This window comes from Zophobas morio, unplaced genomic scaffold, assembly GCF_036711695.1.
Source record: "Zophobas morio isolate AGI-343-1 ecotype UQ-CSIRO unplaced genomic scaffold, CSIRO_AGI_Zmor_V1 ptg000009l, whole genome shotgun sequence".
Lineage (NCBI taxonomy): Eukaryota > Metazoa > Arthropoda > Insecta > Coleoptera > Tenebrionidae > Zophobas > Zophobas morio.
Window position 1 is genome coordinate 10,211,065 of NW_026972114.1, and position 128,578 is coordinate 10,339,642.

The 128,578-nt window shown below is 33.5% G+C and overlaps 7 protein-coding genes across 10 annotated transcripts in view; 2 read left to right on the forward strand and 5 right to left on the reverse strand.

The window, feature by feature from the left end:
* Positions 1-11,281, reverse strand: part of LOC135125846 (cilia- and flagella-associated protein 206) — an 18,479-nt gene extending 7,198 nt beyond the window's left edge. Inside the window, exons 1-7 of the mRNA XM_064051568.1 lie at positions 11,116-11,281; positions 10,544-11,069; positions 10,254-10,494; positions 10,071-10,200; positions 2,038-2,465; positions 1,894-1,992; positions 1,699-1,834 (exon numbers count right to left, since the gene is read on the reverse strand). Coding sequence (XP_063907638.1) covers positions 1,699-1,834; positions 1,894-1,992; positions 2,038-2,465; positions 10,071-10,200; positions 10,254-10,494; positions 10,544-11,069; positions 11,116-11,214 — 1,659 coding nt within the window. The 5' untranslated portion in view covers positions 11,215-11,281. The remainder of the gene's footprint in view (positions 1-1,698; positions 1,835-1,893; positions 1,993-2,037; positions 2,466-10,070; positions 10,201-10,253; positions 10,495-10,543; positions 11,070-11,115) is intronic.
* Positions 11,282-17,496: 6,215 nt separating this feature from the next.
* Positions 17,497-24,225, reverse strand: LOC135125849 (E3 ubiquitin-protein ligase rififylin). Its single transcript, XM_064051570.1, has 3 exons — positions 23,973-24,225; positions 23,784-23,914; positions 17,497-18,369 (listed from the first exon to the last, which is right to left on the reverse strand). The coding sequence occupies exons 1-3, from the start codon at positions 24,080-24,082 to the stop codon at positions 17,645-17,647; spliced, it is 966 nt and encodes a 321-aa protein (XP_063907640.1). The 5' UTR covers positions 24,083-24,225; the 3' UTR covers positions 17,497-17,644.
* A 221-nt stretch (positions 24,226-24,446) lies between these two features.
* Positions 24,447-26,451, reverse strand: LOC135125848 (DDB1- and CUL4-associated factor 10 homolog). Its single transcript, XM_064051569.1, has 6 exons — positions 26,143-26,451; positions 25,984-26,097; positions 25,826-25,937; positions 25,386-25,643; positions 25,129-25,338; positions 24,447-25,081 (listed from the first exon to the last, which is right to left on the reverse strand). Exons 1-6 carry the CDS (start codon positions 26,364-26,366, stop codon positions 24,461-24,463), a joined length of 1,539 nt encoding a protein of 512 aa, XP_063907639.1. The 5' UTR covers positions 26,367-26,451; the 3' UTR covers positions 24,447-24,460.
* Positions 26,387-29,341, reverse strand: LOC135125851 (E3 ubiquitin-protein ligase MARCHF3-like). 2 transcript variants are annotated; one of them, XM_064051576.1, is made up of 5 exons: positions 29,224-29,341; positions 29,016-29,167; positions 28,778-28,962; positions 26,696-26,910; positions 26,387-26,643 (listed from the first exon to the last, which is right to left on the reverse strand). In XM_064051576.1, the coding sequence occupies exons 1-5, from the start codon at positions 29,255-29,257 to the stop codon at positions 26,483-26,485; spliced, it is 747 nt and encodes a 248-aa protein (XP_063907646.1). In that variant the 5' UTR covers positions 29,258-29,341; the 3' UTR covers positions 26,387-26,482. The 2 variants fall into 2 exon arrangements, with proteins under 2 accessions (XP_063907646.1, XP_063907645.1); XM_064051575.1 differs by having other exon boundaries at positions 26,387-26,652.
* Positions 29,342-29,371: 30 nt separating this feature from the next.
* LOC135125850 (fibronectin type 3 and ankyrin repeat domains 1 protein) lies at positions 29,372-35,769 on the reverse strand. 3 transcript variants are annotated; one of them, XM_064051572.1, is made up of 3 exons: positions 35,261-35,769; positions 34,984-35,203; positions 29,372-29,502 (listed from the first exon to the last, which is right to left on the reverse strand). In XM_064051572.1, the coding sequence occupies exons 1-3, from the start codon at positions 35,663-35,665 to the stop codon at positions 29,375-29,377; spliced, it is 753 nt and encodes a 250-aa protein (XP_063907642.1). In that variant the 5' UTR covers positions 35,666-35,769; the 3' UTR covers positions 29,372-29,374. The 3 variants fall into 3 exon arrangements, with proteins under 3 accessions (XP_063907642.1, XP_063907641.1, XP_063907644.1); XM_064051571.1 differs by having other exon boundaries at positions 34,984-35,769; XM_064051574.1 differs by having other exon boundaries at positions 29,434-29,502; positions 34,975-35,769.
* Positions 35,677-46,773, forward strand: LOC135125845 (protein Skeletor, isoforms B/C). The gene is made up of 8 exons (XM_064051567.1): positions 35,677-35,887; positions 42,168-42,390; positions 42,445-42,792; positions 42,851-43,025; positions 45,252-45,494; positions 45,541-45,676; positions 45,730-46,275; positions 46,328-46,773. Exons 1-8 carry the CDS (start codon positions 35,848-35,850, stop codon positions 46,645-46,647), a joined length of 2,031 nt encoding a protein of 676 aa, XP_063907637.1. The 5' UTR covers positions 35,677-35,847; the 3' UTR covers positions 46,648-46,773.
* An 11,282-nt stretch (positions 46,774-58,055) lies between these two features.
* On the forward strand, positions 58,056-118,806 carry LOC135125852 (probable G-protein coupled receptor Mth-like 1). The gene is made up of 7 exons (XM_064051577.1): positions 58,056-58,868; positions 63,054-63,338; positions 85,557-85,635; positions 110,584-110,762; positions 117,472-117,610; positions 118,041-118,212; positions 118,264-118,806. The coding sequence occupies exons 1-7, from the start codon at positions 58,193-58,195 to the stop codon at positions 118,438-118,440; spliced, it is 1,707 nt and encodes a 568-aa protein (XP_063907647.1). The 5' UTR covers positions 58,056-58,192; the 3' UTR covers positions 118,441-118,806.
* Positions 118,807-128,578: the final 9,772 nt, after the last annotated feature.

Here is a 128,578-nt window from a genome sequence, read left to right on the forward strand (position 1 = left end):
ATAAGTACAAAATTTCACAACAATCGGTCGAGTACTTTCGGAGATTATCTGTCTAATAAAAATCCGGGACGGCAGACGGACAGACAGACGGACGGACAGACGGACGGACAGACGGACGGACAGACGGACGGACAGACGGACAGACGGACAGACGGACAGACGGACAGACGGACAGACAGACGGAAATGGGAGACCTATTTCTTCGTCTTCTAGGGGTCATGAAAGATCGAGAAAACGTAAAAGTAGAGAGTCGGCCGACGGACTCGATTACAATACTTCCTTTGCTTACGCTCGGGAAGTAAAATGACGTGTAAAAACGCACAAAAAATGAGAGATTGGACGAAAAAATGCCGAACTTATGCATTCTTACATAGTAGCAACAATTATCTAACAGCGATAAACATGAACTCAAATTATCACAATTCACGTATCTGTAACAAATACTCCTATATTCGTAATTTATATATTTTTTAAATTTAAATATTAATAAATTAATTAATAATTAACAATAAAATAATAAAAAAATAAATAAATGTCAAATTTTGACTTGATTAGAGTATTTTTAAGCCCTAGTCTGCAAGGTTGTTTTAGGGGTAGTTTTTAACGGTTTCTCCGAACAGGTTGAAATTTTGTATTAACAATCTTCGTATTGAGAAATAAGCAAATATCGAGTTTTAACTAGATTGGAGCATTTTTAACCCCCAGTCTGCAAGGTTGTTTTAGGGGTGATTTTTGAGGGTTTCTCCGAATGGGCTGAAATTTTGCATCAATAATCCTCGTATTAAAAAACGAGGGATTGTCAAAATTTAACTTGATCAGAGTATTTTTAAGCTCCAGTCTGCAAGGTTGTTTTGGGGGTAGTTTTTAACGGTTTCTCCCAACGGGTTGAAATTTTGTGTCAATAATCTTTGTATTGAGAAATAAGCAAGTATCGAGTTTTGATTTGATTGAAGCATTTTTTACCCCCAGTCTGCAAGGTTGTTTTGGGGATGATTTTTGAGGGTTTCTCCGAATGGGCTGAAATTTTGCATCAATAATCCTCGTATTGAAAAACTAGCGAATGTCAAATTTTGAATTGATTAGAGTATTTTTAAGCCCTAGTCTGCAAGGTTGTTTTAGGGATAGTTTTCAACGGTTTCTCCGAACGGGTTAAAATTTTGTATTAACAATCTTCGTATTGAGAAATAAGCAAATATCGAGTTTTAACTTGATTGGAGCACTTTTAATCCCCAGTCTGCAAATCTGTTTTAAGGGTGGTTGCTAAGGGTTTCTCCAAACGACTTGAAATTTTGTATCAACAATCTTCGTATTGAGAAATAAGCAAATATCGAGTTTTAACTTGATTGGAGAATTTTTAAGCCCCAGTCTGCAAGGTTGTTTTGGGGGTGATTTTTGGGGGTTTCTCCGAATGGGCTGAAATTTTGCATCAATAATTCTCGTATTGAAAAACTAGCGAATGTCAAAATTTAACTTGATTAGAGTATTTTTATGTGCCAGTCTGCAAGGTTGTTTTGGGGGTAGTTTTTAACGGTTTCTCCGATCGGGTTGAAATTTTGTGTCAATAATCTTCGTATTGAGAAATAAGCAAATGTTGAGTTTCAACTTGATTGGAGCATTTTTAACCCCCAGTCTACAAGATAAACTGTGGTCTGCAAATTAGAAACGCCTGTTTCAATTATAAAAAAAATTGCTACTTACGAAGAGAATCGCTCTCCTTCTTAAATCCCACACATTCCAACAATAATTCTTGTCTATAGCATCCTCAAGCGGATGAATTTCGGTCTGTATTTCCACATCTTCAGTTAGTGGAAGTTCTGGTGGTTCTTTAAATAGCCTGTAAGTTACCATAATAGCAAAAATCGCTCTTACGTAGGTACTATCACAACTACTCACTCTTTGATATTCTGAACCAAAATTAACCGACTCTTTATTCCCAGCAAGTTAATAAGTTCAATTTTTCTTCTAGCCAAATTAATACCTTCCATTACACACCTTCAAGCTTTCAGTCAAGCAAAATAACGAAACAAAACTACTTACTTTTCCGGTTCGTGCGAAAACGCTACCCCAGCCTCTACTGACGAACACACAAAGTTCATATGCATGGACTTGATAATCCCTAAACTGGGATTCCCTGGTAATAGAGCCCCATCAGTCACAAAAAGCTTCCACGCACAAAATCCTAAATACTCTAGTTTCAATCTATCTATGCTTGTGTAATTTGTAATATCAACAATTTTTGCTTTGCTCTTCTCTGTTGGTATTGTCAGCCATCTAGTTTTGTCTAGACGTTGAGCATCCGTCATCGGGCTTTCTCCCGCTGGTAACATCATTTCTGCTGTGACATCATTGAAGTTTAAGAACTTAATGTATCTCTGTAAGCCGGTCATGATTTGGTTCACTTTTGCTAAGAGGATGGTTTGGTCTTGGAGATTGCACCAAATGTCAGAAAGTTTGATAAAGTGGGGCTGAAAAAACGATGGTTTATTGAAATTTTAAAACTTATTCTACAGATCTCAAGAACAATAACAACAATCAGAATTTCCCTCGGTCCTGAAGCACACTCCATTAAGAAGTTTCATTTCATGTCAAATTTTATTTTTGTTGATAGGAAATGTTTTTAATAAAATCCCGTAGACGAAGCGGGTATCCAAATTTATTATCAACTAAATTAGTATAATTGTGAACTCGAAGTGGGAAGAGGTATTTATGTCAATGTTATGTTATTACTAGGCTTCGGATCTTAGGTTTTTTGCCTTTTTATATCTACTTCAGATATTGCAGCGAAATTTATATTATATTTATCCCAATTTAAAAAAAACCTGTTCCCTATGGTTAGGGAATAATTTGGACACTAATTTTCAATTTCCTTCTTCAACGAAAGACAATGAGTTATTCTGCAAAGTGTGTGGAAAAGTTCTAAGTAAACATTTAAAATACTGAAGTTTGAATTATGTTCACATTTTTGTTTCCTAGTTTAAGTGCGAAAAAAAATCACACTTTGAACAACACTGTAGTGGCGATGCACATAAAAAGAACGAGAATAAATCCAGTAAACAGACTTTATTAAACATTAGTTCCGACAATGATTTTACGCAATTTTGCACCGATTTATGTAGGGCATTTACCGCAGCAAATATTCCATGGAATAAAGTTAGTTGTCCTGAGTTTAAAAATTTTATGCATAAATATACAGTAAGGCATTTACCCTCAGAAAGCACTCTGAGAAAACATGATTTACCAAAAGATTACGATATGGTGAGCACTAGAATTTTTATTTAAAAACTTTTTAACATAAATTTTATAATTTACAGGTAATTAAACAAATTAGAAATTCTATTGGCAATAATGATATATGGATTAGCGTCGATGAGACGACGGACAGATTAGGGAGATACATAGCCCATTTAGTAATTGGAAAGTTATCTGCTGAAGAAGCTGGCCTTCCATTTCTACTAGCTTTGAAGCAGCTTGATAAAACTATTAGCAACACAATCTCGAGATTTATAAACGAATCATTGGGTGTGCTATTGATAATTTTAAGCCTTGAAATTATTATAATTTATTTAATTGTTAATTTGTAGCTTTATTGTGTCCAAAAGGAACTGAACACAAAAAACTTAAGGGGGAACGCTAGGCGAGAGACAAGTTTGAATTGGGCGCCATTTGTTGCCTTAAACGCAACCAGCAATTCTTCTTTAAATCTACCTGACGCGTTGGGATAGACGATTACCGGACGTGGGTCATAAAAACATCGTAAGCCGATAATGAAGAATAATGATAATTTATGACAGGCTGCCACAACATACTTTCAGCACAGAATAATCATTTCTCGTATTCTTTTGACATATTAATTTTAATATTCGAGATAATTATTATATTATTCAAACACAATTTAGACACTGTAGAGCAAACAAGGCTTATCAAGCCCGTCTATTACTTTAAGTTCTATTTTTAAACGCTCTGTATTTTTGCTCAGTAAAAATGATAAACGCTAAGTTATATAGTAAATGTTCAGTTAAAAAATAAATTCTCAGTAAAAATAATATATGCTTGGTGAAATAATAGCTGCTTCGTTAAATTAATAACTGTTCGGTTAAATAAGGAATGCTTAACCCTACGTGCTAAGTATAAAAATTGGTCGAAGGTTATTTCGACAGAACTTCCCTCGCCCGTCAAGTGCAGCACAACAAATAATACTCCCGCAGAAGGCGCAAATTGAAAAATGAAATATACTTAAAATAGAAAAAGCGAAAAATCAAAACACCCAAAAATCGAAACATTAAAAAACCAAAATATTAAAATATTTATCTGAAAATTGAAAATCCAGAAATTGAAAAGTTCTCAATATTCAAATCCTGAAAAAATGAGTATTGAAAACTTGAAAAATTGAGAAATCCAAGCATCAAAAAATAGTAAAATCGAAAAATGTAAAATTTTAAAAATCCAAAAATTGAGAAATACACGAAAAGAAAAATTAAAAATTTAAAAATTCGAAAAATTGAAGAATTGAGAAATCGAAACACCAAAAAAATAAAAAAAAACAAAAATCTAAATTCAAAAATCAAAAAACTGAACACTCGAAAAGCCAAAAAGTCGAAAAATTGAAACATCGGAATGTTCAAAAACTGAAACATCGAGAAATCAAAACATCAACAGTAGAGGAGTCAAAAAATCCAAAAATTAAGAAATCAAATTAGACCAAAATTGAAAAATCGAAAAGTTAATAACTGAAAAATTGAAACATTATAAATGAAAAAAAAATCGGTAAACCGAAAAATTGAAAATTCTAAAAATCGAGAAATTGAACAATCTAAAAATTAAACAATTTAAAAATCGAAGAATTGGAAAACCAAAAAATCTAAACCGAGAACTTGAAAAATCGAATAATCGACAAATCAAAACATCAAGGAAAACAAAAAAATTAACGGAAAATCTAGAACTTAAAAATTGAAAAATTAAAATACCTATCGAAAAATTGAAAAACCGAGAAATCGAAAAATGAAGAACCGAAACATTGCAAAATCCCAGAACTGAAATACTGAAAAACTGAAAAATGGAAGGAAAATTGAAAAATCGAAAAAGTGAAAAAATTCAAAACTGAAACATTGAAAAATTCAGAAATCGAAAAATTGAAAAATCACAATTGAAGAAAGAATTGAAAATCAAGAAATAAAGAAATGGGAAAATAAAAAAATTAGTTAATCGAAAAATTGAGAAATCGAAAAATTTAGAAATGTCAAAAATTGAAAACTGAAAAATAAAAAAATTTAAAAATCGTAAAACTGAAACATCGGAAAATTGAGAAATCGAAAAATGAAGAAATTCGAGAAACCGAAAATATGAAGAATCGAGAAATCGAAAAATCGATAAATTGAAAAATCCCAACAGTCATATGTCGAAAAATTGAGAAATCGAAATCGAGCAAAACTGGAGTATCGTAAAGTTAATAAATTGAAAAACTGAAAATTTAAAAAAAAATCGTATCAAAAACTAAAAATTCAGAAAATCGAGAAATTGAACAATTAAAAAATCAAAACATTGAAATCCCAGTAAGTTGATAAATAGGAAAATTTAAAAAACAAAAATTTTAAAAATCCAAGAATTGTACAACAAAAAAAATCTAAGCCTGAAAACTCAGAAAATCGAATGATCGAGAACTCAAAACATCAAAGAAAACAAAAAACCTAAAATATAAAAATTCGACAAATTGAAAAATCATGGAACTGAAAAATCGAAAAGTCGAGATAGTGAGAAATCTAAAAACCTAAAACTTTAAAAACTGAAAAATTAAAATATCGAAAAATTTAAAAACCGAGAAAACAATATCAAAAATTTGAAAAATTCAAGAAACGAAATATTGCAAAATTCCAAAGCTGAAATATTAAAAAACCTAAAAATTAGAGATGTACCGACTGTAGGTCTGGCCGACTAACCGACTAGCCGATTGTTCGGCCAGTAAAAACCGACTAGTCGGCCGACTGTTCGGCTTTGCTAAAACCGGTTTATAAATGCGACAGACAGTGTGTTTTTTTTCTATTTCTCTGACTACCTTAAAAATTTGTTTTATTTTAATAAAAGGAATAATTAAACTTCCTTTGTTTTCAAAAAAATGTGTTAAATTTGTTTGGATAATTTTAACATTTAATTTTTTTTAGTAACTCAGTACAAAAATAAAGAATAACACAATTTAGGGCCAGTTTATACAATATTTTAACTGAGATTAAGTTGATCGCGCATTTAACAAGGCCATTAGCGACGTCTGATTGGCGTAGAGTCGGTCACATGGTACTTCAACGCGGGGTTAAAAATTAAATCGCAATTAAATATTTAATGGAGGTTGTGTAAACCGGGTTTAACTGTTTTATGCACTATTTTAATTTTAATTAAAAAAGCCGACCGGTCGGCTGTTTAGCCGACCAGTCGCCGACTGCAGCCGACGATGAAAAACGGCCGAATAGTCGGCTTATCCGACCGGTCGGCCACTAGTCGGTACATCCCTACTAAAAATGGAAGGAAAATTAAAGAATCGAAACAGTGAAAAAATCCCAAACTGAAACATTGAAAAATTGAGAAATGGAGAAATGGGAAAATAAAAAAAATCGGTCTAAAGAGTTTAGACAGTACTTCCCTCGCTATCGGAAACGTGACGACTGCATGCCTATTACGTTTTCACATTAGATTTCAAAGCATTAGGTTTTGTAGTTCTTGATTAAAACAATAAAATAAATTTGCGCATTCATTAAGTTTTTTGAGTCACTCTGTATATCCGATTCCAAAAAATATGATTGGAATGATAAATTACAAGAAGAGACTCATCATATTTTGTACACTTTAAATAGGATTATTCGGCAAACTTTTGAGCTGACGTCATCAATTTTTTGGAGGGGATAAGCAAATATGTATATTTTGACTAAACATTTATTATGCTCTTTATAACCTTAAAACATTTGCAAGATTTCAAAGCATTGGATTCTGTAGTTCCTGATTAAATCAATAAAATAAATTTACGCATTCATTAATTTTTGGGGTCATGCATATACAGGTATATGCAAATCCAAAAAACATGAATGGAATGATAAATCACAAGAAGAGACTCATCATATTTTATACAATTTAGATAGATTCAGCAAAATTTTGAGGTGACGTCATCAATTTTTTAGAGGGGATAAGTAAATATATTGTGATTAAAACGGTCTTCTTCGTTTAATAATAAAAAAATATTGTTTGTCTATAAAACAAGCTCGTCTTAGACAAAACATTCGTAAAAAAATTTACGTGTGCTGGTTCCGACTGCGATTATGGTTTAAATATTTTTTAGAAAATCCTGTCATGGATGTAGAAACATTTGTGACAGCCAAAGAGATTTTTTTGAGAAAATTATCTTTGAATTTAGACCAAATTCAAAATAGACACTAGGCAACAGGCACATTTGGGCAAAAGAAAGAGAAATTAGGGTTACGGTTTCAAATTTTGGACGTATTTACAAACTTAGACCGACTACAGCAATAGCTAAAACTGTGGAGTCTCTGTTGTACAGTACATTTAGAGGTAATAGTCATACATACTATGGACAGCAAAGTGAGGAAAAAGCTGTCAAGTGTTTTGAAATAAATAAAAATATAAAAACTGAACGGTGTGGCTTGTTTATTTCAAAACAATTTCCTTACTTGGCTGCTAGTTCAGACAGAGTTCTAGAGGATAGGAGTGCATTAGTCGAAATTAAATGCCCTTCAAAATCGCAAGATTTGTCTCCCGAAGAAGCGGTTAGAAAAAAAAAATAAAATTTTGTACACTGACAGACAGAGAATTGAAACTAAAAAAAAATCATGATTACTAATTTCAATTCCAGGGACAAATACTTGTTACGGGTATTTCACAAGTTTATATTTTGTTGTATGGACACCCAAAGGAATAAATATAGAAAAAAATTATAAAGACGAAGAAATATATGTAAAAAGATGGCAGATAAACTTGGCAGATTTTACTTTGGCGCATTATTGCCCGAAATAATTGATTCAAGAAGAAAGAGGAACCTGCCTTTGCGAGAGATTTTATTAAAATAAATAAAATTTGTTTCTATTTTTTTATGTACTTTAATAATTTATTAGGAGTACATTTTTCATCACCAAGACTTGCATATTTTTATTATAAATATATTTTGAAAATGATCTCTCGGCAAATGAAAACATATACGAGCACTTTTTTCGAGTAAACAATGAAGGGAGAAGTTACTGGGCGTAGGGCTTTTTTAAAACACCTCCTTTCTGGGATAAGTAGTAGAAACACTTAGCTACTTATACGTGTTAAACAAAAGCTGTATTTTATATATTTTTTATTATTATTATAAATATGTTTATTAGTTTTATTAATTAACAAAGCAAAATATATATTAACAATAATATTACAATGAATTTTTAGTAATCATGTGTATTGAATTCAGGATCCTGAGTGGAGTAAAAATATTATAGTTCCCCAGTTTTAATTCGGTTTTATGATAGTACCTCATTGCGTAAAAGTTAAATTCCTTAACAATAGATTACTACGGCCGGTCCTGGCGGCTTGTTATAAAACTGAGTTCCTTGCCATAAATTAGAAAAGTCAGCCGAGAACTCTAACAATCAGCTTATGGTAGAGCAGGCGATAAGGGTTTTACCTGGAAAGTCGCTTCCGTAAATTTTAGTGGCGCTCCTATCGGCAAAGTACTGAACTAACGGCTCAAATTCTGTCGAATTGATACCCATTTTTTTCAATAATTGTTAGTTTTTGTTAAAAACTCTGCTAACCAATAGATCATTAATTTTCCTCTGATATTCCTGTTAAAATTATTCGACGTATTTTGCATTAATTTGTGGTATATTTTGATTTTAATAAACGCATTATTATTTAAACAAATTGTACCACTAACAAACATTTAATGACTCTGCGCCCTGTAAAAAGTGATGTTTTATCCATGTGCGAATTTTCAAGCGATTCTATGATGGTTATGACTCAAAAAACTTAAAAAGAAAACATACAATGGTGCTTTTTTTACGATATTTGTCAGCCATATTTTTTTAGTTGATTGAACTGGTCTCTGCGCTCTAGAATATGAAAAAAGCTGCAGTTTGATGTATGATACATCTATATTAATATCATTTTTTCATACAAAAAACCAAAAAAATGTTATACCTCGTCTAGCGAGTCCCCTTAAATGGTTTGTATCAGATGGTGCTTCATACATGATCAAAACTGGTACTAATTTGAAGGTGTTTTATGAAAATATAACACACTTAACATGTATGGCACATGGGTTACATTTAGTGTCTGAAAAAACTAGACTGAATTATCCAGATGTCAATGGAATAATTAGCAATATTAAGAAAATCTTTTTAAAAGCACCAATAAAAGTAGAATTTTATAAAAACAGTTTACCAAATACACCTCTCCCACCTAAACCTGTATTAACCAGGTGGAATTCAAGCACCAATGTTTTATGCAGAACACTTTGATGTTTTAAAACAAGTCAGTAAATATATAATGTTTTTTTACTATCATTCTTATATTGAATATTTTTAGGTTGTAATGTCATTTGAAGCCACAGATGCACAAAGCATTAAAAAACCTCAAGAATTCCTGAATAAAGCAAACGTTAAAAATGAACTCTTGTACATTAAAACTCACTTTAAAATTATTGCTGATGCAATAGAGCAATTAGAAACTATAGGTTTAAAATTAAACCAAAGTATGGAAATTGTGGAAAAAGTATATACATCTTTAAAAAACACACCAGGAAAGGTGGGGGAAATGGCGTTCCAAAAATTATGTTCTCTATTAAAAAAGAATCCATTTAACATCATGTACATTCTTTGTTTAAAAATCTTCTTTCACAATTTCGGGAATGTGAATTTCAGAATAATACGATCAGATGTATAAGGAAATCGACTAATTGGCAATGAGGAGATTTTAACGCAAGTCATTCAGTTGTTCTTTTTAAGTTTGTCGTAACATTTGTCGTGCGGATGTTGTTATAAGGATGCGGCAGGTTTCGTTCAATGAGACGTGACAACAAACACGTCTGCGGCTATACTCACAAAAACTTGGTTAACAGGAATAGCGATTCTGTGTTTGACTACGCGATGAAGTTCAATTAAAGCGTGTTGCAGGTTTGAGAAAATATGCCCAGAAGTCGTTTCTATTTTATCTACTTCTTCTAGGAGTTTCCTGAAAGAACAAGTAAGTAATAGATATTTTACTTCTTTCGATATAAAGCCAACCTGATATAGACCTCGTATTGCCTGTAAACAATAAGGGTATCCCTGACGGTCTCCACATCCGACACAGTTACCCCTTTTGGAGGCCTACACTCGATAACATAGCGATTTCTTTCGTTAAGCTCCGTAAAGTAAACAAAATCCAGAGCTGTGGTCATCAAATTCACCTTATCCATAATTTGAACAAGAGTAGCTTGAAGTTCGGCTCCTGTAGCATCCAGAGCTTCATTGATGAGTTTCGGTACTAATCAAGAAAAATAGCGTCCAGACTTTCAACCACCCTACATACTTACAGTCCTCCATTCCTTCCCCTCCTTTTCCACAATCTCTGTTAAACAATCTTATTCCTGTCACCAGTTTAGTAAACTCCGCCAAGTTATCCAACTTGACGTACCTCGGCTGCGTCGTGAACTCCTTTATCTCGTTCCTGTCAAGGATACTGCCTAAAGCGGCTCTAACTTCCTTATACACTGACTCTATCGACGGACTTCCCAACCCTGACGCTAAACCAATGTAATACACCATCTTCTTATACAACACGTTAATATAATCTTCCTCGCTTACAGTTTTCACGTCTATAATCTCCTGCTCTAACACTTTCAACCTCAATAATAATTCCGCCCGATTCCTCTTAACCATCTTGTTCTTCTGTTGGAAATTACAAGTGAAGTAGTATTGCATCTTCAGTGTTATCATAGGAGGAGTGTACTCATCTTCCAGTTTATTCACTACGTGTTTAATAAAACGCTGGACGTCATTTCGATTGAGGACGTCTTTTCCCGTTATGCCCCAAGATGGGTCCAACGAGAGAAGTTTGAGCTGAAAATTCGTTATCAACAGAGTGGAGCGACAACGGACGACTTACGTAGTAATTGACGAAATTCTCGTGTACTTGTATATTTTTGTTGGTGCATTCTCGCAAAATTTCTTTTTCTATGTTTCGAATTGCTCCGTCGCAGTGCATTTTAAAGGAAAAAGTGGAGTTAAGTAGAAATGACAGTGTTTGATCGATGACAGTTACGGTAACTCGGTTACGGGTTTCAGTTGTTGAAATTTTTAACCACTTGTATTATGTACCACTGACCTTAAGTTGTCCAGAAAATTCAAGATATTTTCAGTTCTGGTCCTTTAGATTTTCTTAAATGCAACCCTTAAAGAGATGAAAGGTAAACTATGATTTTACAAAAAGCCTGAACCTAGATATAAAATGTGGAATTCGTTGTGGCGTCTCTCCAAAGGAGTAAAATAGTAGTAAATGATAAATTTTTAAAAGACTACACTTCCCAAGAATTTGGTTTATTAAGTCATTAAAATAAATTATTGTATATTATATTAATTATATTATGTAGTATACAGACATCTTTTAGCTAAAAGAAATTCACATTTAGGTAACAAAATTAGAAAAGTTTAGGATATAAAATACAAAAACAAATTAGGGTCAGAGCAAAAGAAGAAACGGATAATGGAAACAACTAAATAGGGCACAGGAAACTGTACATACAAAACAGAAGGAGAAAGAAAAGCTGAAGAGAATAAACAAAACTACACCTCCAAAAATCCTATAAATCTTAACATAGGCAAAATAATGACCGTTTTAAATCAAGCCAGACCACAAAAACGGAAACGACAAACGAAAGATAATAGAATAAATAGTGATTGCGAAAGAAACTGAAAAAAGAAACAAGAGAAAAACGGAGCAAACCTAGGGAAATGGAATGCTAAGAGGTATTTAGGAAGAAGGGCCATTTATGAATTTAATCAAAGAAATAAACAAATAATACGAAATAAAAATAGAAAGAAACTGACCTAATAAATAACGGAACACAAATTATTTATAACCAATTTTGGAATAGGTTTTTTTTAGTCAAAAACTAAAAGACAGATTGTGTAGAATAGGAATAAGAAAGGAAAAAATTGGTCTAAAGAGTTTAGACAGTATTTCCCTCGCTGTTGGATATTTTTGTACCGGGGCAATTTAAAAACATTTTGCGATGACGTCATCAACATTTTTGCAAGGACACGTATATCAGTTTGGATATATATAATAGTGTAATACTAAAAATAAAAGTACTGTATTCCCAAATTTTCGGGAAAATGAACTGGGTCGTCCTGAATATTGATTTATAATCAATAAATAACGAAACAGTTTACTGACGTATGCCGCGTGTATTAGCAGAGGCGACTCAAAATCATTTATGTATAAGCATTCTCAATTTAAGACAACAAGCGGTAACACTTGTTGAGATTGGACACGTGAGAGTCAAACAGAGAAACTGCAAACAATACCGATAGTCGCCCAGACTTTTTTATTGCTTCGACTTCCGTTTTTTATGTAAAACATTGGATTTTATTTTAATTTTTGATAGTGTAATTCACAATTGGTTTATTATAACTTGTCTATACCACATTGACGGAACCTAGTCAGCGCAACAAAACAAATGCACGTCTGTAATATTAAAGTAAATGCAAATAAGCGTGCTACGCCTATGTTTCAAACGAACGGCTCGTGACCTCTTGAAATGGGGGGACACAATTTGATCGATGAGTTAAATATGAAAATATAAAACAGGTTGTTAATACCAATTAATATATGAAATTATTAATTGGTATTAACAATATATATAAAAATACATTCAATAAAAATAAAAAAGGATTTCTCCACATACCTTTTTGCCTTCGGTCAAAATTTTACGTTCATGGCAACTAAAAGTTCATTTTGGACAGTTTTAGGCGTTCCTTTAAAAACGGTTGCTTCTTTCAAATGATCTAATAAAGTCCAATTTAGCCATAAAATCAATCAGACCTCGAAATATACCTGGATTTCGTCATGTCCACGTAAAGCAAATTCATACTTACACTCCATAAAATTGTATGCACAGTATCAATCGGCGTAATATACCTATGGCGATTTTTGTCGACCCTTGGGCTCTGTGCCCGAATATTTTTAATATAAGCGGTGTGTAATTGTTTCCGAAAGTCTGCATTACCGAGATTTTCCAAGAATATTTATCATACGTTTTCGCGCACAATGAAAATTAAAACCCGCGATAGTAACTCAATCCTGCCGAGCACTGTCCGAAAGGGTCCGCAGTCCAGGTGTATCAAGCGGCTAGGACGTGAGGTTTCCATGGCAGCGGTGTAAACAAAACGTCTATAAATCAGTCATGATTCGGTCTCTGTTCCCGGCTTTTATCAGCATTTCATCAGAAATAACATATCATATATCCAAGACACATTTTTCGATGTAAGTTTTGATACATTTCATACAAGTGGAGTGAGATAAAAAAAATAGTTTTGATAAATGACACAAATTTCCGGATAATTTTTTAAATATTGAAAATTACTATTTTGCTATGTCCAGTGTGTTTGTAGACGTTGTAATTTTAGGGAGGGCACGTGCCCTTGTGCCCCCTGTACCAGCCGCCCCTGATAACAGTGTTGTATCTCCAAATTTTCGGGAAGATGGAGTGAACTGATTGAATCAATACAATAAATTGACTCATTCATTAATTTTTTTGAGCGACTTGTTAAGTAACTCTAAAAAAATTTGATTGGAATGATAAATCACAAGTACAGACTCATCATATTCTGTACATTTTTAGATAGGACATATTCAGCAAAATTTTGAGGTGACGTCATCAATTTTTTAGGGGGGGGGGGGATGAGGAAATATATTTTGACTAAAAATTGACCATGCCTATGCTAACTGTAAAACATCTCCAAGATTTCAAAGCATTCGGTTTTGCAGATTCCAAATTAAATTGCAAAATGTTATTTCGTAATTTTTATTTTTTTCAAAAAATCTGGACGTTTCGGGTAAAAACTCAATCCGGAGTCATAAACTATATGTGTAGGACTATGTTATTTGATACAATTTAAAATCCATTTACTATGTACAATTTTGAAGTGACGTCATCACATTATTAGTGGGGAATATTAGGCAAATTTTGGTTAGCGTTTTACCATCTATATGATATTTATTTTTATTTATTTATTTATTTATTTATTTATTTATTTATTTATTTATTTATTTATTTATTCAACGGGATACCTCTTAAAATACATACAATTAATAGTGAAACAAAAATATCTAGAATGACATAAAAATTAAACATAAACACAAAAATAAATAAAAGTTAACTTTCCAAAAAAAAATTTCTAATATAAATACAAAATTTCACAACAATCGGTCCCAGTACTTTCGGAAATTATTTGTCTAATAAAAATCCGGGACGGCAGACCGACGGACAGACAGACGGAAACGGGAGACTGCTAGGGGTCATGAAAGGTCGAGAAAATGTAAAAGTAGAAAGTCGGCCGACGGACTCGATTACAATACTTTCTTTGCTTACGCTCGGGAAGTAAAAATTGTTCATTTTGAATACACGTGCACCAAGAAAGGAGAAATATGATACCAAAGATATACAGGGTGTTATTGAAAAGTACGTACAACAAAATTGACAGTTCTTCGCGAAGCCTAAGAAGTCTGAAAAACTTATTTTGTGTTATCAAAATTATAAGGGGAAAATTAACCCTTATCCAACCTTTTTAGACGCTACTGAAGGATAAATAGGTAAAATTAATTTATTTTAGTAAATCCTAGCAACTGTAACAATAAAACTTTTGTCAAGACTAAATATTGCTATAGAAACGAAAGATTATATTTTTATCAGAGGCGTACAACGAATTTGGACATAAATTTTAATAATTTTTATCTCTAAAAGGAGAACATTTTTACCTGAACTTTTTTTAACTTTTAGCACCCATACTTCGAGACCAATTACCGATTTTATTTTGTACGTACCTTTCAATAACAGGCTGTATATTACGAAAAAATAGAAAAAGCGATTAACAATGTACCAAACAAAAATGTTACAATTGTAAAAGGCGACACAAACGCGAAAAAAATATAAAAATGGAAAATAATAGAATAAATAATAACAAAAGCCACAAAAAAGAAAAATATGTGAAAGAGGTATGTGAAGAGTTAAAACAAAAATGAAAGAAAAAGTAACAAACCAGAAATGAAAAAACTAAAGGAATGTAATAATCAAATAAGGAAAGTTAAAGGAAAAGTTTCTAGAAAATAAAATAAGGATCGAATATTAAAAAATAATACACATAAAATTTTTACAAGAATAAAAAATTGGTGGAAGGCTATTTCGACAGAACTTCCCCCGTTCTTGAAGTATAATCCGATAAATCCAGCTCTTCAAAAAAAAAAATTAATTTTACGATTTTCGTTTTGAAATAACCTCTGTAAAGTAAAAACCGGCGGGATAAAGAACACCCCCGCAGCCCCTGCGCCGTACGGACAATGTAAATATATTCAAAGCACTTAACTAACGGGATAAAATGTCCTTCAGCACTAGGTAATTGCAATCTGAAGATCAAGTGTTTATTTATGTTTATACATCGAAAGAATGTCACATAGAAATTAGTTTGATTTGGATGAGTTTGTCTTCTCAAAACAGGGGACTAAAATTAATTAAACCACCATCAAACAAAATAGGCCGAATAATAAAAATCATAATATTATAATTCTTATTTATCACCATTAGACCATGACCGGGGTGCTTTATGTTAATGGTAAATTACTATTATATTGTGCTTTGTGTTCTGTGAAATTTCGTCATCAAATCGTTGGTGAGGATGATTAGCAAAATTTTAGTTAGCATTTAACCATCTACAATCTAGGCATGATAATTCTAATATACATACAAAATTTGACAACAAAAAAAAAACTGCAGTTTCGGAGATTATGTGTCTAATAAAAATGGATACAGACACCAGACAGACGGAAACAGGAGACTACTTTTTTCGTACTGTAGGGGTCATGAAACGTTGAGAAATATAAAAGTGATCATTCGTCCGATGGACTCGATTACTATACTTCCTTAGCTTACGCGCGGGTAGTAAAAATATGTAAGGATAAAAATCTGGTACGAAAATTTAAAAGTTTGAACGAAATCTGGAGTGTATGGAAGACACCAAATTGCCAACAGACGACAGACAGGCGGAAACGGAAGATTGACATTATTTTTTTGTTCCCATTGTAAGTACACGAAACATCGAGGAAACATGAAATTAATCATTCGTCAATGGACTTAATCATAATAAAATTAATAGGATTTTAAAGATCAAGTATAATTGCGTTACCTTATTTACAAAAGTAATTATACAGGGTGATTCAAAAACGGTGCACTAATTGTATGACACATTATTAGGGGGATTGTCTATCAACTAAAGAAAAAATAATTAAAAAAAAAGTTTAATTTTTCTTTTATACTCGTATATTTGACTCTATTTTAATTCATTACTTATTAGGTTGGATACATGAAATGGACCCAACTTTCATTACTGAAAATAATTTTGGAAATATCTTGTTTTTAATTTTGAAACTTAAATTTCGTGCTGAGAAAAAAATACAAAGTCGTTAAGCCGCAGTTGAAATTTATATATTTTCAGAGGAATTTCACTCTCAGTTAGAGGAGGCTTTTGTTATGCGGAGACGCAGGTAGAGTTTTGGGAAGGTCAGGCACGTCCTTTTTGGACGCGTGAAACAGAGCTAGTGTAGTGTTCACTGAAATGATGAATGAATCACATTCGACGCCGCAGTCCAATTAGTATCTTCGTGAACTCGAAAAAAGGACTGGCCTTAATATTTTCTTACAAGTTTAATAGTTTGTTTTAGATCTAATTAAGGTATTCTCTTATAGATTTGCGCATTGAATTCGAACATTTATTCTCGAAATACGCCAAGCGTTTCCGGGGCTACCTTATTTTGATTTTGATCGTATTGAATGCGTTTTTTTTTTTAATTCACGCATGATATAACATCATGCACATTCTTTCTGATCATATTGATGTCAGAGCTCGATTCTGTAACCGTGACCTATGATTTGCACTCCCGATACAGACTTTCGTTTGTTCATATAGCATAATAGCAGTGATTAAATAGCTTGAGTATTTGCATCCAGATACTTTAATTCAGATTTTTCTTTCTTCTTAGTTTTTTTAATTTGTAATATTCAAATATTTGCATTGATTCAGGACATATTTGATTTCATTTGTGAGAAGTACATCCTGAATTGGTTGGATCTCATTTACTTAGATTCATCAAAATTATAGATACTACGTACAAATTTGATGTTTTCACTGTTTTTATTACTTTTGAAGTGCACTTTAATTTAACAACAGGTAAAGAAAAAGTCACCACGTCCCACAAAAACAACAAACACCGCCATTATTAGAAATACTATATTTTCCGAATTTAACATACAATACGAATCATGAAAAGATTTCAACGAATAAAAAGTAACACTGATAAACTTTTTCCATCTAATAACTAGACTTTGCTTGTGCAAATTTGATCACTTTACTTCCTTAAAAACCTAAGCCTTAAAAGTTCTAACCACCCTCGAAACGTATTGCCTACAGATCGGACATTCCGCCAACTTCTTCCCACAGTCGATGCAAGTGGCGATATGTCCGCACTCCAACAAAACACAATCCAGCGGCGCATCCATGCACAGCTTGCACAGATCCTCCATGTTCTCAGTCAAATCCTCTTTCTGCTTATGATCGTCCTGCCACAAACGCCCCGCCTTCTCCAGGAGCTCCGCCTTCTCAACACACCCTTTATAATCCACCCTATTGTACGCTAGCAGCACTTTCAACTCTTTCGCAGACAGCGCCCCCAAGTCGTCCGCGCTGGCGTAGTCAGACAATTTGGGGATTTTCGGGAGGACGGGACTCGATTCCGCCGCCGAGGTTGTCGGTTGGAGAGGGTCGGGCGGCGCCGTGGGGTGGGGACGGTTGAGATGTGGCTGCGGCGGTCTAGGCGGTCGTGGGGGCGGCGGCCGCCGCTCCTTAGGCAGAGTGTTCGAAGTTTGGCTCTCATTGAATCTAGAATCGGTGAATAGATTCCCTGAGCTGCTGGAGGCGTAGACCGGGCGTTCCGCGGGGCGGGGTCTACGGTCCACTTGACCGTTGAGTCGGTCCGGGAGGCTTAGAACCGATTCGAAATTACTGAAGATTTTGTTTAGGACTGTGGAACTTTTCGTGCTCTTGACGGGGATGCTGCGGTTGCAGAGGAGGTCCACCAATTCGCGTTTTTCTAGAATTTTAACACTGACAATAATTTTCATTTTTTAACAAATTATCTAAAAATATAAGAAACGAACAGTCACCGAGTCTGGAAAAATACGTTTGGAGTTGGCTGAAGATGTCTGAACATAGAGGTATTATTACAACTAATCAATTAATAGTCAAATTAATATGACCCCAAGAGAACATAAAATACACTCAGTCATACATAGCCCACTCGAGATAAAATTAATTGAACATCCATTTATTGGGATAAAATGTTTTTAATGGAAATTATTGCTGTTAGATAGATGTTGATACTGATCACGCTTGATTCCGGTACGACTTCAACGGTTTAGATAAATTAGAAGTTTTAGGATTTTAGAAATTCCTTCTAAATGTAGTTTATATTAGTTAACACAAATATTCTCCCCTACTTTACACTGCGTAATTATTGGAAGCTCCTGTTGTAAAGAAATCTATTTTTTCAATACTGTAACTTTATTTTAAAATCAATAGAGTGTCCCGTTGCACAGGAGAGGGTAACGACTCAACAAAGACTCTTAAAAGTCTTCACAGAATATAAAACTCAAGTGGTTAGAGGTGACTATACTAGAGTGTATTTGAACTCCCGAAACAAAATTTTTGGAGCAGTTTTACTGAATGCCGGCTCTGTATACAACGTTCACGATTGTTTTAAAGACGCAGTAAGCCCAGATATTTTTTTGTTAGGTTAGCGTCAGGTCAGGTCAGATCTGTATGAATTTGTAACAATCGCGAACGATTAATACTGGACCATATCACGTTAAAAAACTGGCGCCCGCCGTTACAGTACTTAAAATTTGTATATTAATATATATCAGTAATTATTATTTTTAACCAACATTTTGTAACATTAGGATGAACTTAAATCGACGATTTTATTATGCGTCGTTTATTCGCATTATATGATTATGATTATTATTATTATTATTATTAGTATTAAAATTAAAAAGATTTTTAACAGACTGGAACCATCTCGTAAAATAAAACTGATTTAAGATAGGTACTACAGCAAAAAGCACAAACAACTACACTTATCTGTCCATTTTTTAATCTTGTGTTAACTTTTAAATTTTCGTGGATGTGACTGTGGTTTAGGGCAGAAATGGGTCAACGTCAAAATTGTTGGGCGTCACACTTCAATATGGCTGCTCAAAATCTGGAATACATTATTTCTTCGGTTGGAAAATTAGTCTAAAGTTATTTAAACAGAACTTCCCTCGCCTCTGAAACAATCAAATAAGTCCACCTCCTTAGATAAACACAAATGTTGATTTTGAAAATCTTACAAGGCCAGAATTTTGGAAAAATTAAATAAACCATTTCATTATATTATCAATATGCGGCACAAACATTTCTTAATAATAAAAATACTACGAAAGCACTAACAAAGCTGCATCTTGAAACACGTAGGTATTTTAAAAAACATGTATTTAATACATTTGCGTGATGACGTCTTTAACTTTTTAAAGAGAAAAAAAAAAAATTTAAACGTTGTTTTATAATCACTAGACCAATGTTAGCATCCTGCAAAAATAAAAATAAATCGTTTCATAGATTCTAAGATATTAAAAATATTGACACATTATTAAAACAAAAAAATAATTATTTATCAAAATTTTGAGATTAGAGAAATTTTTTATGGCAACAATTAGACAAAATTTAGTTTACGCTAACTTTTTCCCATCTACACAATATTAAAAAAAATGGTCGGAGGTTATTTCAACTGAACTTCTCCGCCTCTGAAGTGCAACCAAATAAATCCCACTTTTTCGAAAACATTTATTTTGTTTTTGCAATTTTTGTTTTCTGATAACTTTTTTGACTTGAATTTTTCAGTTCTTTTCAATATTTCATTTTTTTGTTTCGTTTCCTCGATTTCAAATTTTTCGAGTTTTCAACTTTTGAATTTTTCAATTTGCAGATTTTACAATTTTTCGAATTGAGTTTCTCGAGTTTTCAATTTTTAATTTTTCCATTTGCAATTTTCGTTTCAGTTTTTTATTTTCTTTATTTTTACAATTTTTCGTTTCGTCAATTTTTCCATTTGTAATTTTTCAATTTTTTGTTTTTCTTTTCTACAATTCTGCGATATCTCTTCGAGTTTTCATTTTTAAATTTCCCAGTTTTCCGATTTTCCAACTTTGGAACGTTCCAATTTTTAGATTTTGCAGTTTTTCGATTTGAAAAACGAGAAAGTACAATTTATTCTACGTGGCTTACATTAGAAGTAGAGTTTATTTTATAATATATTGAGATTATTGAATAATATATTGACACTATGTTTTTTATTATAATATCTCTTGTTCCTTGTGCCAAAAAATTGTTGAAAGAAAACTATGTACATAAAGAAAAAAAAGGAAGATTAAACTCCACCCACCCACCTCGATCTCATTTGTGAGTTTTTGATTCCTAATGAGACCGAGGGGGGGAGTTTAACTGTAACATCAAAATTTCTGTAGAAAATTCTACCCTTTTAAAAACATGTTTCATATGGTAATTTCTTATAGAGAAATGAGGATGCAACTAAGCTCCCCCCAGCTCACGATGAATAAAAAATGTATCACAATTGAAAAGGGGTGGGTGGGCGGGCCTCATATTTTGTCCATTTTTTCTTAAAATACGAAATCTTTTTTCCTAACAAGAAAATGAAAACCTGTTAACTATCCTGTTATTGAAAGAAAACTATGTATATTTAAAAAATATATTTTAAGTTTCTTGTTGTGGAAAGAAGGCTACAGGTATGACAAAAAAAGGCAAACAAATCTGTCAAATTAAACAAAGCATAACGTTAATCAGGTGATTAAAAGTACGGTACAAACGGGCATTACAAATCGAATAATTACAAAAACGAAAAAACGAAATATGTATTGTACATTCGAAATACTGGAAATTAAAAAATCGGAAAATCGGATAATTGAGAAATCCAAAAATTGCAAAATTAAAAAATTTGTAAATTGGAAAATCGAGGAATTGAAAATTGAAAAATTTGAAGAATGAAACAAACGAACGAAAAATTGTAAAATCGGAAGAAACATTAAAAAAATAAAGAAAATGAAACAAAAAATTGTGAATCAAATCAAGAAAATGAAAATTAAAAAATCGGGAAAATGAAAAATAAAATAGAAAACTTCAAAATTGAGGAAACAAAAAACTGAAAAATCGATAAATTAAAAATTGAGAAACTGAAGACGCGAAGAAAAATTATAATATGGAAAAATTGCAAAACTGAGAAATTTCAAAACGAAAAATGCAAGAAACGATAAACTGAAAAATTTGCGAAACGAATTAAATATTGAATTCTCGATTAATTTAACCTAGGATTAAAATGTTGAATATGAGCCAGTGATTGGGTAAATAATGCACGTTGCATAGCAACGGGCCTCAATTAAACTTAATCGCGAGTAATTAATTGAACGAAGAATTATGAAACCGAAACTTTGGAAAATGGAAAAATTGAAAAATGAAAGAAAATAAAAAAACATCTCAAAAATTGATTAAAGGTAAATATAAATCCAGATTTTTCGAAAAACTGTAAGATTTGAATTGGCGAATTTTATTTTTTATTTTAATCTTTTAAGTTAAAATAAAAATGGGTATGTAATGTTAAAGTAATTGTAAAGAAGCGTGTTGAGCGTAAGTTCCAAATTAGGATTTAATCGGCAAAATTTTGAGATGACGTCATCAATTTTTTGGGAGGGAATAAAGTTATATTGTAAAATGTTATTCAGTTTTGAATTGTTTCCAAAAATTCTGGATGTATAGGGTGAAAATTCGACACGGATTCATATACCACAAGTGCAGGCCTATGTTTATCTATAAAATGTAAAACAACTTTATTATAAATTTTGGGGATAACGTCATCCCATTAGTGGTGGGGATGATTAACCAGATTTTAGATGGCGTTTAATGATTTTATTCGTAATATACATACAAAATGTGACATCAATCGGTCCAGTAGTTGCGGAGATTGCTTGTCTTACTTGTCTAATAAAAATGGATACAGACACCAGACAGACAAATGGAAACGGGATACCACTTTTTTCGTACTCTAGAGGTCATGACACGTCGAGAAAATATGAAAGTGGCAATTCGGCCGATGGCCTCGATTACTATACTTCATTAGCTTATGCTCGGGAAGTAAAAATATATACATATTTAAAATTTCACAACAATTATTTCGATCAAGTCTAATAAAGTAACGAAAATACGACATACAAACGAAAACGGAAGAACCACTTTTGCATATTCTAGGAGTTATAAAACCTAGTTTATGATCTTCAAGTAAAAATAAGTTCAACGTGGGAAATATTTATTGTATTTTACAAGCGATCAGTGCACTATAATGTTAAATTCGCGTTTGACTATCTGTTATCACTTACCAACATAATAAGCTTATTTATGTAGTTACTGGCCACATTACTCCCACAAGGCAGTAGGCGTGTGTGTGTTAAATTTAGACAAATTTAAAATGCCATGATAGTTTGATGAATCATTTGTAGACAGCCTGTATAGATCAAGTGTTTTTGCATTTATTAAGATAAATGATAGCACATGATGTTTCATTGTTACATAACGTCCTGATATAATAGATTCGCGCTTTATTTTATACTACAGGCACTGTTAGTAGTGAAGTCGAAAATGAGTTCACCATTTGTTTAAATGGAAAAACATCATTTTTAACTTTTTTTTTAGGTACCATTGCACGAACTTTAACACAGGTTAAGTGACAAAATGTCGACTAAATTTTATAATGGAAACTCTTGAATTCATTTTCTACAAAAATAGTAGTTTTGGGAAACAAAATGGTTTCATTTTCACACATTAGTAATATAGTAATATTAATAATAATATTAAAAAGTCAAATAATGCATAACTCTTCTAATTGACATGATGGTCTATTTGGTTTTTCAAATTTTCACTTGTCAACAAGAAACCTACAAACTAAACATTAAAGTATACTTATTTGATAATATTACCAGTTTTAAATCTGATTTAGGTATTTATTTAAAACATACATTCCTTCAATTTTTACATTGCAGACATTAGGTAACAATTATTTTTGCTGTATAACAATTCTGTCCTTGAAAGTATTTCAAATATTCATTTATTGTAAAAATATCGCAAACTTGAGTCAAGTCTTCTTTGAAACTTCACAAGTTTTTTGTTAGTTTGGATAAAAAATTAACGGAGTTACACACGTTTTCAAACACTAAAATATTTGCACCTAATTTAAAATTATTCTTCCTTTAATCCTTGCTTTTTTTTATCATGTCTGATAATTTTGTAAAATATATGGGAGTGGGGGGGACTAAATCCCAAAATCCTCTTAACTACGCCCTTGCTTTCACACATTATTTTTCACTATTATTATTATTTTTTTTTTAAAAAGTGATTACGTACCGACTAAACCAACCGTTGCAATGTTGTGACGGTTCAAGTATTCTTGCAAGTCTTTGGGCTTTAGTTTCATCAGTTCATTAATGTCCGGAGGCCTTGTAATTAACACAGTACATTTCTCGCAGTAGCATATCCTAGAAAAAATTTAAAAAATTACAGTATTTTAGTGGTTTTATCATGTTTGTATTTTACCCATTCACTCCTCTCTTCATACACTTTGTGCAATACTGGTCTCTACATTCCCCACACTGCATTATCCAAATAGAGAGGCGAAACGAGGAACCACACTGTTTGCAACGCATTTCTCGATGTATTTGAACATCTGTTTATTAAAATTATCACGTTTAACTCTTTTAATCAAAATAAATGACTCATGATTGATTATTATTGTTGGTTGAGATAACCTCTAAAAAATTGGGTTTGACACTTCTCGAAGCGCCCCCTTCCGTCCGATTGAAAATTCATATGATCAAGTTCAGATTTTTTTTATTAAACTGACGCAGTAATTAATAAAAATCTACAAAGCGTCTTTAAAAACAAATAAACTTTAATTTCGCACACGTGAATGACTTTTTTTATATAAATTAAAAGACTGATGTAACATCCAAACATTAGCGACTCGTTTTTCTTCCAGTGGCGTAGTCAAAGGTCAATAAAACAACTATACAAAAAAACGAAATTTACAATATCGGCTTATACCACACAATCTCACCACCTAAACAACCACTAACCAAAGTCAAATCTCTGGGATTAAATTTACAGGAAACAACAATTCCGCTGTGGTAATTGTTCATTTCAACTAACGTTATCAACTGTTGGGGTCTCTCAGGAACACAATACGTCAGTTCTTGATAAGTCTCACTAAAACCTAACAACCTAATTCCCTTATCATATGGTGAACAAATCAGGCGACCATCAGGCGAATAACACAACTCTTTAATATAACCTCTGCCAACATTCTTCTCATCAACGTGGTGAGTCAGTCGCGGCAAGTTCACTATAACTTTATTTTTGTCTTCGGGGTGTTGTTGGAAGTACTCGCTATAACTGTTCCTACCGATCAGTCCACTATTAATTATACCCATGGAAGGTAAATGGAAATTTTCCATCAAGTTTGGTTGTGCTTGTCGTTCAGTGTTGTACTGATAATTTGAAACGAAACCCATCCAGAGGTCGGTAGGTCGCGAAGTGGAGTTACCATCATCCGAATCGGAATTCTGAGAGGCTTCATCTTCATCTGAACATTCACAGTTTTCATACTGATAAACTTCACGCTTTTGAATGTCATGGACACAGGTAATCTACGACAGAAATTTTTATTTTTGGAAACCTAAAAAGTGGAGAGCACCTCTTGAGTCTCATCCTGACTCACACATCGAGACACACAATTCCACCCATGTGGGTGAATTTGTAAGGAACTTATAACTTCAGCTTCTATAGTGAAATCGGAAATAAACTCTATTCGGTTTCTCCGCCTTGTCGGAAGGAAAAGATTATTGAAGATGGTCGCAGCGGGGAAGCTTTGACCGCTGGTTTGCATCAGTCGGTACAAAAGTGGCTACAATCACTACTATTATTATCAAACTGGAAAAACGCGCCAGCTACCTTGAATGAACGAAAATCATTGGCTAACGTCGCCAGATTAAGGTCATGGACTATAACAATATAACCACCAGTTGTTGAAATGACCATTTTGGACCCATCAGGAGTTAACTTAGTTCTCATTAAACCATTCATTAACAGAACCTTATCATACAACATGCTGTTCTCAGTGGGGCTTTTCAAATCCCATGCATATATACTCCCATCAAAGGCTGAAGTGACCATCACGTTCTCGCGTTCTAGGAATTCTATATTTTTCACCTGTAGTGATAAAAACCCTAAGTTGTTATAAACATTCAATTTGTACCCACAAAAAATATCATTGCAATTGACTGTAATTATAAGACACTCGTGGTGACAATGTAATCTAAATGACCCTTCTAACATTATCAGCAACAAAATTTTACATGGGTACAACTTCCTCCGGGAAATTCATGTTTTACCCAGTTTGAGTGCCCGTGTAGTGTTTTCGTGGCACTCCTCACGTTCCTGGTGTCCCATAATTTAATTGTGTTGTCGTCCGAACACGTAGCGAACATCCGCTCATCTAAAAACCTGCAACAAGTGTCAAACCCACTCAAATTTTGAAGGTTATGTTCACCTGACACAGTTGACGCAGTTGTCGTGTGCTTTTTCCATGGTTTTTATTAATTGCTGGGTGGAGGCGTCGTGAATTAGAACACAATTGTGTTCACAGGCAGCCACGAGGAGTTTCCTAAAATTTGTAATGAGAGAAAGGAGTCGACAAACATGAATTTACCCATCGAGGCTGAACTCCAGGTTGAAAATACCGCCTCGGCTCCTTCCCGGGCTGAAGCTACTCTTTTTGTACTTGTCAATACTGCTGTAGACTTTTGCCACAATATCATCTTCACACCCGATGTATGTTCCAAGCCCCAACTCCCTGTTTTTGATAATTTTTGTTATGCTGTTACTATAACGAGGGTTATGGGCAGTCCGGGACGAAGGTGTCGAGTTACTCATTGTAATTCACACTCACATACTCTAATTTGTTTATTTTTATTTAAAAAATGTGGATGCACATTGTTGACATGTAAGTCAAATAACTGTCATTATTGTCATTTGAAAAGTGAAAGTCCCTAGGAGATGGCGGATACATTTGAATGAACCGGATTTTGGTTGAGCTTGTTGGCCGAGAGGATTACTTTCAAGGTGCAATGTTTCTTGTACCAGTCCCTCCAGTAATCGACGTACTTTTCCACAGTTAGAACTAACCATGACGTATAGATGAAATTGATAGCTGCAATACCTTAAATCGGGTTACACGTTTTTATCTTTTTTTTTCCATTTACCAAAAATCGCCGTGAAAGCCATTATATGAGAAAGAAAGCTTTTGCGAAAAGTAGGGTTTGTTTTAGCCATGGATTCGCACAACAGCATCAACATATATGATGAAGTCACTGTTGAAGGCGTGTAGACAATTAAAGTGATTACATCCACCAATAGCTCGCGCAAATGTTCTCCGGGGTGTCTCAAAAACATGTAAATGGACCAGAGGATACTATACCTGAAAAAATAGTTATTCTCTTTATTATGAAGAAATAAAATTGGAGGTTGAATTCACGGTCAAATCTCAAGTTTTTGTTTTAGACGATTTACAATATTTATTTCATAGTTCTAGAAGAAGATTCATTTCTTCGGTCCTTTAGGGAGGAATTGGGTAAAGAAATTATTGTGTAAGTGATTTTCTTTGTCTTGAACAAGCCATGAAAATAATATAAATGAGGGTTTTTATTTACTTTGTTTTTTAAAATCGTGATAATTTTCTGAGGTTTCTTAAGTTTTTTGTAATTTTGTAAATTAATTTGAGTTAGGTAATTTGCTCTATTATTTAAATATTACAATGATACGGTAAAATTACTAAAATTAATGCCTTATAACGTAAATAACTTTTATATTGTAGGTACTAATGCAGTAACTGTAAATTACCGCACTGATTAAACGTATATCCTACTTAAATCAGTGCGATTTATTGATTTTGACTAAAATGTGACGTCATAAATAAATTTAGCCCTAGAAGTAAAGGCACCGGTGTTTTGTATTCGTGATTACAACTCCTGGACTGTAAAGTTTTTATCTCACTTGTGACAAAAATGACTATTTTAATTAGAACATTCACGACAAAGTAGGTATTCTGCTTTTTATTTAACTGTAATATAGTGCCCTTTGAACTATTTAGAATTTTCTTTTAGTTTTTTTTTTTGTTGCAAAACTGAATAAAATTATAACAAATTATATGCATCTGAGATATGAGTACATATGGAATCAGGATGTTGTAATGGTTTATTTTATAAGTTTTTAGAAATGAGAATAAATACAATTTTGGTGAGGTTTTTTTTTTATCAGTTTTACGATAATACAAAAATATAATAAACAGAGAAATTCTATTCAAAATATTTCCAACAGATAGACAAACAAAAATGAAAAGGGGAAACCTACACTTTTGTATTTTACGCGCTGCGATAGCCTTCGCTCTATGTCCAAAACTTTTTATTTAGATGAAATAAGTGAAGCTCAATGCTCGCTGTGCGCTGTATTTTTGTAGGAATAGAACATCAATGGAAAAAATAGGTATTATAACATTATTTACCTACACAGAATTTCCCTTGTTCCTGCAGCACATCCAGTTTTTTAAATATTTACATCATAAAATTATCCGAATTTTATTTTTTATTGTTAACACGTAGATATAATTTAAAATTAAAGTACATCACGTAAATAAGCATGTTATGCGTATGTTTTAAGTGAACTGTCTTTGAAAAAAATGTTGAAATGACGTTATCCCCTTTGAAGGGGATAAACATACATTTTGATTGTTGATATACCATGTTAGCGTTAAAACGTTAGCAAAATTTCAGAGCAGTCGCTTTTGTAGTTTCTAAGCTAGATTGTAAAATATTGTAAAATTTTGTTTTTTTTTAATTGTAGATGCCTGACTTGAAAAAATAAAGACGAATTAATGAGTCACAAATTTAGAAGCACATTACTTTATAAAATTTAAATATTTCAATAAGATTCACGTAGCAAAATATTTAAACGGTGCGTTCAAATGTTAGTGGGGATGATCAGAAAAAATGTGATTAGCATTTTATTCGGAAGTTATTTGTCTAATAAAGTCACTAACGGACAACAGACGACAGACAGACGGAAATGAGGACCTACTTTTCCGTACTCTAGGAATTATGAAACGCCGAGAAATGACAAAAAAAAATGAAAAACAAGAAGACTGGTTTAATATTGGATATTAAAAAGGCTGAAACTAAGAAACTAAATTAGGAAAACTAAACAAATTCAAAAACGTCATCAACACTATATAGTAGTCTCAAGAAGTTATTACTTGAAACATGAACATAAATTCCATTTTTAGACCTTACTTTGGTTCCCTGATTACCCTGAAGTGGTACTGACACAACTCGCATTCGTTTCTGTTGGATTCATTCAACCAGATTTCTAGACAATTCAAATGGGCTAAAGCCACACTGCCTTTACAGCAACATGGCGTCAGTAAATCCCCCGAACTATTGCCACCGTGACAAATCCTACAAATATGGTCCACCGCCTAGAAAAAACCTCCTTCAATGCATCTTCCACACTCTGTCGCAGTAAATTAACATCAATCTCCATACACATTTGTTCACTACTTTGTTGCTTCTGGTATCGTAAAGAACGCGTCATCGCATTCGTAGTGAAGAAAATGTCAGGAAGTCCTTGCACACTGCGTAGAGGACATCGACTTAGAAGGGACTCGTTGGATCTAACAGCGTCTACAAAACTCGAGTTGTATTTATTTTGTTTTTGTTGTTGTGTTGGTGGAACTTACCATTGGAAATGGATGAAGAGGAGTGAGAGAACATCGAAAAAATACTACTAGGAATTTTGAATTAAGATGGATTATGAGGGCATGGTGCTAGAATTTGAAGGAAGAATGACATACATAAACTACTAGATGCTAGTTTACAGCATTATTAAATTTACGCTGCCGATAACGAGGCGAGTTTTTTGTGTTTTTCAAAATCAAATCCGTTTTTGTCTTTTACAGTTTTGGAAGCCCCGTTTTCTAGGAGGAGGTTGATGATGTCGTTGCTGCAGTTCAAAATTGCTGTAAAAGAGTGTTGGATTTCGTTTCTTACTATAATACAACTGAGTATGTGTGTTGATTAAGGTTCTTGTATTTTTTAATTTCTCTGATGACACTGGAAACAAACTTAAAAGTGACTCAAAGTTCTATCGTTCAAAATGATGAAAACTAAGTTGGACTTTATTAGATAATCTACAGATATTAAAGACAAGTGAAAATGTAATCGAATGTTAGTTCTTGAAATCGGCAAATATAAAATTGTATGGTATCGAGATCACAAACCTTTTATTAAATCATACTCTACATATTTAGTCGGGTAATCAAGTTATTTAAGATCTTATCAAAATAAAAAACAATCAAATACAATAAAAATGTTTGTCATCTTAAAGAAAACTGTAGCCAAATCAGATTGGGGAAAACCTGTAAGTGGGTATGATTCATGATCATGACTTTAAAAACAAAGATATTTAAAAAAATCGACGCATTAAATAAACAAATTAGAGTTCGATTTTATGAAAAATATTTTTAGGCTGAGACCTAAGATATTTTACATGACCAGTGATATAATTTACAATGAAAAAACATCCAAGTTAGAAATGGTATCAGGTTTTTGAAACATATTGTTCTTAGAATCATAGTCAGAGAATTTCTTTAACCAAACGCCATGAGCTCAGATTCAGCTTCGTATTATGTATCTAGAGGAGAAGAAGGATTAAAAAATAAAAATTATAACAATAATAAACAAAATCAAGGTTATGTTATTTTATAAAATTCCAGTAACATTTACTAGTCAAAATTTTTAGATGACATCATTACATTGTTGGTGGAGATGATTAGATAAATTGTGGACGATAAACAACAAACGAGAGACCTATTGTTTCATGCGCTGGGGGTCATGAAACGTCGATAATACAATACAGTATTTCCTTACGTTACGCTCAAAAAGTAAAAATTAGAATAAACCTGTAGGTGTGTATGAAGGAATTTATAAAAAGTATTGTTGTTTACTTTTATTGCTAAATGTTTGTAAGTTAATTTTTATTAAATATTATTTAAGTATTACTTAGTCAACTATTTCACGAAGAAAAATAAAGACAAATTTTGCATTTGATTTGCTATTGTTAAAGGCCCGAAATTACAATTTTAATTTTAAATCGCATTTTGCTCTATAGATATAATCAAACAATTATTATTGTATTGTAAGTAGAAATTTTATGAAAATCTTATGAATTATACTTTCTAGACAGCTAATTGCTTCTTCTGTATCAAATTTCACTGTTACAGTTTAAAAAAATAATTTTTAATGGACAGTGTCGAATTGTGCCGCCGGGACACCGGGAAATTTCCAGGTGAGCCCCAAAACAGTCTACTTCTTTTTTTATATACAATTATTTACATTTAAATATTAAATAAGATCATCTTTTTACAGTATAAATTGAGTACGAAACAATAGGTCTCCCGTTTCCGGCTGTCTACCTATCTGTCTGTCTGTCTATCTGCCGTCTGTCCGGATTTTTATTAGACAGATAATCCCCGAAACTACTGAACCAGTTGTCAAATTTTATATGTGGATTACGAATATGGTGTACATGGTAAAGCGCTAATCAAAATTTGGCTAATCATCCCTACCAACAATTTGTTGACGTCATTTTCAAAATTTACAATAATAAAAAATATGATTTAAATTTTATAAAATAAGAGACACTTGCACATGTTGTTTATGAACCCTGTTGAATTTTTATCCTAGACATCCAGATTTTGGAGGAAATTTTGGTGATTCCAAAAGCATTGTTTGTTATTTCAAATCTTAATTCGCATCTGAATAACTGACGGTCTCTTCTACATTTTTTTTAGCTCCATATTCTTATTCAGGAGGTCCAAATTAGGAACAGGAGTCATTTTTAGGCAAATCGGGGTACGTTTAGATATATTATAATATATTAGCTCGAAATGACCTAAATCCGAAAATTTTGATCGGAATGTTCCTGAAACATTCCCCAAAAAATAAAAATATTTCAATCTGCCTGAGATTAAGTTTCTAGGCTAATTTTGCCCAACCGAATCCGTTTTTGGAATCCGTTCTTAAAAATTTTCACTATTCGATTTCTTGATGTTTTTTTAGACGGATTGGCTGGTTTTCAGTTCGAAATTTTTGACCGTTTAGAATCTACATACACACTTATCAGACGATGTAATTTTCGGGAGACTCGAATATTAAAATTAAAATAAGAAAAAAAATCAGTGGCTTTTTTACATTTTTCTCGCTCCATATTTTTATTCAGGAGGTCCAAATTAGGAACAGGACTAATTTTTGGTAAATCGAGGGACGTTTAGTGAAGATATTAGTTTGAATTGGCCTAAACCCGAAAATTTTGACCGGAATCGCTCCGGAAAAATTCCTCAAAAAATAAACATGTCTCAATCTTCCTGAAATTAAGTTTCTAGACTAATTTTGCCCAAGCGAGTCCTTTTTTGGAATCGGCTATTAAAAGTTTTCACTATTCTAAACGAAATTCTTTTTTAACCGATACTCGAAAACCAAATTTTGAGTTTGACTGTCCACAAGAGAGCTTTTTCCGGTTTTACTATTCGATTTCTTGAAGTTTTCTAGTGGAATTGGCTAGTCTTCATGCGGAAATCCTTGCCCGTTAAGAATCTACATACACACTTATCAAACAGTGTCATTTTCTGGAGAGCCGACCATTAAAAAAATTGGATTCTGGGACGTTTTAGATGAAATTTTTAAACTGAAATCAGTAGAAAGTAAAATGGTACGTTTCCCCCCACATTTTTTTTTCATCTATTTAAGTTATTTTTTTACCTGTTTTTTCATTTATTTTAAGGTATTATTCTTTTTTAAGCAAACAGGCCAATCTTGACGTCGATGTTTTTTTATTGATTTTTTATTTTATAAAAAAGTCAGTTTTTGACGTGAAGCGTTTTTAATGCATTTTTTTAACATTTCACCCCATTTTTAAGGTTATTTTTTAAAAAGTTGTACATTTGTAAAGATTGAGCATGATTCCTTATAATAAATTAAGAAACAAAATGTGGAGTGAAACGTCCCATTTTACCTACAACTAATTTGCCCTTTTTTTTGGTATTACATATATATATTTAATTTTATACGATTGTATACTCCAGCATGTGTGATTCATGAATCTGTGTCGAGTTTTCACCCTAGACATCCAGATTTTTGAGAAAAAAATAAAGATTGTATAACAACATTTTACAATGGAACTTTGAAATAATTGTAAAACCGAATGTTCTGAAAACTTGCAAGCTTTTTAAGATTATCGTAAGCATGGTAAATTGTTAATCAATTTTTTGCGTTTATACCCTCCTTAAAAAAGATGACGTCATTTTATAATTCTGCAGAACAAATGTTCCTTAAATTTTGTAGAATTACATATTCCATGTATGGGTAATTTAGAATCTATGTTGAGTTTTTTCCCTAGACATCGAGATTTTTGAGAAAAAATTCAAAATTGTATTTTACAATTTAACTTTAAAATGGCAAAAGCGAATGTACTGAAATATTTTAAACGTTTTAAGGGTATAGGAAAGACGATAAATCGGTAATCAAAATTTGTTGGATTAAGGCCCAAAAAATTATGACGTCGTCTTAGAATTCTACCGAACAAATGTTCTTTAAATTTTATAAAATAGTATAGTCCTGCATGTGTGATTTATGAATCCGTGTTGACTTTTTACCCTTAGCATCCAGATTTTTGGAAAAAAATCAACATTGTATAACAACGTTTTATAATTTAACTTTGAAACTGCAAAAAGTTAAAATCATGTGAAATCATGAAGATATTTCAAGATTGTTTTGTGTTCTTTCTTGTGCGATGAGGACACAAAATCAACCAAATTTTAATTTTTTTCAACCGATGATGCTAAAAGTCAAATTCTATCGAAGTATAAACGTCAACAGTCGAAGTTAAGCATATACTGAGAAACTGAGAATGTCTATATTTTTTCCCATTACTTATCTGCTTTCAATTTATTTCATATTTAATAGTATATTAAAGAACGAGTTTCATAAGGCAAATATTGAGGCACGAATCCAAGTTTATAGAACGAGCGGCGAAGCCGCGAGTTATATAAAGGATGAGTGCCTCAATGGCCTTATGAACGAGTTATTTATACTATTTTTTCTACCGCACACGTTTTTTCCCAAAATTTAATTGAAATTTGCATTTTTTTTAATCTGGGGACTTTTGTCGTGGTTGGTGATGGGTCGGTCTGACACTAACCACGAAACATTTGAGGTTCGAATTTTCACAACAACAATTGTAATTCGAACCAATTCGAGTTTTTGTAATTTAAAATTGGTTAAAATGTCTTGCGAAGAAGTTACGCGTCCGGAAACATGGAAAATTTTAAGTTTAAATTTGCCACTGACATTCACCTGACATTTCTCGTCATTGCTACCAATCTTACCGATCTAAATTACACCAGATCTATTAAAGAACGCCTTTCCGCTATTAACGAACTGCTGTGATGTCATTTGCGTGCGTTAATAGCTCTATTAGAAAACCAAAAAACGTGGGCGGTAGAAAAAGACAGTTATCAGTTATCACAAAACGAAAATCTCGAAATCTAATTTTATAATTTTTTAAAGAAGCGGGTTTTGTCGGACTATACTTCATATGCGAGAGATGTTCTATCAAAATTACCTTAAATTTTTTTACTAGCTTTGTTTTTCTTGGTAGCGTCATCAAAATTCCAAAAATAACATAATTTTTTCAAAACGTCAATGTCGCCGGCAAAATCAAAATAATAATAGTAATAATACCGAAACAACATTTATATACAATGCCACATGGTCCCACTTGTAAATTTCCCGGTGGATCCCCATGTCCTCAATCCGACACTCCCAATGGATCTTTCTCAAAGTATGAACGGACATTATTTATTAAATTTTAAAATTTATACTTAATTAGGACAAATTCCGTCAATGCTCTCCCAAAAATTCTTCACTGCCATTGTTAATGTCTCCACTCTGAAAAGTTAATTTCTCTTCTCATCATATTCATGCGTTTATCCTCCGACAGGAATTATATACCTACATGGCAATCAACACTGAAAATTCCAAGAAAAGAAATTTCCATAATCGATAAAAAAAATTCGTTAATTTGGTTATCACTAAAATTAAATATAACGAAGGGTCTTTTAGTAAATAGTGATTTAAGGAAAATATAAAATACCCATATTTTTAAGAGATTAAAAAAATGTGCAGAGTGCATAACAACAATAATTAAAATGAAACAAGGTCAGTAAAATGGGTTTATATTCAGCAATATTTATAGTTAGTAATTAGTTAATTAGTTAAATTAATGTTGCTGTAAATGGTCAAATTGCGTGCAGATTCCATGTAATTTATCCTCGCAATAAGTTCTCAATGTTTACCATATTATTCATTAATTAAAGTTTCATCAGAACGTCAGAACATAAGAAACATACAAGAACATTAATCACTCGACCTACTTTAACCACCTGCTCGCAATAAAGGTGTCCATCCATTACTATCCTTAGAATCCACACATCCACAGTGCTTCAAAGCAAACTTCACGCTTTCAATATTATCAGAATCCACAGCGTAGTGTAAAATATTAAGCCCATTGATATCTGTAGTATTAACATTACATCCTTTATCCACCAAAAAATTCGCCACAGCCAAGTGCCCCAAAGAAACCGCACTCATAAGCAGACTCATCTTCTTGTACAACGAACTCGTATTAACATTCGCCCCCAACGTAATCAACAAACCGACCATTTGAACATCATTTTTCTCCACAGCTAGCCTCAACGGCGTCTTCATCTCCTTATTCTCCACTTCAAGCAGCAGAGGCCTCGCATGCGCAATTTTCCTCACTAAGGCCATCTTCCCCACCTTCACCGCCCTCGACAAGTGCATAACCAAAAAAGGTCCTTCGTTTGTAGCCCCCTTGAAACTCACCCACTCCCCGTCCACCCTCTTAACCCTAAAATCGTAGCAAGTGCACGGCGCCAACCCTTTAACTCTGACCTCCTTCTTCTCCCCTCGATACACCACAGCCCACTTCTTCAGCTCGTCTACCACCTCCAAGACGCACTCCCCCTGCAACTCGTCGACGTTTTCCCAAGAAACAGTGACGTGGTTCTGACCGCGATTGATCATCACGGGCTTGCGAGCCATTTTTATTGATCAAACTCGCTCGGCGCTTGATCCACTGTTGAAATTCCCGGTCTTGGGGACGTCGACCGAGGCCGAGGAACGTGTGCAGCCTTGCAAGAGACAGTAGAAAGTTGTAAGAGCTCGAGTATGTCGGCGTGAAATCGCGACAAAATGCCAAAACGGTGCAAGTTGTTCAAGTGAAGATGTTGATTGTGGTGCTTGTGGCCGTTTTGGTGGGCTCAGGTGAGGGTGGAGGTGATGGTGTGGGTGGAGGAGTGGAAATTCGAGTGACAGATGGGAGGTTTGTGGGTGTTTGAGTCACCGAGGGGCAGAAGGTCGATTCGTGATGAGCTAGGAAGTGTATGAGTGTACTTTTGAACAAATATGTTGTATTTTTAGAGTTGGATGAAATCATCTAACAGTACCGGCTCAAGTTAATATTTTGACTTTTTGAAGGTCACTGCGAAGAGTAACAGTTACTCCACTTCCGCGAGAGTGAACGAGAATTATTTCTCTTTGTAAAGTAGGGTAAAATGCTTTTTTATTATTATTTTATAGAAAGGTTAAATTAGCGTGAACTTTATACTAATTTATCTCAACTTCGACTCTTTTACGCTCTTTAGGCAATAAGTCATCACTCCTTCAGCTTCTTTGATTCTATTTCCACATCTGTTTTTTTTTTTTTCGTGCTACCATTAGATATCATCTTCTCTCATCTTAATAAATTTTATAAGATTTTTTCTTCCTTTCAAGGTTATTACCATTCATTTCGTTACTTACGGTATTCGTTGTTATTTTTTTGCCACCACCGTTCCCTTTTGAAGAATTTTGCTCTTTCATCAGTATGCTGGTCGTGTGCACATTGTCTGCCCCAGCTTTCATATTTTATATATTTTCTTGGCTTATAATAAATGATTCAATTAAAATTTTTGTAATACCCAGATATTTCAAGGACCTACTTTTCCATTTTTTAAAACACATTTTTCAGGCAAACGATTGTCCTGCTAATTATGGCTTTACAAAATAATTATGAAATAACAATATTTTTTTAGGTTTAATCTAATTTATTAATCTGTTATAATATACAGGAGTAATATTTTTCTGAAATTTTAGATCTATTTAAATTATAATTATCATAAAAATAGTGAAACGTTGATCACAATTTTCTATTTAATTTGGCTTTTCACCTTCAATGTTGAAATATATTTTTATTTTTCAGTAGGTATCTATAATATGGAGTTTGTCTCAGACATTCATTTTTCATTACTAATTTTTTTCAAAAGTTTGGTAAAATACTGATTTTGATTTAGTATTTTATTGTTGCACACTCAGTGAAAAAGTACAATGTTTATTTGTTTTTCCTGTTTTTATTAATTTTGTCTACACCAAGTGGTTTTCATATACTTTTTAGTCTCGAAGTCTAATTTTTTCTTTGATTCTATTCTTTTTTACCCACCGAGCGTAACTTTGATTTATTGATTACAAAGCAACGATTTATTTATTCACTTCTAGAAAGTTGATGACGTTAGCGTGACAATTATTAAATAAATGGTTGTTAAAAATCTGCTCCGAGATGTAATGTTGTTCCGCATTAATAACATATTTTTATTGTATAGATTTGTTTATACAAGATTTTATTAATTGAATATAAAATCTAATTTTACGAAATTATGGGAACACATAACTACTTTTGATTTTAATATGTGGGTGTTATTAAAAAAATAATAAATACATAAACCAAAATTTGCAGGATCAACTTTCATAATTTATTTAGAAACTAGACTCGGCTGACTGTGTTTCAAAAACAAGGAAATTTATGTCGAAATAACTTTAGATCAATTTTTTGTTTTTTCCACAACTTGTACGTTTTCCCTAAGTTATGATTTTTTAAGTTTCTTGTGCTTCATTTTTCTTTGGTTTAGTTTTGTTATTAATTACTTTATTATTAATTAACTTGAATGGTTGGAAGTTTTCAATATACAGGCTGGGTCACTCGTATTCCTCGACATGCCTTTAATTATTAGAAATAGAGTCAAAACCCAAAGTTGTACGGTTCAATGAAGACTATACTCTAAAATTATTATTTTTAACTATACACAGTGATTTTTTTAATGAAACACGCTGTATATCTTTAGATATTTTGACTTTTCTTTTCTCAGGCTTTACACAGTTCGTTTTTGAAATTATCATGCTAAGTTGCCACGTTATTTCAATTGTTTTGAATTTCTTTGGCAATGGAAGGCAAGATAACGAAAAGGACGCATTTTGTTGTCGTATAAAATAGATTAAATTCTCATATACAATGTTTATAAAAAAAAATAGTTATTATAATTTTCAAATATCGATATTTCAGTTTTTTCAAATAGAACATCCTATATTTAATACTGCATTTTATTTTATTTTTGGTTTAGACAGTTCATGCAAAATTTTTTAACTTTTTTATGGGACACATCGCCATATTAGAAGAATGAGGACAAAAAATATAGTAAGATACAATAATAAAATACTGGTGTTTCGTCTGAAAAACTGATATATCGATATTCGAAAATTATAAAGTTTTAGATTTTTTTTTATAAACACTCTGTATTCTAAAATTTGAATTAGTTGACACCACAACATAGTGTGTACATTTATTTATTCTTCCACACAATATTGTAAAACAGACTTTAAAAAGAAGTCTGTTGCGATATTTTTTGTGAACGCTTCCATTTCTAAAAAATTTCAAGAAAGTTGAAATAACGTGGCAACGTCGCAGCGAAATTTCAAAAGCAAACTGTTGCTTGTAAAGACTAAGAAAAGGTCAATCAAAATATGTAAAGTTATATAGGGTGTTTTATTTAAAAAAGCCTTAAAAATAGAACACTATACGGTTTCGGGCGCCGATGATGAGGGTTATTAATCAATCGGGAGTTGGGAGATTAGGATTTGCGTCAGAGGAAATGGTTTCAAAGTCGCGGGAGACACAGTATTTACCAAAATACACACAATTATTAAAAAATTTCGTTGTAAATTATAAGAAAGAAATTGCTCGATGAAATATGTCAATTTTTAGAATTAAAAAAAAGAGTTTAAAACGGAATATTTCTAAAACGTTGCTCCGGGACTATAAATACGTACGCTGTATTTTTCGAATCAGTACATTGAGATCTATACCCCTGTTTTTTTTTTGAGCAACTTTTTTGAAGCTCAAATTTTCAATATTTCCCCTTTATGGAAATTTTGAACCTTTTCAACAATTTTAGAAAATTATCCAAAGACATTTTCTTGTAGATTTCGGTCTCTAAAAGTTACTTTTCTCATTTCTGTAAAATCTTCCACCATTTTTCCAGAATGTTGAAATATAGCAATTTTTAGGATTTAAAAAAAAATTGAATTTTAAATCGAATATTTCTGAAATTTCGCTCCGGGACTATAGACAGTCCACATTTTTCGAATCAGTATGTCGAGAGTTATATCCCTGAATTTTTTGTGCATTTTTAGATAACTTTTCCAAAGCTCAAATTTTTAATATGAAAATTTCGACACTTTTTTACGAATTTCAAAAATTTCCCAAAGGCTTTTCTTGTAGACGTCAAATTTTGAAGGTCTCACCTCCATTTTTTCGATAAACCTAGTAGCGTCTTTCCACAATCGTCCAATGAATTATGCCGATTTTTTAGAATAAAAAAAAATTACTATCAAACCGAAAATTCCTAAAATTTTGATCCAGGACTATATATATACGAGGATATACAAAATATACAAGAATTTTCTGTGGATTTAGAATTTTGATGTTTCAGTTTTAGGATTTCTCAGTTTTTCGACTCTCAATTTTCCGTTTTTTAAATTTATCGATTTTTCAATTTTTAGAATTTTTAATTTCTATATTATCTGATTTTTTGATTTTTCCGTTCCTCGATTTTTCGACTTTTCAATGTTTTCGATTTTTTAGTTTTTCAATTCCTCAGTGTTTCGATTTTTCAATTACAACTTTTTAATTTGTACATTTTTCAGCTTTTCATTTTTTAAAATTTTAGGTTTTTCGATTACGAGATTTTTCGATTTCAGTTCTTCGATATTTTTTTGTTTTTCAATTTTGTTTGTCAATTTTTCGATTTTCAATTTTTTTACATTTCGATTTACTTATCGATTTTTCCTTATTTTAAATTTTTCAATGTTCAACTTTTCGATTTTTAGATTTTGGCCTAATTGGATTTCATAATTTTGCGATTTTTCGACTTCTCGATCGTTTGTTGTTTGGATTTCCCTTTTTTTTTATTTTTGGACTTTTCGGTTTTCTGATTTTTCGATTTTTCAATATTTCGATTTTTCAACTTTCCAAATAAAAAAAAATGAAAAAATTGCAAAATTGTAAAATTGAAAAATCAAAAATGACTCTACGAAAAAGTATAAAATAAAAACTGAAAAATCTAAAAAATTGGAAATCAAGAACTTGTAAAATTGAAGAAACGAAAAATTGAAAAATCTAAAGATTAGAAAGTGGAAGATTTTAAAATCGAAAAAGTGCAAAACCGAAGTCTACACATATTAAAACAAAAAAGAAAAATGTTTTAAATTTCTTGTTGTGAAAAGATGGCTATGTATATGAATAAAAAGAAGGCAAAATATAAGCCCCGCCCACCCGCCCTGTCTCAATTCTGATGATTTTTTTATTGGTCCTAAGCCGAGGGGTGGGGCTTAATTGTAAAATCGATATTTCCCTATACAAATTTACCATTTTAAACATGTTTGAAGTTACTTGTTGTGAAAAGATGACTACACACATTTAGAAAAAAAGGGCAAAATATAAGCCCCACCCACCCGCGCTATCTCAATTCGGATGATTTTTTGTATTCGTCATAAACCGAGGGGCGGAGCTTAATTGTAAAATTCTTACTTTTCCACGAGAAATTACCATATGAAATATGTTGTTAAGTACTTGTGTCATGTCAAGAAAACTAAATGTGTTAATTAAAACAAGAAAACCAAAAGCCCCACCCTTCCGTCTCGATGTCAGTCGTACTCAGACCGAGGGGCGGAGCGTAATTGCAAAATCGATATTTCGCTATACAAATTTACCATTTTAAACATGTTTCTTGTTGTGAAAAGGAGTCTACACATATTAATACAAAAAGGCAAAATGTAGGCCCGCCCACCCGCCCTATCGCAATTGTGATGATTTTTTTATTCGCTGTGAACTTCGAGGGCGGAGCTTAACTGCAAAATACTTATGTCTTTACAAGAAATTATAAACATGTTTTTGAGTTCGTGTTGTTCAAAGAATACTATGTACATTAAAAAAAGGAAAATATAATTAAAAATAATTTTAGTGTATAATCCTTAAAGAACCGTACAACTTTGGTGCTTGGAGCTTAGTGACTCACCCTGTATAAAGTTAGTGGTATTAAAAGAGCTAACTTGACAAGTTATTAAAAACTCTGTTTTTTAAATGACAGTGGTCTAGACTTTTTGACACAAATAAAATTTTTAAACCTTTAGTGTCATACTTACGTTATATAAATATTTTCCTTATTTTTAATCGAGTGATTTTTTTTAATTTCTTCTCTAGTTGGCCATGATGCTTACATCGGCCCCTTCAATTGCACTGCTAACGTACCATTGTCAACTAGAGCAGAAATTACAAAAATCACATGACATAAGACATTTAAAAAAACACAGATGTGTTAGATACGATTGTTACTCTAAATATTTTATATGTATTATTGGTTTTTTTAGTGGAAATATTTGTATGTAATTTTGATTCAAGGTACAAAAATTATTTACTAAATCGATGAAAGTGTTAAATGTAATTCAATTCATTTTGACAAAATAAAGAGATCATTAATATAGAAAGAGAATAAAGTGGGCCGTACGATTATTTCTTGTGTTATATTATAATTAATCATGTTAGACCGGCCCTTGCGATTTTGTAAAATTAAAGAAGATTTTGTTCGTCTATCTAGTCACGGTTTCGCTAGACTGCATGTAATAATTTATTTACATTTAAAATCCAAATTTAGATAGTTTAGTAATTGCAATTATAACATGATATCAAATGATTTCTCCATATCCATAAAAACATATAAGGAGATGCTCATCTGTTTCTGTTTCTGTAACGTATAAGGAAAGTTTGGCTTTATCTAGGACATGAAAATTTTTCTCTAGTAGGTACACGCTCAACTGTTGTCGTTTTTTATTTTAAATTCTTACTCTTTATTTGTTTGTGCTGTTTGTGTAGTCCCAGTGATTCAAACTGATCAAAACATTTGTCTAAAATATTACAATGAATTACAAAATCATTTTATTCACGGAAAAAAATGTATGCTGTTTTAAATTTGTTTGGTCCTTTTTCTTTCAAGATTAATCACATTTAAAAAAATCTACAAAATATGAGTATCTTACTCTTAAAGTACAACATATTCATTGTTCATTCATCTGAGCACCTTTATTACACATTGTTGTCTACAGATCTCTCAACTGCTACGTCAAAAATCTTTAAAATTTTTAGTAATTTTCGAGTCACCTATATTCGGATTGTTTTTAGCTTCATGTCAAGAAGACGACGAAGGTCCTTACAAAGGCAAACACATCGGAAAACTCAATTCCTACCACCATGAAGTCCACGGTGAAATCTACGCCGTCGACGAATACACCCTTCTCCTGACAGCCTTCGGCTACGATGGCAACGGTGCCGACACCTTCTTCTGGGCGGGCGCTTCCAACAGACCCGGACCTCAAGGATTCATCGTTCCCGATGAATACGGAAAGTAACATCTTCCGCTCCTCATCTTCGTCAAAAAAATAACCGAAAACGTTTTTAGGACCAACGTCTTGGGGCGCTACCTTCAAAAAGACTTCACTCTTACTCTTCCAGACAACAAGAAAATAACCGATATCAAGTGGTTCGCCATTTACGACTTGCTCAGTCAGAACACTTTCGGCGACATTTACATCCCGGAGGAATTTGAGCCACCGACTGTGCAGAAAATCCCGCAGCTAGCGGGAAAATCCCATTCGGTGTCTTCCGGAGCTATCGAGATTATGGATGCAAAAAGACTGAAGTTGAATGAGTTTCAGTATGACGGGAAGGCGAAAAGGGCGCATTTTTGGGTGGGGGTGGGAGCCCAACCGGTGTCGAAAGGGCACAAAGTTCCTGATGAGTACGGATAGTAAGTGGCATTGGTGTATAGCTAGTTGTCTAATACGAATAATTATTTTTATTTTTAGTTTAGATCATTTGAGGGAATATAAGAGAGAAACTATTACGTTGGAGCTACCAGGAGACTTATCTATTTTTAATATAGACTGGTTTAGTATATTTGACCTCGAAACCAACCAAAATTTGGGATCTATTATCATACCTGATGGACTAAACGTGCCGCCGTCGTTGGTTAAAGTTTTCGTATGTTATTTTTTATGTTATATACTGTAATAACCCAAACTTCCCGTCTTAAATTGACCCTGAAAAAATTTGAAAGACTCGCGAAAAATTCAAAAATTCAAAATTTGGCCTTGGCTGTGATCGTCTAACAAAATGAAAACCTACGTTGTGTTTTATTTATTTTTTTTTTTAAATGGCGGGAAGACGTTCTTTCATACAAGTGAGCATACACTGCGTGTGAGTCGAGAGCGCAAGAAATAATAGACAAAATTTTTGGGAGGGAGCTAAAATTCACACCCCCTCTCTAGGAGGAAAAGAGCTGCGAGCATTCACTCCTCAGCCTTAAAAACCCCCTGTGGTTATATTCACAGACATGTTACATTTCAATCACCTTAAAAATATGAAAGAAAAGACATTCGTGAATTGATAGACATACACATATGAAAACCGAACAAACACAAAATCCTACACATATGTTTGGAATCAATGCAAATATTTGAATATCACAAATTTAATAAAAGCGAAGCAAAATCTGAATTAAAGTAACTGGATGCAAATACACAAGTTATTACGGGCGTGTGGCGCCAAATTTAAAGTTACGGCAGTTAACAGGAGCACAACAAAACTACCCCTGGGGCGTTCTAGCATAAGCGGAGTTTGGGGCTCCCGGTCCGGGCTGGTCTCCCCCTCGACGGTCATTCTATCTATCGGCAAGCCTACCACACAACACATCTCCATGACGAACATGCCGTCAAAACTGACAGCTTCAGGTCGTCCAGACCGTTCCCACTGACTCTGTACAAAGCCTGCACCCCTTGTGCAGATGGCGCACCAAATCCCGCTAGCCCCCACTAGGAGCCGCGCCGCTTCTGCTACGTGTTTCGGTGTTATTTAACCACAGTTCCATTTTTTAAATGTTCAATTTCTTTTGACTCTAATATTGTCGACAACTGAACAAGTGTTACAGTTTCAAAAGAGCAATAAACAACAATTAAATTCGCCAAATAATTCTTATGCGAGATTAAAACTGGACATCAAATCATCTAACATTCATCAACAAAATATTTACGAAACAAAACTAGCAATGATTTATAAAAATAAAAGATCTGGTGTGAAATAAATTTGTGCAAATAAAAATATTATGTGAGGTTAAAACAGTAGAGCATGAAATTTACGTTCAATGAAAATTACACAACAAAGAAAATTACTGAAGTTAAAATTGTGAGATAGAGAAATATTGTATGAGGTGAAAATTTGCAAAGTTAACAAAAACAATTTACTTTGAGAGTTTAGAATACCGCGAACTAGTTACCCCAACAAAACACATAATAAATAAACACAAAAATATCCAATCATCGTTGCGACGAAAAAGCGTCTCGGTGATGTAATTTTTATCGTTACGAGGAAATGCCTTGATGATGTAAAATTTTAGCGTTGCGAGGAAATACCTCGATGGTGTTATCAATCTCTAGCGTTGCGAGGACATGCCTCGTTGATGTTATGAATCTCTAGCATTGCGAGGACATGCCTCGATGAAGTAATCAATCTTTAGCGTTGTGAGGGCATGCCCCGGTGATGTAATCATGATAACGATGATAATAACGGTGATAAGGGAAGAAATTATTTTAACCTCCAGTCATTTCGCGATATGAATTTTAACTGCCGTAAATGAACTATTAGCAATCTTGTGTGAAGAATTAAGAAGCGTTATAATGTAACACTTACGTATATGCATCCAGAAATTTATTCGTAATTAAACAACAAAGGTGTTATCCTGACTAAGTGAATTTCATGAACTCTTCTAGCAAGTGGTTTATTTAAATAATCCTGATTGTTAAATTGTGTTAGCACCTGCTGACGATTAAGAAAATGTAACTTGATTGGTGAATTTACAAACAATATAACAAATTTACAGCACGTAAACTGTGTCATCATATGAGTTACGATTGATTGTCGTTAAACAAAGGCTTCCTCCCTTTTATTAATTACCAAATCAACTAAACTAACCAAAACTACCTTACCACGTGATTACACTCACAAAAACACATCCAGACTGACGCTTCGGCATGCTGCCCTCTGTCTAATAACCAACCCTCTAACCTCTAACTAAAATGCCGTTTCGCGCCGCTGTTAATTAATTTCAGGGCAAAAATTTTGATTCAAATTCGGTTACCACAATACGTATAGTAAAATTAGCACCAGCCACTCGCTTCGCTCACACATTTTCTCTTTTCTTTTTATTTTTAGCCTCACAAACACCACCTTCCCAACTGTTTACAACTCCACAAAGACTTCCAAGTCTCTTGGGAAATTTTCGGTCACCAAATGACCATCCAACTCGCTGGACAAGTAGACGAAGATGAGTATATGGCTTTTGGTCTCTCCGGTTCTACGGAAAAGAGTCAAATGGTGGGGTCTGACGTCACTATTGCATACCTAGACGGCTACCGTGGTTTTGCAAGTGATTATAACATCACAGCTTTAACACCCGTAAGTTCTAAAAATTTCGTCCAATCCAAAACTTACAAACAAGTAGTGTGTTAAAGTTCTGGGACAGTATAAAGGAGTATGTAAGGACGAATTAGTTGGTGGACAGGACAGTAATCAGATGCACACCGCAACTAGAGAAAACGGTATAAATATCATCACGTATCGTAGATCTTTAATTTCAGGTGGGTCAAAACACCCCGGTGTGTATAACCAATTGCATAACTTTAACTTATAGCTGATTCTGGGGACCAAGTATTTCCAACTGAAGGTTCAGCGTACATAATATGGGCTCTAGGTCGCCTCGACCATAACAACGAACCCACCTTCCACGACATCTACCCTAAGTCGAACATCAGCGTAGAGTTCAACCCAAAAGAACCCACATCTAATTGCTTTTCGTTCACGCGTTCGGACACCCAACTGCGTGAGCCATGGTCGAAGGGTCAAATCTACGACAAGACCATTCGTACCTTTAAAGCCTATTTAGGTCCATCTGGTGGTAAAAGGGGTTACCAAGGTACCACAGGTCAAACGTCCACTGCTCTAGCATGGTACATCAACGGGTTACTAGCGCCGGAATTGTGGTTAAGGAGAGGGTTGACCTACGCCTTTAGGGTGTACGGAGGCAACAACCCCCACAGTGCGGAATTTTACCACCCTATGATCATCACGGATGATCGTCATGGAGGTTTCGATAGGCTTTCGGACGAAGCGCAGTCAAAAATTAGGGTGTTAGCCGGGGTGGAGTATTCGAGAAGAGGAAGACCAAGACCTATAGCAGGTGAGGTTCGAACTCGCTGCGCTCGAGTTTCACTTTCCACTTGTTTTTGCAGCGGGACCTTTATGTTTGGCAAAACACAAAGACATGATGGATCGTCGTCTGGATGACGATTTTCCCAGTTTTAGGAAGTTTAATCGCAGTTTAGTGACGACTTGTGAAGAGGGCGATCCTGGAATTTTGGAATTCACCCCTAATACGTCGTGGCCGGATACGGTTTACTACAACTCTTTCACCCAACCTAACATGGGGTGGAAAATTCACGTGATCGATAGTTTTTCCTTGCGAGGGAGTGGAGATGAGAATTTAAAATTTAATTATTTCCTTCTAGTTCTAGCGGTGTTTGTTAAGCAATTCACGAGATTGTTTATTTAAACAGTGATGCCATAAAAGACTTATTTTCAATTTTGGTGATTGTGGAAAGTTTGCAGGACTTAATTATTTATTGTAATTAATACTCCTGAATTGTACATTATTTATAAATAAAGTGATAGAATCTTTCGTCTAGGCACGGTTAAAAAATATGACAAACAATAAACAAATGTAAAAATCGTTTTATCAGTGAAGTGCCGGCTTCGAAAAATTGTTTATGACACATGCTGTCAGTAGAAGATCGTTTCTCACAAAATTTTATTATAAATAATAAATAGAAGTAATGTGGAAGCGCTGTGATTGTTGGGTGTAAATAAACGGACGCGGTGATGAGTGGAATTGGGTCGTGTTGATGAACTCTGTATTCTTGGTTGCATAGATAAATACAACATGAACCAAGTTCAAAATTTTAACTTTTGTATGAAGCGAACATTATATTAGTTTTTTTTTGTGCATATCTTTAAATTGAAAAAATAATAATTAGAGAACACTAATTCTAAGATCTTCGCTACTGTATTTGACAACAGTATGTACATTGTACAGCATTGATCAAAAGCATGGAATATCTTATAATATTTTTAAAATTGTTTGACGCAAATCCCTGACATTTTGCGTAAACTTTGAAAAATTTGAATCAAAAAGTATGCATTTTTATATGTTTTGCAACATCAGTTTTTTAGGTACAAGGTTATTGGGATTTTTTAAATATCACCGTGTAGGTCAAATTTACATGATTGCGGGGGCGTAACTCACATCAATCATCCGCTTTAGACCGTCACTGAATTAAAATGTCATAAACTAAAATCTAACAATAATACAAGCAAATTAACTTAAAATCACACCTACTAATTTGGTTATCAGCTGACAAATAATGTATAAAGATGTTAAAAACTTGGCATTAAAATAAAGAAAGCATTAGATACTAGAATTGCCGAAAAAATGCAGTGCTTATGTGAATATCGTATGGATGGATATAGCCTGTGCCAATAGAAACGGTAGGTTCAACAATCTAACTTTCTTTGTTAATGTTGTTTTAAGGAACGTCCATTTATTCTTCAGAAAAAAATTAATATATAGTTTACAACTGAAACATGTTCTAATATCACCCGGAAGTTTACCACAAAATCATACTGCTAAATTATTATTATATAGGAAGCTGTTAACGGTCATTTACCATTTATATTTACATTCGTTTCGTCTTTTATTACAAATTATAACATAACTAGACGATAATCCGTCGTCTGTTCAAAATAAAACTACCATTTGTACAGTTTCGTCATCCACTCACCCCCCCTTCGATCATCTCTGCATCCCTTTTATAAGGTTTCACAGATTATTTATCCCCTTGCAAGGGTGCACCGTGGGGTGAGTGCAGCCGTCTCGAGCAGCGTCTCCTGTTTTACATCTCTCTCTGACCCCCATGTTTGTTTATTCTCCTGTTTCGGCGCCACTGTAAAAATAAATCTGTTTAACACGCTTCGACAGTGACAAACAAATGAACTGAGGGTGTCTAGGGTGCGAAGAGTCGATAAATAATATTCCGTGTTTATCATCCCGCTAAAATATTTATTCGAATTTGTTAGTTTCTAATGGAATTCGCAGTCCTCGTGCGTACTTTATTACGTATTGAATTTATTGTGTTATTTTTGGGTGACGAAGGAAATGTGTATTTGTGGAAATGTACGTGAGGGTTATTAGGTCGGTTTTGGTAGTGTTTATGGGACCGCATGTATGATGGATGGGTTTTATAAATAAATGACATGCGAATTAATTGAATGTTGGAATTGTCTGTTTATTGTTGGTGTCGAAATGAGGAGGAAAATAAATGGATAGTGACGGAGATGGGTCGGAAATGTTGGCCGGCGATGGACGGTGATGCCAGAAATCTGGATGAGTCTGGTTGGGGGTTTGGGTTTTTCGATGTCTGAACTTCAGCGGCTTTGAGCGGGTAACCAAACATTTGTCAATTTATAGACAAGTCATACTTTGTATTGTAACACAAAGGAACCAATTATTAGTTTAATATTAAATTATTAAATACCGATAACAATTCTGCATAATTATTTAAAATAATTTCAGATAAGCACTTTAACATTCGTGTGTTATTGTCATGTACCCTCGATTCGTCTTTAACAGGAACTTTTATAATAATATTGTGTTTCACGCTCATAGAATTTTCTGCGTAGGTACAGGTCATTAACAGTATTGACTTGCAACTACCGTATGCTGTTATATAGTAAGGTTGTTGATGACTTTCTAAAATAGCGTTCAATGTATTCATCTGCCTTTACTGATCAAAAAAATAAATCAACATTATTTAGACTCTTCACTGCATAAGTCCAAATATCATGTTTTTTTAATATACTCTAGCTAAACTTGCATATGTGTAGACCCCCCAGATTTTTATCATTTCAGTGGTGGAGTACCACTTCCCCAATTGAATCCAGTTTCGTTCACAAAAAAGCAGCTATAGCTGGCCCTAAAAAACAAATACGATGCTGTCTCGGAGCGGGAATGTTTATATAGTCGCATTTAACTTAAAAAACGTGTGAACTTTTTTTTAAGTTAATTTGTTAATATGTTATAAAAAAAGTGAACGAAAATATTTGTTTTTGTAGCATGCTCCAGTGCAATTTACTTTAAAATTCAAAATTTCTTCGCATTTATTTTTAAAGTAGAATAATATTTTTTTTGTTTAGGTAGATCGATCCCTCAAGTCTAACACAAATATTTGTTTCGATTACCTTATTTATTTTTATTATAAATATCAGCCGCTGGTGGTGCCAGATGTACTCCAACTGCGCCGATTAAAATCTTTTACCTGAGAACGAGAATTAGACTTCAGCGTTTATAATCTTAGAACCTAAATGCACCGCCCCCTGCTGGTTATAATCTAATATTCAGGAGTGAATCTAAACACCGAGCCAAGAAAAATATTGATTTCCAAAAAAACCAAGAAAAGTGTACAATATTTATTTACACAGAATCCGCAAGTTCCACTATCTTATAAACAGATGTACGTTTTTGATATAAAAATGCTTGATTTATAATATTTCACCCAATTTTGAAAGCTGCTACACGCATTCAGCACAAAATGTTTGACGTACGAATCGGTTTTATACAGTTGTGATATACCTTTGGCGCAATTACTCATAAACATAAAGTTTTCTGGTTTTTCTTGTTATTTTTTAAACGTTTCCACCCGAACGGGTCAATTCGATCAATTACAGTCTCTTAACCTTATTCTTTATTAAAAAAGTATAAATATTTTTTATAGTATATAATTTTAATCCAAGTGATACATACATACAAAAACCATTGTCAAGAAAATAGAACCGATCTTTGAAATTAAATGCGTCGCTTCTTGCTAAATTTAATCCTGTATCAATAATATTTAGCAATAAGATTTTCATGCACAGATCTAAAACACACATTTCGCTACTGTATAAATACACTGCGTCCAAATTATGCAGGATATACCCTAGTTAATTTTTAGGAGTATTATTCTTTTAGCAAAAATCACTCACGATGTTTCAATTAACGTACGTATTTTGCTAAATAAAAACGTTACCACAATTTAAGTGTGACTTATTTCTAAAAAGAATTTAGAGTTCTCTCGGATATTAAATAAAAAAGATTTCCAATTGTTCCTTAAAGAGTAAACGAAAAAACTGTTATTTTGTTTCATCGAACTGATTATTTTAAAAACACCCTTTGAATTTAAATTTTTTCAGATCTTCGTGAAGTTCCTAAGCCCATGGTTTCCCTCAATTCAATAATCCACTTTTTTAATTGCAGTTATGCACAAAACCCAGCATTAAAAATATGGACTGCAAAATTCTATACATAAAAAGATGTTATACATTTTTGTTTTTTTAAATAGTTTTTGTATGCTTTGTGTAACTGATTCCAAGTGTTTACATATCTTCCATCCTGTTCTTGGAGTTTTTATATGAGATTTTTGTGTCAGTCGAGTTTAAAAGCTGTTCCACAAGTGGCACTTCTCATTAATAATTATGCAGCGAGAACATGCAATTATTCTGTTTTCTCAAAAATGGTGACAGTTATCCGTTAAATGAAGGAGATAAGCAGTGGGCGACTATACGTGAGTCACCCTGTATACAACGGCTTGTGGTCTATCGCGGTCTTGTTATTAATATTAATCACGTTATTGAACTTTGCCTCTTAATGTATTCGTTATTGTTGTTACATAGATAGATATTTAGCACTGAAAGTGAGCCGCGGTTGATTATGTTTTAATAACACCGAAACGTTTCAATGACAAATTCTTTAAAACATTGTCGGCGTACAGGCCCGTATTCACAAGTTTGCCACCCGAATAATAAAACATGAAAACATTTTTGCAACCGCTGAGTTACGAAGAACGACAAAATAAAAAATTATGTTTTGTGGAATTTGTGGTGTCGAGTTGGATATTTAAAAACTGTTACAATGTTACGGTTTCAACACAATATTAATTCGAGTTAAAAGTGTTTGTTTTTTCAAGAGAATACGTATGGGATGGTCGACAATAGAGTGGACAAAGCCGGTGTGCCAAGAACGTTACTATTATGTGAAAGTATTTTATAGGTATGCTAGTTCTACTGCGTCGATGAAGCCTTGCGGTGAGTGTATCCGCAATCACGTGATTGTTTACTCTGCAAAAACTGGTTTGAGTGCTGCCACAACGGAATGAAAACCAAAACATAAAACAATTTATGAACAGTTTTAAATTATAACTTGCGCTGAAGTGTTAAATTTTATTCAAACGGCACTTTATCGGAAACTATCAAACAGAGCAACTTAATTTCATTATTAGAATTTTAATTAGCGTGGATGGAATTAATTCCCGGTATTTGAATAATCACACACTAAAACATATTTCTTGTACATTATGAGATTCATTGGAACAAATTATGATTTCTTGTTACTAATTGTGCGTAATTAGAGAACAAATTCGCAAGCCTCATTTGCAGGATTTTCTCCCATAGTTACTGGCTTTGTTAACGCATACTTATTTATTACAACAATTTATATGAAGCGGTAATTCCACGCAAACATACTCGTATCAAATTATAACGGACTAACCTTACGAAAAAAGGCGACGATAAAATTCATCCAACAGCATTGATATTTTGAGAACATCTAATAACGATGTTTAGAAATAGAGGCACTGATCGACATTTTCCATGTTTTCTGTCATACTGGAAATCTTAATTTTTATAATTAGCGTAGAAGTTGAAACAATATACGTGCCAAGAAGATCCATGTAAAATAAACAAAAGATAAAATAATTTCTAGAACCCATACAGTCTACATCATCTGAATAACGATCGTTGAAATTTAGATTCCACCCAATAAAGATTAAAGAAGTGTGCGATAAAAAAATAAATTTACAAATTTTAATTGCAAGTCCTGATCTGTAAATGTGTTTTAGCTCAAGATTAACTGTCACTTTGATATGTAAATAATATAGCCATAAAATGACATTCGCGTCGAAAATATATATTAAGTAGATTTAAATTCAAAACACATTAATGATGTTCACAAAATAAGAGTCGTGTTTTGAATGCCATTACAAACACTAATTTGTTACATTTTTCGGTCCCTTGATGCTTATAATTAGTAAACTGGAACGAACATTTTCACACATGAAAGAGAATAAAACAACGATCATCCAACAAATGGTGACAGTTTATGCGGGAAGATTTTTCAGTCATTTTTAAATAAGTATTTGTTACATGTGATTAAGAAAACATTGCAAATCCTGAAACTACTTTTACAAGAATGAATTAGTTCCAGCGTATAATATGTGTATTGTTGGTGAAGTTTGTCTCTATCACGCTTTTTTTTCGACGCAAGCTTTCAAGAAAAAAGTATCAATTTGGACAAGGGCAGTATAGTCAAAACTAGCAGTACTGTATTTCCAAATTTTCTGGAAAATGAGTGATCCGCCTCTGATTTGATGAATAAAATAAATTGACTAATTCAATAATTTTTTTAAGTCACGTTATACAAGAAATTCTAAAAAATATGAATGCAATGATAAATTACGAGTATAGACAAGACCGTCTTGGCAGCGCGCATAATTAAAACGGGACACTTGTTCGACTTTGAAGCAGTTGACATCTTAGATAAAGAAAACAACTGGATGGAAAGGAATATTTCAGAGATGTTAATATGGAAGAACTACAAAAGGTGACATAAAAAATTACAGTAATTTTTGTTTGCAAAAATCTAGATGTCTCGAGTAAAAACTCAACGCGGATTAATAAACTACACGTGTAGGGCTATGTTATTTTGTACAATTTAAAACCCATTTACTATGTACAATTTTGATGTGACGTTGTCACATTGTTGATGGGGATTATTATCCATCTACATAATATTCATAATACAATCGATACAGATGGGACTGAAACGTGGGACTTAGGTACTCTAGATGTCATGACACATCGAGAAAATATGAAAGTAGCCAGTCGTCCGAGGAGCTCGCTTACAATATTTCCCTAGCTTACACTCGGTAAGTAAAAATGTTTGGTTTTAATAGGAACGTTTGCCTCCGGTGTATTTTGGAAAGACTAATTTAAAATTTAACAATTTATGAGTGTGTCTTCCATTTGAATTTTAATTGCCTTCAACCCTAACAAATTTAGTGACCATTACCGAACATGAATTTTGTAATTATGTATTAAATGTTTTCAAATATGTGTTATCTATCTATTTGTGTTTATTTTTACGTTTAACAACGCAGAAAATTAGAATTAATTATTTATTGTTATTATTTATTCATTGTACAATCACATATTCGGCTGCCAGAAACTTCGGAGCACAGACTAGATAAAATAAAATTTACTTGGCCAGAATCCGAAAGCTGGGATCGGCAGTAGGCAACATTGTAAATTATCCTAATGAGTATACGACACTACTGATAGCTTGTCAAACGGATTTTACGGTTACTTTTGCTGGGGACTCCTCTTAAAGGTAACTTATTTCTTTATTATTTACAATTAATGAAACAAAACGTTTGCTCCATCGTGGCAGTGACTTTTGAGAATTACCATCTCTCAATTGACCGACGGTCGAGAAACCCTGGAATCTGTCAATGTTTTGGCTTAGGCGAACGGAGTTCTGAAATACACTGGAATCATCTATTTACTGAAACTCTCACATTTTAAATACCAAAATTTTCTGTAATGTAACCTTCAGTACTATCCATCTTTAAGTACAATCCTGAAGGGTAATAAATCTGAGGTCCACTAAAGATGGTATTTTAAGTGCCATAAACCCTAATTCTCTATTCACTGAATTTTACAATAAACTCTTGTAGGAGCAACGCATTTTACCTGCATACCGAGGCCACCCGGGTCACCCGCTGTTTGTTTGTCCCGATTTTTGAAAAAAAAAATCAAAATTAGGAAACAACATTTTGACATTTAATTTAAAATCTGCAAAACCGAATGTTTTGAAATATGCAGTTATGATAAGCATGATAAGTTTTTATTCAAAATATATTTATATTTATACTTGTCCCCTCCAAAAAATTGATGACGTCACCTGAGAAGTTTGCCATATAAATCCTACCTAAAATGTAAAAAATATTATGAGTCTGTACTTGTAATTTATCATTCCATTAAGATTTTTTGGGTTTGCATATACAGGGTGACTCAAAAAAATTAATGAATGCGTGAATATATTTTATTTATTTAATAAGGAACTACAAAACCGAATACTTTGAAATTTTGGAGATATTTTACAGTTGTCATAGGCATGGTAAATTTTTAGTCAAAATATATTTGCTCATCCTCCCGTAAAAAATTGATCACGCCCCCCCCAAAATTTTTCCGAAAAAATGCTATCTTAAATGTGCATTGTGCAAAGTATGATGAGTCTATAAATGTGATTTATCACTCCATAAATATTTTTTAGATTTGCTTATACGGGGTGTGTGAAAAAAATTAATGACTGAGTCAAGTTATTTTATTGATTAAATCAAGAATTGCAAAACTGAATTCTTTGAAATCCTGACGTTTTGAAGTTATCGTAAGCATGGTAACTTTTTAATGAAAATGTATCTGTTTATCAACCCCAAAAAATTGATTACGGCATCTCAAAATTTTGCCAAATAAATTCTTTCGCAAGTCTGCAAAATATGAACAGATTTTTAGTCATTGCATTCATATTTTTTAAATTTGCTTAAACAGGTGACTCAAAAAATTAATGAATCAGTCAATTTATTATTGATCAAATTAAGAACGAGCCACCCCATTTTCTGGAAAATGTGAGAATACGCTCGCCTTTATAACAACAAAATAATGATAAGGTAAGAATTATACTAATAACATTCGGAATATTTTGTTCAATGGAGGCTTATGAATAATTTTAGTCATTTCTTTTGGGGCGATAAACTCATTCAAATGAAACAAATGTCTAAGTGACATTCTTCCGATGTAATGTATTCCCGTTGATAATGTGCCGTAAATAAATTTGTTGCACTCATAACCTTCTTTGATGACCTTGGCGCATTCAACAGCATGCGAGACGTCGAACATCACACTCAGATGCGTTTTGCTATGACGTCGTTGTTTGTAAATAAAGCTGGGCGGTCGAAATTTATTCATCCTATCTACCCGTCTGAAGTGCGGTCAGTGCATCCTTGCCTTACTCGTTTCTCGCTTTCTAATTGTGTCGAAGCAATAAAAGAGTCTGGGCGACCATCGGTATTGTTTGCAGTTTCTCTGTTTGATTCTAAAGCCGGGTCCACACTTGCTATATAACACAGCTATATAGCAAAGTTATATAACATGTTACTAAAATTTAGGCGAATTGTAGCAAATTTTCTTGCTATATAACTTGCTAGATGTTATCCATCTGGAGTCGGTAAATCCCGAAAAGATCAAAGAAAGTTATATCGCACTGCTATTTCAAACGCGTCCAGACTTGTTATATTTTATGTCAACAACCGGTCACTGGCGTGCAGAGTTTCTTCCAGAGAGGTTCATAATAATAAAAGGGTTTTCATTGTATATTTTGAATAAATACATCAAGCTTTGGTAAGAATCTCCAGTTGCTAAAAAGCGTAAAGATACTGCCAGACGTTCATTAATGGGTATTGCATCTCTCAATGTCGTGTCAGTCTTGCAAATTTTGGGGCCAATTAATCTTAGCAAGTGGTCGAAATCCACTCTGGATAATCTACAGAAGTTTTTGAAGCTTCCCCTGTACGTCATTCCGTAATCAATAGAACCGACATCGTCTCGTTTCAAATCTTCCAATAAATGTGTCCCATTATACTGACTTGTTGACCGCAGTGTGGGTCTAACCCAAAACCGTCTTTTCTTCGGTTTTTTCTTACTCTTGGTAAACAAAATTACGCACGCCGCTGCTGCAAGGAGTTGGTTTTCTGCATCCATCTCTTCACTGAACGGGTGTGGACGCGACTATGTTTTAAACAAAGTTTCATAGCAGAGTTATATAGCAAGTGTGGACCCGGCTTCACGTGTACAATCTCATGTCTTAAATTAAGAATGCTTATATACATAAATGATTTTGAGTCGCCTCTGCTAATACACACGGCATACTTGAGTAAACTCTTTCGTTATTTTATTGAGTATAAATCAATATTCAAGACGACCCAATTCATTTTCCCGAAAATTTGAGAATACAGTACTTTTATTTTTAGTATTACACTACATGTATCCAAACTGATACACGTGTCCTTGCAAAAAATGTTGATGACGTCATCGTATTTTTTTTTAAATTGCCCCGCCACAAAAATGTAATGAGAAAAAAAACATAATAGGCATGCAGTCGTCATGTTTCCGACAGTGACGGAAGTACTCTTTAAACTCTTTCGACCAATTTTTTCAAATAGCACAAATTAATTTTGTAAGTAAATGTGATGAATACTGCTGTAAAATATTTATTTTTTCAACATAACACAACAATCCTTTCTTCTGTACCTTTAGAGCGGGTGTTTAGCAGCGAAAATCAAATTCTTATTCCAAGAAAAAATAATTTAGGCGGCAACATATGTGAAATATTAATTTTAATCTGTATCTAGATAATTTTAAAAGTATCTGTCTGACTGTATACACGTTTTCCAGTGGTTTCAAAGTTATCAGGGGAGAATCTGCGTTGTATAATAACAATGCAGTGCAATTTAAACAGTCAATCGTTTCAAAAAAGACCACAAAATAATCTTAGATTTTGAAACTCAATTGTTATAGTAACTGCAACATTCTGTTAATTTGGCACATACATCTAAAGAAAATACTGTGAAGTTTTAGGAAAAATGAGAACTAAGAGAACTAAGTAATAAAAAGTGTTTGATGTTAAAAATGACGGCTTTAAATTATTGTAAAAAGTTTTGATTATAGATTTTCAGAATAGGTATGTATTAATGTTCATTTAAAAAGTTCTGTAATCAGAGTTTTGACTAGAGATTTTCACAATATGTATTAATGTTCATTTAAAAGCTTATGTAATCCGTACTTTAAAATACCTACAGACGATGGATAAGGACAGTGAATAAAGTTTTACAACTAGATCTATAAATGACAGTATTTTCAAAGCGGAAAGTATATTGTCGTATATTATTCTGTGGACGATTGTTTTCTGTCAATATTGACGGCATATTTTACAGAAAAAATATATCTAGTTCTTCCTACATAATTTGTGCATATTTCGAGTACATTGTATATATTTGATCATACATATAAGCATGCTTAGTGATAAACTTATAAACAAGAATGGGTTCTACACTATATTTTGATATTCCTTATTCAAAATTTCATCATTTGGACAAAAAAGTATAATACTGGCTCGTCCTGCATATTTTATGAAATCTACTCCAATTATAGTTTTGTCCATAATTCTGAACCTTATTAGATTAACTATACGCAAAGTCTATTTTACACGTTTTCCGTTATTTCAGTCAAAGTTGAAAAACCTTTATGCGAAGCGCATTTTTGGAATCTCGACTTCGTCTCGGTTCGCCCGTTCTGCATTCATAATCGCAAAAGTGAGATTTCTGAACACTTGAACGCAAAAAAATATTATTATTGTGCCAGTTAACACAAAAGCATAAGGTCATGCGCAGTCACGTCATTATCAGTTCATCAGAGAAAAGAAAAAACGTGTTTCATATCTAAACAAATTCTAAATATACAACAAGTTTGATAATTTTATTTAATTTTGACCATGAAAGCTATTAATAACACACTACGATAAAAGATAGCAGCACACCAATAACGCGAGTTAAGCGCGACTCTTTAATTAAATCCCTTTTCCCAACTTCAATCAAATTCAATCCCAATCGCCGCACAATCTCACGATCATCTCCTCGTTCCCCACCCTCCTCATCGCAATCCCTCGCCTTTATCGCATTGGCCGGACTACAAAGGTAAGACAGTGGCTCGTAGTGGGGAGCGACCGGTCCACTGCAACTGTTAACTACTTGAAATCGGAAGGAAAACAAAATCGCTCTTCAGTCTTGTTTTGCGCGTCTCGCAGGCAGTAGTTACGGTAATCCTCAACCTTCAATGACATGCCGCCACTCTTCCTCCTCCTTCTCGTGGCCGTCGCCGAAGCCGCCAGAAACGTGACCGTTTCCAAGTGCTGCCCCTTCTCACACACCCTCACCAACGAAAATAAGTGTGTCCCTGTGACCGCTCCCGAGTGGAACCTGCGGGTGTACAGCCCCACCTCCCGCAAGTACCTTCCCTTGAACCAGGTCCCTCCGAACTGGCACCTCCAGGAGGCCGTCAAACCGCCGTGCTCGATTCCGGGGCTACTCACCACGTCCACGTTGGGGAGTTACGTGCCCTTCCAGAACGGCTCCCTCTTCGTGGTGCACAACAGCAAGCTCGTGCATCCTCCGGACTACTGCATCGATTATAACGCCGTGCTGTATTGTCTCCAGGAAGAGCAGGAGGCGGAGAACATCACGTTCGTCCAGGTGAAGAAGTGTTGTGGAGAGAACGCGATTTTTTCCGACACGAATAAGACCTGCATCCATATGAAAAATGGGGGTTATAAAGTGGATGTGGGGAGCGAAAAAAGGTTGGTTGAGGGATTCCCGAACTGCCACCAGCAGGAGCTGGTGTTTGTGGGGAAGCTGAAGGAGGCGGACATGCTGCGTAATGGCAGTTTGGTCCTGCAGGAGTCGAAGGTGGTGGTGCCGCCTGGGAATTATTGTTTGGAGCACGTGCTGGAGGATGCGGGTGAGTGCTTGTTGAAACCTGTTGATGATGTGGGGTTTTTGTAGATTTAGACGTTTTGACTTCATGCGTGAAACCAATCATAAGAATATTGTTTTTTTTTTTATACCACCATAGGTGGAGGGGACTGTAAGGCGTACACATTTTTTCTCCTATAAAAGGGACGATTTGTGCAATAATAATTTTCTGAGATGACATTGACAAAGAAATTGGATGGGATAATTAACACAATAAATTATACTTTTTTTTTGACACAAAGAAAGAGTTCTAAAAACATTTTACATATTTGTTGATAGAGATGCATAAATCAGTTTCAGTTAATCTTCTTTAATGTGTAAATCAATATTTGTCATTCATCAAATTTTTTAAAGAGTTTGTTATTCAATCTCTGAGATAAAATACTCCAACATTTGACGGTTCAAATCCACTGTTTTAACTCAACCCGATCACACAAAATTTAAAAAAATTGGCCGAAGTTTTTTCGAGAGAACTTCCCTCGCCCCTGAAATACAATAAAACAAATCCAGCTTTTTCGAAAAATTATAAAATTGATTTTGCAAATTTTATTTATTTTTTATGAGAACCCTTATAGGTTAAAATAAAGATATTAATGTAATGTTAAAGTAAATGTAAAGAAGCCTGCTGCGCGTATGTTTCAAATGAGTTTTCCCTTAACAAAATTTTGTGATGACATCAACAAGTTCCTGGAGGATAAACGTATATGTATTTTGATTGAAAATTTACAATGCTTACGATAAATTTAAAACATATATTGACTCATTCACTATTTTTTTGAGTCATCCTGTATAAGTAATTCTAAAAACTATTAGTGCGTTGATAAACCACAAGCATAATATTTTGCACATTTCAGAGAGGATTTATTTGGAAAAATTTTGAGATTACGTCCTAAAAACTTTGGGAGGGGTAAACCAATAAATTTTAATTAACTATTTACCATAACTGCGATAACCTTAAAGTGTTTGCAAGATTTTAGAGCATTCAGTTTTGCAGTTTCATTGTTAAATTGTAAAATGTTGTCATATAATTTTGGCTTTTTTTTTTTTTAAAGTCTGGATGTCTAGGGCGACACGGATTTATAAACCACAAGTGTAGGAGTATGTTATTTTATAAAATAAAAAAATACTATTTTAAATTTTGGAGATTTCTTGATTGACAAAATTTTGGTTAGGGTTTTACCATCTACGTGATATTCTTAATATAAATATAAAATTTGACAACATTTGGTCCAGAAGTTTCGAGATTATCTGTCTAATAAAAATCCGGGCAACGAAGACAGACGGAAACGGGGGACCTATTTCTTCGTATCCTAAGGGTTATGAAAGATAAAAGTATTCGGGATGGACTCGATTACAATACTTCGTTAGCTTATGCTGGGGAAGTAAAAATAAGGGTGATTATTAAAGCAAATGTAACATGCTACAATAATAATTAGAGGCAAATTATCGTTTTATTGTATTGCTAATATTTTTAAAATTTCAGAAAATCTGGTTCGAAGTTTATTTGTGTAAAAAAATGAAAATAGAAACCTGCATTTTCATATTCTATTAGATGTTACCCCACTACTGTTGTTTATAAAAGTAGAATGTTATGTTTTAGAAGTTCCTTGAATTTTGTCCTTAATTTGATTCATTTTGGCATCAGATTATATTTGCTATTTTTTTCAGCATGGAGAATACAAAAGTGCTGTTTTTTCGTTTATATCGCTGTTGTTGCAACAGATAATCCCGAAATTGTAGGTATCCTTTCAGGTTATTTTCTATTTACAACACCAAGTTACAAGTTCATATTTGTTTATCTTTCATAACAAAAGTAGCAAATAATAATTGAATTCATTTTATTTAAAATTGGAGCGATTAATATCCACAGTACTGAAAATTTTGAAATTGACTCATGATTGTGAAGTAAAATTATTATCTAAATAACAATTAAATATTTTTATAAGAGATTTTTTGATATTTGAAGTTACAAAAGTCATTGGTAAATCCAATACTTAGTCTTTGATTTGGTTTTAATATCCACTTTGCCACTGTACGCCCATCTTGTACTTGCTTCCAAAATAAGAGAGTAAAACTACCTGGAAAACTGACTGGACTTTTAGGGTTTTCCAACCCTAAGCGGTAGGTGGGCCAATTCCTATTGGCCTATTGATTGGCAGCTTGTACCAGGTACAGTGGATTAAGCTTATGGGCCTATTATGATACCCTAAACCTCAAATCAATTTTGCAGGTAGTTTTACTCTCTTATTTTGGAAGCAAGTATAACACATTGCTGAAATACAGTCCAACATAATTGGCCAGTTTTTGTTGTATGTATGTTAAATATAAAACGAATCTGGATCCGGTTCGAAGGACCATTTATAGATTATGGTGGTTCTAAACTATTTGTGCTTTTACAAATTGGTTATGTTGAAGTACTGAACTTGCAGAAGGAGTTTCGTAAAACGAACATAAAATTATAGTAAACCAAAAGGTTATATGGCCATCTTAAAATTATCCCATTCTGTCGAAGTTAAGTTGTTTACAATAGCAAAGGTTTTAGAGTCGTAAATAACGTGTCCACTGCAGTTCTACCGACTGTTGTCGTTTCGTTCAGAGGCGGCTTTCACTAAATATCTAAATCTAAACAAGAAATGTTTAGAAGACGATTTATTGCCAACCGATAAGCTTAGTACGAACCACACAAAGAGGGTATTTATTTGCGATCAACTACTTTTATGATGGTCATATAACCTTATAGCTCTTGGGCTACTTTACATTTATGCTCAATTTTTGTAATTTTTTAAAGTTCGGAAATCTAAATATAGGAACAAAAAACGGGTTACTTACTCATCAAATTATAGAAGGTATGGAAAACACTGTTGCATTAGTCAGCATAGAAATTTGACCCAACGATCGCTTGAATATCTCGAAACTAGAAAAAAGTAAAAAAAGATTTATTAAGTTATTTAAGGTCAATTCCTGTTTCGACGAAAACAAGCTATTTCACACACGATTTTAGATAATGATTTTGCACATTAACAGTTTAAAGGCCATTTCTGATAGATTTTTGCAGATGCTAGATAACTGTGAATGGCATTTTGTCCCCGCAGGTAAATCACATGACCGGGACATTTTATGCAAATTTAAGCACGGTTCCGTTGTTAAATTCCACTTACGAATAAGTATTTCATTCTGTGTTTTAGTACGTACTGTAGGAATAGTAAATTGGAAAATATAAAACTGCAGTTAACTTTGTCAATCGACATGTATTCGATAATTCCGAACACTTAGCAATTTAATAATTACATATAGAGTGTTCAATTAGCGATTAACTCGTAAGCGTATAATGGTTCATTTGTTTTTGATTAACGGTTGAATGACAGGAAACTTAAGTTAAAATTGCAATTGCAAATCTTGTGCGTGGAAATGAAAAATTCTGTAAAAGCCGGTTTGCGTCTCCAAGATGGTGGTATTCCGGGTTATTAGTAAGAGGTTTAACTGTAGCTTCATTGAATATTAATATATTAAACTTGTGTAATCAATGGCTGTTATAAATGAGAAACGACAGCTGACACCGCAGTATTTTCAGTCTATTAAAGAAACGACAATCTAAAGTTAAAAAGCACTGTAAAAGAAAGTCTCCAGACATGCGAATCTCATTTGAACCTGTTACTATTAATTTTTACTCCATTAAGTTGTTCGACAACTTACACACGAATGTTATTATTTATAAATAAACCACCTGAACAAGGCTTTAACCTTTACATTCTAAACGACATTGATTCTCATGGTTGCGTTCGCATTTTCTTCAAAAACCACAATCGTAACCTAACTTCCGCAAAGGTCGCTTCACCACCCAATTCCATTCTTCCACACATATAATTTACAATCGTCGCTTTCGTGCCTCTCCATCCTCTTTATTTCCTTTTCACCTGTTGCACACGCCGACAAAGAAACCTGACCCAAATTTCCCATTTTAATCCATTGTCTTGTACTTTTACCGTTACCTTAGTCATTACGGTCGCTTCATCAACGAAATTCGAACAAATTTGATAGCATGCCTCAATAAACATCTGTCGTGCTCTGATGGAGGCGAAAATGTCGCTTTGAAACGAAATGGCGCGAAAATCAAGGTCATACGGTTGGCCGCACTGAAAGGGTGTTTACTGTATGTACGTCTTGTTTTCAGGTGGATCCCCTAAGATCATGATCTGTCAGGAGCACGTGACAGGTGTGATTGTCGAAAAAGCACAAGCGCAAGATGTTAGGTTCATCATTTATCCGATTGGGTTGGCTCTGGGAGCCGTCTTCTTGGCGGCTACTCTTGCGGCTGGTGCTATATTACCAGCCAGCCACCACGTGCTGCACTGGAGGTGCCAAACCAACCACGTCGCGTGTCTTCTTGGAGGTGATGTTCTTCTGTGCATCACACATCTGTCGGGAAGGATGGACCCCACAGTTTGTGTGCTAATTGGTAAGTTAAAATTTAAAATTCTCACCTTCAAAGCGTCTAGATTAATTTAAATCTCCACATCGAAATTTCAACCACTTTGCCCATTGAAGATGTTAAAAATAAATGATGGTTTTACAACGTGACGTCAACACCATCCATTGCCTTTTTTCCTTCTGGCATTCCTCGCCAAAACCGGCGCCTCCAGGCGATAACATTAAGCATTCAGATCCAAGTAGTTAATTCCGTTGATGAATAAGCGTGCAAAAGACCGTTATTGTGTTGAAACTGAACAGTACATGGTGAATCACGAGATAATGACGTCGGGAAAAAAAACAAACTTTCGATTTTCGACCTGGCCCAGAACAGATCTTTGTTCTGGTTTTGCAAAAAAGCCACTTTAGGATTTTTGTTTGAGCCATCTGGCAATCGTGAATCATCCATTCAAGTCCTGGCGTTGTTTTTCTTCTTTTGCGTGGCTGGGACGCCATTATGGAACGACGCGGTGAAAAAATGCTCGCTTCACTGGCGTGGTCATCTTCAGTAGACTGTGAAGCACGTAATTAAATAATGCTTAGATGTTGAAGGTGGGAAGAAAGGAATAAAACGAGAAAGGGTGAATGTTGAGTTGTGTCTACGTTCCTGCAGTTTATGAATTTTATTGAATTATTATTAGTTATATGGTTGATAGATTTAAGCGTTAAAACAAAGCAATGAAACTGTATTAAAAAAAGCTGTCATGGATTTTAAATAAATTTTTATTTTAATGTGAGAGCTATAGGTGATTTTAAGCTAAACTTTGCACTGTCAGAGAGTTCCAAAAAATAGATTTTTTTTACGATGTCTGTAAGTCTGTTTATAATTTCAGAATAAATTAGACTTTTTTTTCGTACAATTTTGAATGGTTAAATTGACAAAAACATGATCAAATAAAATATGTAAATGTTTGGAACTAGTCATAAACAAATCGAGGAGTAAAAGTATAAAAATACGGTTGAGAAAAACATAAACAGGTTAAAATATTTTCACACGGGATGCATTTTGGGAACAAATGTGAAAAGCGGATTTATAACGCTATTATTATAATATTTATCAACCACTTGGATTGTATTTTGTCTTTTTCTCATGATTGTTCGTTAGACCGAATCAATCCAGCGATTTGTGAAAATTCACTGTTTATATTTTTAGGTTTTATTATTCTTATAAGCATGTCTACTTTTTTGTAGTTTTACTTGTACCTATCAGTCCAAATTTTTAACGACTGTGCTCATTTTTTGATCACTTTTTAATACGTATACTAAAAAATTGTCGAAGTTTATTTCGCCTTGAAGTAAAAAAAAAACCGCTTTTTTATTTTGCGATTTTTGTTTTGTAGAAAGTAAAAACCAGGGGGCGTGTTCCGCACAAGTCTGGACAATATAAAATATATTTAAAGCAGATAACCAGGGGGAAACATGTAGCCATTCCCAATTTCTCAGTACATGCTTAACTTCGAAGGTTTATGATTATACTTTTAAAGAATCCGACTATTAGCACGTTCAGGTTACAAGCACCAACGGTTAAAAGAAAATGAAATTCGACTGATTTTGTCTCCTCAACGCAGAAGAGAGTACTGATTAATTAATTAACCACACTTTTTTTTTACCCAAAACACATAAATTTTAAGAAAAAAATTTGGCCAAAATCGTAGGTGACGGACGATTTACCCTAAAATGTTTGCAAAATCTGCATTCGGTTTTTGCAATGTCAAAGTTAAATTGTAAAATATTGTTATAAAATTTTGATTTTTTAAAAATCTGTATATATACAGTTTTTTGGTTTTAGGATTTCTCAGTTTTTCGATTTTTATTTTGCAATTTTTTAAATGTACAATGTTTTGATTTGCAAGTTTTTGAGTTTTCAATTTTAAGTTTTCCAAAATTTTGATTTATCGACATTTGATTTTTATTTTTCGATTTTACAGTTAGCTCGATTTGACAATTTTTAGATCGTTTATTCAGTTTATGGATTTTGCAGTTTCTCGATTTTAAATATTTCGATTTCCAAATTTTTTCTAGTTTTCAATCTTCTAATTTTTCAATTTTACAAGTTATGGCATTTTTATTTTTTGATTTTGTAATTGTTCGGTCTCCCCGATTTTTGATTTGCAATTTTTCGCTATTTTAATTTTGCACTTCTCAATTTTTCAATATTTTAATTTTTCCTTATTTCGATTAATCGAGATTTCAATTTTTAGTTTAGCTTATAAATTTTTCAAATTCTCACTTGTTCATTTCTGCAGATTCTAATTTTGAATTTAATTCAAAAAGAACGAATTTATTAAACCTGAAATTTTCACGATTTTAGAGTTTTTGGATTTTTCAGTTTTTATATTTAAATTTTACTTAACTAATTAACTATTAACTGCTTTCATCGCGTTTATCTATATTGTGTTAGCTGAGCATTTTTTTAATAGCACCCATTTTTGAGTTTTTAAAAATCCTTTAATTTTCCGTTTTTGCGGTTTCTCGATTTAACGATTTTGTTAGATTTTACAATTTTTCGAATTTGTTTTTAGTTTTTCAAAGCTTCCTTTTATCAACTCTTGAATTTTTCAATTTTTCGATTTTATAGTTACTCAGATATTTAATTTTTTTAATTTAAAGTTGTCTAGTTTCCAGTTTTTCAAATTTTTAGATTTTCGGTTTTGCAAATTTTCGTTTCTTCGATGTTTCAATTTTGTAAGTTTCCGGTTTTTCAATTTTCCGTTCCTTCGATTTTTCAATTTCAAAATCAAAAAATTTTCATGTCTTCAATTTTTCGATTTGCAGTTTTTCTAGTTTTCAATTTTTGGTCTTTTCAAATTTTAGCTTTTAAATAATCAAGTTCTCGTTTTTGCGTTTTTAAATTTTGGACAAAAAGAACGAGTTTATTCAAACTGAAATTCTGAAAAAATTGTAAAGCAGGATTGTTTTTTATGTTGCTCTTGTATTTTCGATGTGTTTCTTCAAAATATGAAAACATCCAAAATTAAAACTTAAAAAATAGGAAATTAACTAAAAAACGAAAAAATAAAATACCAAAAAATTAAATTGGAAACTCAAAAAATTGCAAATCAAAATATCGGAGAATGGAAAAATTAAAAATCGAAGAACGGAAAATTGGAAAACAGAAAAAACAAAAAAGTAAAAATCCGAGAGTTGAAATCAAAAATCTAATCTAATCGAAAAATGGATTAATTGAAAAATTCGAAGAGTTGCATTACGGACAGCCTACATGTTAAACGACATCAATTTTGCGTACACTACAGAGGCAAGATTCGAGTCCGTCTCTGTGTGGTGTGTTGAAGGATAGTGTTTAATTATGGGAACAGCGAATTTTGGTTAATGACATACCCTCTAAAAAAATAAAGGGTGGGTGGGTGGGGCTAGTACTTGCTAAGATAAGATTGATTGTGGCAAATGCCATACCTTCTTAAGAAAATAGAGGGCGGATGGGCCGTGCTAGAATTTATTAAGATAAAACTGAATACTTAAAAATAGTCACCGGTATAAATGAGGGGTGGATGTGCGGGTCTATTGCTTGCTTATAAAAGACTGTTGGAAAAAATGAAACTTATCTCCGCCCACCCACCCGTGTTTTCATCAGCCTACGTTCTATTAGTTCCCATTTCCACTCTATAAAAGAACATATAATTAACCCCGCCCACCCACCCCGCCTCTATTTCAGTGATTCACTTTATCTAGTCTGATTGAAAGGTGGATCTTATACTGAAATAAGTTCGTTAGAATGAGAACAAACAGGGTGGATGGGGTTAGTACTTGTCAAGATTCGATCGATTTTGATAAATGACATACCCTCTAAAAAATAAAGGGTGGGTGGGTGGCGGTAGTACTTGCTAATATAAGACTAATTTTGGGAAATACCACACTCTCTAAGAAAATAGAGGGCTAATGGGCGATGCTAGAATTTGCTACGATAAAACTGAACACTAAGAATAGGCACTGAAGAAGGGGTGGGTGGGAGGGGCTATTGCTTGCTTATAAAAGACTGTAGAAAAAGCTAAAACTTGTACTTTTAACGTAATATTGCAATAATGTTTCACATTTATTTTTAAACTATTAGAAAAAAAATTGTCCAGAAATATATCGGTCCAAAATAATTAAATAATAAAAATTATATTACAGCGCAAATTCATTGCTGAGGCATGGCTTCACCTGCCTCATAGAACAAGCCGCCCTTGATTATCTGTCTAATAAAAATCCGGACAGACAGCAGATAAACGGAAACAGGAGACCTATCTTTTCGTACTCGAAAGGTCATGAAACGTCTAGAAATCGTAAAAGCAAATAATCGTCCAACGGACTCGAGTGTAATACTTCCTTAGCTTACACTCAGGAAGTAAAAATTGAACAAAAAATATATATAGAGAACATCCTCCGCCTCTGAAACAACACCGTTGGACTCTCATAATTCCAAGAAAATGGGATGAGCTGCTTTGGACTTAATAAAATATATTGTAGAGAAGCTCATTTCAAATGAGATTTACGTCGCAAAATATCGAGAAGATGTCTTCAAATGTTTGGAAGGGGCGTTTTACCATTTGACCATTTTCTTAGCTTATGTTGGGATGAAAAAATAAATTCGGGCAGTAAAAATTAGCACAGGAAATTATATTTAGCCTCAGAATTAAAGTTACAAAAAAAAGAATTATTATTGCTACGTCTGTACATATCTGCAACGATTTTTTTGGAATTTTAATCTGATAGAAAAAATTTGTAATCGAATCGTCCGTGGACAGAATTAAATTTAATAACAATAGTCCTTCACTTCAAAAGTTGTTTTATTAATTTCTGAATTAGTGGTAAGTTTTAACTAACTTTAAAAATTTGCTGGACGAGAAGGTTAAAGAGGTTTTAATAATTAAATATTGTTTTAAATAACCACATGGTCGTAAAAGTGGGCTCTTGAATAGCACACAACTGTGCGGTTTGCGTTTGTCTGTAAACCTGAAATCTGTGTTAAATGCAACTTGATTAGTCATGCTGATGTTGCGAATCTTGTTGACGGAACGTATAGATATTTTATGTCAAAATTTATGGTGTTTTACACTCATTTACCTTGTGTTTAATAAATCTATCTGTATTTTTTTTTAAGATTGTTTGTTCTTTATGCCTCAAATTCACTCACTAAGGTATCGTTATGAGTGTTACATTGTATATCAACATTAATAAATTGTTCTCCAATAAAAAACTGAGTACGTTGAAGTAGTAACGTTGATTTGTTGTAAGTATTAATATAGTATTTTATTGTTGTATTACTATTGTGTGATGATGTATCAAAAGAAGTTTATCATCAAGCGCTGACTACATGAAAAGAAACATCAAATAAAATGACTGAAGTTATAAGTAGCACAATTTTCCTTTTATAACGAATAGGTACTTAAAATACATATTTATGAAATGTTTGCTACCGTGATCCCATATAGAGGAGAATTAAATATCGTTAAACCACTTTAACTGGAATTGCAAAAAAAAGGTATTAACATAATTGATGACAATTTATTAGACTCTACTCCGTTTATATGGTAAAAATCCACCAACACCACAATTAATAGTGAAAATACACAAGGAAACGCAACTGAATCAACAAACTTTATGTTTTGTCACGTTTAGTATTATTTTTAATGTACTTTCCTTGTCAATTCAAGCTGGTGAACTTTTCAAATGTGACCAGTGTTAAAGAAAATTGACAATAATAATAATCAAGACAACGGTATGCCAAATTTTTCACATATATGCCCTGTGGCGCTTTTTAACCGATCAGTGTCCCGCTTTATCTCTAAATGCAACCTCCAATTGACTGAAAATACCACACTAAATGAGTTTGCTCAAGTCCCATTAAACCCATAATTATGCCCGATAAGCCCCCTTAATTAATGCAAATTCCGGTTTTTACGCTCGTAGAAATAATTTCGCCGAGTTTATCGTCGGCTTAGTGCCATTAACCTTCCTGGAACGCCCTTCAGTTATTTGTCCGATCTTTGGAGCTATTATCGTTGGCCATATTTACATATTTCTGATAAAAGGCATTTTCGAGAGGTTCCTATTGAATTTCGGCGCCTACCATAAACTCCAACAACACGGTTTGTTTCCTATTCATCTTTTCACAGCCATAAAAGCGCCGTTTTTAGGCCCTGTGCCGAATACCTTACGGGCGACAATTTTCGGTGTTACACAATCCTTAGGTGAGAACGAGATGGTGCTAGTTTTCGGTTAGGAATGTATAAGTCATCGACTGGGTTACATGTCTGCCGGCGGGCAATTTTTTCGGAATGTAGCTGCGATTTAAATGTCAGTAGGAAATCGAAATCGCGTCGATTCGCCATAAATCGCTTTTAATTACTGCGGGATTGCTATTTTTGTAATCGATTGCGCAAGTGATTTGTAGTAAATGCAATAAGTTCTGGGTAAATATGTGCAGCTTACTCGGTTGAATCGGAAGGCAAATGGTGTCATAAATTAAGACGGGAGTTATCGCAGACATAAATTTCGGTTTTATCGGGTACGGCTGGGTAATCTTCAGGAAATGGGGGTTTTCGAAATGTTTTGTGGATGTGGACTGGTAGACACAAGAATTCAGAAAAATTTGATAATTTTAAGTGTTTTCACGTGAAGAACTATTTCAGCGGCACAAAAATATCACTTTTAAATATTCTTTGTATCGAACCCCCAAAAATTTCAGTGTGCTTTCAAAGAGAATCTTAGAGAACTGCATATTCGAGTATTCCAAAGCCTTTTTATATGGCTCAGTACATAGAAATAGGAAATCGCAGTAACAGCAAAATTTTATTTTTCGTTTTCGCTCGTATCACCTTTCCTCACTTGATAATTCATGTAGCATGCATCCACAGTTCATCTTCCACTTTGTCCATTTTTGGCACTTTGATCTTCATTAATAGCTAAATGTACCATTTCTTCAGTTCTTTCCAATTATTTATTTTTGTGCTGTTCCTTTTGCTGAAGCAACACTTAGCTTTTGTGCTGGTGTTCCTTTTTTTCTCGTTCTTCGTTTCTATGGCGTCATCGTATTTATTTTCTTTTTTGCATTTCTTTCTTTTCCTCCAACTCTTCTTTCAAGTCACTTCATATCATTGTCGTGCTTTTGCAGTCCTTTCTTAAGTATATATTTTATCTTTGCAAACTATTTTTCATCTATTTTCGTTTTAATTTTATTTAGCCGTTTCCGATTTATTGTTTTAAACAGGTATTAGTACTTCCATCGTTGATTTTGATGGAGATGAACAGACAAATTTTATTTAGCTATGTATCAGACCTTAAAGCATATGATACGACTGTTGAAGCAATTTTCGTACGGCTTTACCTGTTTATCTACCTATTTAAATTTTAGGCATAGATCAGTTGCGAGCTGCGGTCAAAAAAGTCTGTAGGTGGTGCTAATTCCACGGGACATTTGCGCCCAAATTACCTGAGAAGCAGGGTCAGTTGCGCGCTGCGGTCAAAAAGATTTTAAGGATTAATATCATAAATAGTTCTTGCCTGGCGTAACAGTTTACGTGGGTGTTAATCACTTCAAAATAAATTAGTATGCGTAGAATTAATGTCAGAAACACAATTGCACCCATATTTATTATATTTTTTTATATTCACTGTCAAAAACAAAACAGTTTGTTGAGAAGTTACTAATGAGTATAACATACATACAACTTCTGTTTTTCTTCATCATTTGCTAAACTTTCTGTGGAACTAAACTTATCAACTAGGTACCTTTACGTAATTTTAACCCTTATAATTCCCTATTTGCGCGTAACCATCTTATGATCGTACTGGATATTAGATTAACTACAGAGGTTACATTGACCGCATCGTGAAAGTGACCAACACCCTACAGTTTTACGTCCCATTGAATCACTTCTTGGGAAGAAATGCTGGGGGCTTCCAAGTTACACTCAGTCGTAAAATTTCAACAATTATGTTTTCTAGAAAAAATTCATCGCAGATTTGTCAGATTTGGAACTATTCCATGAACATCTTTTTTTGATGATGTTAGTAGTGGGATTTATAAACTTACTCTTGCAGTTGCTGTTCCCGTTGACGTTCCTTTAGAACTCAAAATTGTCATTTATAAACTCCGTTGCCAAGTTGCCGTTGATAGTAACTTTGATGTTCAACTTTGGCCGTATTTAAAGCGATCGTAGAAGAAAAGTGGAGGATTTAAGTTGATTACTACAAAAATTTGCCATTTTACTTAGATATGGTTTCTGGTTGTCGAAATAAGTCTACACATACTAAAAAAAAAGCAAACTGTAGCCCCGCCCATCCGCCCTATCTCAATTGTGATGATTTTTTTTATTCGTTGTGAGCCAAGGGGACGGAGCTTAATTGCAAAATGCTTATTTCTCTACGAGAAATTAAAAACGTTTTTGAGTATCGTGTTCGTGTTAAGCGGGGCTTAATTACAAGATCCATTTTGGTCTAGAAGAATTTATCATTTTAAACATGTTTTAAGTTTCGTGCTCTGAAACGACGACTACGTATTTTAAGAAAAAAGGCAAAATATAAGCCCCGCCCACCCGCCCTGTGTTAATTATGATGATTTTTTCATAATCGTCTCGAACCAAAGTAGTGGAATTTAAATGTAAAATTCTTATTACTTCTCTTTCTAAAAAAAATTACTATGTAAGACATTTTTTTTGAGTATCGTGTTATGCAAATGATACTATGTGTATTATGAAAAAAATAAAGCCAAAGATTAAGCTCCACCTATAACTGTCCTGATGAAAATAGTAATGAAGTTTTCATTCGTTGACAGACCTAATTGCAAAATCCATATTTCCTTACCAAAATTTACCATTTTAAACGTGTTTTAAGTTTCTAAAAATAAAAAAATCATCACAATCGAGATGGGGTGGGTGGGCGGGGTTGATATTTTGCTTTTTTTCCTTAATGTACATGGTATTCTTTGAACAACATGAGGCTCAAAAACATGTTTTTAATTTCTTGTAAAGAAATAAGTATTTTGCAGTTAAGCTGAATCCCCTTGGTTTAGGGCGAATGAAAAAAATCATCATAATTGAGATAGGCTGGTTCGTTGGTTTTATATTTTGCCTTTTTAATAATAATAATAATAATGTTTTGCCTTTTTGTTTTAATATGTGTAAACTTGTTTTCACAACATGAAATTTAAAACATGTTTAAAATGTATAATTTTCACTATTCATTTTAACCATGTTTTAAGTTTCTTTTTATGAAAAGATGGCTATGAATATAAAAAAAAAAAAGCCAAAATATTAGGAAGTACTGTAATCGAGTCCGATGATCCCTAGAGGACGAAGAAATAGGTCTCCCGTTTCCGTCTGTTTGTCTGTCTGTCCGTCTGTCTGCCGTCCCGGATTTTTATTAGACAGATAAATTGTATAAAATAACATAGTATTGAGTTTTTACCCGAAACGTCCAGATTTTTTGAAAAAAAAAATCAAAATCATGAAACAACATTTTGCAATTTAATTTGGAGTCTGCAAAACCTAATGCTTTGAAAAATTGCAGATGATTTACAGCTATGATAAGCATGATAAATTTATATTCAAAATATATTTACTTATCCCCTCCAAAAAATTGATGACGTCACCCCAAAATTTTGCTGAATAAATCTTGTCTAAAATGTGGAAAATATGATGAGTCTGTACTTTGTGATTTATCATTCCATTCATATTTTTTGAATTTGCATATACAGGGTGAGTCAAAAAAATTAATGAATGCGTGAATTTATTTTATTGATTAAATCAGAAACTACAAAACCAAATGCTGTGAAATCTTGGAGACGTTTTAAAGTTATCATAAGCATGGTAAATTTTTAATCAAAATGTATGTGCTCATCCCCCCTAAAAAATTGATGACGTCACTCCAAAATCTTGCTGAATAAAACCTATCTAAAATGTACAAAATATGATGAGTCTTAACTTGTGATTTATCATTCTATTAATATTTTTTGGATTTGCGTATACAGGGTGACTCAAAAAAAATTGTATTTCAGAGCGAGAGTAGCTCTGTCGAAACAACTTTCGATCAATTTTTTTTATAATCGTCGAGAACCAAAGGAGTGGAATTTAAATGCTAAATTCTTATTACTTTTCTCTCTAAAAGAAATTACCATGTAAGACATTTTTTTGAGTATCGTGTTATGCAAATGATACTATGTATATTAAGAAAAAATAAAAACCAAAGATTAAGCACCACCTATAACAGACTGTCCTGATCAAAATAGGAATGAAATTTTCATTCGTTGGCAGACCTAAGTAATTGCAAAATCCATATTTTCTTACAAAAATTTACCCTTTTAAACGTGTTTTAAGTTTCTAAAAATAAAAAAAAAATCACAATTGAGATGGGGTGGGTGGGCGGTGTTAATATTTTGCCATTCTTTCTTAATATACATAGTATTCTTTGAACAACACGAGGCTCAAAAATATATTACATTTTGCTTTTTTGTTTTAATATGTGTAGACTTCTTTTCACAACGTGAAACTTAAAATATGTTTAAAGTGGAAAATTTGTATAAGGAAATATCGATTTTGCAATTAGGCTTCGCCCCATAATTGCAAAACCCATACTCCCTATTTCCTTGCATAAACCATTTTAACCATGTTTTACGTTTCTTGTTATAAAAAGATGGCTATAAATATTAAGAAAAAAAAAAAGGCAAAATATTAGGAAGTATTGTAATGAAGTCCGTCGGCCTTTCATGACCCCTAAAGTACGAATAAATGGGTTTCCCATTTCCGCCTATCTGTCTGTCTGCCGTCCCGATTTTTTTTTATGTTTTTGCAGAGTAATTCTTGTGTAAGTATTTCTTTGGCTGTGCGAGTGAGTTGTCGTTGTCACTCTTTGGTGCTTCGTACCCGGGGCGGACTGCCCCCATCGCCGCCCCCCCCTCCCCTTACGCCGCCACTGCAATAGAGTTCATCTCACGAATGGCTACTTTCATACTTTTTGACGTTTCATGATCCCTACAGTCTGAAAAAATAAGTCTCCCGTTTCTAACTGTCTGTCTCTTTGTCCTCTGTTCGAAACTACCGATTGTTGTCAAATGTTATATGTATTTTAGGAATATCCTGTAGATGGTAAAACGCTAACCAAAATTTGTGTAATCATTTCCATCAACAATGTGATGATCTCTGAAACTGCAAAAGCGAATGTTCTGAATTCATCAAACGTTTTAAGTTTATAGAAACCATGTTAATCGTTAATTAAAATGTATCCGTTTATCTCCCTAAAAACATCCCAAAATTTTATTGGATTAATCCTATCTTAAATGTGCAAAGTACTTTGTGGTTTATAAATGCATTAATGTTTTCGAATTACTTATACAGGGTTACTTAACAACATTATTGAATGATGTACAATATTTTATTGCCACATCAACAACCCCATTTTCCCGAAATTTTGAAAATATTAGTGTAACACTGACCGATTCAAATTGACGTATGTATTGTTAAAATGTTGATGACGTCCATGATATAATAATTCTCTAGGTATGATACTCGTGCGGCTCAAAATGAAACCAGTTCGCGCAGTGACGTCACTCGGTGAGCAGAACTAGTGGAATTTCAGCATAAAAGCACGAAGAATCGCTAATATTTTTTAATTTTACTGTTATAATTCGTTATGTATTTAAAAAAATGTGTTGTACAATCTCTATATTATAATATAATAATTATAATGCTGCATTAAACAACCTGATAACTAAATTTACGTCAATTACCTGAATTAAATTGTAAAAACGAATTTAACGGAGTTTGATACGTATTTCTATTGTGTGTAACAAATTAAAATTTCGCGTTTAATATTATTTTTCGTGTACTCAATAGAAAAGTGCGGCTTTAATTTGGAGATAATTATAAAAAAGTGCTATTTTTCTGGTTAGTAGCGCACAGGTTATCTGAAAATGCCAAGATCTTCAGAATTATCCATTTTTTGCTTTTTTAGGTTTTTGTTAATTTGATTATCATGAACAGACTCGTTGTTATGGTAATTGTGCACATTTACGTGAACATAATTTTCTTAAATAGAAATCTACTTTAGAAATTCTGTTCTAAACTTTCAAAAACTGAGTACAAGAAAAAGTAACCAGTAAAAATAAATACATTGTACTATTGAACTGTAATCTACATGTTAATTAACAATCTTTCTTGGAGTGAAAATTGTTTTCATAGCTTGATTTTCTTTTGCAAGTTCGTCGTTTTGTTTTTAAGATAAGCAATTTTTGCTCCTAGATCTTCTCTCTGTATATCTTGATCTGTATTTGTACTATGTGAAAAAACATAATTAAATATTGGATATACTACGTCTTCAAATAATCGTTTCCCTTGATAAAGAAATATACATCATGCAAAAAAAAAACCGTGCAAACATAAAAGTTATTCTTCAAAAAAAAGCACTTTCCTTGGGTAAATACAATAAATAATGTTCAATATACCCAACAGATTTACTTGTAGATTCTGTTTTATCGTCCAAAGCAGCACTTGCGTTATTGGTTTCAGTGCTATAAAATAAGTAAATGAAAATATTAAATATTTGCTAAAAAAGAGTCCTATATAAGATGTTCTTTGAAAACATTTTTTGTAATTGAATATGTTTGATTTATATCAATATTCAAGTAAAATAATATACCTAGTTAATTTCTGTGATTTTATCCCTAGAACAAATTTCTTTAACTAACTTGGCTGATCTCCAGACTTTGTTTTTTTTTTTTTCTTTTTTAGGAAGATAATTCAAAAGTTCGTGTTGCAAATTTCGTTCGAAATCGTCTTCACTAAAATGCTGTGAACACACTCTTGCATTTTTTACTATAAAAGAGTCCGAACGACAACAAGAAATAACCCATACTTGTCCCTTGGAAATGAATAAAATTGTACGTCTTTTTAAAAATGTCTTGTTTATCCCTATTACACCCAAAAACGCCACAACGCATCGTTGTGACTTTATAAAATTATTAAAACATTACGTATAGCCACTAAACCTTCTAAAAAATACGTGGAAGACAGAAAAACGTCGCAGAATACGGGCGAAATGCCTGTGTTTACTCACCGAGTGACGTCACTCCCCCACTCCGTACGTGCGCAATATCATACCTAGTATTTATTGTATCATGGATGACGTCAGCACACAATTTTTAGTTTAACTTGTAGGTATAGGTTATAAAAAATAATAAAATTCGCATATTTGTCGACAAAGTTGGATATGTTGCTCTGTACTGCAAGGGAACTTTTCTGTTACCTTCTCTATTGTGATTTTTTTTCTTTGTAATTTTTCTTAATATTTCACGCTATATCCTCCATTAGATCATCATTATTGTACCCGTAGACACTCGTATAATTGCTAGATGTAACCCTCAGTTTTTTTTCTCTTAGGCTTAGTTTTCTGTCTTTCAATTACCACTATCTTCGTTTTTTTCTTTTCCGCCTTTATATTTCTTTTTCACCATTCCCTTACACTTGTAATCTCATTATCCACTTTTGTATACTTGTGTATTCTATTACATTAAAATTTTATTTCTTTTTCTTTCTCTCCAATTTCTAATATTTGCTGGGGATTTCTTTATTTTCTAGTTTTTAATTTTTATTTTTCATTTTCTTTGTCTCTCGTGAGCTTCTATAATATCCAGATTCTACTATTTTAGTACAGTTGTCATCATTTTTATCATCTCGTTTATTTTGGATATTATGTTTTGTTAATAAAAAAAAATCAAACTAATTTCTAAAATGGAATTTGAGCGAAAAGCGAAGTGTACTTTTGCTTCTCGATCGTAAGCTAGAGTAATGTCACTCTTCCGTTTCCCTCTGTTTGTTGACACCGGTACTACTGGGCCCATTACTGTGGAATTTTAGGTGCATTTTACAACTATCATAAGTTGTTTAAACGCTAACGAAAATTTGTTTATTCATCCCCACTACACGTCATCACAAAAAAAAACACGTAAATATATATATTTAAATTTTTTGGCTAAAAAATCAAAGTTGTACTATGTGAGCTATCGTAAACATGGCAAATCGCTAATCAAAATTTTTTTGTTTGTCTTCGCCAGAAATTTGCTGACGTCATATGAAAATTTTGTATGAAATCGGGTCTAAAGTGAGTCTACTTTGTGGTTTATCAAATTTTTTCTTATATAAAAATTGCTGGTTAAAGAATCGAAGAAGACAAGAAGCACTTTTATTGTTTGTTCCCACAAGTTTTTGACTTTTGCATATTTGTTTTCCCCGACTTCAAAATGTCAAAATTTTCCTAAAAACTTTCCTGAGCACAACCTTAAACCAATCGTACTAAGACTAAGTAGTCCACAGATTTAAAACAACATTATAATCTTAGAAAATGCAGTAACAATTTTAATGCTTAACACAACAAGCTTTCACCATTAACCACAAGAAAGCCTATTTTATATCCTCTATTACCCTAATTTGGGTTACGACTTAAAGTTGGGAACTAATATTGTCTGAGCGTATAAGGCAAAAATTATGTAATGTAAAACTTCTAAACTGAAAAATTCTATACTTCTCGAACATCTTGTGTATCTTTTACAATATTTTCTAAAGTTTATAAACTGTTGAAATAAAGAGAAACGTGAATCCTAAGAAACACAAAATTTCAAAATCTTCATTATCGTAATACTCATTGTAAAACGCTTGTGGAAAATCTATTAATGCCAAACGTTCAAAATCTGTCCGTTTATTAATTTTTGAAATTGAAATTGAAAAACGGCAGATTTAAAAGAAATAAATAAGTAACTCACAAATGCATAAAAATTTGAAACTATGAAATTGCACGTGTGGAAAAATTCCAGCCTGAAAACAACTTCACCATAATGTAAAATACAATTGAGTGTGATTCTCCTCATCTGACCCACTTAAGCAACCAGCACATGCTATACTTGGAGACTTGCTCAGCAGGTGCATAATAATAATTAAAAACCTATCTCGTGCCGGCATTAAACGTCAAGGAAAATCCAAATTATCTCTTACTTGACAAATTGGGTGCACACGAGAGAAACCTCGACGATAACAAGATTTCCAATTTTGGCAAGTAACTGTAAGTACTCGAAACAAGGTAAAGTAACCAGAATTGTGATATTACATAATATAGTCAACCTGTATTGTGTTAGTTCCCTGGAGAAAACATATGTCAGCCTGTTGTAATGAAATTTTGGTCACATGAGAGAAATCTCACGTTAGATAACGCCGAAGACCCGAGAATTATTTAAACTCCCAAGAATAATACTACTAATAAGTGTTTGAGGACCCCGCCATGTACACGAGCCCTCACATTCTCCACGGTCAAAAATAAACCGTGTAATTGTCTCAAACACAAAGCAAAAGTTGCAGCTATAAAAACTTACGAGCCTCCGGCATAAATATTTATGCGTCGATTCTTTTTGAAAAACGCTTTATTTACTTCGCGGTATTTTTTCCAATGAATTTTGAGATTCCCAGATGTTGAACAAAACCTCAAAAACACACCTACGTTGTTCCGCTCGAACACCTTCCTGGCACTCTGCAAACCATTTAAAATATCAAGTTTCCCCATCCCCCAGATGTTTGAAATTTCGGTTTCCAGCCTGCCATTTTGTAAATGTCATTGAACATATAATTCCGACGATAAATCGACGGGAGTAAAAAATCGCCATAAATAAGTTGTAAAAGTCCGATACGTTGGCGCAACCTCAATTAGTTTGAGTAAATTTTCAGCGGGAATCTGGGATTTATTATTTATGGGATGATATAATTTTATGTAACGAACACATCCTGCGGTAAATTGCGCGAGGAGGCGTGTGGCGAAGAAAGCTTAATTTAATTTGAATTAATTTTAATTGGGAGGACACCTACGGCACTGTGGATTCATTAAAATTTTAATTGGTATACAGGGTGGTCGGGCAAGTCAACGCACTGATGATTCAGTGCACGTGAAAGAAAAATTGTGGAACCGAAAATAGGTGAAGATTTAATTTTTGATGAAGCTTTGTTTTTACGAGGTTGACACAGTTGTTAAGCTCGCCCACACTTACAAGTTTTCTTCCAGCCAGCTTTCTTGCAAGCTTGTCAGTTTCTTAGTCTGCCTTTCTCTTTTGCATACAAACAAGAGAGAAATCTGAATTGTTTTTTCACGTGTTGTTATTACTAAAGCAGGGACTATTTTTAAAACAATAACTGAAATCTTTAAAACCTACGAGTATTTTTACATTTTTTTTTAATCTTTGCATATTTGTCAGTTTTTGTAATCAAAGTTGGTTTAGCTGAAATCTGTCTGGTTTCATGCTGACTCATTGCATCATGAACTAACTTACTTTATAATTACTAATACATTGTTAATAAAATAATAACTCTAATTATTTTATTGTGTTCATTTATTTGATAAATTTAAAGCAAAATACTGAAATCTTTCGGAAAAATGAGTCAACTAATGAATAATATAGGTTTTAATATCTTCGAGGAAAATAATAATTTGAAGATACTGAGGTTTAAACCGGATATGATGGAAGGACCAGGAATTAGTCAATCTTTACTCTGTTTTTAAAATTTCAAAAGTGTCTATTGCAAGCCCTCAATAAACCTCTTAGGATTATGCTAATGACAATTTATAGACCTGAGCAAAGAATATTCTCTCCCGTTACTTGTCTGAAAGGAACAAAAGTTTTCTGAATCAGAAGTTCATGAACACATTTTACCAGGCAAGCGTTGTAAATCATCCCTATTGTTACGATGATCGGTGATTAAAAATCGACGTGGGTAAACTCAGCAATGTATTTCTTACTAACTCAAATTTATACGAGCAACTGCACAGCGATTATGTACGAAATAATTGCGACACAACTTGTCTGGAATCTGGAATAATAGTCGTTCCCCAAGATGGCTTCTATTTAACGCCATACTTCCCTTCTAGAAGTTCCGCAGTCGAGGTTTTTCTGGATTGCCCATCGCGCCTTCCGCTTCCACGCTTTTTTTTTAGCGAAAACCGCCCGGCCGCCGCCATCGACGATGAGTCATCATCGCCGTACATACTAGAACCCATAAGTGCCGTAACACTATTATAACCCTGAGTTTATTAAGCGGTTCCAGTAAACATGTTTGGAAAGATAAAGTCAATGTTCACTAATACCTGGTCTCTACTATACTCTCAGTTGTGTAACTGAAAATACTGAAAAAGATTTAGGTGTAATTTGTGTTTACAAAGATGTGAATTTGATGAATGAGATAGAAAGAATCAGGTATTTCTTTACATGTATTACGTTTTGGTATGTGGTAACGAAATACAAAAATATGTCTATATGTATTACAAAAATGAGTCCACTTTGCGATTTTTAGTGTAGTTTTATGCTACCACCAACATTCCAGTACGGAATAAATGAAAACTCTGCTTTCTGTTCGTATTTACTTTAAATTTTTATAATGTTTGTTGTAATATCTGTTTCGATACAGTTTTATAAAATGTTTGGTGTTGCTAGCGGAAATAGACAAATAAAAGGGTTTTTATACTCCCCGAGCGTAAGCTAAGGAAATATGTATTGTAGTAGGATCAATTTGGCGAATGGATATTTTCATTCTTTCGATGTATGTATAAACATAAACAATAAGCATGTACGGAGCTTCGGGGCCTCTTGTGTTTTATTTTTAAAATAGTTCTAAAAAATCTCGAGGATCCAGGGAGTTCTTTATTTGGAACGAATTTTATAGATTTTTAAGGGCTCCCTTTTTTTAAATATGTGATGTTTCGTATTTGAAGGAGAAATAAAAATATTGTCAAAACGGAAAAATTGAAAAATCAAGAATTTTAAAAATAAAAAAAATCCAAAAATTCAAACTCGCAAAATTTGGAAAAATCGAGCAAATAGAAAATAAAAAAAAGTCGAAAAATGTAAACATTTAAAAATCGAAATATTTATTTAAATTGAGAAATTAAAAAATGAAAAATTCGGAAAATTAAAAAATCGAGTAATAAAGAAATTGAAAAAGCGAGAAATTAAAAAAATTTAGAAACAACAAAAATTGAACAATTGAAAAATCGAAGATTTAAAAAATAAATAAATCCCAAAATTGAAACATCGAAAAATTGGAAATTCGAATAATCGAAAAATTAAGAAATCGAGAAATCGAAATCGAAAAATTGAAAAAACGCGAAAAGTCGAGAACCCGAAAAATCGAAAAATTGAGATACCGAAATAGCTAAAGATCGAAAAATGGAAACATTCAAAATAGAAAAATTTAAAATTAAAAAAACCCGATAAATCGAAAAATTGAAAAATCGAAATATCGAAAAACTGAAAAATTAATTCCGAAAAATCAAAAATGAGAAGGCAAAATATCGAAAGACTGAAATTAAAACAACAAAAAAATGAAAAATTGAAAATTTAAAAAATTGATAATCAAAATACACCATCGAATCGAAAAATAAAAAAAATTGAAAAATATAAGGTTTAAAAAGTCGCAAAATTTTGAAAAATTGAATGTTTAAATTCAAAAAAACGAACTCGAAAAATCTAAAAATTTAAAAATCGAAATACATATTGAAAAATTCCAAAACTTAACATTTAAAAATTTGAGAATTCGAAAAATTGAGAAATCGAGGAATCGGAAAGACGAAAAATCGAAAAGTCAAAAAATTAAAAAACCGATTAATTCAGAAATTGAAAAATCGAAAAATCCAAAAATTTAGGAACGCCGAAAATTGAAAAAAATTAAAAATCTAATAATTTAAATACACAAATCTCAAAACTTAAACGTTAAAAAATTGGAAAATCGAAAAGATGAATTATCAAAAAATCGTGAAATCGAAATCGAAAGATCAAAATAAAGAGAAGTCAAAAAATCGAAAAATTGAGAAATGGAAGTGGCGAAACATCGAAAAATGGGAAAATTCAAAATTGAAAAATTAGAAATAAAAAAAAACGATAAATTACCGAAAAATTGAAAAATCGAAACACCGTAAAACTGAAAAATTAATTCCGAAAAATTTAAAAATCGGGCGATTTAAATACGAGAAGGCGAAAAATCGATAGAAAACCGTTAAAGCGAAAACTGTAAAATCGAAATATCGAAAAACTCAAAAATTAATTCCGAAAAATTGAAAAATCGAAAAAGTTAAAAACGTGAAGGCAAAAATCAAGAGATTGAGAAATGGAAACAATAAAAAATGAAGAATCTAAAATTTAAAAAATCGAAAAATTGAAAAGTCAAAACATCAACGAATCGAAAAATAAGGAAATTTAAGAATCGAAAAATGTAAGATTCAAAAATTTGCAAAATTTTGAAAAATCGAATATGTAAAAAATCAAAAATACAAAGTCGAAAAATCTAAAAATTTAAAAATCGAAATACATATTGAAAAATCCCAAAACTTTAACATTGAAAATTTGAGACGCCGAAAAATTGAGAAATCGAGAAATCGGAAAGACGAAAAATCGAAAAGTCGAAAAATTAAAAAGTCGATTAATCCAGAAATTGAAAAATGCAAAAATCTACAAACCCCAAAAATTGAAATAATGAAAACTCGAATAATTTAAATACACAAATCCCAAACCTGAAACGTTGAAAAATTGGAAAATCGAAAAATCGAAAAGATGAATTATCAAAAAGCCGAGAAATCGCAATCAAAAAATTGAGAAATGGAAGAGGCTAAAAATCGAAAAATGGGAAAATTCAAAATTGAAAAATTTAAAATCAAAAGAAAACGATAAACCGAAAGAGTGAAAAATCATCGAAAAACTGAAAAATTAATTTCGAAAAATTGAAAAAGTGGACGATCTAAAACCGAGAAGGCGAAAAATCGAAAGAAAACCGTTTGATCGAAAATTGAAAAATCGAAAAACTGAAAAATTAATTCCGAAAAATTGAAAAGTCGAAAAAGCTAAAAGCGAGAAGGCAAAAAATCGAAAGATTAAGAAATCGAAACAACAAAAAAATGAAGAACCTAAAATTTTAAAAATTGAAAATTTACAAAACTGAAAAATCAAAACATCAACGAATCGAAATATCAGGAAATTTAAAAATCGAAAAACGTAAGATTCAAAAATTTGCAAAATTTTAAAAAATCGAATATGTAAAAAATAAAAAAAGACAAAGTCGAAAAATTTAAAAATTTAAAAATCGAAATACATATTGAAAAATCCCAAAACTTAAAACATTGAAAATTCGAGAAATCCAAAAATTGAGAAATCGAGAAATCGGAAAGACGAAAAATCGAAAACTCGAAAAACTAAAAAAATCGATTAATTCAGAAGTCGGAAGTATTTTAAAGTCCCAAAATAGAAATAGAAGATAAATACAAGATAATCTCTATATATTTCATTCCGATGTTTCGTTTTGCTTTATTTTCGAATTGTCAATATTCCTCGGTTTGTTCGATTTCTCACCAAGTTAGGTTGATAAAAAAAAAACACTACTTCCCATTTAAAATCCACCCATGATAAATTTAAATATATATTCATTTTTTTTAATGATTTGTACAGATGTGGCGGTTACTTTTTTACACTTCTCACTTTTATCTTCAGAAAAGTACTTTCTGAGTAGAATAGATTTTATTGTGCGAAACTACAACACAGTTTCTACCTGAAGAAGGTACTGTGCAATCAATTTCTGTAATCAAGCACGGAAACTTTAGTCCTTGTCTATTTTATTCTATCTGAGCGTTTAGGGAATTATGGCAACCCGCAGAGAAATTTTTCCGAAATAGTGTAGTATTAGAAAAAGAAATTAATAAGGTAAGAAAGTATATATGGTCTCTTCTAAAAACACCTGTATGTGCCGCAATGAAATTTAACGATGTATAAACAACGCAAAGCAATTACTAAAACTAAATAATTTACCTCGTCGGGTATTGTTGTAAAATATTATTGGCTTTTAAGTTATTGTTTTTTAATTGTAGTTACTACGCTGTAGTAGTATTGGTTGTATTGTTTTTAAATTTTAAAGTCATTAACTAACTTATTTTACAATACGTGAATAGCAAAATTTTTTTCCTTTTTGCTTTACTGAAAGAACAGGATAAGGTTGTAGTCATGAAAAATAATGACCGTAAATTGTAACAAGTGTGATAATTGCACGACTTATGGTTTAAACATGAACAGTATTTTTTCGCCGATTTTTATTGAAATTTCTTATTCTATTTTGTGTCGTAGCTTCTCAGTAAAAAAGAAAATTTCCGTCATCCGACAACATTGCTGACAAGTTTTTTGAAACATGCTTGAAATGCGATGTTCATTAAGCCGTAAGCAGATTGTAGCTGACGGTTGAAAACTTGTAATGCGCTGAGCTTGAAAAAAAACTTGTAAAGTCGTGACTGGTACCTGTATGTGTATATTAAAAAAATATATAAATATGTCAGTTTCAATTTTTATATTAATATTGTAATAACGCCTAATTAATTTAAGCTGTAGAGTATGTGGTGAAAGCACTGTATATTCCAAAGCCAAATCAATGTAGTAGGGTGGCTACTTGTCAATAATTATTTTATATGGGATTTTCGCTAGTAAATTTTGTGTATAAACGTGGAGTTCAGCAGTACAATCATCTTTAAGAAAAAATTAGACAAAATAATAAAATAATGTTTAATTATTTTACAGTTGAAGTTAGAGGGAGGGAGGTCATGTTCATCTGCGACAGCATAACCCAATTTATTTTCCAAATTTGACAAATAATTTATGCATAATATACATCTTCCGTTACGACACAGTCAATTTAAAAACTATTATAAGGACTGCTAGGAACGATTAAGCACATGATTATGTATCTAAACTGTTGCCTTGGGCAGCCACCTACTACTTCTCCAAGAAAACATTTTGGGAAGTAATCTGCTCGCATCATTTATTAGTCCTTCAATTTGACAAGCTATTGTTTAACGTGACTTGACGAAAAATGTTAATGTAGATTTTTTTCCAATTAAATTTTTTGCTTTTTGATACTACGAATTCATTATCTAGTTTGAAATTTAAGATTTCTTAAAATTATTGTGTAAAGTCCATGAGCTGTGTCAACCTCACGAAGTCTCTGGAGCCTCAGATTTTTTAAGTTTAAAATAGTTCCTTGATATTCGTTGATGCAAGATTTATCAAAAATTGCGAAACGTCCATTCAGAACATTGTAAATCGAAAAAATCTCGATTTCTATAGCAGCGTACATGATTTGAATGCTGGTTATTTGGGTCAGCATGTTGTTTATGCCCCCAATCCTTGAATTTATCACTCCTTTATTTTTTCCAGCCGTATCGATGCATTTCCTCTTTTTGGCGGCCTTCTTCTGGCTGAACACCATGTGCTTCAACATCTGGTGGACTTTTCGGTAAGTTGTTGCGACATTTTTATTTTATTTTTGCAGCGTCCGACAAATTAAATTTAGTGACCCGGAACGCGAGTACACACAGATGTTTACAGAAATTAATTTCCCTGAAGTCGTAAAGCCTTGGAGTTTATTTATATGCCAATCGTTGCCAAAGTTCATTGATATACCGTGATCGCGATAAGAAGGGCGAAGCGCTGAAAAACACGAAAGAAATATACAAGAATGCGCTACAATGAAAAAAGCAGCAGCTGCAAATCATAACTGCAAACCGACATTTTAAACAAAGAAATTGCAGTGGCGCCAGTTACTTACAAAATGCTACTATTAAAACAAGGCTTATCCAAACCACGTATTGTGAATAACCGCCTCCCATTGTTCCGAATTGAGCTTCAGCCAGATGGTTTTTTCCAAATAAAAATTACTAAACCGAAAACCCACATCCAAGTCGGATAAGTACTTGTTTATCTTTGATGGGAATGTCTTGTATTTACCCTCGGAGGGATGCGCGTTTTCGGTTTTATCTCTTTCGACACCGTTGGTGGTCGAAACGGCGGCGCGATAAAAATGTGACTGGAATTGTCTGATTGGGTTTAGACGGAATTCGCTGGTGGAAATAGTTGGGGTCAACTGTCTGCTGTTCTTTTAGCTAAATTTAGACAGACGACCGACGACAAATAGAGAATTTTGTATTCATACTGGACGCGTTTGTATTAATAGAGCAATGGTCATAATTTTGGATGGGAACTTATATTAATGGATAAACACCATGGCGCCAGTTTATCGGACGTGGATTTATTAAAATTATATTTATAGATGGAACTGGAGTATTTTTATGCGTTTGTGCCGATTTCGTTGAAAAAGTCGAGAGCTGGAGGCAGAGGTTACGATGGTTTTTGAATCGAGGACACAATTTCCAAACGTTTACATATATAGGATGTCTCAATCGACTGTGGTTTAGCATTTTGATTTTTCAGAACATATCTGAAACCAAGTTTAAATTCTACAGAATATGTAATTCTTCGTATTGTTTTGTAAAACCTAATAGTTTATCTTTATGTGAAAAGAAAAACAAACTAAGTTTCAGAACAGTTGAGTTCATTATTTCGTATTAAAAAAAAGGCCGCTTTTTTTTTTTAAATAATGGTGAAGTTATCCTGTAATTTTGGTTAAAAATGTGTGTTCTTCCAGCATCGAAAATTGATACTTATTCATTTAGTTTACCTTTGAAACATTTAACATAAAAAAAATTATCGCTTGTCGCTCCATCGCTGATGTTTGTCGCATGTGCACCCAACCATAATTGAGTTAAACTTGTGAGGCCTTAGATCTCCTCTTTCAGCGGATTGCATGCCTTCCCTAAGGGGAATTTCCTGTTTTGCTCACATTCTGCCAACAGTTTGAATTTCATCCGTCTAGTCTGATGTTCACCAAGAAAAAATTCTAAACATTGTAACTTGAGCACGTTACATTGCAGGAATTTTATCTACACAGCACATTAGAATGTCCTGCTGATCTTTTCAAAGTTGTGTAACAATCGTGAATAGAACCGTTTCTATACAAAACTCAAGAATACTGAAACACAGTTATTTCAATCAGCGAAAAAATCTCACGAATTTAGCCTCGCACAAATTTAACAAGCGGCGCGATTTTTCTAATTTGACCGAAAACACGCAGACAGGTGGATCTAAATCATCGGATTTCAGGGACATTAATTGCAGTGAAGAAATTTGCGAAATTAAAGGTTAATTTGAAAGGAAAACTAAAGTGGTTTTGTTTTGATTGAATGTGTTATTGTTGCCCGAAATTATCTAGCACATGTTTTTCCCAAGATGGTTAAAATTCTGTTTTCTCTTTTTTGGTTCACTTTTCATTGTCGATATTCAGAACGCAGAAATTAATAAAATAATTGACATGAAGATAACTAAAAAAAACTGGTCGAAATACAAGAAAACAAATCCAGTTTTTTCGAAAAATTATAAAATTTGATTATGCGAACTTTATATTTTTATGAGAACTATTACAAGCTAAAATAAAGATGTATATGTAATGTTACATTTAGACACCTATATCACTTTGGATAGGTGCAATGTAATACTATTTTCCCAAATTTTCGGGAAAATGGAGTGAGTCGTTCCCGATTTAATCCATAAAATAAATTGCCTCATTCATTAATTTTGAGTCACCCTGTATAATAAATTTAAAAACTTTTATTACATTGGTAAATCTCAAGTATAGACTCATCATATTTTGTACATTTTGGATAGAATTTATTCGGCAAAATTTTGAGATGACGTCATAATTTTTTTGGGAAGATCTAAACGAATAAATTTTGCTTAACGATTTATCATCATTGCGATAACAAGATTTTAGAGCAATTGGTTTTGCAGTTTCAAATTATTGAAAAATATTGTGATTCAGTTTTTAATTTTTTCCAAAAATTCAGAATCTCTAGATTCACACACAAGTGCAGGAGTATCTTATTTTATGAAATTAAAAAAATTTTTTATTATAAATCTTGGAGATGACGTCATTCCATTAGTGGTGGGAATGATTAGTCAAATTGTAGTTAGCGTTTAACCGTCTACATGATATTCCTAATATGTATATACAGATGTTTCTTTTATTTGATACAACCCCTGTAACTTTTTTATTCTTAAAAATAAACGTGTAGCTTTTTGAGCAAATGTATCATTTTAAAAGATCTATGTGATGGCAACCTTGCATTTATTTTATCACTTCCGGTAGAACCGGAAATGACATCAACTTCATTTTTTTTTATGGAACACTTGATATATTTTTTCATAAATGGAAAGACTGATTTTTTCTAAAAATCAAAGGCAACCAGTATTTTCAAAATCAATACTTAAATAAAATAGACGAAAAATTCATATTAATTGATGACAATGTAGCAGCTTGAAACATTGACACTCATGTCATTTATTCACATAGGTGATCTTTTAAAATGCTACAAATTTGGTCAAAGAACTATATGTTTATTTTTTAAAATAAAAAAATTACGGGGGTTGTGTCAAATAAAAGAAACACGTGGTATACGTACAAAATGTGACAACGATCGGTCCAGTAGGTCCGGACAGACAGACAGACAGACAGACGGACAGACGGAAACGGGAGACCACTTTTTCATACTTTAGAAGTCATGACATGTTGAGAAATTATGAAAGTTCACTTACGCTTGGGAAGTAACAAGCATATTACAGCCAGTAATATTGGACACACAGGTAACATGAAAGAACAATGAAACGGGAGTAGAAACTAAATAATCTTAATTTAACATCAATCAGAAGACTAAAAAGATTAAATTTGGGATAAATATAACAGAACCCTAATTCCAATGATTCTAAATTGGGAAACTATTGACAAATGTTGAAGGCTGTTGCGAAGGAAACATTAAACGGGCAAGTAGAAGAACAAAACGATCTTAGTACCTACAATAGAAATAGAAGAAGAATTAACAAAATTAAAAGTACTAAATGGTAAGACATACTTCGAGCTTCTTTTCGATATCGATCAGACACTCCCATACCTAAGAAATGTACTGAAAGTGACTGAATATTTTGATGACATTTGTTTTCGAGATGAAAAATCGATACAAGCTTAATCGTATGAACACAAAAGTATCAGTAATCTATAGTAATTGCCAAATAACCTACCTTCTAAGATAATAAAAGGCGGGTGGGCCGGGCTAGTATTTGCCAAAATAAGACTCATTTTGGCCAATGACCTACTCTTCTAACAAGATAAAGAATAGGCCATCTGCCAAAATCTTGGCAAGTATGAGACTAATTTTTGCAAATGATATATCCTCTAAGAAAATAAGGGTGGGTGGGCGGGGCTACTACCTTTTTTTAGAAGAGTAGGTTATTTGCCAAAATGAGTCTTATTTTGGCAAATCATAGCCTGGCCAACCCGCCTTAAATTTTTTTAGAGGGTAGGTCATTTGTCAAGTACTAACAAATTTCGATCCATTTTCGACGATTTTCAAAATTTAACTAATTACTTTTTCTTGTAAATTTCGGGGCGCAGAAGTCACTTCCGGCCCCATTCTTCGATAACTTTAACCTTTTTTCCAGAATTTGATAATTAATTCAGTGCACTAAAATATCACAATTTTTAAAAATTTAAAAAAATTCAATACAACACCTATAGAAAGAAGATTTTGCGTCATTTTTGCAAGCAGGTGCATGTTTTCAAGTTCAGTTCGGATTGCAGAGTTTTTGTTCGGATTAAAGAGATATCGACTTGGATTGGTACAGTGTAGGTAATACTAAAAATAACAGTAATATATTCCCAAAATTTTCTAGAAAAATGGAGTGAGGAGCCGTTTCTGATTTAATCAATAAATTAAATTGATACATTCATTAATTTTTTTAACTCACTTGTACAAGAAAATCTCAAAGATATGAATGCAATTATAACTCACAAGTAAAAACTCTTCATATTTTGCACATTTCCGGTAGATTTAGGAATTTAACTCGTTACTATGAAAACTTGCAATTAACACCTTTAAATTTCACAAGGTTTTATAAGATTAACAGTGGCAAAATCAATTTTATCTTAATAAGTACTAGGCCCGCCCACCCTCCCCCTGTTTTCTCAGAGAACATGTCATTTGCCAAAATCAGTCTTATCTTGCCAAGTACTAGAACCCGCCCCCTATTTTCTCAAATGATGTCATCTGCCAAAATAAAACTTATGTTAGCAAGTACCACCCACCCTTTATTTTCTCAGGGGGAAGTATTTCCTAGTACTGGCTAAGATAAGTCTTATTTTGGGAAATGACATATCCTCTGAGGAAATAGAGGGCGGGTGGGCGGGGCTAGTATTTGCTAAGATAAGACTGATTTTGGCAAATGGCATATCGTCTGAGGAAATAGGGGGCGGGTGGGCGGGGCTAGCACTTGCTAAGATAAGACTGATTTTGCCTCTATTAAACTTGTAAAAACTTGTTAAATTTAAAGGGTGTTAAGTTACAAATTTCCATAGTAACGAGTTAAATCTGATTGGATGTTTATTTTTTAACAACTCAGTCATTAAGTTTTTTGAGGCACCCTATTTAAGCAAATCTAAAATATATGAATGCAGTGATAAATCACAAGTATAGACTGATCATGTTTTGCATATTATTTTAGATAGTATTTATCCGGCAAAATTTTGAAATAACGTCATCAATTTTTGGAGGTAAAAGCGAATATATTTTGATTAAAAAATTATTATGCTTACCGTAAATTTAAAACACCTGCAATATTTCAAAGCATTCAGTTTGGCAGATTCAAAATTAAATTGCAAAATGTTGTTTTATAATTATAATTTTGTTCTAAAAATCTGGACGTTTCGGGTAGAAACTCAACACGGAGTCATAAAGTAAAATTGCAGAAATATTTTCAGAGGACAGATCCACGGAATATTTTCTTGATGGCATGTATGAACGGTGAAACTTCAAGTCAAAAAAACATGAAATTAGATATTTTCAGTGCTTTCAGCGCAGTCGAGAATATTTCATTCCCAAAAATAAAAAAACACGCAAATAAATTCCAAAAATAGTAATATTGTATCATAGAATTGTTTTCAGATCCCGACAGAAAAACTAAGAACAGTCCATTGAGTTGGTTTTATTTTCTATAAAATTTATATGTATATAATTACAAGTGATGTGTGGCTGAACAGCCACGTTTTGCTTTTTAATACGAACATTCTGATTTTTTTGTATCATTTTTATAAAGTGTGTGGGAAGTCATTCAGGTTATTTCATCCTGATATAACGATTAAATTACTTCAAAATTACCACTTCAATTAGAAATAAATTATAATGTCAAGAATTTATGATAGAAAAAATTATATTTAGAGACATTATAAACTTGATCGCATATTTCCGGTTTAACAAGTTCGCTTTTTAAATAAAGTCAGCTTATCTTAATTATGATTTATTTGTTGGAAATATTATAATTTTATGAATACTAGCTCTGTATCAGCTTACGTAATAAAATCTTCAAATAAATAACATCTTTTCAGTGCAAAATAATCATTCCAAATTTGCTTTCGTGGGGACTAAGTGTTTTATCAATTGTCGAGAAAATTTTAGGTCAAAATTGTAAAAACTTACATAAAGAAATTATTTTTGCTCTCATAACGTTAAAAGTGCACAAATTTGCATTGTAAATATCAAAACGGATCACCTCAGAACAATAGAGCAGTACAAAGTTCTGGAACAGTTTTACATTTTTTTGGACGTTTCGGATGTTTCTATTTCAAAATCATGTAGGCCAAAGCTCTTATTGTAAAGTTTATGGATATCTAAAGTTTGTACAATACATATATACAACAAGCAATTTTTTTATTATGCAACATTGTAAGCTCAGCAATGTTTTTATTGACGGAATTTTCAAACGGTCAGCTGGCTTTCATTGATAAAAATTTTACGATTTACACTACGATTTCTACAACGGAAATCCAAGTAAATACCGATTGTACTCTCGCATTTTCGTGAAATTGCTAGTCGTTTCGGCAAAAATATCATGTTGATTTAGTCATGTTGGTGAATAATTTTTACGAAGGCGGTTAACGAGGTCGACAAAAATGCGGTGGACATCATGTGTTCCAAATTTGAAATTAATGTCGTTTAATACCGGAGATATTACAGTAAATGTGTTTGTAATCCCGTAAGAGACGTGGGTAGCAATTTGTGTGAAAATGTAGGCCGCGAAAATTGTTTTACCTGTTAAGGTGTTTGACTGATTGAACGTAAAGAGTGTGGAAAATGAAAGAAATGAAGTTAATTTTGAAGGAACAAGCTATAATATGCACCGGAAAAAAGAAGTGTTGAACCTTTGAACTGATTTCGTAGAAACTGTTATCACCCATTTCACTCTACTATTAAATTTAAAGAACTATGTAAATAAGAGAGCGGTGAAGTCTATATATTTTTCCACACACGCAGCGTGAGAGAATAAGATATCTCTCTCATAGTTAGATAAAATGGGATCACTCTTGATCTACAACACCAATAACAAGTTAATAATATCGCAAAACCTCGTTTTCCGCCCTTTGTTTCCGCGTAGGCTCCTTTAATTAAAAACGTGAGTAAACGTTGATCGAAATGGGCGCAGCAAGTCCGTTACGAAATCGTCAGGCCGTTTTTAATAACATCTACAACCCGACGATTTGTCGAAATCCCCAATTAATTTCCAGACCTGAAAAATGCACCTCTAACAAGTGCCATTTGTCTTAGGTCGCGGAATGATATCTAAATATACCCATTAATTAAGAACTGCTCGCAGAGTGATATATGGGCTATTTCGTGCCCCAAGACACATGGCTCCGGTTCTTACCATGACCCAGATCGACTTACATACATCAGATGAAGTTAATTGGCAATCGCGTATGTAAAACGTCTAGACGGCTAATTGTGCGCCGATCGACTTGCCGGATTAAATCGAGCGCTGAAACCCTTCTAGACCTACATTCTTGCAGTTTTTGCAACTTTAATTGGAATTATCCGCGGAATCGTCTCGACTTTTTCGTAGAAAATTGCTGTCGCATGTACGCCGCTCACCATGCGCCTTCGACCATTAAAAGGTTAATGTTTTAATGGCTTCAATTAGTGACAAAATTGATTGCATGTCGGCCGGAATGGCACCGATTCTTCGTTTTTTCCGATACGGTTCGGTGCTTGCAAGACGCGGGCTGGCAGTGCTTCAAGAAAGGGAAATGCTGGTCGAGGGCATTGGACATCGGTTATTAATAGGCATAATTAGATGCGGTGAGCACGTAATTATTACCTGTGGTGAGGATTAATTCTTGCAAATTCAATTTGAGACATGTAAAGGTGGAGTCTTCGTGGAAGACTGGGTTTTATTTTTAGTTGGACTGTGAAAATTTTGCCTTTTAAAGAAATTTTCAATTATATGTATTAACCACCGGTTGCATATACCTACTTATTCTGAAAGCGAGTAGTAGAATTCGAGGAAGTGCAAAAGTGGAGTCAATGTTCGCCAATCAGGACTCCAGAAAAACATGCACCTTTGTGTGTTGTAAAGCTACATCGGGATGCAATAAGAATATAATAAGATTTAAATAAAAGAGTAGTATACAAGATGTAAATGGGTGGACAGAAGATATTTTCAAAAATAATTTGACATTAAATACTTACCAACTAAGCAAAAAAATTTTTACTTCCTGAGCGTATGCTAAGGAATTGTTATGTTGATGTTTTCTCGACGTTTCATGACCCAAGAGTACGAAAAAATGTCTTCCTTTTCCGTCTGTCTGTCTGTCTGCCGTCTGTCCGAATTTTTATTAGATAGATAATTTGCGAAACTACTGGATCGATTGTTATCAAATTTTATATGTGGCATAGAATCGCGCTAACAAAATTTCAATAAACACCTCCAGCAACAATAGGACGACGTCATCTCCACAAAATTACGTTACTAAATATTATTTCAATTTTATAGTGTACAATTTTTACTGTGGATATCAACATTTTTGGAAAAATATGAAAATTATATAACATTTTGCAATTTAACTTATTGTAAACGTTTTAAGGTTATCCTAATCATGGTAAATCGTTAATCAAAATTTATTCGTTTATCCCCTTTCCAAAATATTGATGACGTCATCTCAAAATTTTGCGGAATAAATTCTCTCTGAAAGATGCAACATATTATGTTTCTCTCTATAATTGTGGTTTATCAATGTCCTTGTAGGTTTTAGAATTATTTACACAGAGCGACTCAAAAAAATTAATAAATTAGGCAATTTATTGTATTAGGTACTGTACCAAGTACTTTATCTTTATTATCTTTCCATAAAATATGGTAACACAGATTTAATTTTTTTTCACTACTTACGATTAAAAAAAGAGCGTCAAAGTGACCCCACCCACTCACCCTTTTTCTTTTTGATCAGTGCTTTTATTGGACCAAAAGTGGATTTTGTATTGATAAACAATGGAATCTAAAAAAAAAAGGTAAAATTAACCCCACCCAGCCTCCTCTTCTTAATTTCACAGCCTTAAATTCGAAATGGCCCCGCCCACCCGCCCCGTTTTCTTTTTGATCGCCCATTTCATTGGATGAAAAGTGAATTTTATATTGATAAACAGTGGCATCTAGACAAAAAAGGTAAAACTAACCTCACCCACCCACGCTTATGAATTTCATTGGCTTATTTTACTTACTGCTAAGATGAAGATTCAATTTTATTTTGTCAAGTGGTCCAAACTTCAATTAAAAAAAAACTTCAAGCTGGCCCCGCCCATCATCACTTGCTAAGATAAAACTGATATTACCAAGTGGCATAGACTCTAAGAAAATAAAGGGTGGGTGGGCGGGGCTAGTACTTGCTAAGATAAGACTGATTTTGCAAAATGGCATACTCTCTAAGAACGTAAAGGGCGGGTGGGCGGGGCTACTACTTGATAAGATAAGACTGATTTTGTCAAATGAGGTAAAGCTGACGCTACCCACCCCGGCTGCCGAATTTCATTGGCTTATTTTGTTTACTATGAGGTGAAAATTAAATTTTATTTTTGCAATTGGCCAATCTTCAACTAAAAATATCTTCCATAGATTTGATGTCACATAAGAATAGTGTTACATTGTGCATGTTCTCCCGCCATCATCTTAGAAATTATATGTAAAGAACTTTGGAGATTTTTTAAATTAATTATGCGGATTTCGATCCATGTACTATTTTATGTATACGTGTCCTTGAAACAATGTTCATTTTCTTTAATTTTGCATTTTTTCCAATTTCAATGTATCGATTTCATAATTTTCCGTTTTTTCAACTTTAATTTTGTTTAATTTCTCGATTTCCAAATTTTTTAATATTTCGTTACTTCGATTTTTCGATTGTTTAGTTCAGTTTTTCATTTCCTCAATTTTTCAGGTTCTTGATTTTTATTTTTCATTTTCCCAATTTTTTAATTTTCATTTTCTTGTTTTATTTTCGATTTTTTATTTTCTTTATTTTTTCAATCTCTTTCGATTTTATAGTTGTCGTTTATTCAATTTTTCAAATTTTCATTCTTTGATTTTTCAAATCCCTGGTTTTTCAATTTTTAAATTTTACGATTTTTTGCATTTCTCACTTATCCGATTTTTTTTAATTTTCAATATTTCGATTTTACAATATTTCGTCTTTTCGATTTTGCACTTTTTTCGATTTTTGATCCTTCGATTTTCAATTTTTCGTTTCTTCAATTTTTCAATTTCTTGATTTCTAATTTTTAGATTTTTCAAAGTGTTCATTTTATTCTTTTTCGGTTGTTCATTTTTGATCTTTCAATTTTACAATTTTGCAAGTTTTTCATTTTTCATTCGAAAAGTTGAAAAATCGAAAAATTAAAAATCGGGAAACTAAAAATTGGAAAAAATTGAAAAATCGAAAAACTGTAAAAACGAAAAATTGCAAAATTGAAAAAGTGGTAATGTGAAAAATTGCAAGTCGAAGCACTGAAGAAACGAAAGATTGAAAACATTGGAAAACTAAAATCGAGAAACTGAAAAGTCGAAAAAAATTAATGAATCGATAAATTGGAAAGAAGAAATAACGAATCGAATCGAAAGTTGGAACACCCAAAAATTGTAAAATTGAAAAAACGAACAATTTAAAAATTCTAAAAGTTGAACAATTGAAAACCGAAACATTGAAATCAAAACATTGGGAAAAAAAAATAAAGAAAACGGAAATGAAAGATTGCAAATCGAAAAATTGAAGAAATGTAAAATTAAAAAAATCCAAAAATTGAAAAATTAAACATTGAAAACTCGTGAAAATGCAAAATCTAAGAATGAAACATTGGAAAATCGAACTGAAAAATTTAAAAAAGGATACCCGCAGAGTTGCATACCATAAAGTTGAACTAACAAAAAAATGTAAATTTGAAAAATTGTAAATCGAAAAATTTTAAAATCGTAAAATTGTAAAAATTAACAAAATAAAATACCGAAACGAAAAATGCAAATTGAAAATGTAGTGAAATGAAAAATTAAAGAATTGAAAAATCGAAAAATTAAAAATTGCACACTTGGAAAATTTTAAATCGAAAAATTACAAAATTTAAAAAACAAAAAAATGAAATTGAAAAAAACTAAAAATTATAAAATCGGAACATTGAAAAATGGAATACATAATTGAAAAAATAAAGAAAATAAAAAACTCAAACGAAAAATTAAAAATTGAAAACTCGAGAAACTGAAACCGAAAAATCTAAAAATTGAAAAATTTCACAATTAAATAAAAGAAAAACTGCAATCAAAACATTGGAAAACCGAAAAATTAAAAAAAAATAAAAAAATAAAAAACCGAAATGAAAAATTGAAAAATTAAACATTGAAAACTCGTGAAATTGCAAAATCTAAAAATTGAAACATTGGAAAATAGAACTGAAAAACTGAAAAATTTAAAAAAGAAAACCCGAAGAGTTGTATATCATAAAAAAGACGAACAAAAAAATGTATATTTGAAAAATTGCAAATCGAAAAATTAAGAAACGAAAAATTGAAAAAACGCAAAATTATAATCGGAATATTGAAAAATCGTAAAATTGTAAAAGTTAACGAAAGAAAATACCGAAACGAAAAATTAAAAGTTGCAAACTTGGGAAATTTTAAATCGAAAAATTACAAAATTTAAAAATTGAAAAAACAAAAAAAACTGAAATCGAAAAATGCAAATTGGAAAATTGACGGAACGGAAAATTAAAAAGAATTAAAATTGAAAAAACTAAAAATGAAAAATCGAAAAATTCAAGTCAGTGTTATTTACGCCACTAGTCTTTAGTTTACAGAGGCTATCAGAAAATCAAAATTGCATTTTTTTTTTAATAATTCAAAGAAGCGGGATTTGTTGGGCTACAGGGGCGGGAAAATTCTGTCGAAATAAACTTCTACCAATTTTTTATATATGTAGACATTAGGGTGATTCAAAAAAAAAAATATTTTTTTTTTCGTGCAAAGAGGTTCAAAAGTTTCTTTTCAACGTAAAAAAATACCAGTTAAAATTTGAGCTCTTAATATTAATATTAAGACCGTCCGCATCGCGTTTTTCTATTTCCCATAAGAATAACATGGGAAAATTTTTGTTTGCACCTTCTGATTTTTATTGCTAGCCCGTCGTGTGTCGTGAAAAAAATTCAATCACATATTTTTATAGAGAATTGAACGCTCTACAAAAAGTGTCTCCTATGATTGTGCGAGAAACCTGATAGTTGAAGAGTTATTTTAGGCTAAAGTTAAATTTATCCAAATTTTGACGTTTTTGATGCAGTACAATAAATTTGATGGTCTTATTGGAATAAATCACCACAAAAATTTATACACATTTTAAATTTAGTTTTTTAAACAGTAATTGTTTATAATTTTATGCTATAATAAGGCCAGTAAAACTCTTTCCGAACATTTTCAGCATCAGTGGGTTAAAAAATCATAGTCAGGTTTCTCGCAAAATCGTAGGAGACACTTTTTGTAGAGCGTTCAATTCTCTATAAAAATATGTGATTGAATTTTTTTCACGACACACGACGGGCTAGCAATAAAAATCAGAAAGTGCAAACAAAAATTTTCCCATGTTATTCTTATGGGAAATAGAAAAACGCGATGCGGACGGTCTTAATATTAATATTAAGAGCTCAACTTTTAACTGGTATTTTTTTACGTTGAAAAGAAACTTTTGAACCTCTTTGACACGAAAAAAAAAATTATTTTTTTTTTTGAATCACCCTAGTAGACATATACTTATTAAAATATAGCTCACTTTTAAATGTGAATGTAATGTTTTTACTTTTAGTACCTTAAAAATTTGCTGCAAACTTTTATTTTCTTCTGAAAGTAGTAACCCACATATTATCCATAATAACACTATTGTATGATAATTTTTGGTAAGCTTGGTACTCAATTATTGCATTAGGAGTCTGTTTTACAGACAAATAGTATAGCTGTCGACCAACTTCTTTAATATTTTGGTTATTTGACAAAACAGAATAGTACTTATTCAATTTGAAAATTTCATTTCTGGAAAAACCAATGGTGACATAAAGCTGTTCGTATATTTACTTTATAGATTTCTTTATGTTAATTAACAGTTGTAAATTTCAGACTTTTATCTTTTCATTAGAATAACTGAGGCACCTGGTATAATATGATTATGTTTTGACATTTTAAAATATTCCAACATTAGAAGTTTCGATGAAATAAAAAATTGGTGTGTTTTTATTCTTCTAGGATTTGTACACTTTTGGAATCCTTTTCAAAAGTGACTTTTTTATAAACAGTACCAACTGTGGATATATTGAAATAATCTCTTATCACCTTCCATAAAAATGTAGTTTTAAATCTTCTAGTAAATCATATTACTGTTGAACAGACAATAGACAATAGAAGTAGCTAATTCAGCTTCATTATTTTCAACATTACTGATTTTCAATTCAATACTCGATTTCATGATTCGGACAGAAATTATTGACATCTGGTTCACTGTCATAGCCTACTATCATTTTTAGTGAAATTATCTTAAGATTGTTGCGCAAAATTGCTTTCAACATCAAGTGGTTTTCAAATATTAAATTTAAATTAAGCAGTGAAGTGTACACTTCAAACATGAACATAAAATAATTCTTACACTACAAGTTATACGATTTTGTAAAAAAAAATGTTTTTGGGTTTCACAAAAGTCAACACACCGGAGTTTATTTATCCCGAAGCTAACTTCTGTAATAATAAGTGCGGATCTGTCTCGTTGTTGTCAGCCAATCTTGAGTGACAAGTAATGCGGTAGGAATTAACCTAAACAAACACGATTATTTTAACGTTAATTGTACGTTCAAGCGGATTATTCTTCTTTGCTTGACCCAGCTGTACAAAAATAGTTATTCCAGACTCAAAACAATTCTCCAATATTACACTTTGTAGTAAATGACGATTACAAAGAATTCCACTAGATCAAAACGAATTTTAATGTGATCATAATGAATAAATGCACATCCTTTCATTATCAACGGTCGTTAAAATTTGATCAACTTCAAGAATAATTTATTACTAAAACAAGTATTCACAAGGGAATTGCTACCTGCATACGAAGTAGTAGAAAAAGGATGTAGGTAGTCGGCAAAAAGAAAATATTAAAATAATATTATAATGATACCTAATTCAACGTCGATGCAAACCTGATCCGACATCAAAAGTGCTTTAGCAAAGTAATAAACGGAATTGGTTATTTTAAGCATTGTTACGAAGTTTGTGAAGTTTGTCATCTAAAAATAGACACGGATCAAAGGCTTCATTAGTCGGATTGGGGGTCACAACCATAAAATCTGGCGAATCATCAGGCAATAATGCGACGGATAATTTGTAATTTTCGTGTTATTTTATGATCAAATCGCAATGTGACCCCCATTTTTAACCGTTAAAGTGCATGTTTTAGAATACAATAAAGAAAATTGTTATTTCACTTAAATACCGTACCCCGCTATGAGAATGGATGTACATACATATTAGCAAACGATGATTCTATGCATGTATACAATTACTGTTGCAGTTGGTATCAACAAATTTTCGTTGGTAGAACTGTCGCACCACTTTACTTCCGGGTGTCAAAATTTGACACTGTTATAACCTAACTTTCGTCTCGTAAAAGTGATGTGGCGCCCAGCGCTGTATTTTAGACGATTGAAAGCGACTCCAAATTAAAATGGGATGCGTCTTGTAGTTATTACACAAAATTAATAACATTGCTTAATAAAAAATTTAGTCACGCGTTTCGAAAATTATTCTGAAGACTACGTTTCTAGCTAATATTCAAAGTTTAATATCGTATAGTATTTTAGTATGCGGACAGCGGACATGTCTCATGTAAACATAAAGTTTTTTCCCTTCAATGGCGTGCTTAAACTTTATGGTGGCGGTTTAAACTTCACAGACGACGGTCGAAGTGCTTTTGACGAGCTCCAGATTAACATTTCGGTCTCTTTTCATTTTCCATAAGAAAGAAATTAAATTCATTTCACTCACATGAGATTATGAATGTAACACCCGTGGGAGGAATGTACAACGTCCATTAAACATAATATTCAATAGGACTCAAACGGCAGACAAATACAACGCCAGACGCTTTTGTATTGCCTTACGTGAGTCTATAAAATGTTTACAGACAATAGAATTCAAAAGGAAAATCAAAACTTTACAGATAAGTTAGGTTTTCCATACTTTCCATGATACGATAACATGAACAGTGTATTACCATGCAGTTCTCTATTTTAAAGTACCGATTTTCAGTTTTTTTAGATAAACTTCATTATCAAAATTTTCATTAAGAATATCAGTGCAGTAATAAACCACAAGTGTAGACGCATATTTTGCACACAGCATTTATCTATCAAAATTTTGAGATGACGTCATCAAGTTTTTGGAGGGAGTAAACGTTTGATATCTATGTGATAATGTTAAAATATTTCACACGACATTATGTGTCTATCAAAATCGCGAACAGCATACGCTTGAGAAGAAAAACAGAAACCAATTAACAGCCGACTAACTAAAAAGTAAGATTTGATAGATTGGCTGTACAGCAAGAATTAAATGATCCTTAATCCACCTTTTATATTAAAAATAACATTACTTTCCTGGTAAAAATAACGTTGGATTTATGGGAGTGCAGTTAGAATGGATATTTTTGCATTTTCTGAGCTAAAAGTAAAAACGATGTGAAAATCAATCATCTCAAGAATATTTCGATTTTTCCATAAGTTTTCCCATAAAACGAGTTATGCTTGAAAATCTATACCAAAAACGAGAAAATTTATGTATTACAACGTCTGTCTAAAATAGTTTCGGTGTTATTATTGACGTAAATCTTAATTTATCGTTCAACTTTAATAATATTTTATGCACGAGTCTGTTTGGATTAAGGTGCCGCTGTTGGCTATTCAAAATAAGCCTTTTTACTTTAAGGGAATTTTTGTAGTAGAATTAGTAATGAATGTCTAATTTCATATTTTTGGGAACGCAGACGCATCCCGTATCCGCCCATCTGTCTGTCTGTCTGTCGTGTGTTAACGATTTTATTAGACAGATATTCTCCGAAACTTCGAACCGATGGCTATGAAATTTTATGTAAGGTAAAGTTAGTTTATCATAATGAATTCTAAGAAAATGGAATTTTCAGAATTAATATGACTGTAATCAAATAAGTAATATTCTCAAAAATATAGTGTTACACAAAATATGCAAAACTGAAATTGGCGTCAATCGAATTTAACAGTGTTGTTTTGAAACTACGCTTCAGCAGAATGTACTAAATAGTCAAATTGTGTTACAACTGAGTGTAGACAATTGGTTCTTTTATTGTACTGTTAGACGATATTTTTTTGCCTCGCTATTCCCTACGTGTTGTACAACGTAAATACGATTCTTATTTTTAGTGCGAAGAATAGTACTACAAGAATATTCTGTATGTTGTATTTACACGTTTAATGGATACATTCGCTGTTGATAGAAGTTTCATCTCGATTAATTTGGTTGCACGTTCGGATCCACCAATCTCCTCTCAACAACTAATTAAGAAATTTCACCAGACCGCTGCAATTTCTCATCAAAACCACCCACAGCTTACGCAAATCATTTAATCGTATCTTGTGATCCAATAAGTTACGTTTTAGATTAACACCATCCTCCGTGAATCAATTTTTCGCGAAAAATTGGCTCCTTTGAAAAACTAACAAAATCTAAATCAAAAAAATGGCCCACAACTTCCTGCTCAACCTTCTTTATTGGTCGTTCCACCAAAATATCAAACACGTGTACACCGTCTAAACAAAACGTTACAATAACATGGGACATCCGTGGAGAAAGTAGTGAGTGTCGCGTAGAAGATGGAATCCCAAGGTTGCGACAGCATCCGGAACAGTATTTTTAAACTTATTGGAAAAAATTACGAAACGGATTAGCGTGTGAGAGTCGTTAATACACTTTCTATTTATTTGATTTGGGCGGTGGAAAACACTGGCGTAAAGCAGCGTGCTTTATGGACGTGTTTGCTGGGAAATTTCGACGTTGATTCATAAACATCGCGGATTAAAAGACGGAGTGGACTAAGATGGGGTCATTTCCGGCTCATGCAGCGAGGAGTAACTGTAACAAAGTGTTTCCTTGAAAGGAACGGAAATATTACTCGAAGAAACGTGATGGAGTTGCTTAAAAACGATTTTGCTATTAGCCGTGGAGTGGCGGAACTTAATCGAGACGAAAAAATGAGCAATAATTTTGAGTGAACGTTATTTCATTGCGAAAACAGTTATTTTTCTTGCACTTGTACAAATTCGATGAATAAACTAGCAAGGTGCGATTACACCGAACTGTTGTCTAGCGGATCTGCCGGAAATTTAAACACTTTCAAAAACTTTTCACCATTTGCATCGACTGTTCGTTCCGTTTCGGTGACGAAAGTGCAAGAATGCAATGTTGTGTTGAAGTGTTCTCTAAAATTTCCGACTATCAAGGATCCGGGTGGATGTGTCAAATACGCGATTGGTGTATTCGCGTTTTTAGAGTTCCAACTACAATGTATCTAAGAAATATGGAACATTCTTATTAATAAAAATATTAGAACTGCAATTTTTCAAAATTCAAAAAAAAAAATTGGACTAAGACAGATGTGTTCACTCTGGTACGTAATGGACGAAGTAGTCAGACGACGACATATCTTTATATCAAAAATATAAAACCCGAATATTAAGCAATAAAATTGTTCGTGAGAAAAATTGAAATATCAAAATTATAACAACGCGGACACTTTTTTGAACCGCAAATGTAACAAAAACATGGAATATTTTAATTATTGTTGTTGGAAACACATGTCACTGCCATCACAAACAGGTTTGGTCGTGACATTACTTCTCTGGAAATGTATCATTATAAGGTATCAACACAGTAAGGTACTTGTTTTAATTTACGTAATCGTAGCAGTGAATTCACTAAGACATGACTTTCAGAACAATAAAAACTGTATATTCGTACTCGTAACATGTGTAATGCAGACATAAATATGCACGAAGATGGCGTTTTGTGGTTGTGTAAATAATCGACACATTTTTTACAAAAATAAAAAAACAATTATCCAGTTTGTGGAAGAGGAATAATATCTTGGACAATTAAAGTCAACGGTTTTTCAAAACGTTTCTCGTGACAGTTACACACAACAATATCGGAGTCATAAAAATATTCATACATTTGACATAATAAACTGTTACCGAATTTGTTTTGTTAAATCACATTTTAGAGATTTAACATAAAATCACGTTTAATTATTTTCGGTCTTAGTAGACACAGAAAAATTGTTTCAAGCAAAAAGCATGGTTTGACACCCAGGGCGATTTTCTATTAAGCAAAAAAATTTACCATTTTAGGCATGTTATAAGTTTCTTGTTATCGAAATAAGTCTACACATATTAAGAAAAAAAGGCAAAATGTAGCCCCGCCCACCCGCCCTATCTCAATTGTGATGATTTATTTTATTCGTCGTGAGCCAAGGGGACGGAGCTTAACTGCAAAATCCTTATTTCTCTACGAGAAATTAAAAACATGAGTATCGTGTTGTTCAAAGAATACTATGTATATTAAGAAAAAAATAAAGATCCATACGCGCCCCGATCTTAATTCTCAATTGTAATGAATTTTTCATTCGTTGTCAGATCGAGGGGCGGGGCTTAAGTGCAAGACCGATATTTGTCTACAAGAATTTACCATTTTAAACATGTTTTAAGTTTCTTGTTTTGAAAAGACAACTTCGTATATTAAGAAAACGCAAAACATAAGCCCCGCCCACCCGCCCTATCTCAATTGTGATGATTTTTTTTTAATCGTCGAGAGCCAAAGGAGCGGAATTTAAATGCAAAATTCTTATTATTGGTGTAATTTAAAGGATACTATGTATTGTTACGAAATAAACCCATACGACGCCTATGGGTTCTCTAGAATGTGCGTTGATGATGGGTGAGTCATTATCAGTCAGGAGAACCGAGCGGCGGTCGCATAGACAAGTCTGGAGCCGGTTACCGGAAGTCTCGATTGCGGCGTCCAGGAAAGTCTCGAAGCGGTGTTCGAAAACCCTGGAAGCGGAAATCGCAATGGATATTCGACCTCGATCGCAGAAGTATGGAAATAGAGATCACCTTCGGGAACGATTATTATTCAGCTTAGTTGACTCAAGAGGAGTTAATAATCGTGTAAATTCGAATTAGTAAGAAATAAAATGTTAAGTTTAACCCACGCCGATTTTAATTCATCGATCAACGTAACAGTACATATATTAACCATAACTGCCCTGATCTAAATAGTAATGAAGTTTTCATTCGTTGGCAGACGTAGGGGCGGAGCCTAATTGCAAAATCCATAGTTCCTTACACAAATGTACCATCTTAAACGTGTTTTAAGTTCCAAAAAATAAAAAAAAATCATCACAATTGAGATGGGGTGGGTGGGCGGGGTTTATATTTTGCCTTTTTTTCTTAATATACATAGTATTCTTTGAACAACACGATGCTCAAAAACATGTTTTTAATTTCTTGCAAAGAAATAAGTATTTTCTAGTTAAGCTCTACCCCCTTGGTTCACGGCGAATTAAAGAAATAATCACAATTGAGGTATGGCGGGTGGGCGGGCTTATATTTTTCCTTTTTGTTTTAATATGTGTAGACTTCTTTTCACAACATGAAACTTAAAACATGTTTAAAATGGAAAATTTGTATAAGGAAATATCGATTTTACAATTAGACTCCGCCCCATAATTGCAAAACCCATATTTCCTTGCATAAACCATTTTAACTATGTTTTAAGTTTCTTGTTATGAAAAGGTGGCTATGTATATTAAAAAAAAGACAAAATATTAGGAAGTATTGTAATAAAGTCCGCTGGCTGACTATCTACTTTTATATTTTCTCGACCTTTCATGACCCGTAGAGTACGAAGAAATGGGTATCCCGTTTCCGTCTGCCTGTCTGTCTGCCGTCCCGATTTTTTTTTATGTTTTTGCAGACTGATTCTTCTGTAAGTATTATCTGGCTGTTCGAGTGAGTTGTTGTTGTCACCCCTTGGTGTTTGGTATCCGGGGCGGACCGCCCTTTACGTCGCCCCTGACACACTAAACTAGACTAAATTAGCTAACTGTCTAACTGTCAAACTTTCACATTTTCAGGATGTTCCCCGACTCCGTAAGAATTTAATTCAGCTGTGAACTTTATCAGTGGACGAATATGTCCAATCATTCCATTGCAGCAACAAAATTAAAGAATTACACAGCTGTTTGACATTTTGATATCAAAGCTGCCGCTATAAATAATTGAAATTGTATTTATCTAAGTAAATGTAAATTAAATAATGAGTTCCATTATCGCACTAGTGTTGTCATGCTAGGTTTCCTCACATAATAACATCGTTTTTCTTCATGTATGTATGCATATCTAAATTCGTTTTAAATAAACTCTGAATTTGTAAATAAAAATTTTTACGTTACACGGTTTAACGCATTACTATCGTAATTGTGATTGCAGAATTGTAACGGGAATAACTAGGTATTGTATTAAAATAAAACACTATATTATATTTTATTAAAAAAAAGCCCTTGTTAGGTGACATCGAACTGGGTATTCTTGATTCGGGTATCCTCCCTAGGTAGCTGTTAGAAAACTAAAACATTAAAACAAATATCACCAAGTCTATGAGACTTAATAAATTCTAATATAGCTTTAATAAAAGTGTTTAGAATGGTTATTGGTGCCATTCTAGGATTTTGTGTAGTTGTTTTAAAGTAAACCTAGAAATTATGAAATAAACCCTTTGGTTTTAGGATTTCGTCACATATAAGAACGAACCCTTTTGTGTTTTGCAAATACTTACCAATGTTTCCACTGTGAAAGATAACAGAACATTGTCGACGTCGTAATTATGGACTTATGTCATATCTAAATCAGGCTTTTTTAAGCGTTACCTTTGTATGTTTGAAAAAACGTGCACCATCATGCGATAATATGCATAAATTTGTGTACCAAACACTTCAGATATTGCGTAATTTAGAACAAAGGTTACTTTATGGAAGTTCCTACGTATCAATATTACATTGCTTCCGTTTGATTGAATTGAAATTCAAACAGTAAAATGCTATTCATACATTTGAACTGGACATTTTAGACCTTGATAAATATAGTATACTTCGTAGTCGAAGTGTGCTTACCCTATTTAAAATAATATTGCCTGTAGCAGGTACTTACGTTTGAGTGGAATTTCGAAAATTATGGAAATCGAATGAAACCACCTCCAGAGGTTTTTAATCGAGATGGAATGGAAACGCTATAAAAGTAATACGTTTAGTCACGAAGGAACAGTTCAGTACAGTACAGTTTCTTCCCCTGTAATTCGCAAGTGAACCCGTCCGGAAGGTTTTACGTCTACTGCGACGTGTTATATTGCTAGTGAACGCTTTACACAAATCAGTACCTTTTTGTTTATGCACAATAGTTGTACCATTGTCGTAAAATAACACACTATCAGTCATTAGATTCGTTCGACATGCTAATTTGCACCTTTAGTCATCGTAATTACTGGTAAAAAGCGTAAAACAAAAATAAATTGAACAAAACGTGGTAAAAGTTTGGTGTTTACATTTATGACAGCGTTTTGAGGCATTTCGAGATATGCTATCTTATTATCATCACTTTCGATCAAACGCTCCATATTTTGTTTTATTTATAAAAGTAACGCAAGAGCTAGAAACATTCCGTTCCCAAGACAAAGACACTAAAAAAAAACATCGTGCCCTTTGTGACATCATCAAAGTAGTTAATTAAAATCATCTTACATTCGTAACTTGACTTCGTACTGACGTTGACGTTATTAATTAATGCAGTTTGTACACTTAAAACATGAATTAAAGTTTCTGATGACCAAAAAGTAAATAATAGAACAAAAACGTGAGCTAATTACATTTGATTATAATCGCGAACCTACATATTCAAGTCTTATTACGTACCATATTATTTACATAAATACGTTAATAATGCAGTCAATTAATTCCGTATAAGAAATTATAATGTTCACTAAAAACTAGTAATTTCATTAATATCCGTTTAATCAATCATTCAAATTTTGAATACTGAGATCGACGTCATTGACCATAACGGCTGTAATTGAAACCCCCATTGAAGGACACTTACGTAAGAAAGTCTTCTGGGTTTTGTTAATTCCTTTTTTGTCGTTTTCATATTTCCTTGTAACTTGATTTGGCTTTGTTGATACCATGTCTTTGTTTCACATTGGCTGGTCTGGTCATCATAATAATTAATAACACAACACATATGAGTGTCCTATAAGTGAACAATTCGGATTTCTTATTCCACTGTTGGTTTATCCGACAATAAGACACTCGGTACAACATTTTCTTCAACAAAAAAGCAGTGCGTCATAAGTTCGACATAACAGTTGAAAAGAATGTCGTCATCTTGACACATGCGCATACGTGTTCTTTGCTCCTCGAAACTTACCGACATCGAACGAGTTCTTTTGTAATTATTTAAATTCTTGATTTTGTGTAAAAATAAGCAAATAACTTGTGTGAACTTTCAGATGCTTCAGTATCTAAAAATTGGCAGAAAATCGGCTTCATTATAAAGTACTTTATAAAATATGATTGTGTTATGTAAAAAAAATTAAAAATATAGTTGAAGTATGAAAACGTTTTCAAAATTATAAGAAGAAAATTTTGAAAATTTAGAACAATTTTGTGTTTTTACAATATTTAGTTAAAATTGTGGAAATAGGACTGAATTACATAAGAATTAAAAGAAAAAATTACAGAATCACACTTTGATTTTTTGACATGTGTTATTAGTTATACGAAAAATTTGGAAAAATAGTGTTCAAAATAAAAATTTTTATATGCGTTCGAAATGAAACTAATCTGATTTTTCTTCTGATTCAGAATCTGCTTCTAGATTTTTTCTAACATATATAGTTTGTAAAAATATTTATAATCAGATAATCATACAAAATAAGGTACCAGGTGATTTGTTAATTTCTGATGTAGTTTTCGTTGTCCATTGCGTCACCAAATTACGTAGGTCGCCTCTTAGAACATACAGTTTGTCTTGTAACAATTACGCCTGATAACATAATCTAAACTATGGTATGTTCTCATTTTTGCAGTTCAAGTTACGACCTACTTTTCGGTCGAATTTGTTTTGTCAACAAATTCTTCGGTGACTTGATCAGAAATTAAATAAATCACACGCTATTTACACGAAATAAATCATTTTCATCTTCACAAGGATATAAAATTCATTTGGTCAGTAATTATGATAAACGTTATAAACTAAACTGAAATTTCATGCATAATTCATTCGAAAATCAAAAATCCACCACCTGTTGAATTCACTTAAAAAAAATAACAGTGGCACTACAAAGTTTAAGGGTTTCTTGTCACGGATTGTCAATTTGAGGTTTAAAAACTAACAATGAAGAATGAAATGAAGTATAACTTTACTATATTTATACTAAAATAAATCACTAAAACTGACACAACGTTGCCAGTTGTATTTTCGAAAAATTCACTCTTCGTATAGTCTTTGCCATTTCTATTGAAACACCACTTGTTGATCGTAAATTTGGCAACGTTCATATTCAGACAATTTTCTAACTAAAAGCCGTTGTCCATCAACTAAAAACTGTTAGCAATTGCTAAATTTTAGGCAAACAGGTGGTGTTTCAGTAGAAATGGCAAAGACTATATGTACGGTGTAATACTGATAAAACAGTATTGTGTTCCCAGAATTTCGGAAAAAATAGATATAACGTTTCTGAGTTAATCTATAAAATTAATTGTGTACAAATAATAAAAAAAAAAATATGTGTTACTAAAGGATAAATAATTTTGTATCTCGAAGCACATTTTTCAACATTCATACAATAAATTGTTGCGCTGACGTCATTCTTCTTCACCTTTCTAAAAGAGATGAATAGATAATTTTATCTATTGTTCTCTAATCAGTGTACGGTTTTGTAGTTTCTAAGTTAAACAGATTTTTTTAAATGTTGAAATACTTGTAGAATTTTATAACAATCCATCAAGTACTTTCGGTGATATCTAAGTCTAATAAAATCGCCAGCAGACAACAAATAGACGGAAACGGGAGTTCTACTTTTTTGTATTCTAGAAATCAAGGCAGACCGAGAAACCATGAAATTAGCTATTCATCAATAGCCCCAATAATGATACTTTCGAGCTTATGCTCAGAGAGTAACAAATTTGTTATTATTTTTCTTAACATCTGTATCCGTATAAAGCACGTTTACGATATTTTATAGCAGCTTTTTCGCCGTGTATGTTTGTAAATAAACTACATATTTGTAAATCTTCCTTTTCTACTCGCTTATTATAGTGCATTCGCTACTACGTTTATACTCCAATTTTTTGCATCATCTTAGTAGTGTCCCTGTAGGGACACTACATCTTAGTAACTAACACCGCCCTCTTCCCAATCTTTCCCCATTTTACGGTACTTGCATCTTGCAAAACCATCCCAACGGTACCTCCTTCATCAATTTGGCGACAAAACAGTTACCATCATTATCCATCATTACAGAAACCATGTCGGAACAGGAAACTCGCCAGCAACAATACTTTTAAAACGGTCTTCGGCCTAAGAAACGCACTGCTGCGCTCACTAATACAACATTATCAACGGAATCAAGGTTACTCGTTATAATCCATCCAACACAAGATTTGTTTACACCGACAATTATTATAACTATTATTACCGCAGTATTTCCTTCTCCGCTAATAACATAATCACGTTCCAAGTTGTTCCAATTTGTAACGGTGGTCCACTTCTTTGTCCAACGCTACCGCCCCATTGTCACCATTGAATTGGTTCTTTTGTTGCAGAGATTTGAGGCCCCAAAGCGTCGAAAAGAGCCAGGAAAGGTGCAGACTACGACTGTATATGATGTATGCTTGGGGGGTTCCCTTCATCATTGCCGCAACGGCGGCCATTTTGGATTCAGTACCGGATAGCTCTGATTTCCTGAGGCCGAAATTTGGAGTCAACACCTGCTGGTTCTATGGTATGCCATAATAATAAAGCCCATTACATATACGAAAATTATATATACTAAAAGATGATTATAATCCTTGTCGCACCGCGTGAGTTAAAAAAAGTACGAGAGGCCGTTGACGTCCCTCCTTTGACTTTCGTGTGATAAAATGCAGCTGCCAGTTTTATTATGTTATGTGAAATGGTCAGTCAATTCACGGATTTGCCCTGGTCATGGGTCAATTTCGGCAAAAATATTTACCCAAATCAGATCGGTCAAGGTTCGCTATTGATGTCGCCGCTCGTAAATTTAAAATTCATCAAAATAGTGCGTAGTCTTCTGATAAAGAGTTGCCATGCCGTCTACCACTGGCGATTATGCAAAACAAATATGTTTTTCTTTTATCAGAATAGCGTCACATGTGAGATAAAAGCGGTGTAAATAAGTAAATTTAGATTTATCAGTCGTGTTGCGAAACACCCTGATGCGAAAATGTCACGCGAATTTTGAAAAGTTAGGATTGTTTATGCAGATCGCGGTTTATGCAAAACCCGTGTTGTTTTCACTCGTAAATTTTGGTTTCATAAACATTATTCTTAATGGGTGAGTAAAAAGATGGGATTTTACGACGCCGTCAATCAAAATTATGGCACGTAAATATTTTCGCAAGTTTGGAAAAATGAGGCGATTTTTTTTTTTTGATTTCATGAATGTATTGTTTCTGCTATCGCATGATTTTTATAATAATTCGCATAGTTATTGGAACGCATAAAACGGGAAGTAATGATGTGTGTGATTAACTGACTAACAACTTATTGGATGATAAATAGAGAATATCGTAATGCGCTATATGGAAACTATAAAATTTATGTTTATAGGTGGCAAAGTTTAATTGCTATTGCGAAACTGTTAATGGATTTTCTGTCTTCCAATTGCTCGAATGAAGTGCTATTGCGGAATGAATTTAAACAAGGACTTTTATTAAACTAAAGTGATTTTTATTGTGCAACGGGAAATACTGTGAAGTAAAAGAAACATTTAAAATACTAATTAGAAAGTTTTCTTATATTCAATAAAATCCCAAAAAATTATATGCGAAAAGAATCCAAAAATTTCTCATTTCAGTGTCTCGATAGCGCCAAAAGGACTACTTTTTTCAAAGCACAAACTTGAAATTTTTAGGCTTCAGTGAAAGAGTGTTAATAATTTTAATAAAATAAATGTTATGTATATTGTGGTCTGGGATGGTTACAACAATCTATACTTATATAATAAAGCTGAAGCTGTTGTTTATTTGAACACGCTAATCTCAGAAACTACTGGTTCAAATTCAAAAAATCTTTTTGTGTTGGATAGTCCATGTATCATATCTACATATAGGCTATATAAAATCACGCTACGATCATTAGGAGCGAAGTAGCAATGAAAAATTCGGAAAAACGGGAAAATTATTCCTCCTTTGACAGCTTCCGTTGCTTATGCTGCTTAAACGGTTAAAGTTACGTAAAAATCATGTATGACGAAATTGTTCCCCTCTAAAAGTTCTAAAGAAAAGTCCGCGACAGCATATGTCTATCTTTTAAGGTCGAGTCAGTATAACCTTTTTTATGGTAATGAAATTTGTTCTAAAATAATAATGCATTATGTATAAAATTCTCGCGTCACAATGTTTGTAACCGAACTTCTCCGAAATGGGTAAACCGATTTGTATGAAATTTTTTGTGTCTATTCGGTAGGTCTGACAATAGGTTGTAAACTATTTTTTAAACCCCTAAGTGATAAGGGTGGCCCACCCTAAAAAATTTTTGTCTATTTTTTGGACAAAATTTTTTATTTTTATTTTTTTAAGAATTGGCATCAAAAAATACACATAACCCTAAATTTTCACCTTTCTACCACCAACCCCCATTTTTTAATCGTCTATATAATAAAAATCAATTGCTGTTCCTGTTAGTCTCGCTAAGACTCAAAAACGGCTTGACCGATTTGAAGAATTTTTTATATTACGGAGATGGTTTATAAATAAAAAAAAATAAGGAAAACTTAAAAGAACAGTTAAGAAATAAAAAAATTCTAAAAATTTTGTATGGGAATCGCCACTTCGAATTAATTTCAATAGTTGGCGTTTCTGACGGTCCTGTCGTCTTACTGACGTGTCATACAAAACTAATTAAAGTATATTGCATTTCAAATCGTTCTTTGTTTTTCGTAAAAAAAACGTCGTTTATTTTAAGAAAAGTCTTGGTTAAAGTGAATTTAATTACACATTGCGAAAGTTTGTTATTAATTTTGATCTGCCATTCTATTTACCTATATTCACTTTGTTGGTTTCGACAAAACCTCAAACTTTACCCTTATTCGAGGATTTAATTTGAAGTTTTCAATATTTTAAAATTCTCAAGACAAAATTTACAGATTTGATTGACTGTGAAAATAATTCTGTGTCGTTTTATGAAGTTCATTAAAATGCCGAGAAGACGACAACCTCACATAGGTCCACGAAGTCAATCAAATGTGCGACGAACTACCTCAGGTGCAAACCGCAATGATTTATTTCATGGGTAATTCGGATAAGGAAGTTGATCAGCGTTGTGCTCATAATCAACATAATCAAATATTGAAGCGAGACATTGAGTGGTATGAATAAAACTGAGTAGATACTCATATTCGAAGTACGAAGTACCTACTTCATTATTACTCTTATATACCTGAGCATCTACTCTATGTACTGAGTACCTACTCGGAAACATTGTATCTCCCCGAACACAAACTGAACATCTACGCGTTTTGTGAGCATTTAATCTAGAAATGAGCATCGGCGTGGCAAATAACTGAGCTGTCTGTAAAGTAGCTTAGAAAACCAGTAGGATCATTGTAAGAGTGAATTTTAACTAAACATGGTGATTTTCATGAATGTGGAACGTCGTCAAAAGGTGCATTCAGTTTGAAAAACACATTAGGAGCAGGAATATCGAAAACTTTTCATGTAATTAACTTTTATTTATTCATAAATTGTGCAGTGCGTTTTTTCTAACACTGGCCATAGAGATTCCCATCTCAAGGTGTCTACCCCATACTAACTTATATTTTGGTGACTCGATTTTTGCCTTGATGGTTGAACACTGTCACTGTTGTCTTTTTTTGTTGTATCGAGATGCTACTTGAGCATCAACTGTTACCTACTGAAGTATTAGTATCATCTAGAAAAACTAGAAATATTTTGATTTGATATTCGAGTAGATACTTCGTATTTCGAGTATGAGCATCTACTGAGTTTTATTTATATCAACCATTGTCAAAAAATTGATCGAACGTTGTTTCGACAGAACTTCCTTCGCACCAAAAGTATAATGAAACATATTCAGCATTTTCGAGTTGAGTCTTTTCTTCACACAATTTTGTGATGACCTAATCAACATTTACTATCAACACGTTGATATACCACCTTGGATTGGTGCAGTGTAATACTAAAAATAACTGTATTGTAGTCCCAAAATTATCTGCGAAAATCGAGTGAGCCATTCCATCAATTTTTTGGGGGGAATAAATAAATATTCTTAACAATTTACCATGCTTACAATAACTTTAAAACGTCTGCAAGATCTCAAAGTATTCATTTTTGCAACTCTTGAGTTATTCACTAAAATAAATTGACTGATCCATATATTTTTTTGAGTCACTGTAAAAGCAAATCTAAAAAATATGAATGCAGTGATAAATTACGAAAATATACTGATGATATTTTCCACATTTTAGATAGGATTTATTCGGCAAAACCTTGAGATGACGTCTTCAAGTTTTTGAGCTTGATAAACAGATATATTTTGATTGAAAACCGACCATGTCAAACAGTAACTTCAAAACGTCTGCAATATTTCAAAATTCAGTTTTGCAATTCTTGATTCAATCAATAAAATAAATTGACTCAGTAATTAATTTTTTTGAGACACCCCCTATAAGCAAAACTAAAAAATATGAATGGAATGATAAATCACAAGTATAGTCTCATCCTATTTTGGACATTTTAGATAGGATTCATTTGGCAAAATTTTGGGCTGACGTCATCAATTTTTTGGAGGGGATAAGTAAATATATTTTGAATAAAAATTTATTATGCTTATCATATGTTTAAAACATCTGCAAGATTTCAAAGCATTCGATTTTGCAGATTCAAAATTAAATTGTAGGTGAAACGGAGTTCACGGGGTCAGCTAGTGTAACATAAAAAACTATGACCCAATCAAAAAAAGAACGTAAATTTTGCCACGGTATCATCATCTTTACCACGGTGTTCTGTGTATGTCTAGTGTATTGTATTACGTAGCAAGAGTTTAACTTTCTTATGTAGATATTTTGAAACATTGTTATTATTAAAAATAGTGGTGATTAGGAACACGCCATGGACCTAGTTATACAATGATCGTGCAAAAAGGTATGTAGCAGAATGTAGTAGTTTTTAAAGTGGATCAGTCAAGGTTTTGACAACCTACCCAAAAAAAACCGGCAAATTGTTAAGTACCAACGTAGCCAAAAAATATATTTGTGTAATTATTCTCATATATCATGTCCAAATATCATTACTTGTTTATTCGAAATCATCAGAATCCACCTGTTTCACTCACAAACATCAATAATGTATTTTCCATGAGAACTGTAAACATTTTTCATCATTATCAAAACATGTAATTAGGTTTAATTATTCTGTTATCTCGTTGGTTGTTTGTGCCATTTTTAGATATAGGGGAAGTTAAAAAAGGTTTTTAGAAGGTTGAAAGGTTATTCTTATTAAAGACACATTTCATAAAGAAATACTAACAAATGAATGTACATTCTGATAATTTCGGATGAACAAGTAATGATATTTAGACATGATAAAAGAAATGATGTTGATATAACGATACATATGAGAATAATTAGACAAAGATATTTTTTGGTTATGTAGATACGTAACAAAATATTAGTGCTATATAATTTTCGTCTAAAAATTTAAAATCTTTTTAAAACCAAATTCCAATTCAACTGTACACTTTCAAAAATTATCCTCGGAGTTCTGTTCATTTAATGGAATTTTTGGAACTGCTTTCCTTTTACTGGAATTCTTTGAAATCAACTAGAGTTGTTTCGAGAATCGCCGGAATTATTATTATATGTTTGCTTAAATGTTTGCGATTTACGTAGAAGTCTTCTTATTTAAAATTTATCGGAATATAAGAAATTGCCGGAACTAATCTGAATTGAAACTGTATTACTGGTGGCTGGGGAATTGCTACTTGGCTCTTAGCTCGTGGGAATTTTCATTATCGAATTCCTGTAGAACACACTTTGATGAATTACTTTTGCAAATTACCTCAATTTAGTGGAATTTTTGGAACCATTTTCTGTAAACTGGAAAAGTTAAAGGAATTCATTATGAAGAACTGGAACTAATTGGAATTGAAATTATGTTGTATGCAAATTTGGAAGCTCCTGAGGTTGTTACTACGTCATACAATAATCCGCTTTGATATATGTAATTACTTTGAATTATCGAATTATGAAATTTTTCAACTGCATTTGTGGCAATATTTTAAATGTTTTGTAAATTTGCCAGAATTGATTTAAATTGATTTTATCTTTGGAATTACGACTATATAATATGTAATTTAATGAATTATAGTGAATTATTTCGCAACTGTTGGGAAATGGAAATATATGATATCGAGTTTTCAAATGTATTCCTGTCAATTTTTTGACATTTTGTGCGTTCCTGTTATTAAGAGTAAAATTGTATTGGGTGTTTTCATGAAGTCTCTGATCTCATAAAGCTGATTTATTAATCTCCAACATGAATCCAGCTGCCTGTAAATACCATATTCATTGTTGAATCACCGATATAGTGTAATACAGCACCAGTAAAAAATATTACCGAACAAGTTTGATAAGTAATGTTTCCGGAGCGAGCGAATTCAGCGAATCCATTTTCCCATTGATCGCACAAAAATAAAAATATGCTTTTTCATATTTGGCATACTGTTTAGAAATAAATGAGGTTATCAAATAAACTGAATGGCTCCCGATGCTCACATAAATTCATAATTCTAGCAGAAATTTACGCATTCGAACGATTTATTTCTGCAATCTCCTCCTATAAATCACAGAATTTAACAGAAAATCGTTTCGTCGAAAGAAACATCGAAATAAATCATGATCTATCAGTATAATTTCAATAATAAAACAATCATGAAATCGTAAACTAACGTTTCTCAAGCTTCATTATTATATCATCAGTATTGCAATCGTAGCAATTATCGAAGAATCAGAGGAATGACAGTGAAGGGAGTGACCGTGAACGTCGAGAATAACAATAACACAACGGTAATTTATACCAAAAGGGCATCGTAAAGATCACAGGAGATTGCCGCCCCTCTGGAACTCCACCAAAACTATTACAATTATCATTTCGTTGCATTAAAAATCGAATTCCTCCGCGTCCCATCTCCATTCCGCCCACCAAAACAAGGCCAAACTATGCGGAAACCTCCTAACATTCTTTTTCAACATCGCGATATTAAAATGAATGAGACGTGGGTTTTGGATGATTCACACGATTTATTAAACCCATCAAAAGCGTGGGCGGCACCGTAACAATACCAGCCAAAGTCGATCTTTTGTCCCCCAATTGTCACCATTAACCGCGTGAAAGAATGAAAAGAAAGTTGTTTTGTCCCAACCGAGGTCATTCAAGGCTGTTTGTTTTCAGGCAAGATGGAGATTTTGACGTTCTTCTACGGGCCCATAGGTGTCCTACTTATGGTGAATTTGGCCCTTTTTGCCCTTACAGCGAGGGAACTGACTTGCGGATTATGGAAACGAGAGCTGGTCAAGTCTACGTCGGAACGGTAAGAATGCGTGGTTTTTGCGGTTGTGGAAATTGTCCTAGTTGAGAGACCGGTCGGAGGCGGCATTCTTGAGATGCATTCAAGGACGGGTGTTGACCGGGACTTAAGTGTGTGATGGATGGGGTTTGTAAATCATGCTGTGGCTAAGTAGCCGTTAAATCATTTACTTTTGCTAATTGGTAGTAAATGTCTGCTATTTGCAAAACTACCGAAATCATTTGGGGGCCCCTTAAGTTCGATAATTATTGTTATGTTGTGCTAAAACTTATCCGACACGCAAGTGCCGCCAGATTTTGGTTTCTCGTTAACAACTGAAACCATTTTCTAAGAAATAAAGCAAAAAGTGGAACGAACCCAACCCACACGCACAAACATTTAAAACGTGTGATTTATGCAACCAACAATACACTGAAATTGTATTCATTTGCAGGGCTGCTCTAGGTCGTGTCTGCATGAAGCTGGTCGTAGTAATGGGGGTTAGTTGGATAGCAGACGTCCTTTCATGGGCGGTTGGTGGTCCTCAGGAGCTCTGGTATTTGACCGACTTAATCAATTGTCTCCAAGGTCTTTTCATTTTTATAGTAGTGGGCTGCCAACCTCAGGTAATTAAACAAACTTACATTTTTTTTTCTTTACTAAAATCACATTTCTAGGTTTTATCAGCAGCGAAAAGGCTTTGGTGTTCTCGTATGCATAGAGCTAATGGGACTGCTGGTACGACCAACCATCACTCTTCCAGTTCACAAGGTTTACCATCCATGGGTGACACGGTAACTAATCACAGTGTTACCAACAACACCAAATCGGTTCCATTGGAGACTAGCTGTTAATGGGTGATATGTCTTAGCGACAATGTAAAGAAATTTATTTTTATACGTGGATTAGACTAGTCAAGTTTTGAAAATTTGGACGTAGATAGAATCATTCCGTTGTGTTCTTTTTATTTATGACTGATTTTTGTGTATTTATCTTGTGACGAACTTAGAATTAGTTCCTTATTTATGTTGTTGTTAATTTAAGCGTTGTAAATATGTCTTTCTCACTATAGGTTAAGATTGAGTTTTATGTTTTAACGACGCCCAGTATTACGGTAGTTTGTTTTTAAGGCTATCCTGTTTTTTGTGTACAAGTGTTTTAAGTTTTTGTATAAAGATGTAAAAGTAAAAAGCCGTGTTTTATTGACAATCTCAAGCTCAGTATCGTCGTTTTATTGGCTAAGACTCCAGTCAAGTGAAAAACATTTTCATAATTTAATGATTGAAGAAATATTCCATTGTTTATATTACAAGATTTAATACAATAATAATCTTTGGTATTATGTACAAAACCTATCAAACTAACAGGTGTATAATAATAATAATAATAATAACAAGGAAAATCTTCACACAGCATAGAAGGGATCATCCAAAATCGTCGATTGAAAGATTCTCATTACCAAGACAGAATGGAGGAAGGGGTTTCCAGAACCTAGAAAACTTATGTGGCGGCACAATAACACGCGGGTAAAGCAGAGTAAAGATAAGTTGTCTTGTGGTGTAGCGGTTAGCATACCAGCCCGGAATGCTTGGAGACGTGGGTTCGAATCCCACCGAGGCACAACATTTTTCTCTGCTTTCCCACATTGGTGACCACCGACAGGCAACGCGCACGCAACATCCTTCTGCCACCGCCCTGTGCCCGCTGTGTTAGGGGTCCGCAGCACCGCCAGGGTTCGAACAACGACCGTAAGAGTGGTAGGGGCGACGCCAGCATCTATCTCCTTCGCACCCCAGCACGACCGCGCGCTGTGTCGCTGGGGGGGGGGAGTACTGTAGCGGCACAATAACACATGGGTAAGCAGAGCAAAGATAAGTTGTCTTGTGGTGTAGCGGTCAGCATACCAGCCCGGAATGCTTGGAGACGTGGGTTCGAATCCCACCGAGGCACAACATTTTTCTCTGCTTACCTATATTGGTGACCTCCGACAGGCAACGCGCACGCAACATCCTTCTGCCACCGCCCTGTGCCCGCTGTGTTCGGGGTCCGCAGCACCGCCAGGGTTCGAACAACGACCGTAAGAGTGGTAGGGGCGACGCCAGCATTTATCTCCTTCGCACCCCAGCACGACCGCGCGCTGTGTCGCTGGGGGGGGGGGAGTACTGTAGCGGCACAATAACACATGGGTAAGCAGAGCAAAGATAAGTTGTCTTGTGGTGTAGCGGTTAGCATACCAGCCCGGAATGCTTGGAGACGTGGGTTCGAATCCCACCGAGGCACAACATTTTTCTCTGTTTACCTATACTTATATCAGAGACAAATCTCAAATTTGAAGAAATATTTCTTGAAACGAGCGGAAAGAAATGAAATGTTTCGCACCATCACAAGAGCAGATTTGAACCACACACCCTTAAATCTGTCGAACACCGAAGAAATCCACACCCCCCACACAATAGACAAAATAATAAGTGGGCTAAAACAAAAACAACTACCTTACATGGAAAATTCTACAAAGACTTGAAGAAACTCATGTCAATAAGATGTCATTGATTTGGTTAAAAAAATCAAGTTTGTATGCCGAAACAGAAGGATTTGTGTTTGCTATTCAAGACCAAGTAATCAATACCAAGAATTACAGAAAATACATCATCAAAGATCCGAACATAAGAAACGACTACTGTCGCCTCTGCAAAGCAAAACCTGAAACGATCCAGCACATAATCTCTTCTTGCAGCATTCTAGCACAAACTGACTACAAAGCTAGACACGACAACGTCGCCAAAATCATCCACAAAGAATTATCAACACTTATGAACTTAATCGAAGATACGACACCCTATTACACTTACATTCCATCTCCGTTCCTTGAAAATAACAACTACAAATTATACTGGGATCGCACATTACTTACAGACTTAAACATTACAGCTAACAGACCAGACATCATACTTATCAAAAAACACACGAACGAAGCCATTCTCATTGACATTGCTGTTCCTAACACAAACAACATTATTCAAACATACCACACCAAGATTTCAAAATATCTACAATTATCGATAGAAATGAAATCCATGTTGAATCTTAAACAAATTTCAATTCTACCCCTAGTTATCTCTAATATAGGTGTAGTTCCAAATAGCTTAGTTGAGAATTTAAAGTCTTTGCATTTGAATGATTCAATAATTATCAAAATTCAAAAAGCTGTTTTGTTAGGAACATGTCATATTGTTCGTAAGTTTCTTGAACAGTCTGATCATGTCAGTCAGATTAGATTAGCACCAGTAGGTCAAAGTAGTGTAGGTCACTTTCCAAGTGATGCGCGGATAAATGGTCGGTAGTTACGCTAGACTTTTGGGGATGGGGTGAGATTAGAGAATAATAGCAGACTAATTTGTATGCTGTAATTCTAGAATCTCGAAAGTTGTTCTGTTAATTTAATCAATGCATATCATTACTTGGTCTTAGTACCCGTAATGATAGAAGTCTTGCCTGAATGCCGGTCATTTCCGGGTCAGTGGTGGGTCTTAATAATAATCTTTATTTGTCCAACAGTAACCTATTATAGGACAAACATATAACAAAAATATAACATCTATTTAAACAAACAAGTCATCATATATAACATCAGCAGCTTTATTCATAATAAATATCGGTGCTCTGCGCAGTACATTTGTACGTGGAGTTGGTAAGCGGAAATTGGATGCCGATCTTGACGTAAGACGAGGAACATTGAAAGGTACCTTGCTCAAAAGAAATTCGCAGTCAATTTGATAATGCACTAGTTTAGACAAAAATAATGCAGCACGTTGAGTTCTTCTTTCTCCTAATGACGGCAAATGATGACGTTCAAGCAGTTCAACTGAACTAGTTCCTCTTTCTGGATAAGCACCATCGATTCTGTACGATAAGTACTTCAAGAAACGACGATAAATTTTGTCTAACATGAGTGCGTGAGATGCATATATGGGGCTCCATACTAGTATGCCATATTCCATTTTACTTAAAACATAGGAATAAAAGAGCTGCTCCATTAAGTTTAAGTCACTAAAGTTGCGACAAGTGCGCATGACAAAGCCCAAGGACTTAGACGCCGAAGAGCAAACACAATTAAGGTGCTCAACAAATGTCAACGTTGAATCAAAAACAACACCAAGCTCTTTCATACAATCCTTCTTATCAAGAAGATAATCGTCAATCATATACTGCGTCGGTAAAGGAGAATGAGTTCTGGTGAAAGTAACAAAAAAGCATTTTTGCTTATTAAGTTTGTATGAGTTTATGGGTCATACACCATTGTGTCAATACGTTTAAGTTACTTTGCAATAAAAGAACTTCGTTGTAAGAATTGATTGACATATATAATTTAATGTCATCAGCATAAGCTAAGACTGGACAAGATAGTGAAAGCAGCAAGTCGTTTATGAATAAAACAAATAATAATGAACCGAGATGGGATCCTTGGGGAACCTCTGATGTAGCAATAAATTCTCTAGGAGTAAAACCATTGTAATAAACATAACAAACTCTGCTACTTAAATAAGACTCAATTAAAGCTAAAGCATCGGTGTTCAAACCAAAGTTATTAAGCTTCTGTATTAGAATGTTATGTTGAATCTTATCAAAAGCTTTCGATAAGTCTGTATAAATTACATCCACTCTTCCACGGTTATCAACCTCCTCGGCTAGATATTGTGCAATGGTTGAAAGATTGGTGTCAGTGGATCTTCCAGAGACAAAGCCATGTTGGTAAGGCGAAATGTAACTCTTCACTTTATTGTAAATCACCTGATTAAGAACCTTTTCGAAAACTTTTCCAAAATTGGACAAAATACATACCTACTGGTCTATAATTTGGAATGCATGATTTATCACCATTTTTGAACACAGGAGAAATACGGGGACGTTTCCAGAGACTCGGAAAGGTACAAGCTTTTATAGCAAGATTAAATAAAATAGATAGCGGTTTAGCAAAAATCAACCTGCAATCACGTATAAGGAACGAAGGTATTAAGTCATCACCTGAAGTACACTTATTTGAGAACCGTGCCATTACAGATGTAAGATCATCTTCACAGATCAAAGGAAAACCGAAGGGAACAGTAGCATTTACAAAATCAGTTATTAGAATAGGATCATTTAATGAGAACGAACTTGAAAAAAAGTCAGCAAAAGCGTTGACGATGGAATAAGGCTCCGAGTACTCAAATTTCTGATCATGTAGAGTATTTGGAATTCTTGAATGTCCTCGTCTGTTGTTTAAAAATTTCCATATCTCAGCAGGATTAGATTTAATGTTAGTCTCCATGTTGACTAAGTAAGATCTGTAGGAATCAGAAATCAGAGTCTTAGTCAAGCTACGTAAACGACTAAATTCATTGTAAAATTTATAATTCTTGGTTTTCAGCCACTTTTTCCTATAGTATTCTTTCATTTTCAGGGAAGATTTAATTTCAGCTGAGAACCATACTGGATACCTTGATTTTGATTTAGATGTTTTAGGAACAAAATTATCTAATATTTGATATAATAATGCATAGAAGGAGTCCACAGCGTCATCAATGTTTACAAACTGTGCCAAATAGGACCAGTCAGTATTGCAAAGAGTGTTATATAATGACACAAAGTCAGCTTTCCTGAAGTTATAACATTTCTGGTTATTTGAAGGAAAAGAATGAAATTTAGGGGTACTACAAATATTTACATTGACATTCAGAGCTGGATGATATTTATCCTCAGCAACAAGTGGAAAACTAGAATGTGAAACACAAAGCTCAAAGTTAGTGTTAGAGAGAACCAAGTCCAGTAATTTATTATCACAATTCTGTATATGGTTGTATTGGGTACAGTTAAGAATATTTATAAAATGTTGCATACAACTTGCTTTACTTGTTGAGGCAGTACTGACGTTCGAAATGTCAGGAACATTAAAGTCACCAATTATAATAAAATTTTGATACAGGAGAAACTGTTCAAGGGCAGAGATAAATGTTTCCAAATCATCAAGAGAAATATCCGGAGGAATATACAGCACACCAAATATCAAGTTTAAAGAACCAATAAAACATTTGCATAAAAAAATATCAACAAGAGGCACAATATTATCAAGTACAGAAGTATCCAAACAACAGATTTTTTATTTCTCTTTAAATGCACCCAACACACCTCCACCTCTCGACTTATTTACACGAAGGAACTTACGATCACAACGGAAAATATTATACTGAGTAGGAACCAGTTCATTATTAAATACAGAATCATTAAGCCAAGATTCACTGATTAGAATAACGTCAAAGTCAGAACTACAAATATTACAATAAAACTGATCAATTTTAGAATTAAGACCTCTAACATTTTGGTAATATATTGAGAATGATGAAGATACACTGTTGGACAAGTTTAGTTTTCCGACACTATTGTAGGAACACCGTTGTGATATTTAATCCTGTTTTGAATACGAGTATCAAGGTCACGCTTAACAGATTTGTAGAATGCAGATTGACGTGGAGTTCTATCAAAAGAAACAGATAACGATGCATAGTTGGGGGATTCTTTTAGTTTCTTAAATTTAGTTATGACAGTAAGGATATCCTGTTTAGAGGACAACTGAACCTTAATTGGACGAGAAAGAGACTATTTAGTTCTATCGAATTTACCTAATCTTATAGGGTTTACTTCTTGCTCTTGAATGTTTAAATCAGCAAGTAATGTCTTCACCAAACAAGTATCATGCTCAATCCTATCCTGTTTTGAATCAAATTGCTCTTTAGAATTATATAGAATAAAGTTGTTTGCTCTTTTATTGCGCTCAGATATTTCATGTATTATTTCTTCAAAAGCAGTTGTTGAAATGAGATTATTATTTTGATTAATAGTGGACAATTTTGTCGAGCTAGATTTATTTAACTCTTTAAGCTGAGATATTTCTTCTCTTAGTTCTTTCACAAGAGATAGTAATTTTGGCAATTGATGAAGGCCGTGGTCACATTCAAGGCAGATATATTTAATTCTTCTTTTATTATTGGGGCGCAATTCAGAAAAGCACTTTATTTCATTAGCTGTTAGATCAGAGCAAGCTGAATTAATATGTACCGGTCTATTACATCCATCGCATTTAATAAAAGATTTTGGATTGTTCTCATCAATGTTGGAGCTACACTTTAGGCAAATCATAATTTAGAGAAATGCACGTAACAGTACTATAAAAAAATAACGAATAATGGGAAAAAAAATAAGAATGTACTTGGTAGTTTAAAATTTGGGGTTCCTGGGAAATTAAGCTTGGGTCGTGACAATATTGACCAAATTCTTGATTTATGACACTGGAATTAAGCCGGTAACCAGCCCCACAAAAGCAATTATAACATCCCATTATTAAGTTTAGTGGGGCCATATAACCTTAGATACTTATATACTACTTATATAGTGTGTAATAAGTAAAACACTTATACTCCAGCAGAGTTTAAATAGAATACGTTTATGTGAAAATCACCGTAGTTGCTAAAAGAATATTAATCGTTTGAAAATAAAATATTGTATTTCATTCGGAGTTTAAGTAACTTTATGTGACTCCGACACATAAAGTATTACTTAAACTCCAAATAAAATAAATATCTATTGTAGCTCCTAGAAGCACGTAATATTTGAATTTACATTAAATGAAGGTAAACAAGTCCCGATACCTGAGTATAACAGATTAGGAAGTATATTGAACAAACACGGCTTCATCCAGAAAGACTTTTGTAGATTCAAGTACGTATTAAAGTCATATTGAAACCACTGCCCTTTTATTATACATACAATTAATAAAACCAAGATCTATAAGGATGTTATAAATGATTGTGTCAAGGTACCTCCAGTAGTTTGTGCTGATTCGACGCATTCGCATAAGTCTTCATGTTCAAAGTAAGTTTGCATTGCAAAACTCCATGTGGCGTAGTTAGTTTCCTCTGCCAACGAGCTTATCTATAGTGGGAATCGAAGATTGTGCCATATTTTTATGTACTCGTATCTTAATAAACCATGTGTTCAAATATTAGAACATCAAATTTCTTGTCACCTTTACAGCCTACATTTACAGAGTAAAATTTATCATAATTACACATTTTTAGTTTAAAAGTGGAACTTGATGATTGTACAATCTATGTACAACAATGATTTTTTTTTTTTTTTTGGTGGAGGGGAAATGTCTACGCAGACCACCGTAATGGTTCTTGGCCTCTTCTGCGGCCTACGGTGGTACTGGGGGAATGGTTACCGCCCTAAAACCCCTCCTTCTTCTGCTCGGGTACCAGGACATTGTCCCTTACACCTTCCTCGTCGAACTCGTAGTCGACGGCTTCTCGCACCAGGGGGTTGGGGTGCTCTTGAGCTTTCCTGAAGGCTCGGAGGGCGACTTCGTGCAGGAACTCCTTCAGCGGCGGGAGGTTGGGCTCTCGGAGCAGTTGGGCGTTTCTGACGAACCATGGGGCTTGGAAAACCTGTCGGAGAGTTTTCGTCTGGATGACTTCCAGACGGTGAAACTGGGTTTTGGAGGGTTCATAGCTCCAGGCCACTGAAGCATAGGACATGGTGGGGCGAATGATGGCGCGATACAGCAACAACTTGTTCCTGATCGACACCTTACTGCGCCTTCCGATCAGCGCAGACAACGAACCCTTTATCTTGTTCGTATTGGCCACGATGTAGTCAATATGAGCGATAAAGGACAGCCGTTTGTCGACGATGACACCTAGGTATTTTGCTTGGCTCCGCCAAGGGATGACCCGGTTAAACATCGTGACGTTTCCTTCAGGCCCAGTACGTCTTTTCGAGATAAGAAGCGCAGTGCTCTTTTCTGGATTGACTGTAATGAGCCATCGTTTGCACCACTCCTCCAGCGCATCCACGGCCTCCTGTAAGTAGGAGGTTACGAGGTGCGGCATTTTGGAGCGCGTAAGGATAACCGTGTCGTCTGCGTAGATTGCAAGGCTAGTTGGGGGGGATTTGGGTATGTCCGCGGTAAAAACCGCGTACAGGAGCGGGGAGAGCGCCGAGCCCTGGGGGACTCCTGCGCTAATTGGATGCTCCGCAGATAAAGCGTGCCCAATGCGTGCTTTAAACGTGCGGGAATCCAGGAAAGATTGGATGAGCTGCACCATCGCCAACGGCACGTCTGCTTGGTGAAGCTTGTAAACAAGTCCATCATGCCAGACGGTGTCGAAGGCCTTCGCAACGTCGAGAAACACCGCGCCAGTCAATTGTTTCCATTCAATTGATGTTGCGGCGAACTCGACTACTCGGAGAAGTTGTTCGGATGTTGAGTGTTGGGGGCGAAAACCGAACTGTTCATCGGGGACTACGCCTCGTTCGTTGACGAACTCAGCTAGCCGTTTCCGAATCACACGTTCAGCGATCTTCCCCACGGACGAGAGGAGACTGATGGGTCGATGATTTTCCGGGAAAATGTGATTTTTCCCCGGTTTCGGGATGAAAATGACATGGACTTCTTTCCACCTAGCTGGAAAAAATCGAAATTTAAACATTGCATTAATGATACCTGCTAGTGCGACGATGGCTTCGTCGGAGAGGTTCTTCAATGCTTTGTTCGGGATACCATCTGGGCCTGGGGCTTTCCTGGGCTTGAGGAGTCGGATGATTTCGCGGATTTCGTCGGGATGGACTTCGCGGATCTGGGCGTCTTCGTCGGGTTCTGCCATTCGAATTTCTTCGACGGTTTCCTCGACGAGGTCCAGGTGCTCGTCATCTGCATCAGGGTCGATGTTCGTCTGGCATTGGTTCTCCAGACTGTGAGCGAAGGCGGCGGCTTTGTCCTCTTCTGTGAAGACGATGCCGTTGTTCGCGCTGTGGATCGGTGGAAGTGGCCGCTTGTCGCTTCTCAGCGCTTTGGCCATTTTCCAGGTCGATCCGTCCACGGTGTTCAGGGATTCTAGTCGTTGTTCCCACTGCTCGCTCCTAAGATTGAGCAGTGCTCGCCGAACTTCCCATTGGAGGCGGTTCGCTGCAGTCCGGTCGTCCTGTTCTCCAGTTCGTCGTGCTGTTCGTCTGGCTCTGTTCTTTTTCCTGATGAGATTCGCGATACGCTGTGGTATCGCGAGCCGTTTGAATGGCCGCACAGGGCGTCGAATTGAGGTCGCGTCGATGGAGGCCCGGATACGATTTTCGTAGTCCAGGGTTGCTGTTTCGACTTGCTCGCTGTCCTGGAAATTCGTTATGAACTCACCAAAGTTGCCTTTGATATGTTCGGCGAATTTCGTCCAGTCCGTGGTCGTGATTATGTTGGCCGCGGGATCGTTGGGTTCGTTCCCGATGCGCATAATCACCGGGAGGTGGTCGGAGTGGAGCTCGTCGACGACGTTGACGTCCACTTCGTGTCGGAGGTTCTTGACGAGGGCAATGTCCAAGACATCACCTGGTGCATCTGGTCGGGTTCGGTGGTAGAACGTCGGTTCTTCGGTGGAGATGACGTCTACTTCCGCGGTGTTTTGGAGGAAGGTTAGGAGACGCCTTCCGTTCGCGTTGTTCTGGCGGCTGTGCCAGTCCGAATGCTTGGCGTTGAAGTCGCCAGCTGCGACGGTGGCCTCGTCACCTGCGACGAGGTCAGCGATGTCTTCAACCTGGAGCGTGTTGGAGTTGTTGTAACAAGCGATTAGGCGCAGAGGCCCTCTCGCAGTCACAACGCTTACCGCCGTCGCTTCTAGTTGTCGGAGATCGGGGACGTAAGAAGAAGAGTGTTTAATCTCTTTTCTTACGTAAATGGCGTTCCGTTCGGTGCAGGGTGTAACCCGGCATCTTGGGATCTCGGGAATCCCACAAGAGGTTCGTCTCGTTGACGAGGATGGCATCGAGCTGGTGGTCTTCTCATGAACTCTTCGAGTTCATAACGCCCGCTCCGGAGTCCATTGGCATTCCAGAAGGCGATCTGCAAGGAATTCACAATTAGTGGTGTACTACCTATCTAATTTTTGAAAAGAGGGGAAGGAATGCCGCCAT

Bases quoted from the DNA above. Each gene is read 5' to 3' on its own strand.
- LOC135125849 (XM_064051570.1), bottom strand. From the start codon at position 24,082: ATGCGTTGCAAACAGTGTGGTTCCTCGTTTCGCCTCTCTATTTGGATA. The intron at 23,915-23,972 runs GTAAAATACAAA...AATTTTTTCTAG, and splicing joins ATGAAGAGAGGAGTGAATGG to GATATGCTACTGCGAGAAAT. The intron at 18,370-23,783 runs GTACGTAATCAC...TTAAAATTCTAG, and splicing joins TGCAACGGTTGGTTTAGTCG to AAAAACGCGAATTGGTGGAC.
- LOC135125848 (XM_064051569.1), bottom strand. From the start codon at position 26,366: ATGAGTAACTCGACACCTTCGTCCCGGACTGCCCATAACCCTCGTTAT. The intron at 25,938-25,983 runs GTGAACATAACC...CACTTGTTGCAG, and splicing joins AACTGCGTCAACTGTGTCAG to GTTTTTAGATGAGCGGATGT. The intron at 25,339-25,385 runs GTAGCTGGCGCG...TAGTGATTGTAG, and splicing joins ATGATTTTCGTTCATTCAAG to CCACTTTTGTACCGACTGAT.
- LOC135125851 (XM_064051575.1), bottom strand. From the start codon at position 29,257: ATGTTCTCTCACTCCTCTTCATCCATTTCCAATG. The intron at 29,168-29,223 runs GTAAGTTCCACC...CGAGTTTTGTAG, and splicing joins CTCTTCATCCATTTCCAATG to ACGCTGTTAGATCCAACGAG. The intron at 28,963-29,015 runs GTTAATTTACTG...GGTTTTTTCTAG, and splicing joins AAATGTGTATGGAGATTGAT to GCGGTGGACCATATTTGTAG.
- LOC135125850 (XM_064051571.1), bottom strand. From the start codon at position 35,665: ATGGCTCGCAAGCCCGTGATGATCAATCGCGGTCAGAACCACGTCACT. The intron at 29,503-34,983 runs GTGGTTAAAGTA...ACTCTTTTACAG, and splicing joins GACACCTTTATTGCGAGCAG to CAATTTTGAACTGCAGCAAC.
- LOC135125845 (XM_064051567.1), top strand. From the start codon at position 35,848: ATGTTGATTGTGGTGCTTGTGGCCGTTTTGGTGGGCTCAG. The intron at 43,026-45,251 runs GTATGTTATTTT...TTTTATTTTTAG, and splicing joins CGTCGTTGGTTAAAGTTTTC to CCTCACAAACACCACCTTCC. The intron at 45,677-45,729 runs GTGGGTCAAAAC...TTTAACTTATAG, and splicing joins TCGTAGATCTTTAATTTCAG to CTGATTCTGGGGACCAAGTA.
- LOC135125852 (XM_064051577.1), top strand. From the start codon at position 58,193: ATGCCGCCACTCTTCCTCCTCCTTCTCGTGGCCGTCGCCGAAGCCGCC. The intron at 110,763-117,471 runs GTATGCCATAAT...GTTTGTTTTCAG, and splicing joins CAACACCTGCTGGTTCTATG to GCAAGATGGAGATTTTGACG. The intron at 117,611-118,040 runs GTAAGAATGCGT...ATTCATTTGCAG, and splicing joins GTCAAGTCTACGTCGGAACG to GGCTGCTCTAGGTCGTGTCT.